Genomic DNA, 136,519 nt, shown 5'->3' with positions numbered 1-136,519 from the left:
AAATGAGTTAGAAACTAGTTAAATATGTTTTAAATAGGTTAAACGGGTCTTAAATGGGTTAAACAGGTTAAACGGGTCGGGTTAAATAGATCAGAAATAGGTTAAACAGATTAAATGGGTTATCTGACTCAATCCAACCTAAATATTAAACGGATTAAACAAGTCAGATATCTAAAACCCATATCCGACCCAATTATTAAATGGATTAAATGGATCGACCCGTTTATGACCCGAACCCATTTAGCCTAAATCCAAACCTATTTATGGCGGGTCGAATATAGGTCGGGTTGGCGGGTCGGGTCATATTTTGCCAGCCCTAAGACAGGGGATCTTTTATTTGGTTGGAGTTTTAAGAGGAGAGAAAGTGAAAAAAGTTCTTTCCATGAAAAGTTACTCTCATATTTCATAGGAAGTGGAAACCCATAGGGAGATAGGTTTTGGCACATCCCATGGGATGGAAAATGGTGCTATTTTATTCTTTCCCAAAATATCCCTTTAAATTAATGGCTATGATTTTGCAAAATATCAATGGATGGTTAGGATAAAATTTTGAATAGTGATATAATATTATATTAATATTATCTTAATATTTATATAAACATAATATTCATATTATAATATTTATTATATTTTAATATTATTTTAATACTTATATGAATATAATATTTTTATTTATATCTATATCAATAAATTTATTATATTAAAATATTTATATTATATTTATAAATATTAGTATTATATTAACACAATAAATAATTATAGTCTAATATTATTATATTTATATTAATATAAATATTATATTAATATTTACATAAAGTTTAGGAGTCAAAAGTTATGGTCTTATATCTACTAAGGGTATGATAGGTATTTTACATAATTTTTTTAAAAAAATAGGTGCTCAATTAAACATAAGCTACTCTATAATAAGTCATTTTCTCATCTTTAACCAAATATGCCAAAATCATATTCTCAGGAAGTAACTTCCTGAAAAATTACTTCTTAGGAAATTACTTTTTGGGAAGAAATATTCTCCATATGAGCCCACAATGTCAAGAATGTGTTTCAAAGTTGAATAAGCAGATCAATTTTATCTCTTAGTTTGTTATGATCCAAATCTTTATCTCTTAGTTTGATTCAAATCATCATTATCTTTTAGTTTGTTATACCTATATGTCAAGATGTGATACATAGTCCTATTGGAATTGAATAAAGATAATGCATTTTCAATCATCCCTTCAAAAAAGAAATGCCCCCTAATTTTCTTTGTTTTCAGTTTTCTTTTGGCTCTTTCTTAATGTAGAGAATAAAGCAGCTCTACTTCGCCTCCAACATTTTTTTTGGTATCAATCTCGATTGTGGTATTATCTGAATAAAAATCATTCTATAAGTCAAGAGCACAAATGGGTTCTTCAACTATAAGCCAAATTTGCCTCTTTCGATAACAACAGTAGTCGAAGGTTGAATATATGGATACCAATGGGAATATGGATACCAATGGGATTACAATGAGCATTATACAACCTTTGATTCCCATATTCAAAGGTGAATGCTATGAGTTTGGGAGCATTAAAATGAAAACTTTGTTCAAGTCACAAGATATTGGGATTTGGTTGAAAATAGATATGCGGACCCTGATGAAGAAGCAAGATTAAAGGAAAATAGAAAGGACTCTAAGGCCTTGTTCTTCGTTCAACAAGCTGTCCACAAAACAGTATTTTCAAGAATTGCAACAACAACCTCTTCAAAGGAAGCTTGGATAATTTTGCAGAGGGAATTTTAAGGCTCATCAAAGGTAATTATTGTAAAACTTCAATCCCTTCGTCGTGAGTTTGAAACATTACTTAAGAAAAGTAATGAATCAGTTCAAGATTACTTGTCCAAGATTACTTGTCTAGAATAATTGGTATTGTTAGTCAAATGAAGTCACATGGTGAACATATTACTAATGAAATTATAATAGCCAAAGTATTGAGAAGTTTAACTCCGAAATTTGATCATGTTGTTGTTGCTATTGAGAAGTCTAAAGATTTATCTATTTTTTCAATTGATGAATTATGGATTCTCTGCAAGCACATGAAGCAAGGTTGAACAAATTACTTAAAAAAATGAAGAAAAGGCATTTCAAGTGAAGGGGGGAGGCATCCAATCAGAAAGATAAATTTGAAAAATCAGCAGAAAAAGGATGTAGTAGAGGTAGATTTCATGACAGAGGTGGGTTTCATGACAAAGGTTGAGCCAAAGGATGATTAGATGGACCATTCGAAAAAGGCCATTCTTTAATGAGCAGTAAAATTATAAGAATAAAGTTCAATGTCACTATTGCAAAAGATTTGGGTATATAAAAGCAAATTGTCGGAGCAAAGAAACATAAGCAAGTTATGCAGAGGAGAAGAAAGAAGATGGTAAGTTGTTCATAGCTGATTTGCATGATTCTAATATCTCATGTGATACTTGATTTCTAGACAGTGCTTGCTTTAATCATATGACTAGTAAGAGATCCATGTTTAAGGAGCTTGATGAGTCACACAAGATAGAGGTCAAGCTTGGAGATAATAAGAAAATACAAGTTGAAGGAAATGGCATAGTGGCTATAAGAAATGGCCATGGTAAGATGAAGCTTCTTCATAATGTCTTCTTTGTTCCTAGTTTAGCACATAACTTATTAAGTGTTGGACAATTAATGGTTGGTGGATATTCAAAATTATTTGATGATGCATCTTGTTGCATTAAAGATAATAAAATAGGTCAAGTCATTGCTCATGTTAGACTGACTACAAATAAAAATATTTCCTCTTGAAGTTTTATGTATTGAAGCTGTGTTATGGCATTTATGTTTTGGGTATTTGAATATAAATGGTCTAAAATTGTTGAGTCAAAAAGAAATGGTTGTGGGACTGCCAAGAATTATTCTTTAAATGTTGTATGTGAATGATGTTTATATGGAAAATAATGTAGAAAGCCATTTTCTATTGGAAATGCATGAAAGTCTAGACATGTTTTTGAATTAGTGCATGCTAACCTATGCGGACCAATGCACATAAAATCCTTTGGTGGGAGTAAATATTTTCTATTATTTATAGATTATTATAGCCGTATGAACCGGGTGTATTTTTTGAAATATAAGTCTAAAGCTTTTAAGCTCTTTAAAAATTTCGAAGTGTTTGTTAAGAAGCAAAGTGGTGCAGACATAAAACTTCTTCGCACAAATAGAGGTGGTGAATTTCTATCAAATAAATTTAACTTGTTTTGTAAAGAAAATTTATTCATAAGGAGCTTATGCCATCTTATACACCAAAATTAAATGGCATGGCTAAATAGAAGAATCGTATCATAGTAGAAACGGCAAGAAGCTTGCTAAAAGCAAAAGGTCTTCCTAATAAATTCTAGGTAGAAGCGGTTGCCGCTGTAATTTATTTGCTGTACATATCTCCTACAAAGGCAGTCATGAATCAAAGACCATTTCAAGCATGGAAAGGTAAAAGACCTTGTGTAACTCACTTGGAAATTTTTGGGTGTATTGCTTATGCCTTGGTTAACTCACAAGCTTATCATAAGCTTGATGATAAGTCTGAAAAATGCATATCTATTAGTTATTGCTCACAATCCAAAGTATACCGACTATGTAATCCTATTAGTGATAAGGTGATTATTCGTTTAAATGTACTATTTGATGAAAATGCAAGCTAGAACTAAAACATTAATAGAGCTAAAACAAATATTCAGATTTCAAATGAAGGTGAAGCAACTGAACTAGCTCCTTAAAGTTTACAAGTGTCTTCTCCTGCAACTTCAAAGAGTGGTACTTCATCCTCTGATTACTCACTAGATGAAAATCCTCCAGGAAAATTCAGATCCTTGAAAGAATTTTATAAATCTTGTAACTTTGCCTTGTTTGTTTTAGATCCAACTTATTTTGTAGAAGTAGTAAAGAAGAAAGAATATTGTCATGCCATGAAAGAAGAGATTGCAGCAATAGGAAAAAATGAAACAAGGGAATTGGTGGACTTAACCCTAGGAAAAAATATCATTGGCTTGAAGTGGGTGTTGAAGATAAGGTACCATGCTGATGGAAGTATAAAAAATTATAAAGCACAGTTAGTAGTGAAAGGATATTCACAGCAACAAGGTATAGATTTTGAAAAAAAATGTTCTCCCATTGCTTATGTTGAAACAGTAAAAATTTTCTTTTGAATAGTGAATTACAAAAAGAAGTTTATGTTACACAACCTGAGGGTTTCATAGTTGATAGGAAAGATGAAAAGGTATACAAGTTGAAGAAAGCTCTATATGGGCTGAAGCAAGCTCCAAGGGCATGGTATAGCAAGATTGATTCTTATTTTCATCAAAATAAATTTGAGATAAGTGAGAATAAACCCACCATCTACTCGAAGAAGGACAGTAAAAATGAATTTCTTATAGTTTGTCTTTATGTTGATGATATGATTTATATGGGGTCATCTTTTCTCTTATAAAATAATTTAAAACCTACATGATGAAAATATTTGGGATGACAGACTTGGATTTATTACATTATTTTCTCGAAATTGAAGTTAAGCAAGGTGAAAATGAAATATTAATTTCTCAAAGAAAGTATACTACAGATCTTCTAAAAAGATTCAAAATATCTAATTGCAAGGTTATAGCCACTCTAATAAATGCAAATGAGAAGTTGAGACTTGAAGATGGTACTGAGATGGCTACTTCAACTTTGATCAGAAGTTTAGTTGGTGGTTTAATTTATTTGATGCACGCACGATCGAATATTTTATACATTTTGGTGTTGTTTTGAGATTCATGCATGCTCCCACGAAATATCATTTTGGTGCAACAAAAAGGATCCTGGATTATATTGCTGGAACATTAGATTATGGTATATGGTATTCTTATGTTACTGTTTAAATTATTTGATTTTACTGATAGTGATTGGGCAGATTCGTTAGATAATAGAAAAAGTACTTCAAGAAGTATCTTCAGTCTTGGTTCTACTATAATTTGTTAGAGTTCAAAAAGCAAACAACAACAGTATTATCATCAATTGAAGTAAAATATGTAGCTGCTGTATCTTCGGTATGTCAAGCATTGTAGTTAAGAAGATTACTTGAGAACTTTGGCCAAAAGCAAAATGGAGCTACTAAAATTTTTTGTGATAATAAAGCTATGATAGCAGTGACAAAAAATCTTATTTATCATGAAAAAATAAAGCATATTGACATTCGTTATTACATCATTTGAGATTTGACAGCTGCAAGAACAGTGTAATTCAAGTTCTGTAGCCAAACAAGCAACTAGCAATATTCTCACTCAATCGTATTGTTGAGACAAGTACAACTATTTCAGATTATTGCTAGGACTGTGCAACTTTAAACCAAGGGGGAGTGTTGAGAATGTGTTTCAAAATTGAATGAGCAGATCACTTTTATCTCTTAGTTTGTTATGATCCAAATATTTATCTCTTAGTTTGATTCAAATCATCTTTATCTCTTAGTTTGTTGCCAAGGTAATGTAGCCTTTGTCTCTTGTGTAGTTGAGAAGTTGAAGGGATCAACATAGATATTTCAGCTTATGTAAAGGCTATCTATAGCCCTATTAGAATTGAATAAAGATATTGCATTTTCAATTGTCCCTTCAAAAAAGACATGCCTCCTTATTTTCTTTGTTTTCTATTTTCTTTTGGCTCTTTCTCAACATAGAGAGTAGAGCAGCTCCACTTCACCTCTAACACAAAAATCCATGATATGGCTTCTCTTCTTTCTCTACCTTTCTATCTTTCCCTATAACTATCTTCTTTCCAAACCTCCCAACTGCAACCCTATTTTTTCTCTAGCAACAGGCCGAGGTGGCATCTCCCTACCTCCCTAGCTCCCTCTCTTCCTCTCTCTACCTGCAAACCGCCAAAGCAACAACCTACCCTCCATCTCCTTGTAGATGGCCAGAGTAGGAATCCAGCCATCCTTGCATTACCATCCTCCAATGGGGATGAGTGTGCTCTAGTCATTAGCAGGCAAGTGTGAAAAATGGGGGTTCCTTGCATTACCATCCTTGAATCTCCTATAATTTCAATAAAGTCCCAATCTTTAAGACCTACATATCTTGAGAGATCCATGTGTTCTATTCTACAGTCATGCCAACTTGCAGTGATTATAATCATATATATTAACATTGTGAAGTGTTATTAATTTCAAATTATTTTGTGGTATTGAAAACTATCAATAAAATACATGCTTGAGATAGAAAATAAAACCCTGCATACATAAGTTGAGCATGCCAAGCTTGAATCATAAAAAGATCACAAGTCTTCCATCAAGCATTTAATATTTTTTAATTAATATTAAATAATGAAAAATGTTAGGAAAAGAATGAAAATGTTGTCCTTCTAGATGTACTACTCTGGAATCATTCTTGTTTTGTAATGAATAAAGTATTGTGCACCAAGTGTTAAATAATTTTTTTAATTAATATTAAATAATAAAATTTTTAGGAAAAGAATGAAATGATGTTCCTTCCTCCTACATGTATTATTCTGGTAAATCCTTGTTTTAGTGGATGAACCACTATTGATGCAAGATAGAAGATGGAGATAAGAAAAGAAGAGAAGGAACGAGAAGGAAGCAAGGAGAAGCAAAGAGGGAGAGAGTAACTCAATATTCTATATTCCTAAATCTCAATAATGCAAATAGTGTTCTCAATTACATAATAATAAATTTATATAGATAACCTAGAACCCCAATAAGAGTTCGCATAGAAAGAAAATATTAGACTTCTTAAAAAAATTTTAACCATAGCATCCGTATAAAAATAAAATTATCTAATTTTTCAAAAAATAAAATTTTTTAGTAGCTATATTTGTGCCCAACAAAAGTGCACCTGGATTTCTTATTAAATGGTTCTCCATCGTACACCTTTAATTGGAAAGAACTTCACTCTGTAGAGTTTGATTCCAAGTACTACTCAAGAAGCTCAAGATTCAAAGCACGAAATTCATCTTCAATAATCCAAGAAGCATTAGATGAAGGAAAAAGATAATGACAGAAGCTACCATCAAAAGAAATAACAATTTTATCTTCCAAAATTGCTTCAGTCTCATCTTTCTATTAAGGAAAATATGCACTTTAGGAAGTACCAATAAGAATACTAGATGATAAAGTAGGAGACTCAAAGATGTCTCAGTAAAGTAATAAATTCTCTGCATTGAAAATAGAACTAAAATTTATATGACTAGGGAACTCAAGTAAATATGCATTAGGTCCAAGTTTTCTAATAACAAGAAATGAGTCAATGGCTCAGGCATGCAATTTCTTGAAGATATTTTTAGGCAAATATTCTAGACAAATGTGAACCATGATATCATCTTGTAGATTAAACTTTTAGCCCTACAATGCACATCAGCAATAAGTTTTAAATGAGGGTTTGGCAAGGGATTAAAATGATGTTCTTGCTCTTATCATTATCTATGGTAGCAGACCAAATACACCTCTCAACATAATAATAATGGTCTACCACCTATGAATCATGTTCAAACTCTTTCTCATCTCTAGAATATTATATGGGATGGCTTAGCTGGTCTTCCACCTCTTGTAGGTTATTAGATTATTGCTCTAAAGCTAAAAATTCACTCAAGCCAATATGCAGCTTTGTGACCTCCATTATGACAGTGATAACATTGCACTGAATAACCACTAAAATGAGGATCACATGTAGAATTACTAGAATGAGTTATAGATTTGAGGTTCCTTATTTCTAGCAGTTCTATCCCTGGATACTGATTAGGAAAAAGGTCCTAGATAGGGCAGCATATCTTGACTAATAAAAGGACCTAGACTAATGTGACTCACTCAACTGAAGATAGAACCAATGCTAAGGAGTCTTAAGATATCTCACTATAGTCATAGCCTTTTGATAAGCCTCCTCTAAAGAATTAGAAGCATATAACTCTACTTCCCTCTTTATATCTTCCTTAAGCCTATTGATAAACCTCCTAATTGTATGAAATGGTTCTTCTTGTTTTTTATTCCTAGACCCGGCAAATTTTTTCATGTATTTGGTCATAGTTGAGATTTACATATGGTTCACAAGCTGATCAAATAATTGATTTGTATAGTAACAAGGTATATATTTCTTCATTAACTTCTGCCTCATGACCTTCCATAAGGTGATAAGCAGTTTATCTAGACACTAAAGGTTTTGCTGGACAGTTTGCCAATATTTTTTAGCCGACCATCTTCATCTTAGCAAAACAAACTTTCTCTCCATCAGTCATATTATACCAATCCAAATAATCCTCAAGTTCATCCAACAAATCTAGGAAGATGTTAGGGTCTAATTTACCATCATAAGATCATACATCCAGCTTAACAAATCTAGTAATTCTTTTAGTGTCCTCCTAATCATAACTACAAGGTAGAAGGGAATACCTATTGATCCCAAAGTATCTTGCATGCTAATCAACGAGCCTACAATAGAATCCTCCTAGACAGCCATGGATTGGCTACCTATAGTCCTATCTATGCTAGTGATTAAGAATCTAGTATTCCTCTATAAACTCATCCTCTGTATTTGCATCCTCATCAAGCTTGGACCCTATATTATAATAAGTATCCCACTATAAGACTCTAACGGCATGTCTAAAGGGCATAACTCATCTTATTAGTACCTATTACTAACCCGAAAGTGGGAAGGATATCTTGAAGTGACCCAACTGAATGAGGGGGCCCATCAAGTTGCCTAGCAGACTCTCTACCATAAACCTCTTGGCTTGAGTTACCCACTAACTCAATTGCTCATGTTGCTAACTCATGCATTCAAATTTCTGGTCCATTAAGTTTGTAAAGGCTCAAGAATCAAATATTGATATAGAATGGAGGAAATAGCATTTGCTGTAGTTCGGTCCATAGTGGATGGCTAGTAACTCAATTTGTTCCTAATCATAGTGTGATGCATTCAAGTATAGGGCAATTAAAGTATAAAGAGATAGACTAAAAATTACAATAAGTAATTATGAATTCTAGACTACTACAACATCGGCATACAACACTATAAATCTAATTGATATGCCAAGTCCACTAACGCAACTAACTAGGCTAAGCATAGCAAATAAGAAGGCTAGATGCAAGAACGTAGGATTTCTTTTGGAAAAAAATGTCAAAATTAAATTTGAAACTAAACAATTTACTAATCATCCAATCCAATAAATATCAATCAAGCTTTCAAAGAGAAATATCTTACCTCACACATACTTAAAACAACTTCACATTCTTGCAAAGAAAAAACTCCTATAAAGGTAGAAACAATAAAAATGGATGTCAAAAATAAAATCAGCATCGATATTAGCTAGAAATAACCTTCTGATGCTAACATGGCATCAAATGTAGCACGATATGTCACATACTGTTGATGTGGCATAAGACTTGACACTAAATTGACAACGAGGCACTGACTCATCTATTAACTCAATCGGATCTATGTTCATCTTGAATTGTGGTTGATAACTAAATCACTAAACCATAGACTTGCTGACTTCAATTGAAAATCAAAAAAATAATAATAATAATGACGTCAGCAATTATGTTGCTGACTTCATCAAATAAAATCAGAAAAAATATGAAATAGGAGCTAAAGCCCCTATTTGATCGAAGGAGTGCAGAGCCTCTCTTTCGGCCTTCTAACAGTCTCCACAATGGTGTGGCAGCCTTGCCAAGCCCTCCAAAGGCCTCCTGGAGCCATCTCTCCCTCTCACTCTCCTTCCCTCCTCTCTCTTTCTCCTCCTCAATTTCCTTCTCCCTCTCCACCTCCTCACTAATTTCTCACTTCAATTGCTAAATCATCCTAGTCTGCCACATGCACAACACAACATGCCCTGAACCAGACAATTCAAGATGGTTCCACAAATCCTATATGCTATGTTGGACCTTCTTGGTAAGGGTTCAATACTATATTTTGGATCCTATTACAAAAATAATGTGATTGTAGTTGTATAGATGCATGAGTTAACAAACTATTTTGAAAAATGATTATAAAAGCCATTGGCATAAGAATATTTAATTTGATATACTTGCTCAATCCTTTGATCTAAGTTTTGGTTACTAGACTATTAGCTCACTCCTTGGTCTCTCTTTTAACAAGTCCAATATATAGGAGGGAATGGCTCGAGAGGTTGGGACTTTGAACTTAAAGAGACCTAGATTTGGTTGGATCAAACCAGCTTTTACGATTTTGTTGGAACCCTCTCCGATACTATTGCCTTTAAGAACTATTTGGAAGCCCTTAAAAACTTTGTAAGGTGATTTTTGTGGGGAGAGTAAATCAAATGGGCTAACAGATGCATGTGTGTTATCATGGAATTTGGTTGTTATATTAGTTTAGTATGTTGTTAATTGGTTGTTCTAGATTTCTAGCCACATGTAAGTAATTTTCAAGAGGTGCATATTTATTTAAACACTTGTAAGTGGTTTGTTAAGTAGTAGTCTGCTTTATAGATTCAAAAAATTTCTGTCAACAAAGTTCATTCCTTTCATATTTGTTGTGTGCATTTTTCTTCTTGAATGAGAGCCTAGATTTACTTTATTTTGTGAGTTCTAATTTATTATGGCTTCTACTAGTGCTACAGTAAACTCATCTCTAAATATTCCTATCTTTACTATTCTCAATTGCTATTTCCGGCATATCAAGATGAGGACTCTATTTATATCCCATGATTTATGGGACTCGGTGGAGAATGGCTTTGCTGATCTTGGCAATTCAGAACAAGCTACAAGATTGAAGGAAAAGCAAAAGAAGGATGCCAAAGCTTTGTTTCTAATCTAGCATGCACTAGATGATGCCATCTTTCCTCAAGTTGTGACTGCCTCTACATCGGAGGAAGCTTGGGATTTGCTTGAAGAAGAGTATCAAGGCACAAGTTGTTACAGTGAAATTGTAAACTATATGGCGAGAATTTGAGAATTTGTCAACAAAGCCGTCGTATTCCATTCAAGAATTTTTCTCAAAAGTTTACTCAGTGATGAATCAGATTAGATCCTTTGGAAAAAAATTGACAAACCAGAAGATAGTTGAGAAGGTTTTGTGAAGCCTTCCTTCCAAATTTTGATCGTGTTGTAGCTGTAATAGAAGAGTCAAAGGATCTATCTACCTATTCTCTTCATGAGTTGATAGGGTCTCTTCAAGCACATAAGCAATGGATGAATAGGGGAAGCTAAAACTTCTCTCCAACAAGCTTTTCAATCTAAGATTGATCTGAAGAAAAGTCAAACGATATTGGACAAGAAAATTCTAGTCTAGGACATGGAAAATCATGTCATGGAAGAGGAAGAGGTAGAGACAGTAACAGTGGCCAGCAAAGAAATTTTAATAGAGATAACAATGCTGACTCTACTCCCTGTTCATTTTGTGGAAGATCTCAATGCTATTATTGCAAAAGGTATGGCCATATTGAAAAAAATTATAATGAAAAAGTTAAGGACCAAACAAGTTTGCATGAAGAAAAAGATACTTCTGAAGACAATTGATTTCTGACTTGTTTAGCCACTCATGTAGACATGCCTGAAGATGTTTAGTACCTTGATAGTGCTTGTAGTAATTATATGACTGGCAGCAAAGAGAGCTTTGTGGAGATTGATGAGTCCATGAAAACATAAATAAAGTTGGGTAATAACAATCATGTTCAGGTATGCAAAATGGGTACTATTCTTGTAATGTCAAAATTTGAAAGGAAGTGCATTCATGATGTTATGTTCCTAATTTAGCTCACAATTTGCTTAGTGTGGGTCAATTAATGAGAAAAGGCTATTATGTTATGTTTAATAATGATGAATGCATGATATATGATAAAAGGAGCATGAATTTAGTCTACTTAGTCAAAATATCTGCAAATAAAATATTTCTACTTGTGTTTTCAAAAGTCTTGATTAATGCCTTTAGAGCATCTTGTGGTAATTCTTTACTTTGGCATCAAAGATTTTGCCATCTTAATTATGGTGGACTAATCTTGTTATGCAAAGAGAATATGACTTATGGTCTTCCATTTGTCAAGGGCGATAAGCAACCATGTGAAGCTTGTAAACTTGGAAAACATCATCGAGAGAAGTTTCCTAAGGGCAAATCTTGGAGAGCTTTCAAGCTTTTGATGTTAGTACATGCCAATGTTTGTGGGCCAATGCAAACACTTTCTTTGAGTGAAAGTAAGTACTTCTTCATCTTTGTTGACGAGTTTTAAAGAATGACTTGGATGCATTTTTTGAAGGAGAAATCAGAAGCCTTTGAATGTTTGAAACAATTCAAAGTTATAGTTCAAAAACCAAGTGGCTGCTCTATTTTGACATTGCGTACTGATCGAGGTGGTGAGTTCATATCCAAAAAATATAACAACCTTTGCAGCAATTATGGCATCCAAAGACAACTCACAACTAGCTATACTCTTCAACAAAATGGAGTTGCGGATTGGAAGAATAGAACAATAGTTAAAACAACAAGGAGCATGCTAAGAAACAAAAGCCTTCCTAAAAAGTTTGGGGCAAAAGCTGTGGCAGTTGCTCAACTATTTTCCAACTCAATCCATCAAAGGAATAAATCCTTATGAAGCTTGGTATGGAAGCCAACCCAATTTAAGTCAGTTAAGGATATTTGGTAGCATTGCATATGCATTTGTGCCTACTGAATAAAGAAGGAAATTGGATGATAAGAGTATCAAATGTATTTTTTGTTGGCTGTAGTGAAAAAACTTAAGACTATAGGCATTATGATCCTACTTTAGGAAAATTAATTGTCAGCTGTGATGTTATTTTTAATGAAAATGATGTTGGAAATTGGAAAGATGTTTTGCAGCCGATTCACATGGTGAAGGATACTTTTTTTTTAGCAATGCAGGCCACAAGTTCCCCTCTTAATCTCTAGAGTCGACACAAACTTTGATAGCTAAAGGATATGCACAAGTTTCAAGCATTGACTTCGCTGAAACTTTTGCTCCAGTTGTATACATTGATACTATTAGAACTTATTTGACTTTGGTAGCCCATAATGGATGTACAGTATACTAATTGGATGTAAAATCTGCATTTCTTAATAGTGAACTTTTGGAGGATGTATATGTTGAACAACCATAAGGTTTTGTTGTAAAAAGGCTCGAACACAAAGTTTACAAATTACACAAGGTACTCTAATGGGCTTAAACAAGCACCAAAAGCCTGGTATAGCAAACTTGATTCTTATTTTTCTCAAAATAAATTTCAAAAGAGTGCTAGTGAACCCACTTTATATGTTAAAAGTCATGGTAGTGAATTTTTGGCTGTTTATATGCTAATGATATGATATATGCTGGAAGTTCTTTTGAAATGGTTGAGATATTTAGGAAGTCCATGATACAAACCTTTGAAATGTCTGACTGGTGTTACACTATTTCTTGGGAATTGAAGTAATGCAAGATTCACATTGTATTTTTATTTATCAAAGAAAGTATGTAACTAATTTGGTGAAAAGAGTTGGAATGACAAATTGCAATCTTGCCAAGACTCTATTGATTACAAAAGAGAAGCTATATTTAAATGATGGGGCTGAAAAGGTTGATAAGAAGTTTTTTAGGAGTATTATTGGAGGTCTTATATATCTCACTCCTACAAGGCCAAACATTATTTTTGCTGTAAATCTCATTTCCAGATTTATGCATGGCCCAAGCAAACATCATTTGGGTGCAGCCAAGAGAATTCTTGGATGTGTACAAGGCACTTCAAATTTTGGCTTCCGGTATTTAAGGGGTAAATCAAAAAATCTTGTTGCTTTTACTGATAATGATTGGGCTACTCATGTAGATGATTGAAAAAGCACAACAGATATGTTCTTAGCCTTGGTTCAGAAGCCATTTCTTGGTCCTCAAAAAAGCAACAAAGTACAACAATTTCAATTATAGAAGCTGAGTATACAACCACTACATATACAGCCGATCATATTGTTTGGCTAAGGAGAATCTTAGAAAGTTTGAAGCGAAAGCAAAATCAACCAACTATGATCTATTATGACAACCAATCCACAATTGCAATATCCAAAAATCCAATCCAGCAAGGAAGAACAAAAAATATTGAAACAAAGCACCATTTCATTCGAGGGCTAGTCGCCCAAAGAATTGTGGAGCTATAGTTCATCAACACTAACAGACAACCAGCAGATATTCTTGCAAAAACTTTACCTGAAGCCAAATTCAAAAAATTCCGATCCATGATAGGAGTAGAAAACCTCTTTGAAATAAGGAGGGGAATTTTGGGAGAGAATCAAGTGAAATAACAGATGTATATCTATTATCATGGGATTTGGTTGTTCTGTTAGTTTAGTATTTTGTTAATTGAATGTTCTAGATTTTTCATTTGTTAATAGAATCTTTAAGATTAGCAAATTTAGGAAGTAGCAGCAACATGTAACTAATTTTCGGGATGTGAATATTTATCCAAATACTTGTTAGCGATTTGTTGAGCAATAGTATGCTTTACAGATTAAAAAAACTTCTTCCTTTCATATTTACTGCGTCCATTTTTCTTCTCCAGTAAGATCCCAATTTTTTTTTCAACAATTTTGCGAGCTGAATCATGGCCTTATTTGAATATGGAACTTATAAATATTTTGGAAATTGATGTGCAGAGGAAAAATATAGTAAGTTTTGAAAATTATCGTCCTAACTCTCCCTTATTGAACCGCTGTTAATTTAGTTATCTTTATCGAGCCCACTCCTATTTGTGTGCGCAGATTGCCACGTTAACCTCAGCACATGCGTAGCCCTCTACCAATTCCCTACAAATCGGTAGCCCAGCTATTGACATAACCAATTGAGTAGGTTCCATTTGATACCTCCCAGAGCTATCTCAGAGAGAACAAATGTGTGGGAGAGAATGCAGTTTAGGCATGGCTGACCGTTAGTAACAGACTTCCTGTACACCCCTGTTCCATGTCTCCTCTCTTCTGTAACAAGCATGTTCATCGACACACATACCAGAAATATTTATCAGGGCATACCTTTTCTCCAAGTACCACCAACTCCTTTCATCAGTTGCTTTCTCAAACTTAGTGGAAATGTTAAAAGAATGATGCACAGAAGAGACAAGTTTTGCATGTGCAAAGAACCTACTCAGCATGCACCATGTTCAAGCCAAAGTAATTCACAAAGTCATCCACAAGAAGTCGCCTTTTACAAAAAGAATCATATATAAGTTGCTAGTTTATGCAACATAACAAGAGCAACAAAAGCAATAATTCTAGAAGACGAACTGTAGGCAATAACAGTAATCGAATATTATCGCCTCTTTCCTTGCTCTAGAAAGTTAACTACCGCGATTTGGGCATACATTTGCAAAGTGTGAGGGATCACCACAGATGAAACAGCTACTAGATACTGGCTCACCAGTTGCAGAAACAAATGTTACACCACCAATACGTGCTCCCCTCCGTCCTCGGCCACGACTGCCTCTCCTTGCAGTAGATGACGACCTGCTGCTGCTTCCATAAGATGCTCCACATCCATGTGTTCCACCAATCTCCTGACTATCTTCCCATCTGCAACCCCAAAAAAGTGTAATTAGAAGCCTTTTTCTTTTCTTGATGCACTTCTTGTGCCACCATGACATCCATCCATATATTATTTAACCAATTACAGAATGCAGATTAGTGGAGTCAATCTTTCACCAACCGGGTAACAGCTTACCGTATGGTTTCAGCAGTAAATTGCACAACTCAAAAATTTGATGACTTGTTTCTTTGGCAATATAATGTAAGCCAAAAGATAAAGCGGGTTGCATTTAGTCCGTAAACAGACCTCAACAACTTAAAAAATCAGGTGGTGGCATTCATGGGGATTTTAATGATACATTTTGGTTGGGCCATAATTGGTCCTTGATCAGTTGCAACATGACACTGATTGTAAATTTTTCATTTAGTGTCCTGACACTACCACCCTTCATCTTAGCATTGCAGAGAAATGTTGCTCTTTCAAGTTTCTCAGACAACAAATGGTGGTCCCACTTTTCAGATCATAGCCTGATCAGGAAGTGAAGGTAATCTTGGATCTAGATGCACAGGTGCACACTTATAACGTGTATTTAATTGTTGAAATTTGGACATCATTGCCTGTAGTGTTTAGAAAACCACATAACAATGAGTCTTACGTTCAAGAGTTTCTTAGGGAACAGAAAATTTTAGAACCAAAATCAATAAAAATAAAAGGGCCTACAAGACAGTTCAAAATTGTTTTGGATGCAGGTGAGGTGTTGTTGAATCAATTTGGAAGTCTATGGACTTCAACAATAATTGGGCAACAATTTTGTTATTAAAGATATTGACAGCTAGAAATAAACCAATGGGAAACAAGATCCTTATACTCGAAGAAGAAATAACAAAATAAAAGTAATTCATAGAACATGGCTAAATACCTACTTGCATAACTTGTTTAAGGTATGGATAATATTGTACCACATGTGATCCAAAAGAGTAGTTGTGCGACATCAAATGTAGCAGATCTGAGCTGAACTAGTTGAAATATGAAAGCGAAAAGATAGGGAATATTGGGCAGCGTAAGGCTGCAAGTTGACGCATGAATATGAAATTCATGGATACAAGACAGTGAAGTATGAAAGTCTAAGCACATATTGTCAATGCAAAATCATCAAACATGAAATTCCGGAATGTATAATCACACATACACAAAGAAGCCACATTCTTGAGATTGGCATGTGTAGAACCTCCTTCCTCTATTACTTTCTGTGTTAGCAGTTCTCAATGCACATGGTGCTCCACAACTACACAAGACTTGACCTGCGTTAACATAAATATTCTGACATAAGATGATGATGATGATGATGATGATGATGATGATGAACATGAAGTGTGAGTTCCATGAAAAGCTGGGAATTCCTGGAGATCTCATTGCTAACAACTGCTCAGTTTGAAATTTGTACAGTGTTCTGTATTAATTAATTAGTATTAATGGGTGCATATATCTTTTGACGAGTGGTCAGACTGCAGCACAAACCAAAAGCGAAATGGATGACATCCCTGTGGCAGAAGTTCATCAAATTCTAAAAATATATGAAATCAAACAATCAAGAATTGAAGTGTTCTATTATGGTTGGGCAAATAAGACTGCCATGTAGAAGACAATTTATTCTTGACATGCAATGCAATCAGAAAATTCCCTTGTACTTTCTTAAACGTGCATGCAAACTGCCTATATCCTCGTGCATCTGAGCTACAAGTTGCAGGTGTACTTTGAATTCATAATGAACAGCCATTGGTAATTAAGATCACCTGAACCATTCCTTGACTTTTGAATGCCAATGGATTGAGCTCGATGTGAACGGGAAACCTGGGAGGGGCAATCATTTGAAGAATGCCCTGTCCGTCTGCAATACATACAAGAATCCTGCCTTGAATTTCCTCGCCTTGTACTACTAGGAGGTTCTGTGGATCGCTGTCCTCTTGCTGGTAGCAATAGAGAGATAATATAAGAATAGTTTATTTTTCTATTTTTCTTATGTGTGCACGCAAATTAACTAAACATATGATTGGAAAGCAAGCAAAAATATTCATCCAACAATGAAGGTCCCATTTACTAGCTGAAAATGTAGTTTACCCTACTCATAAGTCAGTCTTTTCCATTCAGATATGGATTAATTATGGAATGTTCGTAGCCACAGACCCTGCAAGTTTTATATATGACAGATGGCATACCGCATTCTTTATCTATGGGCCGACAATATTTCCTGAGAATATGTTTAGTAAATTTATGTACTAATCTAGGGATTCACATGGGCATCCTCTACTCGTCACGTTATTTGTCATAAACATCATTTTTAGGACCATAAGTTGTCCGAAAATCAGGAGATTTTAACAAACTGCTTGGCTGGCTCTCCCTTCATTATAGGATCATCTACGTGGTTTTGTGCAGTGTTTTGGGGAAATTTGATGACACCAGAGAGGACATAGAACACAATGCTAAGTATAGCATGAAGACTGAGTAGGCCTTACACAGCATTGACACTGATGCAGGAAATAAATTTTGTTTTTACCAACTAATGGCCAATGCGGTGAAACCAAACAATACATATAGTTCTGCACTGTTCATCCATTGGACAACGGGTCCAAGATCAGAGCATAACAGACTCATGTGAAGAATGACAATAAATTAAGAGAGAATTTGAGGAAGGCAATTGGGGTCCCATGGTTTTACCTATTTCAGGCTAGGCACTTGAGATGTATATCGTCTAGCCTGAGACTTCAGAGGTTGTGTCTGACTGTATTATACATAATATAGACATGTGAATTCAGCATAGAAGATACTAGCCATGGGTTTAAGGCAAAATTAAATTGGCAACAATTTGACAGAACAGATGAACAACCTTCCTTACAAATGCAAAAGCATACAGGCACATGAATGCACAAATAAATGGATACACACACTAAATGACAGAGAGGTCATATAAAGGTCCATAGAAAATTAGTTCAGTGTGAACTTATTGGGATGGGCAAACAAGCAGATGCATACATGTACATACATGCAACAAAATATACAGATGTCAGACACTGAAAGTTACAGAGGGAAACAGTGAATTCTTCCATGAACTTGAGGCACTAGCCAGCAACTTGTTGGGCTTTCTAGTAATTTTGGACCTATAACTGGACTGACTTCTTTCTCTCTACCTCATCCTTCCCTCCTTTTTTTTAGATTATCATTAATCTCTTGAAGGGACAGTTAACGGACAAGGAAGGACATCCACCAATGTCATAATGTGACAACATGAATCTCCATACATCAAAATCTGTTCGGCTAAGGAAACTGATTTTCTTCAGATGATTCACTCTATTGCATTGAAAATAGTCATAATCTAGTTCTGCATTAGTTAAGAAAATAATTTCATCAATGACTACAGATGGTTTTGGAGTGTCAAGGTTGTGCTTCATAATTTAAAGGTGCACATAAAGATGATGGTTGTTGAAAGTGCCTTGAAAAATCCTATGTAGATGTGTCTGAGAATCTTTTGATTACACATGGATCTTGACCAACAAAGAGAGATCTTGCTAGAATCATTCCTTATGTATGAGTAATGACATCTAGGTTCACGTAATAGTTTATATCTTTTATGTGAAACATTCTGAAAAGTTGTTAATCTGAAACACTGAAACTTATGAAATAGAATAGGACCGGTTGAAAAGAAAGCTTCTTTGACAGCTTAACCAGTAGCTGATGAGACAGTACTAGTCAGAGTAGCATTAGCAGTAAAAGTCAAAGAAGGGGGAGGCCAAGCCACATTAAAGGCGAGAGAGAGAGAGAGAGAGAGAGAGAGAATCGATGAGGACTTTCATTCCCTTTCATTATGTCTAATTAATTATCTAGTGGGATTACACACTCAAAGAAGTTCTAGATGACACAAGAAGTCTAGAGGTTCTTGTTTGTAACAAGAGTGGCAAAAACAAAAAAAAAAACAAAGTTTTAGTGGTTATCAGGATATCAGAGTTACACGTCTCAATTTGAAATTATGATGGACGGGTGCACAAAAGAATTTTTATTTTATTATTTTTTTCAAATAAGTACAAGAGGCCTGTAGGTGATAGGCTACACAATGGGGGCAGCCCTACCCTAACCCCCAAAAGAATTTTACCATCAAGGTAAGCTGGCAATTTCAGTTGCAGAAAAGAAATTAAGACAGGTTATTGCTTTACCTTGCCTATCTGAGATTGTGGATGCTGCCAATAGCAAAAAGAAAGTTGCAATCATGAATCCTCATAATGGTATATCTGGAGAGTTAGATTAATATTGGTTTATCCATTAAATTGTCTAGAGGATGTGGTGAAACCAGGTAGTATAATAATTGAAATTGTCTTGAGTCATAAGGCATAAAATTGCATACAGTTGTATTATGGTACAAAGTCAGCAAAGTTCTGTTCCACGTATCACACACAAGGTACCAATTTCTATGTATATGATTAAGACAGCATATAATGAAAATCAACCTGTCATACCAGTATTATTTCGAGATCCTGTTCCACAAATCTCTGCTAGTTCTCTAAGCGTAACATCACAGCCACCAATGCAACCTAATAGAGTGAAGCATTCTTGAGTAACTCTAAAGTGAGATTACAAACTTGAAATTTTTAAGTCATAAATAATTAGGGAAACAATCTTATATGGGTCTTTAATGAAACTATGTAAAATTTCTATCGCATGAGAAACCATCCTCAAATTAGAAAATCAGCATGTTTCCAATTCTAAACATGCATAAACAAATGCACAAGCAATTGAATAGAAAATTCTTTTTACAATCTAACTTAAATTGCAAAGTAAAGGGATAAAGGCAAAGTTGTCATAAGTAGTGATACCTAGACTGATGGCATAAGTGCCATGTGTCCTCATGTGTCAGATACAGCTGCAATGAAAGATCTAGGCACCAACACATGGCAGATTTATTTGTGTATGGATATACTTTATACATAAATGAACATATATAGGTGTATTTATATCATAAATACACAAGGACTTAGATCTTGGTCCTCGGGTCTATTTCAATCTAGGACCAAGCTCGTACAAGACATACTGGAACAACCTGTAACAACATGAACAAAGAGAAAAACAAAAACAAAATAAACTAAAAATTGGTGTCTTGGGATACCAAGCCATCCCAAGTATCAAGGCACGAACAACTGCCCTGATGCCTCTTGGCCAGGACAGCCTAGGATGGCCTAGTCTAGAATGATTTGGGTCATGGATGCATTCCGAGACAGTCTTAGGTCTAGTCCAGTACAGTTGAGAAGCTCCAGGACCTTAATCATTCTATACATATGCATACATGCATATGTCTATGATCTCTGTATGAATGTTTGTATAAGTCTGATGATTACTAAAAACAAGAAACAAAATGGGAAAAAGGAGAGTAATCTGTTGGAATATTGTTATATTTAGAAAGCATGACAATTCCTCCACTAGATATTTGGAAAGCATGATAATTCCTCCATTGAATATTTGGAAAGCATGACAATTCCTCCATAGGAAAGTATATCAATTTCTCCATCATCTTTAATTTTGTATCATTCGAATTTCTTCTTTATTTGTTTCCCACAATCATGGGATTGTATCTTTTCTTTATTTGTTTCCCACAATCATGAGATTTTGATGGGATTGTATCTTTTCTTTATTTGTTTCCCACAAGCATGAGATTTTGATGGATCTTGGTGTATTATATATATTTGTAAACAATGCGATAGATGAACAAGCTTCACCATTTACCATTTAACATGGTATCGGAGCCTGGGGAGAGAAAATCCTAACTATCCTAACCTCTCCAGCGGTGCACTATCTCGCTGCATCTCTCTCCACTAAAATCTAGCCTCTCCTGAGTATTACCCAGTCCTTTCCAGTGCATGGGTCCTTCGTGACTTGATTTCCTCATGAACAGTAACTTTTCAGTTCTTTTACGCATCTCTCTTTAATTTGGATATTTTTTTGATGCTGCTGCTATTCGTTGAGGTATTCATAGATTTTTCTTCAATCCAAGTCAATATATCAGCATCTTTGAACCCGTCTTCTTCGACAAAATCGGATATTTTCACTTCTGCTTTTTTGGTTCACCTTTGATCACCACAGAACAACTCCATGATCCCAATTATCTGTCTTGGGTTGCTGCTGTTCAATCATGGTTTAAAGGTTAAGGATATGAACACCACTTGATTAAGAAAGCTGCAGATGTTCTTGCTATTGACCAGCCCATCTGGCAAAAGATTGATGCTCAACTGTATAGTCTCTTGTGGTCCACTATTGACTGCAAACTTTTTCCTATATTCCACCCTTATCAGACTCGCTATGATCTATGAAAAAAGACTAAAGCCTTATACACTAATGATATTCAACGCTTTTATACTATTATTTCTGACATGTTACATCTCCAGAAACTTGACCAGGATATGCATAGGCCAGATTCAAACTGTAAAGAAGAAGCTTGCTAAACTGTTGTCTATCATTGCTGATACTGAAGCATAGGAGCAACAACGTGACAAGCTCTTTATGGTTCTCACCTTGGTGAGGCTACCTCCCGATCTTGTATCTGTCCATGATCAAATCTGGCTAGCCCCATAGTACCTTCTATGGAAGATGTTTTTGCATGTCTGCTGTGCGTTTCCTCCCATTCTGTTCCTGACTCTGGTACTTCTCCCATTGACTCTTCTGTTCTAGTCTCACAATCTTTCGATCGGAACAGTCGTGGTGGAAGCAATGGCCACGAAGATAACCGTCAGCGACCACAGTGCACTTATTGTCATAAGATTGGCCATACAAGAGATCGCTGCTTTAAGCTGAATGGCCGGCCACCTCGTACTGCAAGTTTTGTCCAAGCCGACTCTACCCCCATTATGTTATTTTCAAAGGACACACCACCTCAAACTATTCCCATTCCTACTGTTGAGTATGATGCATATCTTCAGTATCAGGCCACCAAGCAGTCTACTGTTGCCTCTGCTGCTCACACTGGTAATTCAGTTGCTTGTCTCACTCATTCCTCACTTGGACTATGGGTTCTCAATTCTAATATCTGAGACCATATTTCAGGTAATAAATATCTTTTTTCCAATATTACTAGTTCTTCTCTTCCTATGGTTACCTTGGCTAATGGCTCTAAAATCTTAGCAAGGATGTTGGTCAAGCTAGACCTCTTCCCTCTTTACCTTTGGATTCTGTACTCTGTCCCACAGTGTCCCTTTAATCTTATATCTATCAGCAAATTAACACATTCCCTTAATTGTTCAGTCACATTTAGTAATAACTCCGTTCTTATGCAGGATCGAGGTACGAGACAGACGATTGGTGCCAGGCGTGAGTCACAGGGGCTTTACCACCTCACATTACCTACACCAGTTGTTTGTGCTTCTAATGCACCACCATCTCTTATCCATAGTAGTTTGGGGCATCCTAGTCTTTCGAAGCTTCAGAAGATGGTTCCCCATCTCTCCTCTCTATCATCACTAGAATGTGAGTCATGTCAGCTTGGAAAACAAGCATGTGCATCATTTTCAAAGCGTATTAATAATCGGGCTGCGTCCCCTTTTGATCTTGTTCACACTGACGTATCAGGTTCTAGTCGTGTCAGTTCTACTTTGGCTTTTCCATATTTTGTGACATTTATTGATGATTATCTCGTTGCACTCAGTTATTTTTAATGAAAAATCATTCTAAGTTATTGTCAATATTTAAATCTTTTTATGCTGAAGTTCGTACTCAATTTGGTGTTCCAATTCGTACTTTACGTAGTGATAATGCATAAGAATATTTTTCTGTCCCTTTCAATAGCTTCATGTCTTCACAGGACATCCTTCATGAATCTTCATGTACTCGTACTTCTCAGCAAAATGAAGTTGTTGAACATAAAAACCGTCATCTAATTGAGACTACCCGTACATTACTCTCACATAATAATGTTCCTCTCCATTTTTGGGGGGATGCTGTGCTTACTGCTTATTACTTGATTAACAGAATGCCTTCGTCGGTTTTATAGAATCAGATTCCATATTCCATATGTTTTCTTCTCATTCTCTTCATCCTCTTCTCCTTCGTATGTTTGGCTGTACTTGTTTTAATTGTAATATAACCCATATACAGGATAAACTTTCTACCAAATCTCTCAAGTGTCTTTTTGGGCTACTCTCGTCTTCAAAAATGATACCGGTGTTACTCCCCAGACACAAATCATTACATCACCTCCATAAATGTCACTTTCTATGAGAACACATCTTTTTTGCATCTCCTTCTGAGCATCCCATCATATCTAAGGTTCTTCTTGTTCCCTATATTAGCCCTCCTGAAGACACTCCAACTCACCCACTTCAGGTTTATTATCGTCATCCACGTCTAACCCTCATGCAAGCCCAGTTGATGTTCCTACTAACTCACCCTCTGCTCCAACGCCTGTGCCTACAACGAACCTACCTCCAATAGATAGTCCTCCCATTGCTATTCAAAAAGGTATTCGCTCCACTCGTAATCCTCATCCCATTTATGCTTTTTGAGTTATCATCGTCTGTCTTCACCCTATTATGCTTTTGTATCCTCCTTATCTTCTGTTTTTGTCCCTAAAACTACTAGTTAGGCACTGGCTCATCCAAGATGGTGACAGGCAATGGTTGATGAAATGGCAGCTTTGCATTCTAATGGCACTTGGGAGCTGGTCCCCTTACTATCTGGTAAATCCACTATTGGTTGTCGTTGGGTTTACATGGTGAAAATTGATCCCGATGAAAAGGTTGATCGACTTAAGGTATGGTTGGTTGCCAAAGGCTATACCCAGATACTTGGCTTGGATTATGGTGACACTTTCTTACTAATGGTCAAGATTGCCTCCGTTCTCTTCTTCTCTCCATGGCTGCCATGAGACATTGGCCCCTTTTTAACTAGATATTAAAAATGCTTTTCTCCATGGAGAGCTTGCTGAAGAGGTGTATATGCAACAACCGCCTGATTTTGTTGCTCAAGGGGGGTCTAACTTGGTTTGTCGCCTTCGTCGTTCTCTTTAAGGCTTGAAACAATCTCCGCAGGCTTGGTTTGAAAGGTTTAGCAGTCATTCAACAATTTGGTATGGTTCGCAGTGAGGCAGATTGTTCTGTTTTCTATCGTCATTCCTCACAGGGTCCGTGCATATATTTGATTGTCTATATGGATGATATAGTAATCACAGGCAATGATCAGAATGGAATCTGTCAACTGAAGCAACACCTCTTTCATCATTTTCAAATCGAGGATTTAGGTCGCCTAAAATACTTTTTGGGTGTTGAGGTGGCTCAGTCTACTGATGATGTTGCAATCTCACAGAGGAAGTATGCACTAAACATACTAGAAGAAACTGGCATGATAGATTGCTGACCTGTTGATACACCCATGGATCCAAATGTCAAACTTCTACTCGGACAGGAAGAGCCACTATCAGACCCGGGATGATATCGAAGGCTTGTTGGAAAATTGAATTATCTCACTATCACTCGACCAAAAATCTCTTTTGCTGTAAGTGTTGTTAATCAATTTCTACAAGCTCCATGTAACAATCACTGGGATGCCGTGATTCGCATTCTCAAATATATTAAAGGAGCACCAAGTTAAAGAAGTATACCTCAGGTATCTAAGAAGTTAAAGCATTCTCAGGTATCTAAGAAGTATACCTCCCATCCTCTTAAGGAACAAGTTAAAGAAGCTGCTAGTTCTTTCACAGGCAGCAAGGTTAATAGATTTTTATCTGCTAAAAGATTTGTAGCTGAGAGTAGAGAAATAGGAGTTGCATATGTTTTCGTTAGCAAATAGGTAAAGGGTAACCAGATTGGAGAACCACATGAACATCCTGTTGAAATTCCACAATTGTCAAAAAAAGTTTGAGCTGATTAGTGATGATTTGCCACAGGATTTACCGCCAATGAGGAGCATCCAACATGCCATTGATTTGGTTCCAGAAGCATCTTTGTCAAATATACTAGCTTATCAAATGTCACTTATACAATGAGCTGAGATGCAAAGATAGGTTGAGAAGTTGCTTGATAAAGGGTTGGTGCACGAAAGCAAAAGCCCATGTGCTTGTCCAGCCTCACTCACTCCTAAAAAGGATGGTTCTTGGAGGACATATATGGACAACCGTGCTACTAACAAAATCATTATCAAATACCAATTCTCATTCCTCACCTACAAGACATGCTTGATCAGTTGGCTGGTTTGACAGTATTTTCTAAGATTGATTTGAAAAGTAGTTGTTACCAAATCAAAATGAGGAGCGGTGATGAAAGGAAGACTGCATTCAAAACACTGGACAAGGTATACCACTAGTTAGTGATGTCATTCGGCCCTTCTAATGCACTGAGCATATTTATGAAGATTATGACCAAGATATCAAAAGCTTTCTTGAAATCATTTGTCATTTATTTCGCTGACTTTTTAATTTATAGTCAAACCAAAGAAAAGCATTTGATTCAGCTGTACCAAGTTTTAGAGGTGCTCCATAGGGAGAAGCTCTTTATAAACTTGATAAAATCCTCTTTCTTATGCAACAAAATTGTACTTCTAGGATTTATTGTTTCAACAAATGGATTGAGACCAGATCCTAGAAATGTGCATGCCAAGTGGCCAACTCCTCAATCAATCAAAAAAATTCAAAGTTATCATGGGTAAGCCTCATTTATAGGAAGTTCATAAAGAATTTCAGCTCCATTATGAGTCCTATAAAGGAATGCTTGAAGAACTATTTTGAGTGGTCAAATTCCGCAGCCTTTGAACAAATCAAAACTTTGATGACAAGCACCAGTTCTTGCACTACAAATTTCCAGAAGTTCATTTTGGAGTGTGATGCATTGCATGTGGGAATTGAGGCTGTTCTCAGCCAAGATGTAAGACCAGTGGAATTTTTCAATGATAAATTATCTAATTCTAAATAACGACATTCCATTTTTGACTTAGAGTTTTATTCTTTGGTGCGGGCTTTTCATCATTAGCAGCAATATTAGGCTTATTGAGAGTTTGTCGAATATTGGGATTATCAGGCATTGTGGTATTTGAATTCTAAGAAGAAACATAATGAACATAATCCTAGGTGGAGTTATTTTATACGTTCATTTTTTCACTAAAATACAAAACTAAAGAGTTTAATATAGTGGCAGACATGCTGAACAGGTGATCTTTGCTTCTAATAGTGACGCGTAAACAAATTATGGGCTTTGAAAAGATGAAACATCAATATAAAACTGATCCATATTTCTACTAGATTATAGATGAATTATGTGGGTCAGAAAATTCAAAAAAATTGATGTACAGTTTGCATCAAGGAATGCCGTACCAGGTCGAACCACTCGGTACGGGGCGTGCCGAACCGTCCCGACGGGGAACCGAGACGATTCCGACATGAAAAACGGCACATGCCGGTGCCGGGGAAGAAAAGAGAGAAAAAGGAAAAGAGAGGAAGAGAGAGGAAGAAAAAGAGGGAGGGAGGTCCACCAGAGGGGCCGTCGAAGGGCCTCCGGCAGGCCATCATGGCCGTCGGGCAGCGTAAACGCCTCCCGCAGCTCCGCGGCGTGAAACAGGGGCGATCCGCCCCAGTTTTTCATTTTTTTTAAAAAAAATATTTTTTTAAATGAAGCCGGCATGTGGTTTGCCATCTTCACTCAGTGCCAGCTTCATTTTAAAAAATATTTTTTTAAAAAAAATATGAAAACATGGGCGGATCGCCCTTGTTTCACGCCGCGGAGCCGCAGGGGCTGTAAACGCCACCTACGGGCCACGACGGCCCCCAGAGGCCCTCCGACGGACCCCCTCCCTCTTTTTCTTTCTTCTTCCCTCTCTATTTCTCTCTCTTTTTCTTCTCCGGTTCGGCTCCATTTTTCTTCATCGGTTCGCCTCGGTTCGGAATGAAACGGAGGCGTGCCAAACCGTACTGCCAGCCGACCGATCCGGCCACCGGTACCAGTTCCGCAGACCTTGATTTGCATAACGGTTATTTGTCCAAGGGCAATCTGTTATACATTCCAAAAAGGTCTTTACATGAACAGATTATTAGAGAACTATATGGAAATGTCTTGGGAGGACACTTTGGCAGAGATAAGATATTGGCAATAGTCACTAATCACTATTATTGGCCGAAGATATATAAAGATGGAGAAAACTAATGCGAAGGTGTTCAGGTTGCTAATTTGAAGAGGTCAAAATACAAAGTTATACACCCATTTACCTAAACTAGAAGCCCTATGGATTCATTTGAGCATGGATTTGATCTTGGGACTTCCGAAGTCTACAAAAGGAAATGGCTCCAATTTCTGTGGTGGACTGATATTCAAAAATGGTACATTTTATTCTATGTTCTAAAACTGCTGATGCTGCACATATTGCTGAGTTTTCTTTTTTTTAGAGAAGTGGTGAGACTACATGGTTTTCCAATTACTACTATTTCTGATAGGGATGTCAAGTTCACAAGGACTTTTGGAGAACCTTAGAGGAAATTAGGGACATAGTTAAAGTATTCGAGCACATGGCACCCACAAACAAATGGTCAAATAGAAGCAATTAACGGGAGTTTGGGTAACATATTAAGATGTCTAATTTGAAACAATGTGACAATTTGGGACTTCATTATACCCCATGCTGAATTTGCTTACAACAACTTAATTAATAGCACCATAAAGAAGACACATTTTGAAGCAGCGTATGGGCTTGAACCTCAACATGTGCTTGATTTGGAGCCATCACCAAAAGAAGCCGGTGTAAGTGATGATGGAGAGGGTTTTGCAGAATATATTCAGCAGATCCATGAGGAGATAAGAGCAGCCTTAAAAGCCATCAATGAAGCTTTATACTACTGCTGCCAAACAACATCGACAGGTCAAGGACTTTGAAGAGGGTGACTTGGCACTTGTACATCTAAGGAAAGAAAGATTTCCAAAAAGCACTTGTCACAAACTTGAATCAAGGAAATTCAGCCCATGTAATATGGTGAGGAAAATCAGTTCAAATGCTTATTTGATAAAGCTGTTATCCAATTTACAAATCAGCCCATTCTTTAATGTTTCTAATCTATATTGTTTTAAGGGATTTGATGGGGACGTGGCTACAACAGCAGTTCAGGTTCATCAGCTACCAACAATGCAACCAGATGTTGTTGAAGACATGTTGGATATCAAGGAAGTGACGTCAAGGAGAGGCAACAAATATAGACAATTTTTGGTGAAATGGTTAGATAAGCAGCCAGTGAAAGTACCTAGATTGCAGAAGATGAGTTGAAGAAGGTTCATCCGGACATATATGCTGAAGTTATCAAAGTTCTTTTTTTTTTTTATCGAAGTCGAATTCTTTTTTTTTTTTTCCAGCACAAGGAGATTGATGCAAAAGCATCCACGGAATTAGCTTAATTAGCTACTTTCAATATGTTGCTTTGATTAGTTTAGTTTACAGTCAATAATTGTTTCTAGTTATATTAAGTAATCACGTGACTGGCATGTGACTTTTAATGAGTTTGGATCGTTAACATTAGATGGGGTTATTTATTATCAAGGGCTGGGATTAGAGAGCTACCGTAACACTAGTATAAATAGTCATTTAGAATCAAATTAACCAACCATCTTATTCTTGTCTTGGAAGTTAGTAGTTTATAAACCCTAAAATCCATTGTTCTAGTTCCTGTTTCAATCATGTTGAATTGTAGCCCCAATTTTGCTGTATCTTTGCTGTCTTTTTCACTTCTAGTGCTATGTCAACATGCATCTTAAAAAGGCCAAGAAGCAATATCTTGATTCAAAAACCTAGAATCCACCCACTTTGAAATCTTTCCAAAATCTCAAAATTGCACTCACTTCTTAAACCCTAACCCAAAAAAGAGCAATCTCCCTTACTAAATCAAACATCTTTTTAGTAACGTTTAAATTTAAACTCATGGTTGTCAACTTTTACTTTTAAGTTTATGTAAGATATTAAGACTATCTTCTGCATACAAATCAATGAAACATATTTGTACACTATCAAGTTTATATCATCAGTTTAAGAGACTCCCACACAAGAATATTCTCTAAATCATTAATAGTCATGCACATCTCTACAAAATAAACAAGTACATGGCCACTTGAAAAGGTTCTAAAATACATTTCTACAATGATAATTACTATGTTACATGGACTTGGGTTCATGCATCCAGTGTCGGTTAGTGTCCGGACGTCAGATCTTTTCAAAATATAAGAATTTCTTCTTAAGGAGCCATGTCCAACTGTCTTGCCAATATCCATGTTTAAGTGTAGGGCGTAGGTACTTTAGTCTAAATTCAAGGGTCCTGATAAGATAGGATAGTTAAGCAAAATTATCATTCACAAATGATAATATTAATATCAAAATGGACAGACATATTTTTGTATTAGGCATGACCCAACAATCATTTTCTTCACTAATGCACTAGTGATCGATATCACATTATTGTCTATGATTATATATGTCAAGGGAACAGAACATCAATTATCAAATCTCATAATAAGTTTGATAATAAATATAAGTAGACCAATAACATGTATAGTTTTATTTTAAAATTGAGAAATCGTCATTTTATTAACCTTAGGAAAATTTGAAGTATGGTAGACTCGCAATGTAGTTTCCAAGCTAAGGCTCTTATATATAGATAATGGATTATCAAAAATAAGTTTTCAAGTAAAGGCACTAATCAAGGTTCACCATCCCAGTACCGGACCCCATACCGATAAAATCCTGCTATAATGTTGGTACGCGGTTTGGTACAATACAGTAGTATCGGTATGCTCCGAGACAACATACTGGTATGAGATTGGTATGGTATGGTACATCCCATATCGGATGGTATGGGGCAGTGCAGTATTCCATGGCACTAATACTCGGACAAGAACCTAAGTAGTACATAGTATTGATATGGGAAGGCATACAATGTACCAGTTGCCTAATATTCCAATACAGTATGCATATGGACTATTGAAGTCCGGTTATTAAAATCATATTCGAGAATATTTGCAACGCTAACAAGCATTACTAATTGTTATCCGCACAATTTTAAGTAGTTATATTAGGCTTATAACCCTTGTATATATAAATGATAGTTATTATAAGCAAATAATGTAATAAACCAAAATGTATTTGAACTTTTGAAGTTATTTCTAATTAAAAAGAAAGAAAAAGAAAGAAAAGGTGGCACCTTACCATATTTTAGAAAGCTTAACAATACATCACTGGAATGCAATGTTAGGATTTACGCATTTCATTATACTTTTCCAAGAAAACATATTTTGTATATTTTTCTCATCTATTATCTAGAAACATAAAATACAATGAGTTTATAAAAATGGCTTTATATATTCTCACATAAAATTGTAAATTCCACAGTCATACATATTCATGTTTGTAGGCAAAGCAATCAAGAGAAACAAATCAGATGCTATAGGCTACAATTAGTATATATAACTCTTGCTTTCAAAATACTCAAAAGAGTTTTAGAAATAGATCTTATCAAGGTAATTTAGGATTTATCTAAACTAAGTTAGCATAAAAATATATAAAAAAGCAAGTGGTAAATAAGGAAGAAGCTAGGCAATGAAGTCATGTCCATGAGACAACTCCTCGAGGAGTTGAAGCCTCACATGGTCCATAGGGTCTCTGTATTTAATTAGTCACATGATACAAGCAAACCAACCACAAACCAGCTATCTAGCATACGCAAAGGACAACGGACACTTCAGATCAGTGGCCTTTCATTGGTTGCAAGCTCTTAGGAAATATTAAGTAGGAGTATAACAAACAGAATATGTTAAATGGAAGTCGTTCTTGTTTAGGAAGTGGATATTGTTCCACGCCTATAAACCACGCCATTTTATATGAGAGTGAAGGTATGGTTTTGAAGGCAATACAGTACACCCATTCAATTTTCAACACATTCATTCAGTTCCAAATATACATGATTCCAAAAGGGAAGAGATATTATAAAATATAATTTAGATACAATTTCAAACTAAAAGACATTAATTGTTTTTGTTTTAGCAACTAACAGGATTAGTAAACAGTATTTCTGTAAGAGACCTAGTGCTTGTTGCAACATTTCACAACTGAAGCACTCCACCACCCAGGATTTAAGATATTTGTAAAGCTTAAAGCACATGAAATCCAAAGGGCCCTAAAATCCTTCCATGACCGAGCACCTAAATAAAATCCTGAATTAAGAAAAACACTACCAACAGTTAATCTTTCTTGATATTTTTCCAACTTGAGTCTGGTCTAGGGTTCCGCTACTCTACTCCTTAGCTCTATTTGAATTTGAAATTGCGGAAGTATCTAACTAAACAAAGCAACTTGTAATTCCTCTATTTCAAGCATGGTTCGCCGTACCGGACCGAACCATCCGATACGGGGCGTACCGAGCTGGACCGGTCCCTTACCGGTCCGATTCGGGCCTTTTTTTCGGAAAAAGACTCCGAACCGCACTGAACCGGGCGGTTCGGTGCAGTTCGGGCCCATACCGCCCGGAACCGGGTGGTACGGCTCGGTTCTGGACCGGTTCGGGGTGAATCAAACCGTACCGTCCATGGAAAAGGGGGGGAAGGTGGCTCAGTTTGATGAGGATCTTATGTTATTTTCTTGGTATCTGAAATAAAATGAAACCTCAAGCACATCTCTCTCTCTCTCTATCATATCTGTTATTCCATCTGTCTTGTAGTATCCGATATGATGTATTATATCATATTGATATGTTATTTCATATTATACCAATATTTGGTATGTTGTTTTGTACCAAATTGAAATATATATCGGTATTATAATAGAATGGTGTCGGTATAAGATCCGGTACCGAGATTGTAAAGCTTGTACCATGTATTAGTTCATCGGAATCCAACTCGTAAGATGAATTTGATTTGATTTTTCATCACCAAACAGATGGAAATGCCTAGGGAAGCATTCTGAGAACTTGAGAGGAACCTGAAAGAAAATTTTGAACCTCTGATAGCTAGTAATAGAGGTTCCCCGTCCCAACAATTACTAAACATTTACCATTACCCTTCTCCCTGTTTGGTACCATGACTCCTTGCTCATTTAACCCTGTGCATTCGTACCGTTTTAAGTATTCGTTTTCACAACAATTAATCGCAGTTGTAACAGATAGTTTAGAGGCCTCAACAAGATTTTAAAATAAAAATCTCAATATTATAATCACACAACACTCAGCATTTATGATTATAAAAGAAGCATGGGCGATATCTAATATTCCAATTAGTAACTCAAAATGGCATCATAAAATTGAATAATATCTGGTTGTATCAATATCATAAATCTTGTGATGCTAGTAGTGGTATATATGTCTCAGAGTTAATGAAGAAATTCTTATGGTGAAATCATAAAATTGAATAACTTCTGGTTGCATAATGTTGTGATGCTGGAAGTTTAAACTGTTATATGCGATATCATATAGGATCACAATTGGAGCAAGGCTTTTCATAAATAAGTCAAATAGGAGAGAGTTCAGGTGTTTTACCACCCTAATTTTAATCAAGTTAAATGGTTGAGGGCTTTATGATGTGTTCTGAATCTTCCAAACCCATTTTCTTCTGCATGAAACTGATTCGATTGCAACATATGGCTATTAAGAGTCTTTGTACCGCAATCTAACTCCAAATTGATCCCAAATATGTCAATAATATGCAATATAATGCCATATTGAAGTTGTATTTATCAATTATTAACTTCGAAAATCCAAAAAAATAAAAATCGAAAAAAATATTGTGTACCAGTATCGGACCGGTATGCCCAGGCGTACCATATGTCGGTACGGTACGGTACCAGTATCGTATCGGTCTGGGATCGGCACGCCGTCCGGTACCGGTACAGCGAACCTTGATTTCAAGAATAGCACATAAGAAGATTATTAAATCAGATTTACGCCAATGTTTGGTACTTGTATCTTATAGTCCAAAATCCAAATGAAACATGGTGACATAGTGCTGGAAGTAAAAAACAGTAAATAACAGCAAAACAAAGGGGAAAATTCAGCAAGATTGAAACAGGAACAAGAACAATGGATTTTAGGATTTGTAAACCACTAACTTCTAAAACAAGAATAAAGCAACTGCTTAAATTGAGTCTAAAGACTATCAATACTAGGGTTGACTATTAATACTAGGGTTGCAACAGCTCTCCAATCACAGCCCTTGATAATAAATAACCCCATCTAATCTTAGCCATCGAAACTCATTAATAGTCACATGCTAGTCACATTATTATCTAATATAACTAAAGACATAATTATTGATCATAAACGAAACTAAATCAAAAGAACAAATTAAAAATAGCTAATTAAGGAAACTCCTAAGATGCTCCTGCATCAATCTCCCTGGGTTGGAAAAAAGAATTTGACTCTAATAAAAAAATTTTGACAGCTTCAGCATATATGTCCAAATCAACCTTCTTCAACTCATTTTCTGTAATCCAGGTATGTTTAGTAGCTGGCTTACCCAACCATTTTCACCAAAAATCATCTATATTGGTTGCCTCTCCTTGACCTCACTTCCTGGACATCCAAAATGCCTTCAGTAACTTCTCATTGCATTGTTGGTAGCTGAAGAACCTAATTAACAGTTGTAGCCATTTCCCCATCAAATCCCAAAATTGGAAACATTAAAGATCGGCTGATTTGTAAATTGAATGACAGCTCTATCACATAAGCATTTGAACAAATTTTCTTCAACACTTTACATGAGTCAAATTTCCTTGATTTAAGCTTTTAGTAAGTTCTTTTTGGAAACCTTTCTCGCCTCAGGAGTATAAGTACCAAATCACCCCCTTCAAAGTTCTTGACCCATCGATGTTGATTAGTAGTAGCAGCATAAGCTTCATTGCTGGCTTTAAGGCTACTCTTATTTCCTCGTGGATCAGCCGAATATATTCTGCAAAAGCCTCTCCATCATCACTAAAACTTTTTGTGGCAACAGCACTAAATTAAGCACATGTTGTGGTTTAAGCACAAATGCTACTTCAAAATGTGCCTTCTTTATGGTTCTGTTATCTGAATTGTTATAAGCAAATTCAACTCAGAGTATAACAAAGTCCCAAGCATGGAATGTTGAACCATCCTGAACCGCCTGGTTCGAGGTGTGCCGAATCATACCGACAGCCAAAAATCCATGGAGGCCCTCGGAGGGCCCTCTCCCTCCATGCAGCTGAACAGGGGCAAGAAACCCCTGTTTCGATCATGAAATCATGATCTTTAAAATTTTTTTTGGACGGATTTAATGGTGAAGGCAGTAATTGGTTTGCCAAATACATTTAAGTGAACCCGACAAACAATTGCCGACTTCACCATAAATCCCCTAAAAAAAATTCCACAAACGAGGGCACTTCACACGTGTTTCGACCCCACAGAAACCATGGGGGTTATTTCTACCGACCAGGGGCCTCAGCGGCCTCCCACTGCCTTCCCCTCCTTCCTTTTCTCCCCTCCCTCTCTCTGTCTCTCTCTACCCTCATCTCCTCCGAGAGAGGGTGGAGCTCCAAAGGCGTCAGTGGCCCTCCGAGGGCATCCGCGGCTCTTCGATGGCCAACGCCGATGTCTATGCCAACCTCCCTTTCTTTCCCTCTCTCCCCACCTCTTCGATTCTCCCTCTTCCTAACTTTCACTTCCGTATCGATCCGGGTCCAATACAATTCAGTACAGAGCGCACCAACCCGTATCGCCGGCCAACTAGCACGGGAACTAGTTCTGAGTCGGCAAACCTTAGTCCCAAATCTTCACATTATTTCCAATAAGACAGCTCAACAGGTTACCTAAATTCTGACTAATTGCTTCTGTTTGACCATCTGTTTGTGGATGGCACATTCTTGAACACTTTAACCGAGTCCCAAGTTTCCTCCACAAAGATTGCCAGAAAGTGTCCCACAAACCTGACATCCCTATCAAAACACAATCGAATTTGGAAAACAGTGTAGCCTTACCTCCTCTCTGAAAAGAAATTGGCAACATGTGTAGCATTAGCAGTTTTAGATCATGGAATAAAGTGTGCCATTTTTGAATCTCTGTCCACCACAACAAAAATGGAGTCATTTCCTTTGCAGTCTTTAGAAGCCCAAAGAAATATCCATGCCTAAATGAATCCATGGGGCTTTTAGTTCCAATAAAAGAGTGTACAACCTGCATTTTGAGATTTTCCATTGCCAAATTGGCATGCTAAACACCTTTGCACAAATCCATTCACATCTTTATACATTTTTGGTCAATAATAATGATCAACCACCATCGCCAATGTCTTATCTCTGCCAACATATCCTCCCAAGCCATCACCATAAAGTTCTCTAATTATCTACTCACATAAAGACTCCTTTGGAATGCACAACAATTGCCCTTGAACAAATAACCATCATGCAACCTATATGGCAATTTTTCTGAATTTTTAGGCTCCTATAATTCATCTATAATCTGGAAGAAATATGAATCAGTTATATATTGATGTTTCATCTCTTCAAAGCCTGTAATTTGTATACCCATCATGATTAGAAGTAGAGATCATCTGCTCAATGCATCTGCCACTATATTCGACTCCCTAGTTTTGCATTTCACTGAAAAACTGAACTCATCAAGGAAAGAACACCTTGCATGATGTTCAATAAGCTTCTTCTTAGAATTAAAATACCATAATGCCTAATGATCCAAATAAACCACAAACTCCTGATAAGCCAAGGAATGCTACCAATGATGAAGCCCGCACCAAAGCATAAAACTCGAAGTCAAAGGTAGAATACCATCATTTGGAATCAGATAACTTCTAAATGAAAAATTCCGCTAGCCTTCCATTAGGCTAAGAACAGCCCAATTCCCATATACGATGCATCCGACTCCACAACAAACAACTTCTCAAAATTTGGCAATGCAATCGCTGGTGCTTTGGTCATAAAAGTTCTGATCTATTCAACGGCTCTTTGTGTAGAATTTGACCACTCAAAATTGTTCTCCTTCAAGCTTCATTTATAGGACACATAATAAAGCTGAAATTCTTTATGAACCTCCCATAAAACAAGGCTAACCCATGACAATTTCGAATTTCTTTAATTGATTAAAAAATGTCCACTTCGTAATGGCATATACTTTATTAGAGTCTGGTCTCAATCTATTTGCTAAAACAATAAATCCTAGAAATATAATTTTGTTGCCCCAATAAAGAGCATTTTTTCAAGTTATAAACAGCTTCTTCCTATGGAGCACCTCTAAAACTGGCACAACTCAATCAAATGCTCTTCTTTAGTTTGACTATAATTTAAAATATCATCAAATAAAAAAATGATAAAGGATTTCAAGAAAGGTTTTAGTACCTCAATCATAACCCTCATAAATATGCTCAATGCATTAGAAAGGCCGAACGATATCACTAACCACTAGAAAAGCACATCGGGTGTTTTGAATGCAGTCTTCCATTCATCACCACTCAATCTAATTTGGGGATAACACACTTTTCGAATCAATTTTAGAAAATACTCTCAAACCAGCCAACTAGTCAACCATATCCACGGCATGCTGAACCACCCAGTTCACCCCATATCGAATCAAATCGGTGCGGGAATGGGTGGATTCAGCCTTTTTTTTCGAAAACCCATCCAAACCGCTCTGAACTAGCCTGAACCAGATGGTTCCCTTCTTTCCTTTCTTCCATTCGTTCCTTCTATTTCTTCTTTCTTTTCCTCCTTTGTTTTTTCTTCTACCATCTTTTTGTTCCTTTTTCTTTCTTTGCTTATCCCCTCTTTAATTTCCTTTTTCCCTTTTCTTCTTTCTCTTTCCTTTCTTCCCTCTTTCCTTTCTTTCTTTTTCTTCTCCCTTCCTTTCTTTCTTTCCTTTTCTTCTTATTCTTCTTTCCTTTCACTTCTTCCTTTTCTTTATCTTTCTTTCCTTTGTTTCTTTTCTCTTTCTTCTTCTCTCCCCACATGGGTTTTAAAATCCCGACCTCATCTGTCTCATTTTCTCATAGGAATAAGACAGGATGGTAGGGATGCCCCCCTCCGGTCGAGACTTAAAATCATGGCTGTGAGAACCTCATAATCACTCTATTTGGTTGTTTGATCATTTTGAGAACCTAAAATAGCATTAGTATTACTTTGTAAGCTACCACCGGCCCTACCATACATTTGCATTTTTGTACCGTAACTTAGCACTCATTTTTTAGCCATTAAAGCATATTGTCGAGCATCTTCTAGATTAAATAAATGAACCACTCCCATCTCATCTCTAATAGATTGATTCAAACCAACAAGGTAGTGGGAAGTCATTGTTCATTAGTCTCATTTAAACCAACCCTAATAGAAAGGTTATTGAACTCTAAATTATATTATTCTATTAACATATTACTATGCTTAAATGAAATTTCTTATATAATTCCATTGCACAATCAGCCAGCAAAAATTGCTTCCGCATCTTCACCTTCATGTGTTCCCAAGTGAAGATATTTGACTCGCATTGTCTTGCATGTTGCTCTTCAACTCTCTTCCAGCATTGAATTGCAGTGCCCATCAATTGAAGCTTTAAAAAACAATACCTCCTTATTTTCTACCATTGGTTTCCATTTAAAATAATTCTTTAGGTTAGTTTCCAAATCTAAATAATCTTCTTCTGTTTTGCATGCATCTTTCCCAGAAAATCAGCAACTTCGATCTTGATTCCATCACTATTTAAATCAAGGGCATGTACTAACAAATATTCCAATCCACCTCATACCGCATGACTTACAGGTGCAGCATCATGAAAAGAGTTCTCATCTTTTTCATCACCAGTTTCATCCTCAAGACCTCCTTCTAATATGTCTAAGGAATCATGGTCACCTTCCAGATTCTCCATACGATCTCCCACATGTTCCTGCCACTACAAAGCTTGTACAGTCCATGATAAATCTTCAATCATATTGCTGCATCTCAGTCAATTCTGTTTGCTGAGCTTGATTTCCCCCTTCCACGGCCTCTACCACGTCCAACCATAGTTGATAAATAAAACCCTAATGCAACCTTAGGATATTTTTGCTTTGATAGTAGTGCTGGAAGTAAAAAACAGCAAATAGGCAGCAAAATAGGGGCTACGATTCAGCAAGATTGAAACAGCAACAAGAACAATGGATTTTAGGATTTGTGAACCATTAACTTTTGAAACAAAAATAAGATGGCTGCTTAATTTGAGTCTAAAAGATTATTCATATTAGGGTTACAATAGCTCTCTAATCCCAGCCCCTGATGATAAATAACCGTATCTAATCTTAGCCATCAAAACGCATTAAAAGTCACAAGCTAGTCACATAACTAAACATAACTAGAGAGATAATCACTGACCATAAACTAAACTAATCAAAAGAACAAATTAAAAGTAGCTAATTAAGCAAACTCCTTGGATACTCAAATTAACTAATTAAGCAAACTCCTTGGACGCTCCTATATCACATGATATCCTTCATTTTGCTATCAAATTGTATCCTTGTTTTTGATTTTCTTTAAAAAGTACACAAACCAACTTTAAACCAAATGTCTTTGTGATTATAGTCATTTTCATATAAGCATCAACACTTTGTAACATGCTTCTACTAGGTTTTTTTTTTGGTGGTGGGGGGGGGGGGGGTGGCGGGGTGGTCACTAGAACAAGGTCATTTTTCCATCACTCAATTAATTTATTTTCATTATTTTCTTAATAGTGGAACTAGACCTTATAACTTTGTTTGCATTAGCTTCCAAACTGTAGTGATAGACAATAATGTCAAGTAATCCAACCATATGTAACATTTTCAGAATGCTGAATGTTTTGATACATGATTACAAAGAAAACATATGGTTTAAATCAATAGTTGCTCATATTATTTACTAGTAAACATGGCTAATGTCTAGTAACTTATCACAAGGTTATTTATGTATAAATATGATACACTCAACAGTGCTGGTATATTTTGACCAGAATTGGAGTGGAATGAAATGTGAATAGAGACAATAGATAAGTGCATAATAGGAGACCTTCAAAATGCACCAAGAGCATTTAAATAGATTTTGTGCTTTGTTTTGTATGATATTCAAAGATGGAGTGTTATACAGAATAAATGGATAATAATCAAGAATGATGCATTTCTTTGTTCGATGAAGCCTGGACAACGTACAAATACAATGATGAGCTTGATTACTGTTATCATGAAAGAGTACTGATTCTCACTGAAAGTTTTTTTATTCAAAAAAAAAAAAAAAAAAGAACTGCACTCACCTAAATGATCAACATCATAGTTTGGTGGTATCTCCAGTCGACGAAACTTAAATTGAATCAAAAAAACAGGACCTATAGGTGAAATAGCATTTTATTAATATAAAATAAACAGCTAGAAAAAAGAACATCTGGGCTAAATCTTTATGTGGCATAGTTCAGAGGGGAAAAAAAAATATATATTGTACACTTTGATGATAGAATGACCTGGAGCACAAGTGGGGCAAACTTGGCTACTTACAGCTGCTTCTGATATAGAGCCAGGAAGCCAAACCACATTCCTACACTGTAAAGTTATGCCAGTAATTAATATGGCAAACAGAAATTATTTGAAGACTTACAGAAAATGCAGAAACTGGGAAATCACGAAGTAGCTAGACAAGTTAGAAGCTGCTCAAATTTTCATTACTAATGAATCTGAAAGCCAATGTTAAAATATGCTCTATTTTTAATAACCACTGATCTTGGAGAGGAAAAGGCAATGCCATGCATTGCAGCACAAGCAGTAAGACATTCCATATTAACACTACTATCACAAAAATCATTGTTGATCACACTTTTCATAGCTTCAGGCCAAATGGTAGTTTAGGACATCCCCCATGTTGACTCCAAAATAGCTAACAATTTCATAGCTCTAGTCCCAACCAGTCTTATTGACCAAACTATTATAATAACCCAGCCCAGTAATGTATAGTTCAGATTAGAATGTCACAATTTTATAGTCTACAACTAATAAATCATTACATGGTTACTCGAATTTTAAGCATTGAGGTCAAATTTAACTATACTAACCAAGGTGCCTTGGTACTAGGACCCGTACCGCTAGTATGCTTGCTATAAGTGCTGGTTCAGCACACTGAGTGTTGGTACAACCCCCCATACCATATGCCAGTAGCAAAATAATATGGTATGGTACGTATCATACCATCCGGTTCGGTACGATATGGCAACTCATATAACTCATGATATTCCGTATCGGCCCGAACTGGCCAGTACACTCCATACCGTACCATACCGGTGGAGAATCGGTCCGGTTTAGGTCAGATTTTCGAAAAATAGCCTGAGTTCGGTCCGATATCGGTCAGAACCAGTCGGTTTGGTACAGTTTGGAGCCGGTTCGGTCCAATTTTCATTTTTTTTTTTGTGCTGTTGGATGGAATTTTTTTGATTTTTTATGTCCGGTACGGTATGGTACCATACCATACCGGCCAACAATCGGCACAAGTTCCAGTACCGAATCCGCAAACTTTGATATAACAACTATGTTACCAAGCTTGATTGATCTAGATCAGTTTCATATCTTTTCTGATATCCTCAATGAACTCGGGATTATTGTGGGTTGGAACACATAGAATCATCATGTTAAGAACTGCATAAGTCATCATATCATCTCCCTCCGTCCCCTCTCACTCTTTTCCTCTCTCTAGTTCTCCCTCTTCCCTGCTCCACCGATCATTTGGGAGCCTCCACAGCCCTCCGACGGGGAGGCACCGCCAACCTCCCCACCCTCTCCCTCTCCTTCCCTCCCACCTCTCTCTCTCTCTTTTCCTCTCTCCGGTTCTCCCTCTTCTTTGCTCTCTGTTGCATCGGTTCGAGCCCGACACGAAATGGCACAGAGGCATACTGAATAGTGTTGCCAACAACTGGTACAAGCCCCGTGCCGGCACAGCCAACATTGATGCACATGTTGTGCTTTTGCCATTGCAAGATGTAAATAAAAGAAAAACCGCATTTTTCCTTGTAGGATCTTCCAGATCTAATGAGATCTGGGGCGGAATATTTTTAAAAAAAATTATCCTACTTTATTTCAGATCTAAGGTCTATTAGATCTGATTCTTATTATCTGATATTTAATCTAAAATTAAATCTAAAACTTGAGGATTAGAAAAATACCTCTAGGGTAACTAGATTACCCTGTAGATGATCGCAGCAATGCCCGAGGTTCAAAAATAGCCACGCAGTCGCCTAGCCTCTACCGGTATCCATTCGAGCAGGATCTGGATCGTCTTCTCCTTGCGAATCTCTGCTCCAAAACCCATATCTGGATCTGATCTGGAAGATCTTCTGAAACTGGAGCAGCAGCTTCTCGACAAATCCCTGCAGCCTTCTGATCAGGGAACAACCACGTCTTGGACAAGCACCAGATGGACGCCCAACTTCTTGGACGTGAAGAGGGGAGAGAGAGGACCAGAGGGGACGTGGAGAAGTCGAGAGATATCAGGCTTTTGCTAGGTATTGAGCAGAGACTCATAACCCTAGGCGCAGACAGGGTTTAAATAGACCCTGCTGCGCCATGCAGTGCCACATCATTCGACCAATCAGAAAATTTCAATTAATTCTGAAAAAATTCTGATTGGTGCAGTGATGTCATCTAATCATATCAGATAAGAACCCCACCAAACCCTCCTACTGTTGGCGCCAACACTGGATAAACACAGTGAGATTGGCGCCCAACAGTTTGAGTCGATCAAGGCATAGAGTCCTCATCTCATGGGACTCTATCCTTATCCACTTGGGGCGCACGCCCAATCTGATCTTGGCACCCACTTTGAGACCTAATTTAGCAGGTGGACACTCCACAAAAACTCTCCAATGACCTCTTGCCAAGTGGCCTTCAGTTCAAGATCCATAAGTCAACATTTGACCGATGTTCTAAAACGAAAATGGCAGATGATAGAAATTGACAGGTGTTGTCTTAAATTCATCTCATGAATTAAGACGACTTTTCTGAGCTGGACTAGCTCCAGTCAGACTGAGAGAAACCTTCTCAAGGTTCTCTAGGTGAGTCAAATCACATTTGGCTCAGTCGAGATGAAAAAGATTGCACGAGGAGAAGTTAAGCTCAATCGTGTGCTAGCACGATTTTCTTGAACCTAATTGAATCTAATCCAAATCAATCGAACTGGGCTAGCTCAATTGATGACATCCGACCCTAACTCTTGTCTGTGTGACCCAGTTAGGTTCATTTCCGTATGGTAATGAGACATGTCGTGATCTCATCATCGACATCATCGAAACTCCTTTCGATAGACCAGAACTCTTTTGATTCAGACAATTTAGAATGATCGATCATCAAGATCATTCTAATTGATCCCAAAATCCACCAGTGACACCTAGCAGTATATGAATCAATCGATCGATCCGAGTCCGATGTAAAACCCCAATGGAAAACTTTTTTCCATTATTTCACTCTGCCATGGCCATGGGCTTAAGGACTCGATCTTTCGATCATCATAGGACCACTCCTCTCATTTACCGAGGTTGATAGATCCTATCTTGGTGCAATCTGATTCCTACAATGAATATGCTACAGCCAACATACACCTCAGGATTCCGAATGGCTAGGAGACCGAGTTATGGTGTAGTCAAACTATAACACACTCAAGGTGAACTGTCAATGCACCTCAGGTCAAAGAACTAGACACACAGCTGCAGCATCGAGCTAGTCATCGACGAGAAGGTAGACTTCCTTATGACTGCTCGAGGTGGTCATGCTCAGTACTCTCGTTCTCAACGAATGCCTGTACTCTCGCTCGGTGTCTCCACACCGTAGACTCAAGACACATCTACCCTAAGGAAGCGATCGTACACCAACCTTCCGGATCGATCACCATTCTCGTGATGATCCATGGTCAGGAGCTGTTTATGAGTTAGTTATGTAAATTCATGCCTTAAATTTTCAACTCTTGAAAATATGAATTAGCATTCCTACTAACTCAAAGAATGTATCACAGACACAATGTACACAATGTGATAGTAGAATAACCCTTTTATTATTTATAGTCAAAATTACAAATTTGCCCTTACATTTGTACAGGAATGTGTCAGCTAATCTGGCATGTAGGGCACACATCTAACAGTAAACACATTATGTGATCAGTAAAGCTCATTCTCTAGATTCTGGCACGGTTAGAAACAAAGTTCATTATTCTTGAATTGTATTATTAATATATTGATAATCTAAATTCTTCACAAAATATATTATATTTCTTCCTCATAATGCACTAACATATTAAGGGCCAAGGATTGACAACCTAATATTTCCTGATCCATATCCAGCCATCCTGATCAGACTGCTTATATGCCAGGTCTTGGGGCTCATCTGAGACCCCAGGACCTATAAAAACGGGTCATCCAGGTTGATCAGCCCCAGGGCTGAAGGCCTGAAGAGAGGCCCTGTGCCAATACATCCTTTAAATACAAGAAACAACATTAACAAGAGACGGGAGAAAGAAATAGGGAGAATGTGCTTAGAAAATTGGCATTATAACTCAATACCAATTTGATGCCAAACTATTACTAGTACCTGGACCATAAAGCCAACCATGGACCCAAAATTATGACATAAAGAAACCATAAAATGCCTCTAAACAACCATTAAAAAGAATAATAAGAAGATAAAAAAGATTGGCATCCCAATGAACTACAAGACACCAAGCAATCCCAGGTGTAGATATGTTATCATCCCAATAATGCACCAACATGGACACAGACCAATACATGATCTGGAACTGGGATTTCAAACCTTGCTAAATGCCTTCATCTTGGTCAGTGTGTTCATGTGTTTCTTTTTCTAATAAGCATTGTTGGCTCTGGTCATCAAATATTTTGGTTTTCTCTACCCTGCCTTTCAACTTCCCATAACTAAGCAGTGCTACTATGGTCTTCTAAAACTCCTGCACTCTCTCATTTCACTAAGAACAGTAGATCACGAAAATCTCTTGCAGATCCTCCTCATGTTGAAGTCCCTCATTCTCCCCATCCATCGACTTGGTCTTCGGCGAAGGATGTGGATGGTTAAGATTTAGTAGGACTCATAAAGCAACCCAAAAATCAAGCAAATCTATCCACTTCTCCAAAGATAGAGATGACTCCTTCATTCAAATTGGAGCAAATAACAGTATGAATTGGTATTAAACATTCCAATTCAAAAGAGACATGAGGAGAGCAAGTTAGGTAACCCAAGTCAAAACTATCTGTCATACCATGCACCAAACTTCACTTACTGGTCCTGTCTTCATGATTCAAAGGTTATAAAAAGTTGAATCATTTCCATAATCAAAGATCATAAAAAGTTAAAAATAGAGGTTTAGTTTATCCTGTAATGAAGATATGTGTTGGATGCATCCTATCATAATATATAATACCTGCTGAGAAAAACTTAACAAAGTTACAATTTTCAAAATCTTCAAACAGCAGCAATCCTTTTCCAAATTTATAAGTTGCTATGAGACTAAGGTATCAAGCATATGAAGCTCACCAATGGAAAGCGCAAACATCCAACCATAAAGTCACCATTCTGGGAAAACGGGAAAAGAGGCATATGGTGTCAGAGAAACTGGCTAAGATACAGAATTAGGTATTAGCTCCCAAGTAGGAATCTTTTACAGCTCAGAAAATGAGAAAGTCTATACCGGTCTTCGCTTCAGCACCATATCCGATTCATGACACAAATCACATGACCTTACAGTCTCTCCGATGTTATGTGTATCTGCACCAGATCTATTAGATCTGCATCATAAGACAAAGAAAAAAGAAAAGTTATAAAAGTGACATAAACAGAGAGCATAGAGATCTAACGTCACCTTTCAAAGAATAACCCCATTGCTTCTAAGAGTTTCACTCTATTCAGCCTTGCCTGCAATAAATAGACACATCACACACTAAACTACAGGAAAAGCTATTTCAATGCAAGGACGAAACTTTGTGAATGGACTCAAGAAGAAATGTGCAGAATTTCATAAGAGTCTTCAATATAATAAAATTAGTAGCAGCAGAAAGAGAAGAGCCGAGTCATTCATGATAGATGTATGCCCTAAAAGCTAATATAGCAGACACATTGTAATAGTTTTAGGACATATATTTGTACTTGAACTATTGCTTCATCAATAAAATGGGCTTTTTCTATCCATTCTTGTCTAATGTATCCAAGAATCGTCTTAGAAATTAATAATTTAAAGATACATATTCTCAAGAGTTAAGACTTAGAGACATGTATGATTAATTCCTAAATTACTTCCGATCGATGAATCATCACGGGGACGGTGACTGATCCAGTTAGATCGGCCTACGGATCATTTTCTTCGGGATAGATGAGTCTCTAATTTATAATGTAAAGACACTGAGCGAGAGTACAGATAGTTGTTAGAGAACATCGGTACTAAGTGTGACCAAACAAGAGATCACATGGTGTCTACTCACTCGTCAGTGATCTTCTCGACGCTGTAGTAGTGTGACTAGTTCTTTATCCTGCGATGCCTTGACTGCTCACAATGGGATTGCTGTAGTTTGATTGCACATAAATATGATCTCCTAACCATTTAGATCCTTGTAATGTATGTTGGCTACAGTAGGTTCATTGTAGAAGTAGAGTGCGCACCTAGATGGGATCTATCGATCTTAGTAAATAAGGAGTAGTCCTATGGGATTTAAGAAGCTGAGTCCTTAAGTCTGTGACCACAGCAAGGTGATTGATGGAAAGAAGTTTCCATGAGTTTCATATTTGGACTCGAACTAATTCAATCTTTCATATGACGGATGTTAAAGTTTGACGAATTTTCATAACCTCCATCTTGTCGAGACTCACGATAGAAGAACTGAATCATACGGTAACTATACCTAAGGATTCTATTTATTTTATTCTGCTGAGTTGCCACCACATACTGCTAGGCATCACTAGTGAATTATAAGAGCTCACTAGGATCATTCCGAATCAATGATTGTTGTTGGATGAGACTTAGAATTATTCTAACCCATTGAAAGATGTTTCGATGATACTATGATAGAGATCATGATATATCTCACTACCAAACAGAACAGAACCTATGGGATCACACACAAAAGGGGTTTGATCAAATCAAATGGTTGGATCATGATCAAATGATCAATATGATTAATGATTTGATCAATTTGTAAAAGTTATAAGTATAAGATCAGCTAACAGTTAGCAAGGAGAACTTAATTGCAATTGTTGCAATGCAATTTGATGAGATCAAATTGGGGATCAAGTTCTAATTAATTAAATCAGATTTAATTTGATTAGACTTCACTTAATTGGGCATTTGGATTTCAGATTTGAGTCCTAATTAGATTAGAATTAAGTCTGGAATGAATTAGGCTCGAATCTAGTTCGAATTAGATTCGAATTGAATCCGGATTGAATCCGAATTGGATAAAGATGCAAGAGCCCCAGATTTACTGGGACTCTCTCCCGGCAGAAAGGAGGGGCGCACACCAAAAGTTGGTGCCTCTCTTTCATGGACTTCTCTCTCCATCATATCTCATCCTTATCCATCATTTTAAGTTTGAATTTGATTTAAACTTGAATTTAAACCCTAGATGGATAGGATAAGGAGGTTGGGGCGTTAGATTTAAATAAGGGAGAATTTTGGGGAGCTGAATTGAATTTTACAGAGTTTCATCGGAGAAATTTGGTGTTGGTGCCCCTCCTTGTTTCTGCACCCCATTTGCTTCCGGCGTCCCACCCTGGTGTGCCAGAAGAGACAAATCGGTGAGAGAGATCCAAAAGAAAGAGAGAAAAAGAAGGGAGAAAATTTCTCTTATTACCTCTCTTGTTCCTTCAATCCTGCGTGAAAGAAGTTCGCGCGTAGATATATCTTCGAATCCTCTTCTACGACAGTCGAAGGAGATCAAATCCAAACCAAAGAAGTGAAGATCTGAAAGAGAGCTAGCACCTTGGTGATCTTTGGCGCTTCAGATCTGCTTCAGCCCCATGTGGATATCCGTAGAGGCCGAACGTGTGTAAGGCTTCATCGAAACCTGCAAACATCTTCAGATCCAAATCTAGAAGAAGGAAACTAGCGCTACAAGTAGGTGATTCGATCACCAATTATATTTTTGTCTTTGAAATCAGATGCATGATCTTCTTATTTTTCATCATATGAACCAAATCCGTAAGTGCAAGATTAGATCTATGCATGCATAGATTAAATAGTTTTAATCTGATCTTCCGCTGCATGTTTCAAAATTATTTTGAAAAATCTGCATGCATAACACCTCGAAACCCAACAATTCAATGGTCTAATGGATGGTAACACTACTAAGTACTAACCATGCCTCAATAGGTGTGCATGAGAACAAGCATTTAGGTTTAAGTTCCATTGAAGTCTCAGTATCTTGCATCATGCCTGTCGGTCAGGGGCAGGCATAGCGGGTTTGTTGTGCTGTATCAAGCCAAAACTTGGCAGATATAGGCATGATAACTTATATAACCTTCGCAAAAAAAAAATTCAGCTAGAATTCATAGATATCCGCTCTTTTTTTCTAATTAGCTTAGAGCAATTTTAATTGCTTTATCCTTTTTCAATAGCTCAAAAACTATTCCGAATAACCAAGCAACTTGTTTATTAGCATATATCTTGTTTATTAGTTTCAAAACATTTGGCCGCACATACTAAAATCACACACCAATATTTGGGTACTGGCAATAGAAAAAAAAAAGGCTCAATTTTCATAGTCAAAACTAGGTCTATATATGACAACTTGTTTAGGTACATACATAGTGGCAATGTTATAAAAAGCTTATATATTGGTAATACCACACCAAGTACCATCCTGTGTACTTCATATCCTCTTTAGCATCATCATGGGCATCAACAACTACTACCAAAAATGTACCGGAATACTAGTTCAGGGTTCATAGGGTTTTCATAATGGGAATAGGATCACAATTACTATGTACATTTGTTGGATATCCATAAACCTTTACGTGTGAAAATGCCTACCCATACACATGCATGCATATAGATATATGCACGCATCCATGCATGTATACACATGCTTGATTCAACTTGAATAACCAGATAAACAAGACCAAAAGCAATATTTGGGATGAGATGGAATAACCCACGTGTACTCAAATTTCTAATTAATACCAATGTTGGTGGAAGTAGTACCATAACCTATACCAATCAAGTTTCAGGTTAGTTTGGTATGATATAGCATCGCATCAACATATGTTATGCATGCCACTGCCAATTCACTCAACCTAGATTTCACCCTAAAAATAGAGAGTTGGTGAGGGGAAGATGGAGGGAGGCACCATTCCAACATCCTACCAATGCTAGCAAAGAAAATTATGGGGGTGAAGCCAGAGGAGACATGGAAGTAGAGCTGGTCGACAGCAAAGATGGCTTCGACGAGCTTCAACGCCAAAGCTGAGGTGACTACAAGACACAATGGAAATGACTCAATAAGGCCGCCATCAAGTCCAATTGAGGGGAATGGATTGGTGAACCGGAGTGAGAGAGAGAGAGAGAGAGAGAGAGAGAGAGAGAGCTAATGGGGTCAAATTAAGATCAAGAAACAAAGTTAGGATAGTTTATAGAGATGGGCAATTCAGCATAGGCAAATCAGATCAATACTTATTCCAAAACCACTAAGTTCAACTCATTTGTCCGGTACACCCTTTGCCTCATTTAGAGAGCCCGAATGGAGTCAAGCCAATGTAGTTCAATATGCCCTGAACTACTCAGCTCCAAATGGTTCAACAAATCCTCAACCAATACATCATATATCATATATTAATATCACATAGATGTACACACTAGTGTAATACATATATATGAACTTTTTCTTAAAATGTAGGTGTTGATATGCATCATATTTGATGAAAAAGACAAAGAAAGATATTAAACTTTACCAGACTTCTAATATTTTGGATATATTTACATTTATGATCTATTAAGATTTAAAAAATACCTCAATTCATAATTTTGACCCATACCCAAAAATTTGCTAATTTTTCTATATTTGAACCCTTTATGAAGGATGGATTGCAGAAGGATGGATGAGGAAGATGGATGGAAGACCCATTCATCCTCCAGTGTGTTTGGTGAAATATGGAAGGATGGATGGGAATGTTTTCTCCTTTGTTTGGTATAGGAGGAATGAAAGAAAGAATGGATGATACATGTATGACAATTTTACTAAACTATCATTTGATAAAAAAAATATTATTATTATCAATTTATAACACTTATTTATGATAAAAAAATAGGGCAATATATAAACTTATAATCTTTACAATTCATAATCATACAAAAGATTATATAAAATTTTTAATTTAATTTAATTTAATAAATATTTTATAGATTAATTATATATGGAAAAGTTTATTTATATACCAATTATATAAATAAATAATTAATCATCTAAAAATATATAAATATTTAATTTTAATCTTATCTAATTTAATTTAATAAAGAATTTTGTAAATTAATTATATATAGATAAGTTTATTTATGTATCAATTATATAAATAACTAATTAATTTATAATTTATTTAAATAGTTAATTAATTTTACATAAATAGTTGACTAAAAATAGTGAATAGAAATATAAATAGAAGACAATTCTCATTATTTACTTATACTTATGGTAATTATGTACTAAAATTAAAATAATTATTAACAAAATTTAATACAAATGCATAAATAATATAAGTAAAATAAAAATATATATAAATAAATAGATGAGGTCTACTTTTGTCGACATAGAAATCTATTCCTTATATGCTCCATCCATCTTCCCTTGCATCCTCTCAACTTAGAAGGATGCAACTTGTAGGATAAGGTGGATGGGCAATCCCTTATTTTCATGCATCCTTGCTAAGATTTTTTAAACCAAATGCTGGATGAAGGTCATCCATCCTTCCAAACCCATCCATCCTCCTTCTCATGACCCCAATCAGACATAGGGGAAATGTTGACCTTTTACTCTTATGGACATTTGAATTTTTCAATATTTTTATTGAACTCAAAAGGAAAGAGTTGCCTTATGTCAATAGGTTGACTAAATGATTTAACATGAGTTTAAATAATGCAGCGAGAATGACCAACTTGCGGACAAAATCCTATTTGATAATATTTGATCTACATCAATTCAACTTACAAAGTATAGATCATATCTCAAGAGAGAACAACATGCTATGCTGTTCTTTAATATGTTGTTATGTCATTCAGCAATAGAAATCTAGATGATCCAAGATTAGCAATACGATCTCAAACTGCCCAATTCAAGATTTACCGAACCATACACCATAGGACCGGGGCAGTAGGGTGGGTTGGCTCAAGGTGAGGCCCAAATCAGTTAGTTCAGGCTTGTACAGGGTAGTTCTACCCTAAACCAAGCAGAACTGCCCGGTTCTACTTGGTTCAAGCATTGTTCAGCTCCTAACCCTCTTAATTATAAAGAGGAAGGTCGAGAAAGCCTCCCATGCCTCTCTACCACTCTCTGTTTTATTCCTCCACAAAAAATCATGAGAAAGGGAGAATTATCGTAGTTTTCGGCTCAGGTCCAACTCCAAATCAGGTAAAAGGTCCTCTCGCTCCACCTCTCTTTTTTTTCTTGTTCATGCCAAAATTGGCCGGAAATGTGGAAATTCTGGGAAGATCAACCCAAATTCTGGATTTTGACATGATTTCATGTAATGCTATAGATCTACAGATGGGCTACATAATGTAGCATATTCATATTTTTTTCATTAAGTATATGGATTTTTAGATTAAAAGTATATTTGGGATTAAAAATTATAATAAATAAAATAATGTTCAAAAATTTTCTGCAAAATTGGTAGTGTTTTTGTGAAATGCATGCTGCTACTTATCTTAATTTAATAGCAACTTGTTTAAACTTAGGCATGATCATGCACATAGGGACCACATTTAAATAAATTTGAAAAATAAGTGGTGATTCATGCATATCCATCATCCACGAACAAATATATGTAGCACCTCTAGTGGTGCTCCACTAATCCAAAGTAATATTAATTTTCTAAATACTTTATAATTAAAATATTAATTTATTAATTAAAAATATTTAAATAATAACAAAATATTATGAAAAATAGCATTATGTATGGATAACTCTGATGTATTTTCTAAAATATAATCTGATTTCTGGAATTACACTGAAATTCACTAACTTTTAAATAACTAATTAAATAACAATCAATTGAAATAAAAAAAATATGTAGCGTCCCTGGTAAGGTTCTAAATTACTCTGAACTAAAATTATTAAATATCAGGTTATTATATAAATATCAACTAAAAATATTTAAATAATTATAAAAATATCAAAAATTAATATTACATACATAATGCAGAAGTATTTTCTAGACTAGTTCTATGAGTTTGCAATATATTTTCACTAATTTTTAAGTAATTGATTAACTAAATATCAGCTGATGTAAAAAAATATACATGTCCATCAACTTTGCAAGAACAAATATAGGAAGGAGCTGAAGCATGATATAAGTTAGGGATCATAGATGATGCTTTTGGGCCGGTACCATTGGAAGTGCAAATGGTGCAATATGAAGTTCAAGGGAAGAGAGGTGATAGATTGAAGCAACATCTAGCCAGTGGTTACCCCAATTGTGTCTGTCTGTCAAAAATGCCCAAAGGAGATTCGCAAGTTGATGAAGAAGCACTTTGCCAGTTTTAAGACAAGCAAGCAAAGAAGCGCTTAGAAAAAAGCGAATATCAAATGTCGGGCAGTAGAGCAACCTTCATACCACTCAAGGGATCCAAAGGACTATGAGGCATCTATTTTGGATGACATGGAGGTGCAGATTCGGGTTATCATCTATAAGAGTCAGAATGACTAGTGGCGGAGCAAGGAAGTTGTCAGGCACATGGCTCAGTTTAGGGCCTCATAGTATGAGTTAGGTTCTAGTTATAGATCCGCTTGGAGAGATCGAACCTATAAGAGGACATTGTCACTTAGAGAGCCTATCAGCAGAGGCAGCGACCGCATGGCCTCTATGTTTATAACCTTTGGTAGCAAGGGAAAGAAGTCCAGAGATGTATCAACAGGGGCCACCATTCACAATGTAGATGATATGCCTTTCCCAACAGATATTCAAAGCAGCATAAGTATTAACATCATACTTGCAAAGAATAAGAAAAAGGACATGCAGAGAGTTATTGTCTCATGGCTCCAATTCAACCACATCCCTGTAAATGCAACAGACAAAACGTACTATCGATCTGCTATCAACTCCATTCACAGAGCTGCTCAAGGTCTAGATCCTTCTTGCTCAAAAGATAATATATAGTGAACTGCTAGAAAACAATTAATTAAAGTGGATTGCTTCCTACCAAAGCAAGTGGGACACCTACGAATTAGCTCTGAGGTTGTGATGGTTGGACGTGTCCCAACATGCGGAGCACCATCAATTTCCTAATGCATTGTGATGTATAGACATTTTTCCACAAGTCAGTTTATGTTTCTGATCAAATGCATGACACCCGTACAACCTCAGTTTGATGAAGTTGCTAACCAGTTAGGGAAGTAAAATGTCATTTAGGTGATCATAGGTAATGGATCATAATATAAGATTGCTGTGGGAGATTCTAACGAGCAAGGCTAAAATTGGGCTCAGGCCAGTCCAACTTCGGGCCAGGCTTTGAGCTAGGCCCGATATAGTTCAAAATGGGCTTGGGCCTATTTATAAAGCATGTTTGGCTTTTGGGCTAGGCTCGGATATATCTGTGGCTCGGGCTTGGCCCAAGCCCGAAATCCAGCCCACAAGAGTCCAATCGAGTTCCCTCTCTCGAGCCTACAATTAAACCACATCAAATCTGGATAACACACCACGCTACCCCTTTTATTTCACCAATTCGCGAATGCACTCTATCCACCATGTATATGCTCCAAGATTTGCCCTGGTTTGCTTCGACCTAGTGCCGCCTTCTCCCGGACTCCCAGAGCCCCAGCTGTCCTCGAACCTCCCCGAGGGCTCTCGTCAAGAAGGCAATTTGGAGCGTGTCCGCTTCAGCAAGGACCGTGGTGCCCTCCAGCTCACCACCATCAACGGCCACCGCGCCATCATCGTCGTCCCCAACGACCCTGACCTCATCGACATCCTCACCATAAACGACGTTGACATCTCCATCTCCGAGGACGACGGCAGCCTCTTCACCTCCATCAGCAACCTCCTCTTCCCTTTCCTCACCTTCGCGGGCCTCTTCTTCGGTTCTTCCAATTCCGCCGCACCCAGGGGGGCCCCAGAGGTGGCCCCAGGGGCCTCGACAGCCCCGCAGACTTTGGCCGCTCCAAATCAAAGCTCCAGCTCACCTTTGCCGACGTCATCAATGCCGACCAGGCCAAGCTCGAGCTCCAAAAGGTCGTCGTCGTTGTCGCACCGCGAAACGGGTTAGGGCTTAGGATTTTTTTTAAGATAGGGAAACCTGATTGGGCTAGCCCAATCAGGTTCGGGCTCGGGCTCGGGCTCGAGCCTAAGTCTTTCAAAAGTTGAGTTTGGGCCCGAGCTCGAACTGAATTTTTCAAAAACTTTCGGGCCTAGGCCCGGTCCAAAGCCCCAAAAAAGGAATCCAGCTGGGCTCGAGCAGGCGTGTAACCCGGCCCAGCCCACTTCCAACCCTACTAGTGAGCAAGAAGCTACATATTTTCTAGCCCCCGTGTTGCACACTACATAGATTTAATGTTAACAAATATCAGGAAGATTCATAAGATGAAGTAGGCTATCGAAATAGCTTTGTCCATTATCACCCATTTTCCCCAAATTACATTACACTTGATAGCCTCATCAAGAAGGAAAAAACCTATGTCAAATCTTCATGAGTGTCGAGCGGTAGGAGAATAGATATGCCTGGGTTAGCACAGAAGGGAATCACATGGAGGGCTTGGTCTAAGCTGGCAATTTGGTAGCAAGCCGAGAGGATTATTAAGGCTATCACATCATCGTATAGAGCACTGAGGACCATGGACGGTGGGAGATACCCCAAAATAGGATTTATGTATCACATGATGATGGTTGCTAAGGCCCAAACCAAGCAAACAAATCCAAGACATGCCTAGGAATACGTTGACATCTTTAAGTAGAGGTGTGATTACCAAATAGGTAGAGAATTGCATCTAGCAATTAATGTTTTGTTCATTCACAACTACATACACTTGTTCATTAATGGTTACATCTAGCAATAAGTTGTCAATCAACTAATTCAATTGCAAAATCTATTGACAACCCACTACCTCAACCTAAAGTTCCAGTGCAACGTCCCAAGAATAGATATGGACGAGCAACTTCTGGCCACCCTACACAATGTAATATATAAGATGGAGCCTTATCCAATAGTTGCTGCCTGAAATTTGGAAGAGGTAAGTCATTTTGAATGGCATATGGGATCACAATTTTGTCAACTTGTTTAAATCATGGACATCATATAATATGTATCAATTTTCACAAACCAAATCATTTGGGGAGCGCTCCCATAGTTTCAATGATAGACCAATTGTGGCAAGCAAAGGAAACACAAATCTAGGTATTTCAAACAGCAACTATAGCTGGTCAGATATTTCATGATTAGCAATGTCGGATATGCAATTTTTTTGATTGCATTTGCAGCTAAATGGTGGTTCCACTGCCAACAGTCATCCAGAAAATGGAGGAGGTTGGGCATCCAGATCCTATCATAGATGGTCGCCTCTTTTGGCTATGAGCACAACTGATCTACTTTCACCCCTATCCATAGCAAACAAAGGAATTGTCTCACGTAAATGCACCTGAACAATCTCATAAATGTCCACTATGGCTCAGATTGAAGTGTATTAAAGAGGAGGTGAAGGTGAAGTACGATAATCCACTTCATAATGACTTTTGTATATGATGAATGGATCCAATAATTGGTTGGCTTGAGGATAAGTAGCAACAGAGCTAGTTAAGCTAGGATTGCCTCCTTGATCGGCTAGTTTTGTAGTAAGGAAGACAGGTGGATGCAAAACAATAAGCAGAATGATACATGTCATGCTCACATCCAACTAAGCAGTCATAGAGGTGGAGGGGGAGCTAATCATCACAGGAATCCATATCTGAAACATCCTCCCAAAGATTTGACAAAGAGATGCTAAGAAGAGGCCACCACGGAACCCGATCTACTCAAGGTGGTGGACAGGTCAAACCTCCCAGCAAAGCCCAAGCAAACAGGGGCACCCAAAAAAAGAAGGCAGTTCATAGGCCAGCAGGAAAGATAAAGTAAAAGAAACTGCAATTCCATTAGAGAGTCGATGAGAAGTCTGTTCACTTTGATTCAGAGACCACTAAGTTCTTGGATGACCAGTTGCCTAGATCATCTTGTGATAGTAGTGATGGTAACAATGACAATTCAAGTGATGATGCATTTGGTAGCCAGAGAGGCAGTAGTGGACATGGCACGATGGCATATGACTCACAATCTCAATATCTTCGAATCAACGATCAGTCCCAATATACTAATACCAGACAAGATAAGGTCCATGGTCCAGCATGACATGGCAGAGCTCATGAAGATACTATTGTATATAGGAGTCGACCCCTCGAGATTGTTCGGACATGACATTGCATAGATGACCTAACACATTGAGTAGGGTCTCTGGATGTATCTTGATCCAAGTCATCCACCTGATCCTATTCCACACAATCAAGATATGATGTGTCGTATTCCAGTGGGTACCACATTCCAAAGCCTCAAGCAGTTTAGGGGTTGGACTTTATTGCTGCAATCTTCAAATGGACAGTCCAGTATCAGACAGAAGATCAGTATCGTGATAGCTATCCAGCAAGCACATGTTATGAGATGCAGGTATATGGGGCAAATTATCTGGAAACTTGGTTTAATATCCGAAACCCAAACTGTGATCATGATCCCAATGTCTACAAGGGACATAGACCTCCACAAGATATCAGATGTCAATACATATTTTGTACTTTAAATCCATTAAATGGAAAATTTCATTTATTATATTATATGAATATTAACTTATAAGTACTTTAATGTCAAGTCTATTTCTAAACCAAAAAGAAATCAAAACAGCATCAAATCATAAACTAAACAATTATAATGAACACAATAATAAATAAAAACAAAAAAGATTGAAAAAATAAAAACAAAAAAATTAAAGAAAATGATGTACCGATCAAATAATTGGTACACCACCCCGCACCATGTGTCACTACAGTACAGGATCGGTACCATACTGTATGGTCGTCAACCAATGCAACACCCCATACACAGATCTCATTAGAACTCTTCTCCTATAATACTAAATTAAGGCAACCACTAAGCAAGGGTATATAATGACAAAGTTCCTAGCACAACTAATAACAGAATGATTGCTAGTAATAGAAACAATTAAAGAAAACCATTACATTACCATATTTAATACTCTCCCTCATGCTAGACATAGTTATCATTTACACACAAGTTGGAACACAGTCTGCAATCTGTCACCCAAGTGTGTTGACCCAGCAAACCTTCTTGGTCATCACAGCATCATGAATGAAATGAAAATCAACATCTATGTGTTTTGTTTTTCTATGGAACACAATATTACAGATAATAACACCTGCTACTTTATTGTCACAAAACATCCTCATAGGCTTTCCTAAAGAAAAGCCTAACTCTTGTAATAGGTTTCTTACCAGTGTTCTCGACCTGGCAACCTGAACTGAACCATTTCAGCAGCCAGGTCATGGGTCTATGGTTCAATCCTGGTTCAACCACATGTTGACCTTGATATCTTATTTAATCACTTTCATAATGCTTTCCCATCACTTTTCCATCACCTTTTTCCTTGTCTCTTGAGTCTTGAACTATGTACATGAAGAAGCTTCGATGGAGAAACTCTGGCAATGTTCCTAGCCAGTCTAGTCAGCATCTCGGATCTAGATGGTAGCACCAAGAATGGTGGAATCATCCTCTTTCTTCTTTCACCAATCATCATCACTCATGGAATTGATGTCAATATCTTGCCTCACCCGCATTCAAATGATCCAATCACCATAACAAAGGTGATCATCTAATTGATTGACCACCAAAACTCCAGCAAGAGACTTCGATGGCTCTAGCAAGGGATTTCAATGGCTTGAAGCCTCTTGGTACTCAACAAAAAGGCATGCCATACACTTTGGGTTTTAACATCAAAAAATTAGGGATCTTATCATAGAAAGGGGAGCAGGCATTTAGTGTGTTTTGTTGGCCTGACCTGGTTAGGTGACCCATTGACCTGAATGGTTTGAAATGGTTGAACAGCTCAGGTCAGCAGTCCAAGTGGGTTTTCCTAAAATTCAGGCCTAAATCTGACCTGACCTATCAACTTGGCCAGTTCACCAAATGTTTGTTCTTGCCTGCATTAATTCACATACGGTATGAGCCCTTGCTTTACATCTGCTTCTGCACTTTAACTTGCTCGTATCACATTTAGCATCATCAAATGAACCGAGCAGCTCGACCTTGGCTCACTCGACTCGAGAAAAACTCATGTCAAGCTCAAGTTAAAGCTAAATGAATTAAGCTTAAACCAGAAAAACAAGCTCAAAATTGGTTTCCAACCAAGCAAAAAATTCACCCAACTCGATTAGGCTCGATAAGGCTTGAATAAATTTACATTACATATAGGGAGTGATCAGTATTGGGGTGATCATCCTAAGATCAAGGATGATATGGATAGAGGTGAAAAAATGACCTCGTTTGGTTGCACCATAATGATCCTACATAGCAGTGATCCCAAATCATCCCCCTCCTCAAATCACCATCCAACCTGATGATAGAATAACCATCCTCGAAGACGGCAATCCAAGATCATCCCAGAATAGTGATCTTGGGCTGCAATTTGAAGACAAAAAAATGCCCCTCAATCCAACGGAAGAAATTGGTATACCAATATATCGTTAATATATTATATCAATAATATGTAATATTATATTTACGATTATTTTATATTATATTATTAATTTGTTATTGCCATATTATTATTTAATGATATTTTTAAATCATAGTAGAAATATTAGAATATATTATTATAATTTTATTTATATAATTAAATTATTTAATCTATTACTTCCATTTACCTTATTTTCCTAATCAAAATAAATATTAGTATTAAAAGTAATGCATTATAAGTATAATAAAATATTGATTCTATAATATAACAATTAATACATCCTTATAGTATTGATAATTTATAGGGCTAATAAATATATTTTATGGAATATACTAAAAACTAATATATTAATCAAATGTATTAGTATTTTACTACAATAATATTTTATATGAATAATAAATATATTTTTGTGGAATATATCAAGCGTACTTTTGGTATGATATGGTCAGTGATCTTGTATTATCATGAAACACCAAATAGGTTACTCATGGACACCAAGGAATCTTTAATAACTAAAACATAGCATACCAAACATGGTGATCTTAGATCACCGAGATCATATTACCCCAAGATAAGGATCACCAATGATCTAAGATCACCTTTGTGATCCATTTGGGTTACCAAATGCCACCATATTGTGTATTATACAGATAACATATTGTTGCATTAAGGTTTTGATTATTGTGGGCATCAATTAAATTTTAGTTGAGCTTGTACCAAGCTTGAAATCAATCTTGAATCAAGCTAGAATTTAAGGTTTAACCAAAAGTTTGCTTGAAGTTCAAATTAATCTCAGCACAATTTACAATTCTTATGTTGATCGATTATTTGTGTTCGAATAGCTTCAAAAATTAGCTGAAACTTAGCTAAAAATAATGGTAAACAAAGTAACCTTGATCACTAGTTCAAGCTTGAAATAATTTCTATTAATGGAAAAGATAATGTACTATTTCTCATTATCAACTTCATGAATACAGCTCTTTAAATATACGAAAACGGAATAGCTATTATGGTAGCTTTACAATTGTATCCAAACAGATAGGGTGGCTATACAATTGTCTAATAATCACAATCAAATAAATATGGTAAATTTCATCCTAGAATCTCTATAGTGATGCTATCATAATAGCCATGATAATCACTACCATAATAGCCATGATATTTATGACCATAATAGCAAATGATATTCTGATCATGAAATCCCTGTGGTCATGCCACCATAGTAGCCATGATCTTGACAACTCATTATAATATTCACCATGATCCTAACACTCCTCCTCAAGCTGGAACATATATATCAAACGTACCCATCTTGTTACACATAGAGTTAAAAATACCAGAAGGCAGAGACTTAGTCAAAATGTTAGCTAACTGCTTGGATGATGGAGTGAATGGTGTTCTAATAACATTGTTCATCACAGCATCTCTTACAAAATGACAATCTACTTCAATATGCTTGGTCCTCTTGCGGAACACAAGATTGCTGGCAATATAAATGGCCGTCCGATTATCACAGTACATAAGCATAGGATCAGGGTGATCAAAACAAAGCTCAGACATCAGAAATTTTATCCACATCATCTCGCAAGTAGTATGAGCCATAGCTCTATACTCAGCCTCGGCACTTGATCTGGCGATAACATTCTGCCTTTACTTCTCCATATTACAAGATTACCTTCCACATACGTGCAGTATCTTGATGTGGATTTTATGTCTCCTTTATCTCCTGCATATCTAAAGTCCGAATAGGCTTCAATTCTAAGATATCCATACTTCTTGTACGGTAGACCTCTCCTTGGTGAATTCTTAACATAAGCTAATATTCTCAAAGCCGCTTTCCAATGAACTGTCTTAGGCTTTTGCATAAACTGACTTACAACCCCCACTGCAAAAGCTATGTCTGGTCTAGTAACAATGAGATAAATGAGTTTGCCTATCAACCTCCTGTATCGTGTAACATCTTCAAATAATTATGCATCTTCAGCCTAGAACTCTAGATCAATGTTAATGGGAGTACTTTCAGGTTTACACCCAAGTAATCATGTCTCCTGTAATAAATCTAAAGCATACTTCCTCTAAGAAAGAAACACACCTTTTTTGTTGTGTGCAATTTCTATCCCAAGAAAGTATCTAGACTTCCCCATAACTATAGTAACAAAATGCCATTTTAAGCACTCCTTAGATTCCTCTGTTCCACTTAGATCACTCCCGATCAATAGTATGTCATCAACATAAATAGCCAAAATAACAGACCCTGCAGAGTTTCGACGAACAAAAATAGAGTGATCGGAGTTACACTTACGAAAACCAAATGCCATAACAACTTGGTTAAGCTGGTCAAACCAAACACGAGGACTCTGCTTAAGACCATAAATTGCCTTCTCAAGTCTGCACACCATGATCTCCCCTGAGCAACATATCCAGGAGATCGCTCCATATATACCTCTTGCAAATCACCATACAAGAAAGCATTTTTGACATCTAGCTGGAACATAAGCCAATCTTTGTTAAGAGCAACTGAGATAATCACCCTGATGGAATTTAACCGAGTAACTGGTGAGAAGGTCTCAAAATAGTCAACGTCATAAGTTTGAGTAAACCCTTTTGCAATAAGTCTGGCTTTGTATCTATCTATTGTCCCATCTGGCTTGTATTTGATAGTGAACATCCATCTACAACCAACAATTTCAAAGCCAGTAGGAGGATCAACTAGATCCCATGTACCTTTGGAGAGGAGAGCGGCCATCTCATCATCCATAGCAGCCTTCCAAGCTGGATTATCCAAAGCTTCCTTGTTAGACCTAGGTACAGACACAGATGACAGGGACAAGGCAAACTGGCGAAAGAAAGGGGTAAGACGATCCTAGGAAACAAAATGAGAAATAAGATGAGCTGTGGTAGATCATTAATATTTACGAAGAGCAATAGGTAGATCCAAATCTAAGATAATCACAGGAGATTCAGGTTGTTGATGGCTTGGATCTCCAACTGAAGATGATGAATCAACTTGAGTAGAGACAGGTGCCTGAGATCTGTCTTCTAGTATACACCTACAACGGTTTAGCTGTAACACGAACGGCATAGATTCAACTGACTGAGAAAGAGGAATATGCTCAATAGTGAGGTTTGGAGAACCATCAGGAAAATAAGGATTGGACTCAAAAAAGGTGACATCTACAGATGTGTGATACTTTGTAGTCACCAAATCGTAACATCTATATCACTTCTAAGTCCGTGAATATCCTATAAAGACACACTTGACTGATCTGGGTGACAATTTATCAAGACCAAGACGAAGATCCTGCACAAAACAAACACACCCAAAAACACGTGGAATAAGAGAGAAAATGGGTTTATCATGATAGAGACACGAATAAGGGATATCCCCATGGAGAACTGATGATGGCATTTGGTTAATCAAATAACAAGCAGACAAAATAGCATCTACCCACAAATATTTGGGTACATGCATTTGAATCATGAGAGTGCGAGCGGCATCTAGTAAGTGCCGATGTTTTTTTTCAGCAACACCATTTTGTTGGGAAGTGGGGACACAAGTAGTCTAATGTAAAATGCCATGGGAATAGCAAAATTGAGATACATCATGCTTCAAAAATTCAAAAGCATTATCAACGCAAAGAATACGAATGGATGTAGAAAATAGGATTTTTATTTCATTATAAAAGATTTTGTAAACATTAGGAAATTGTGTCCTGTCTTTCAACATATACACCCAAGTCATTCTAAAATAATCATCGATAAAAACAATAAAATATCTAAATCCAGTAATAGAAGTAAAATGACATGGACCACAGACATCAGAATCAACTAACTTAAAAGGGACGGAACTGTGTTTATTGACTCGACTTGGATAAGAAGAATGATGGTACTTACCCAGCCAACAAGACTCACACTAAAGAAGATACAGACGACTTAAAAGGCAGAACTTGTCTCAGCTTCTGTAAGGAAGGATGACCTAATCGGTAGTGCCACAATAATGGATAGATAGACAACGATGAAAAAACCATAGCTAAAACATTGGAAGATCCACCATTGTTAAGATAATAGAGGCCACCTTTCTCACGCCCCAAACCAATCCTCATCCTAGTCTGTAGATCCTGAAAAACACAATATGTAGGAAAGAATGTCACAGCAATTTTTAGATTTGGTTATTTGGCAAATGGAGAAAAGGCTAATAGGAAACTTTAGAATATAAAGCACATGATCTAAAGAAAGTGACGAGGAAACACGAACAACTCCTTCACCCAAAACCGAACAAGAAGAGCCATCAGCAACAGCAATACAAGGAACAGGACTAAAAGTAGACAAGTGAAATTGGTTTTTATATCTGTCATATGAGATGATGCTCCTAAATCTAATACCCAGGAACTAGCAGAGGAAGTAATGAACGCACCAGTACCTGGAGTGGTGGCGTGAGTAGCTGTCTGTGCATATTGAGTAGATTGAAACTGAAGAAATTTCTCATACTCAGCCCGTGGGATCTGCATCATGCCAGAAGGAGCCAACGATGGTGGAACAGGAGTATCAGTCGTAGTCTCGATAGAGACCGACTATGCCCAATCAGGTTTGCCAAACTTGAGCCAGCATTTCTCAAACACATGATTGTTGCGCCCATAATGTAAATAGTGATGTGGTCCCTTGTCAAATGTGAGTGGACGATGACTACGGCCTCCCCCTGAATCTCTATCACGTCCTTTACCGTGGCCTCAACCACGACCACCAACAGCCATAGCCGAATGCTCCATCTGATATGTGGCGGTGGAGGCTAATGTTTCAATGGAGATACGTAGAACTCTAAAAAAAATCGCAAACAGAGAAGGAATTGAACCACCACCAAGAATCTGACCATGAATTTGATGAACTAAAGATGGATTTAATCCAGACAGAAATTTTGCAACCGCCAGACCTTCACGATAGTCCTTTAACTTCTGTAGATCCAAGGTTAAAGGCTGATGTGAATCTAACTCATCAAGAATACCTCTTAGAGAGGCATAGTAATCGGTTACAGGCTTATCACCTTGCTGCAGTGTGAAGAATTGCTTATAGAGTTCAAAATACTCTTAAGATATTCTTCTCATGCCCATAAATTTATTTGAGGGTGTCCCAGATTTGCTTAGCCATCTTTAAGATATTCTTCTCATGACACTAGCACTAACCTTCTCTTCCATGCTATTCAAAAACCATGACATAACACAATAGTCACTAGCCAGCCAGTCTTCATAGGTAGGATCGTTGAAATTTGGAGGATCATCAGTCAAGTGCTGCACCTTCGGTTGGGCACCAATAAATAGTTTGAATGATTGGACCCACAAAAGATAGTTAGTGTCATTAAGCTTCACTGTAGTTACCATTAGATCCTTGATTGCATTGTCAGAATCAAGAGTCAGAAGTGTCGAGAATTGTTTGTTGTCATCATTTGAGGCTGCTAGTTGTCGTCATTTGAGGCTGCCATAGCAGCCAGAGAAGAGGACAGAAATAACCAAACTGCCAGACAGTGAAAGAGGGGGTGGTAGCCTAGGAAATCACGGGCAGTGCACCACTTCCATGATTAGTAGATAGCTAGAAAGATAGCAAGATAACCTTAACACGGCATAGGAAAGATACCTATGCCGTATAGAAAAAGAGAAAAAAAAGGTCAAGAAATAGAGGGTGGGATCAAGAAAAGAGGAGGTGGGTCGTGAGAGAGGAGGCGGCAGTGGTGGTTTAAGGTGGTGGAGATGGGTGGCGGCTAGGGTTATGGAACCTAGCACTCTGATACCATGTTAATGGAAAAGATAATATGGTATTTCTCATTATCAACTTCATGAATATAGCTCTTTAAATATACGAAAATGGAATAGCTAATATGGTAGCTTTACAATTGTATCCAAACAGATATGGTAGCTATACAATTATGTCTAATAATCAAAATCAAATAAATATGATAAATTTGACCCTGGAATCTCTATTGTGATGCTACCATAATAGCCATGATAATCACTACTATTATAGCCATGATATTTACGACCATAATAGTCATGATATTCTGATCTTGAAATCCCTGTGGTCATGATCTTGACAACTCATTATAATATTCACCATGATTCTAACAATTTCAAACCAAGCTTGATCAAGCTCAGCTGATGGCACCCGTTGCCATATTGCATATAGATTTATTATACTTTGAGACCCTGATCCAATCCCAAGAAAGAGTAGCCTGCTATCTTGTTCTTTAATCTTTCATTGTCTCTTTCAAAAGTAGATATCTGGATGATCTTTTACTAGACAATAAAATAGAAGGTATAAAAAGAACAGGAAAGAAAAAATAAATACGGCTAGTGCAAAAGATAATATAGATGAGTCATTCGTAACAGATCTTACCAGATACTCTTCTCCTATATTATTAAACCACTAAACAAGAAAATGTTAAGATATCCACCAGATATTGAAGATCTTAGAGACTGTCAAGTTTATTGTTAATTTATAACAACTTGTACATCCTATGTTTCTTCACAGATGTTAGTCTCTATTAATATAATTTCCTCCTAATTTTTAGGTTAGTATGACTACCTGATTGGCTTGCATGTCAGGTTAGCTCTCAGATTATAAACTTTGTAATGGAGAGTTGCAATATCATCAGGATTCAGTAGTGCTCCTAATGTGCCTGACAATATTCATCAAATTGAGCAACGAAGATATACCGAGTAGAAAAACGGATTTGGATCTATAACTGTATCTTTCTTTTAATCATTCCACTGGAGTCTACACATGCCCTTTACAAATTCAAAGGGAAATAAATAAAGAAAGCATTTTACTAACAGAAGTTTTTCACAAGCATGTGAGACACTCCAATACTGAAAATATATAAAATAAGTATATCTGTATATTGGCTAATAAGACTACAAATTAGGTGGTAGAGAAAAGTTCTAAACAAATTAATATAATTTAGCAAAATATGATTAAATATCAAAATTTCTTCTAGAATATCAAGATGCAGAGGCAACTATATTCAATTGTTCCTTCCTATTCAGGATGTGACCAAGTTTCACTATTAACTTACATCTAAAAAACAGGCCTTCATCTGCTGCAAGCAACCCTCCAGAACTTCAGATTTCCTCTTTGCACCTAAGCTAACTGCTTTCATATCACACTCCATCATTGATCTGAGGAACGGCTTCCAAAGCTCATACCTGATAGGATCATGTATACATTCTATATAAATATATTATCCCAATGGAACAGAAACAATGAGGAAATATACAGACAAAGGTTTGGAAAAATTGAAATTTACCAATATCGAGGTTACATGAAGTTCAAATATAACCTGTTAGCCAATCTTTCGTGATTTTCAATACACCTTTCACAACAATGAGCAAAATGTATGACAGAGAAAAGTTGGTATGTACATTAACAAGGTCGTTTTAGAAGGTAGCTATGATGCATTAAATACAATATGGATGGTTCAGTACTGGTCATAGCTGTATACACACTTACCAAGAGCCAGTCTCTCATAAAAAAAGAAAAGATACCCAAAGCTCATGGTAGTACCACTCATTATGAAGTTCAGGAGATGCTTAATAGACATTACACAAGGTAGCAACAAAGTAACTGGGTCAAAGTGCTGCTTGGAGTATTTGTTGGCATAGTAATAATTGGATTATGCAATATGAATATGTGCTAATTATCACTATCGAGATTAAGATGATGAAATAGTCAATGCAACACTTAATCCTAGAGGATGTAGTCCAATGTAATGGCAGTTGTATAAGTAATTTTCATAGATTTGGTGATGCAATGAAAGATAATGTCTTGCCTCTTGCTCATCCAATGGAAAAGGGAATTGCAGATAAGATATAATAGACCATCAAATGCCAAGTAGAAAAAGGCCTAGCGTCCTATCCATGCTGAAAATCCCAAGTTAAATGGGATATAATAGAAGCATCATTACCAACAATGTATTGGGAATTGTGTCCTAAAACCAATCGTGTGACGATTGAGTTCATCCTTGTATATGAATTATTGATCAGTTGAATAATAGTTATTCAGGCATTTTTCATCACAAAGTGACATCGTCCTTGAACTCTTGTACTGTCATGAAGTCCCTAGAGCTATGCTAGTGTACGATAAAGAGAGGATTTATCATATAGTTCTTAAATATGTTCGCGACCAAATGATACGTCATTATGAGACAATGACGTTGATCGAGTAGAGGTCGTTGTGTGCCATATGAGTTGATTGTCCTCTTAACCAAAGAATGTGGTGACACTGTTATGGCATACAAGTGAGATGTAGGAGTACATTGTCACTGAACAAGTGACTCACCTACTGAACGTTCTGCTGTCAAGAGCTGCTTGCGAAACACATGAATATAAGTATCTTTCAGACCCGAGATCACCATAGTGACTTGCAAGCAACTCACTATGCTTTGGTGCCGGACTACCTAGATTTTTAATGCAGTGACGGAAGGCTACTAGGTACAGTCAAGTACTTGCAAAGTCTGTGTGTGGATCAAGATGGGATTGACCCCACCGAATTATTGGAGTTGATGAATCGTTGTATTTCAATTTAGTAAAATCTTGATCAGGATAATCCATGAGATGGATTTGAAAGGTTGAAATACAATGCGGATGAAGCAATCTCGGTTGACAGTTAACCTGAGACCATCCTAGAGCATCCAGGGTCAAAAGGATGAATTATGTGGTAACCATGTGTATGGGTTCTGGAATATTCCTTTGCGATAATTCGACCTATCTAGACATCGAAAACCATTACTAGATGGTATCTCAATTAGTGCAAAATTGGTTCCTGTGCTACCGGCTTAGTATTTGAACCTATAGAGTCACGCACACAAGTCAGACAAAGTAGGAAGAAATTGACCTATGTTTATGTCCAATTTGGAAGTACTTGACTTGATTGAACATATAAGCTAACTTGATTGAGAATTAAGTTATGGGTCAAACGGGATTGAAGAGTTGACTATGTCTAGCTAGCATTACACATGAAGTTCAGGTTCGATCTCGAGGAAGAACAGTTTCTGATCTATGATTCGTGGAACATATGAAAGATTAGATTTAAGTACTAATTAATTTCAGATTAGATCTAAATTAATTGGACTTAAATGGGTCCAAAATCCAAGTTAGACTTGGTACAAAAGTCCTAAAGAGTTTGAGATTGGCAGCCTTTCGAAATTGTTTCGAACCAGCTTCGAATCGGATTCGAATCAGACCTATTTTGGATGAGATATGAGTGTTCCTACTTGCACTGAGAATACCCCTTCATGAAGCACGACCAAAACCTGATTTGGTGCTTATTTGGGACGTCCCAAGTGGATGAGAGATTGGGTGCAAGTTGATTGTCACATGTAATGACAATTATATTTCATATAGGAATCCTTCTTTCATGAGTATTGGACTTATTCAAATCAGATTTGAATTAGGAGTCTTAATCTCATTGGATCATGAGAATCATCTATAAATAGAGAGGGTCCCTACCTATGGATTCATAGCAATAGCATAGCAAACAAATCAGATTGAGAGAAGAGAAAAGAGAGAGAGAGGTGTGAGAAGAGAGAGAGGTCCTATCTTCCCCTTGGCCTCTCTCCTTGGTGCCGCCCCTCTTCCTTTGGGCGTGGGGTCTCTTTGGGCATCCCACCTGCTAGTGTGAGGTGTCACACTAGCACATCTCATCCCTCATTGACTGAGTTGCTAAGCCAATTGGATTGGAGTTCATCCTGCTTTCCTGCGGCATCTGACGTGCATGCGAAATAGAGGGTCTGCACATCCAGGCCTCCGTGAAGGTTTATATCAGATAATTTGAGATTTGATCCCTAATTCCGCTGCATTTCAAAGATTTGATCATTAAACAAATAGAACATTAAAAAAAATTTAAATGCAACCAGGGCATCCCGGAGGAAAACTGTTTTCCTTTTCTTCAACTGGTATCAGAGTAGGCCTGAAATATATGCATGCAAAACGGAATTTTTCGGGATTATTTACACGAGATATAATTGAGATTTTTTGTGAGACATTAGATCTCATTTAAATCTGTTTATATAAAATTTCTGATCTGATTTTGATTGGATTAGAAGTGCCTAATCAATGGTTGATTGAGGTTGTTATAAATCTGTTATAACAGAATTCTGTTGTTGCTGAATTTTTTATGGAAAAACAACATGAATTAAAATCTGTTTTAAATCTGTTTTAATAGAATTTTAATGTTGTTGTTTTCCTTATGAAGTAGGGTTTATTTCAGTTTTAAATTGGATCCGTTTTGATGAATATTTAGATCTGAATCATATCATAATTCAGCACTGCGCGAAAACAGATTTTACCAAAAATTAATTCTTTATGCATTCATATTTGCATCTAATTAATTTTCTATTTGATATCAAATCTGAAATTGATGTTTTATAATCAGTATAAGATATGTTTCAGATTTGATATGATGTATATGATGCATCAAATCTAATGGGATGAGATGAAGAACATAATTGATAAGATCAAGGATATGTTCGTAACACAAAATAATTTTGTCAATAATTGCATGTTGATGTAATTATATATGAAATTAGATTTCAAATCCTAGTAGCCTAGTACTCGGATTGATGAGATCACCAGACCGTCTGGCCATAAGAGATTGACGAAATTAATCTCTCTTTTGCCTATTCGATAGGTTCTCTTATGACGTGTAGGGGTGTCGTTGTGATCCAGTTTCATGAAGAAGAAAAGCGAACAGATTTTTATGTATTGTTTTGATTATAAATATATTTAGATTAGATCTAAAATGATTTATGATTCATTACAATAGGATAAAATTCAGATATAAAATTATTTTAGATCTGAATTACATGTTGCCTATGATGTAATTGATATTGACCTAAAAATTGTCATAATACATGAGATGTATGAATGAAGTTTAGATCAAACCTATGTATGTTTAATTGTTAAACATATTATGAAAATTATTTTCATATGTTGAAACATATGGCATGCTTCACCTGAAATCCTTATAGAATAATTTTACAAACTGAAACACACATTTCACACACTTAATTTTGTATTAAGTTTGAATGATCTAGATTTGAAAATTGAAGATCATTAAGACACCACATAATATGATGGGCAATGGGTTAGCATGAATCAGGTCCTTCTAATGGCTTAGACCTAGGGTTAGAAACACATATGGACCAAGTAGAGAAATTGATTAAATCTATCCAGTATTGAATTAGATTAGGTCAGTATTTCTCTAAATCAATCTCAATAGTTGAAGTTTGATCAAGTTCATGTGTTTGACCCTAATAAATGGACCATTGGTTGAGCCCGAATCTTCTGATGTGCCCAATCGAAACTAATTAACCAGTTGGTGTCTAAGGTAAGTTTAGCAAATTTGATCCAATGGTTTTTAATTGGAAGCTATTCACCTAGATGTGTCTATGATAAGTTAAGGGCAAATCCCTCCCGTTGATCTCACTTATCTGGCCAACATGATAGATTGTCTTAATTAGATCACTAGTCGATTCGTGCAGACCCATGCTATTAAGGTGAATCAGTGTGACTGATTTAGGTGTCTTTAGACCTGCTTGTGCTTAATCCTTTACATGACTTGGTGAAGTCAGTGGGAGGATTTACAGCTGGCAGATCGACTTCTCTTATTCTCAGATCAATTAAATCAAATCCTCTAAATTATTAGGCCCATAAAGTGATAAAATTATGAGATAACTTGGTCATTGCCTCCCATTAAGGTGTGTGATAATGAGTCCAATATTCCAAATAGGCATTGGAGGCACCACACACCTGGTGTCTATTACATATTAGAATTGTCATTCATCATATGACCATCATGATGTACCTTCAGATCAATGCTCAGGTTGGCCAAGCCACACTCGGAACTAGACATCCATTTGTTGGATGCACTTGGTGTGTCACGTAAATGGTTGGACCTAACCAGAATTTTCAGTGGAGGTGCCACACACCTACTGAAGGGACACATGGGGCAGAACCCATTGCTAGAAGTTGTTTGGAGAAACAATTGGTTATGAACCTACCCATAGATGCACTAGGATTGGTCGAGCCACACTCGGGCCCGAATGCAGTCCGTGTAGATTCTAGTACCTACTAAGGAATTAATGTAATTCCTTGAGTTGGAGGTAGAGGCTACCAATTCGTTAAAAAATAGTGGGAGGATCTTTAGACTAAAGTCCATATCTTCAGAATTAAAAAATAATAATAATAATAATTTATATATTAATAGGCTAATGTTTTCTCCTTTCAGTTATGGCCAACACACTATCCCTCCATTTGCTGTTGGACAGCGACAAGCTTATCGGACCCAATTTCGATAGCTGGTATCGAAAGTTGAAGATCGTGTTGGAGCACAAAAAGATTTTGTCCTTACGAATCAGGCACTCGAAGAACCTACAGTCAATGCTCCTCGTGTCGTGAGAGACACTTACATAAAGTGGCTCAATGACCACACGACTGTGCGTTGCGTGATGAGGGCAACTATGAACGACGAACTTAGTCGTAAGTTCGAAAATGCGCAATCTGAGGAGATGATTCAAATGTTGAATGAGTCTTTCGGCACCCCTGAGGATGCGGAGAGACATAAAACCTTCTGCGCAGTATTCAATGTCCGTATGCGAGAGGGGACTTCAATCACCGATCATGTATTGTACATGATTGAGCAGATTGAATGTCTTAGCAAACTTGGCTTTCCGTTGCATGAACAGTTAGACAAGGATGCTATCCTCAATTCGCTATCGAAATCCTACCTATCCTTTCTCAGTCATTATAGAATGACGAAGCCTGCGATAAACTACCATAGTTTGCTAGGGTTACTGCAGACTTTTGAGAAAGATCACCAGCTCCAGAAAGAGTCAGTGAATTTAGTGGGAGGTTCATCTGCAGGGCGTCGATCCTCTAGGAGAGGAAAGAAGAAAAAGGTGCTGAAATCCCATGCCGCCGATCCCAAGCATAGCAAAACGTCAAAAGTTGACAAGAGCCAGGCAGAGTGCTTCTTCTGTAAAAAGCTGGATCATTGGAAAAGAAATTGTCCTGCTTATATAGCCACCCTTGACCCAAACAGGCCTAAGAACAAGAGAAAGGCAAGTGGTTGCTTCACAAGGTATTTATATGATAACAGCTTGTAATTTCTTTATTTGTGATACTACTACCTGGGTATTGGATACCGGAAGTCCTATTAATATATGAAATTCGTTGTAGGGACTACAGATAAGTAAAAAATTTTGAGAGGGCGAGCGGTTCCTTAACGTTGGAGATGGAAGCCTTGTTCCAGTTCTGGCCTTGAGGACTTTGGAGCTTGTCTTCGAATCCAATAGTGTCATGTTGGATGATTGTCATTATTGTCCCTCTTTTATGATGAATGTCATCTCTGTAGGCCTCTTGGCCAAACTTGGTTATAAATTTATAATAAAGGATGATTTTTGTGATATCATTATGAATGATACTACAATTATGGTGGACAATTGAAACATGGCATATACACAATATCACGGCCTGTTAATGTAATGTACACACCTAGTAAACGCCCCAAAATAGATAATGTCAGTGAATCCTATCTTTGGCATTGTAGGCTTGGTCATGTGAACAAGAATAGGATTGACAGGTTGATCAAGGAACATGTCCTTGAGATAGATGATTGTGAATCATTGCCTATCTGTGAGTCATGTCTACTTGGTAAGATGACTAAGTCACCTTTTAAAGAAAAAAGTGAGAGAGCCAGTGATGTCCTAGGTCTAATACATACTGATGTATGCGGACCTATGAACATAAGTGCTAGAGGAGGATACTACTACTTCATTACGTTTACAGACGACCTATCGAGGTATGGGTATGTCTATCTTATGAAGCATAAGTCAGAATCATTTGAAATGTTCAAACGATTCCGTGCTGAAATAGAGAAACAAACTGAAAAGAGTATTAAGATCCTTCGGTCAGACCGAAGAGGTGAATACCTCACTAGTGAGTTCCTGACATATCTGGAAGAAAATGAGATTCTCTCACAATGGACCCCTTCTGGAACACCACAACATAATAGTGTGTCCGAGAGGAGGAATCGAATCTTGTTAAACATGATCCGATCCATGATGGGCTTTTTCCAGTCTGCCAATCTCCTTTTTAGGATATGCTCTAAAGACTGCCTGCTACATTTTGAATAAGGTGCCCAGCAAGTCTGTCGATAAAACTCCATATGAGATATAGACTAGACGTAAGCCAATGCTCTCACACCTTAAGGTCTGGGGGTGTCCAGCTTATGTCAAGCATTTAAAGACAGATAAGCTTGGATCGAAGTCCGATAGATGCTTGTTTGTAGGGTATCCCAAGAAAACTAAATGATACTACTTCTACCTCGCTGTAGAATAAAAGGTGCTTGTTAGCAGCCGGACAGTCTTTTTGAAAAAGGAGTTTCTTGGTGAAGGAACTAATGCCTGTAAAATTGAACTTGATGAAGTTCATGAGGTGGAAGGACCAACACACAGAATTGGATTCGATTGGTAAATCGAATCTGGAACCGATAGAGACACCATTAAGGAGATTCGGTAGAATATTGCATCAGTCGGATAGATACTACGGTTTCTTGGTTCGAGACAGTGATCCCATTGAACTTGATGAGAATGATAAGAATCCGATCTCCTATATGGAGGCCATGCAAAGGCCTGACTCCCAAAAATAACTTGAGGCCATGAAGTCCGAGATGGAGTCCATAGAGATCAATAGTGTATGGACACTAGTTGATCCGCCTGAAGGGATAAAACCCATAGGGTGTAAATAAATTTTTAAAATAAAAAAGGAGCAGACGGGAAGGTAAAGACCTATAAAGTCCGTCTAATTGCCAAGGGTTACCGTCAGCGTCATGGTATTGACTATGATGAGATGTTCTCTTCCGTGACAATGCTCAAGTCCATGCGAATTATGCTTGCTATCACTGCACACTTAGATTATGAGATCTGACAGATAGATGTCAAAACCACTTTTCTTAATAGAGAATCGGAAGAAAAGGTGTATTTGATACAACCTGAAGGGTTCACATCCACAGACGAGTTGAAAGTGTGCAAGCTGAAAAGATCTATTTATGGACTTAAACAGGCATCGAGGAATTGAAACATGCATTTTGATAAGGTGATTAAAACATATGGCTTCGTTAGGAACAGAGAAGAGCCTTGCATCTACAAGTGGACTTCCGATTCTGTGGTTATTTTTCTTGTACTGTATGTGGATGACATACTGTTACTAGAAAATGACATTCCAGCTTTGCAGAGTGTGAAGATGTGGTTATCATCACAGTTCTCCATGATGACTTGGGAGAAGCATCATACATCCTAAGGATGAAGAACTATAGGGATGATCCAGAAGGTTGCTTGGATTGTCTCAATCCACGTACAATGACGTCTTGTTGAAGCGGTTCAACATGGATAATTTCAAGAAAGGCTATCTTCCGATAGACCATGAAATTACTTTTTCCAAGAAGGATTGTCCGACAACTCCTGAGGAGAGAGCGCATGAGTAGAATACCATATGCTTCAACAGTGGGATCTATCATGTATGCAATGACATGTACGAGGTCGGATGTGGCCTATTCACTAGGGGTAGTGAGTAGATACCAGTCAAATCTGGATGAAAAGCATTGGAAGATTGCGAAAGCAATTCTTAAGTATTTGAGAAATACTAAAGACCAATAGCTTACCTATGGAGACTGACCTGAAATTTATGGAATATACTGATTTCAATTTTCAGTCAGATTGTGATGACAGCAGAAGCATGTCGGGCTACGTATTTAGCTTGAATGGAGGAGCTACTTGCTGGAAGAGTTTCAAGCAATATAATGTAGCCAATTCTGTATGCGAAATGAAATATATTGCTGCATCGGATGCTGCAAAGGAGGCGATGTGGTTGCGAAAGTTTATCATCGAGCTGGGAGTTATACCTTCCATTGATGGTCCTGTCCTTCTGTACTGTGACAACTCCAGTGCCATAGTTCAAGCGAAAGAACCCAAGTCGCACCATCACACTAAGCATGTTCTACGCTGCTATCACTTGATGCGAGAGATCGTAAACCGAGATGACGTCAAGCTTCAGAAGATCGACGGAAAGAAAAACCTAACCGACCCCTTCACTAAAGCTCTCGAGATCAAAGAGTTCGATAACTTCAAATGGAAGATAAGTATAAGATACTGTCCTGATTGGCTTTAGTCCAAGTGGGAGTTGTTGGGAATTGTATCCTAAAATCAATCGTGTGACGATTGAGTTCATCCTTATATATGAATTATTGATCAATTGAATAATAGTTATTCTGGTATTTTTCATCACAAAGTGACATCTTCCTTGAATTCTTATCTTGTGATGAAGTCCCTAGAACTATGCCAGTGTACGATAAAAAAAGAATTTATCGTATAGTTCTTAAACATGTTCGCGATCAAATGATACGTCATTACGGGACAATGATGTTTATCCAGTGGAAGTCATTATGCCATATGGGTTGATTGTCCTCTTAACCAAAGAGTGCGGTGACACTAGTATGGCATACAGGTGAGATGTAGGGGTACATCATCACTGAACAAGTGACTTACCTGCTAAGCATTCTATTGTCAAGAGCTGCTCGCGAAATAATGGGTACAAGTGTCCTTCATAACTGAGATCACCATAGTGACTTGTAAGCAACTCACTGTGCTTCGGTGCCAAATTACCTGAATTTCTAATGCAGTGACGAAAGACTACTGGATACAGTCAAGTACTTGCGAAGTCTGTGTGGATCAAGATGGGATTGACCCCTCCGGATTATTGAAGTTGATATATTGCTATATTTCAATTTAGTAAAGCCTTGACCAAGATAATCCATAAGATGGATTTGAAAGGTTGAAATACAATACAGATGAAACAATCTCGGTTGACAATTAACCTGAGACCATTCTAGAGCATCCAAAGTCAAAAGGATAAATTATGCGGTAACCATGTGTATGGATTCTGAAATATTCTTTAGTGATAATTCGATCTATCTGAACGTCGGGAACCATTGCTAGATGGTATCTCGATTAGTGCAGCAATTGGTTCCTGTACTACCGACTTAGTATTTGAACCTATGGAGTCACGCACACAAGTCAGACAAAATAGGAAAGAATTGACCTATGTTTATATGTCTCATTTGGAAGTACTTGACTTGATTGAACATATAAACTAACTTGATTGAGAATTAAGTTATGGGTCAAACAAGATTGAAGAGTTGACTGTCTAGCTAGCACTATACATGAGGTTCAGGTTCGATCCCGAAGATGAACAGTTTCTGATCTATGATTCATGGAACATATGAAAGATTAGATTTAAGTACTAATTAATTTCATATTAGATCTAAATTAATTGAACTTAAATAGGTCCAAAATCCAAGTTAGACTTGGTACAAAAGTCCTAAAGAGTTTGGGATTGATAGTCTTTCGAAATTGTTTCGAACCAACTTCGAATCAGATTCGAATCAAATCTGTTTTGGATAAGATATGAGTATTCCTACTTGCACTGAGAATACCCCCTCATGAAGCACGACCAAAACCTGATTTGATGCTTATTTGGGGCGCCCCAAGTGGGTGAGAGATTGGGTGCAAGTTGATTGTCATATGTGATGACAATTATATCTCATATAGGAATCCTTCTTTAATGAGTATTGGACCAATTCAAATCAGATTTGAATTAGGAGTTCTAATCTCATTGGATCATGAGAATCATCTATAAATAGAGAGGGTCTCTACCTATGGATGCATAGCAATAGCATAGCAAACAAATCAGATTAAGAGAAAAAAAAAAGAGAGAGACGTGAGAAGAGAAAGAAGTCCTATCTTTCCTTTGGCCTCTCCTCTTGTTGCCGCCCCTCTTCCTTTGGGCGTGGGGTCTCTTTGGGCATCCCACCGGCTAGTGTGAGGTGTCACACTAACACATCTTATCCCTCGATTGATTGAGTTGCTAAGCCAATTGGATTGGAGTTTATCCTGCTTTCCTGCGACGTCTGACGTGCATGCGAAGTAGAGGGTCTGCACATCCAGACCTCCGCAAAGGTTTATATCAGATAATTTGGGATTTAATCTCTGGTTCCACTGCGTTTCAGGTAAGGATTTGATCATTAAACAAGTAGAACATTAGAAAATTTTTAGATGCAACCTCGACATCCCAGAGGGAAACTGTTTCCCTTCCCTTCACAATGATCATGTCATCAACCTTAAGATTGTAAGAATACCACTCATACAAAGGTATCAACCTATAATTATCAAGCTTTTCATTTTTGAAGGATTGATGGTGTAGAATACCAAACACCGTTATTAATAAACAGAAGAAAGAGGAGAGGCAATGATGCCAATCATTACAAAATTAAGCATTTGAGACCATAGATGACAACATTATTCAAAATTACATCTAAACAATTTCTTTCACTCCAAAAATGTTGAAAATAATAAACAATTATATGACAGAAGCTGCATGCAACAAGAAATTGAAACATTTCTTAAAGTTGTTCATTGATTCTGGTAGCTGGATATTAATTCTCCACTATTCATCAACAAGTTCCAGCATCACTTCCTTATATCAGTATAAATAATGCCACGAAGTATCTAATTAGCTAGGTTTCTTATGTTTCAGATCAACTTATGCATATCAGTAGCAAATTCTGCATAGGGTTCATCCCTGAAGAACCTTTATTTCCATGTCCTCTGATATGGATTCCATGTCCAAGTAGGAAAAGGAATAGCAAGCAATTTGGCTGGGACTCTGGTCCTATTTTTCTAGTCCTATTTTGTTTAGGTTTAATTACTATTGGGTATTTTATTTTAAGTCCTAATTATTTCAGTTTAGAATTCCTAGTTCTAGTTGGATTATGTCTTAAGTTGAGGCCTATAAATAGACCTCTATGCTCTTGTTTATTCATTCAGATTTATCATACAAATTTTCCTTTGTAAAGTTCTACTTTTTGTTCCTCTGCCTTTGGGTGGATTTTCCTAGAGCTTAGAGTTGATTTCTGTATCCTTAGAGTAGCATCCCAAGATGGTGATTTGGCTAATTGATCCATAGTAAGGTTTTCAACCTCGCCACAATTGGATCCCTATTCCTAGGTTTGTTAATTCGTAGTGGGGTTTCTCACCTCACCAAAATCGAATCTAACCTACCCATAGACATTACAGCGTCAAATTTTGGTATCAGAGCTTATCCCAAGTTGCGAATATGCCTCAACGAAGAAATCCTCAGCGTGCTGCCTGCAACCCCTCCCCTACTGAGTTGCAGCAACAGATTCAACAGTTACAACAGCAAATTGCGCAAGTGCAGCAAGTAGTGCAAGGAAATAATCAACGTCCCGAAGTGCAACAACATGACGAACAGGGAGAATGACAGCAGGTGTCTAATGACAAGCAAGAAGAAAGTTATGATGAGGAAGAGCACAATCCTTTTTATGATGATTTCTCTAGCAGCGACCATGAACCCCCTGGATGTAGGCCGGGAGCCAAAATCAAGATGGAGATCTGAACTTCCAGGTCGAGATCCCAGAATTTAAAGGAAAGCTCCAACCCGATGACTTCATTGATTGGTGGAACATGATTGAGCGAAATTTTGAACTCAAAGATGTCCGAAATGAGAAACAAGTAAAACTGGTGGCAATAAAATTGAAGAAATATGCCTCTGTTTGGTGGGAGAGCCTCAAGAGGTAGTGGGAAAGAGAGGGCAGAAATAAAATCCAGACATGGGACAGGATGCGCTGTGAGCTTAAATGTAAGTTCCTTCTAGACCATTATCATCAAGATATTTTATTAAATTTCATAACTTGCGACAAAAATCACTGTGGAAGAATATACCATGGCATTCAAGGAACTTCTCATGAAGTGCAATATTCATGAGCCTAAGGAGTAGACGATTGCACGCTACTTGGGCAGATTAAATTGGGATATCTCGGATACTGTGTAGTTGCAGCCCTATTACAGCCTAAATGATGTTATCCAACTAGCAATTAAGGTGGAAAAACAGCGAGCCAGGAAGGGTACAACGAAGCAGAAGGAACCCGCCACCAAACGCTAGAATCAGGGGTCAAAGGCTGCTGTCCCGAAAGCAAACCCTGCCTTTCAAGAAACAAGTTCTTCTAAGGTTGCCGATAACAAAGATGCGAAGGAAACTAGTGCGATTCAAACTGATGGCAGCTCCAGAAAGTGCTTTAAATGTCAAGGATTTGGACACATTGCAGCTGACTGCCCTAACAGAAGAATTATTACATTGGTGGAAGAAGAATCGAATGAAGAAGGCAATAATGATGAGGCCAAATATGACAATAGCAATGAGGAAGAAGTCCCTGCCGATGATGGTGAATCTCTTGTGATCCAGCGTGCTCGTAATACAAGCATGATGACTAAAGACGAAAGCTGGCTTCGTCACAATATTTTCCACATGAGGTGCACAACAAGGGCAAGGTGTGTAAGGTAATCATCGACAGGGGAAGCTGTGAAAACGTTATTGCTAATTACATGGTAGAGAAACTGCAACTCCCCACGGAGGCACATCCTCAACCCTATAGATTACAATGGCTGCGAAAAGGGAATGAAGTGAAGGTAACTAGGCGGTGTCTCGTGCAGTTTTTTATTGGGCATAAATACCGAGATGAGGTTTGGTGTGATGTAATTCCCATGGATGCTTGCCATTTACTCCTAGGATGCCCCTGGCAGTATGACCACAAGGCTATGCACGACGGGTACAGAAACACTTATTCTTTTATTAAGGATGGTGGGAACATTAAGTTGACTCCTTTGGAACCCAACAAAAGACCTAAGAGGCAAGAGGATTACAGTGCATTGATCACTAATTCTGGACTTGGGAAGGCTTGTCGAGAGTCAAGCATAGTGTGCCTTCTTTTAATCTGTCAAGAAAATGAAGAAGTTGCTAGTTTACCCGAAGAGGTCAGACCACTACTTGCTGAATATTCTATGTGGTTTCGGAAGAAATACCCCATGGCTTGCCTCCGATGAGAGACATTGAACATGCCATCGATTTTGTTCTCGGGGCTGTCAAGCCATCCTATCGCATGAGTCCTAAGGAACATGAAGAGCTTCAACGTCAAGTTAATGAACTTTTGGAGAAAGGCTTGATCAGAGAAAGTGTTAGCCCTTGTGCGGTTCCTATTTTATTAGTTCCTAAGAAAGATGGAAATGGCGCATGGGCATTGATAGCCGAGCAGTTAATAAGATCACCATCAAGTATCGATTTCCTATTCCACGGCTTGATGACTTACTAGATCAGTTACATGGGGCAAAGGTCTTTTCGAAGATCGATTTGAGAAGCAGTTACCATCAAATCAGAATCCGACCGAATGATGAATGGAAGACTGCCTTCAAAACCTGAGATGGTCTCTATGAGTGGTTGGTCATGCCATTTGGCCTCTCCAATGCCCCAAGCACTTTTATGCACCTCATGAATCAAGTATTTCGCTCCCTTATTGGTAAATTTGTGGTTGTTTATTTTGATGACATTTTGGTGTACGGTCAAAATCAAGAAGAGCACTTGAACCACCTTCGACAGATTTTTGAAGTATTAAGGGAGCAGAAACTTTTTGCTAATTTGAAAAAGTGTGATTTCCTTTCCGATTGAGTGGTGTTCCTAGGTCATGTCATCTCTAGTCAAGGAATTGAGGTGGATCAAAGCAAGGTGGATGCTATTGTCAATTGGCCAATTCCTAAATCTATCCATGATATTTGAAGCTTTCATGGATTGGCCTCTTTTTATCGGCGCTTCATCAAGAACTTCAGTACCATTGCTGCTCCTCTCACCGAGTGTCTTAAACGAGATTGTTTTGAATGGGACACCAAGGCACAAGAAGGCTTTGAAGAATTAAAGAGAAGAATCACCAACACGCCAGTACTTGCACTCCCGAATTTTAATTTAGTCTTTGATGTGGATTGCGATGCCTCTGGAGTAGGCATTGGTGCTATCCTTAGCCAAGAAGGAAGACCATAGCATTTTTCAACGAAAAGTTAAATGATGCAAAGCTGAAATATTCGAACTATGACAAGAAGTTCTATGCGATTGTAAGAGCTTTGGAACATTGGAGCCATTACTTGCTACCTAAGGAGTTTGTTTTGTATTCAGACCATGAGGCCTTAAAGCATTTGAGCTCTCAGCAAAAGCTTAACCAATGCCATCCTACATGGGTTAAGTTTCTTCAAGCCTATTCGTTCCTCCATAAGCACAAGTCTGGAGTTCAAAATAAGATAGCTGATGCCTTAAGCCGACACCAAGTCCTACTTTCTACCTTACAGCTGAAGGTTATTGGGTTTGAAGTCATAAAAGAGTTGGATGAACAAGATCCTGATTTCAGCAAGATCTGGAATTCGACTTCCAGCACCCCTCTTAGGCAGTTTCAGCAAAAGGACGGATTTCTCTTCAAGCAAAATCAACTGTGTATTCCTCAATGTTCATTACGGGACTCTATTATTTGGGAAGCTCATGATGGAGGATTAGATGGTCACTTTGGACAAGATAAGACCTTGTCTCTAGTACAAGAAAATTTTTATTGGCCACACTTGCTGCAAGATGTTGTCTGTCATATTCCGCGTTGCCGAATATGTCACATAGCCAAAACGCAGGGGCAGAATACTGGTCTATATATGCCTCTTCCCGTTCCCAAATTTCCTTGGGAAGATGTGAGCATGGATTTTGTGGTTGGACTTCCATGCACACAAAGGCACAAAGACTCTATGATGGTAGTTGTGGATCGGTTTTCTAAAATGGCATATTTTATTCCATGCAACAAGACCTATGATGCTTCACAAGTTGCTGACTTGTATTTTAGAGAGATTGTGCGCTTACATGGAGTTCCTAAGACAATTACATCCGATCGAGACTTAAAGTTTGTGAGTCATTTTTGGAGGACTTTGTGGTAAAAGATAGGTACTCAACTTCAGTTCAGTTCTACCGCTCATCCTCAAACCGATGGTCAAACCAAGGCAGTCAATAGAAGTTTGGAAAATCTGTTAAGGAGTTTTATTGGAAAGAATATTAGCCAATAAAATCTGCTGCTAGCACAGGTGAAGTTTGCCTATAATCGATCAACAAGTCAAACTACAAAGAAGACTCCATTTGAGATAGTATATGGGAGAAATCCAATTACACCTCTCGAGCTTGTACCTAAGGCAACTAAGCAACAATATAGTGCTGATGCAGATGAGAGAGCTAAGGAAATTAAGAAGCTTCATGAGCAAGTCAGAAAGCAGATTGAGAAGCAAAATGCCAAGTATCAGTAGCAAGCAAATAAGTTTCGAAAGCCTGCAGCATTCAAGGAAGCTGATTTAGTTTGGATTCATTTGCACAAGGAAAGGTTTCCCCGAGGAGCTAATGCAAAGCTTAGTCCAAGAGCAAATGGTCCTTCCAAGGTGATCAAGCACATTGATGAGAATGCCTACAAGATTGAACTTCCAGGAGACTGGAGTTTCTGCCACCTTCAATGTTGCTGATTTATCTCCATATTATGAAGAACAAGAAGAAGGCCAAAACTCGAGAATGAGTCTTTTCCAACCCAGGGAGCTTGATACAGATTCCATGTCCAAGTAGAAAAAGGAATAGCAAGCAATTTGGCTGGGACTCTAGTCCTATTTTCCTAGTCCTATTTTCTTTAGGTTTAATTACTATTGGGTATTTTATTTTAAGTATAAGTCTTAATTAGTTCGGTTTAGGATTCCTAGTTCTAGTTGGATTATGTCTTAAGTTGAGGCCTATAAATAGACCTCTATGCTCTTGTTTATTCATTCAGATTTATAATACAAATTTTACTTTGCAAAGTACTGCCTCTAGTTGGATTTATAATACCTCTAGTTGGATTATGTCTTAATTAGTTGGATTTTCCTAAAGCTTAGAGTTGATTTCTGTATCCTTGGAGTACCCTCCCAAGGTGGTGATTCGGCTAATTGATCCATAGTGGGGTTTTCAACCTCGCCACAATTGGATCCCTATTCTTAGGTTTGTTAATTCATAGTCGGATTTCTAACCTCGTCAAAATCGAATCTAACCTACCCATAGACATTACGGTGTCATCCTCACACATAAACATAATAAAAAGTGGAATTATAGTATCAAGAGCTAGTCATAAATCACCACAAAAATAAATCTTTCATCGGCCAAGCATCATGAATTTGGAAATTCAACACAACCAACTAGAGAAATAGAGCAGTTCTTACATCTGCCTGTGAAAACATCAATGCCTAATATATTTGTTAGAATCATGGTGAATATTATAATGAGTTGTCAAGGCCATGACTACTATGATAGCATGACCACAGAGATTTCAAGATCAGAATATCAGGACTATTATGATCGTAAATATCATGGCTATTATGGTAGTGATTATCACGGCTATTATGGTAGCATCACTATAGAGATTCCAAGGTCAAATTTACCGTATTTATTTGATAGTGATTATTAGACACAATTGCATAGCTACCATATTTGTTTGGATACAATTGTAAAGCTACCATAGTAGCTATTCCATTTTAGTATATTTAAAGAGCTTTATTCATAAAGTTGAGAATGAGAAATACCACATTATCTTTTCCATTAACATAGTATCAGAGCATCAGGTTCCGTATCCCTAGCTGCCACCCATCTCCACCCCCTCAAACCACCACTGCCGCCTCCTCCCTCACCACCCACCGCCTCTTTTCTTGATCCCACCCTCTATTTATTGACCTTTTTTTCTCTTCTTCTTCTACACAACGTAAGTATCTTTCCTATGCTGTGTGAAGGTTATCTGGCTGTCTTTCTGACTATCTACTAATCACAAAAGCGGTACACTGCCTGTGATGTTATGCAAACCTTGATACAACTCCTGTACCTAATCCAGATCACCTCACGTGAAACCTAGATGTTACTCCAACAACAAAGAAGATCAAAGAAAGGCGGCTAGGGTTTGGCTTCGAGATGAGAGAAAGAGAGTTAAAGAGAAAAGATCTTGTATTCCATTCAATAATTAATATCCTAATACAACCTACGTATATATATACATAGCCATTAGGCCCGACCAAAAACTCCCCCTTAAGGCCTATCAAACCAGACCTTAAGGCCCTAGGATCAAAATCCAATCCTAGATCCAAACAGAATCCGTTGTGCTCTACCCGCGCAACTGAGCCGGCTCAATCTCAGACTGAGTCGACTAACCACTCAATCTGAGATTGAGTCGACTAACCTGCATGCCATGTCAGATTTTTCGAGACACTCTTCTTTGTCTGACATGCCTTGCGACTTGGTCGATCCGATCTCAGTCTAAGTCGATCCAATGCCCTGAAACCTGCAATTCTCCACAGTCTTCAGTCTTGGCTCTGGTTCTTCACTCCATCTTGTGTCTTCAAGCTCCAAAGCCCCAACTAAGCATCTCGAAGTCCTCGTCGTCGGAACCTCGAGCTCGTGCATGCCTCCACCCAAAGACCACTTCCATCCTAGCCCTAAGACCCAAACCCGGTCCTAGCCTCCCGAAGTCGTCACCGTGACTCCTCTCAAGGCCTTCCAAGACTTGGAAGCACCACACATGCACAACAATCTCCATCTTGGTGCCCCAAGCCTTGGCAAACCTCCGCTCAATTTGTCTGCCACTGCGCACCCTGACAACTCGTGCAAATGCCAATACTGATGCCATCCCCTTCAACATTGGAGACCTCGAAGATGACCACCTCCATCTGAGCTGAAGAACCTTGCTTATCTCTTGGCACCCTCTTGTGTCCTGTTGCCTTCTAGTACACCATGCTCATGCATCTGACGCGTCCGCATCCACTACCACCATAGTGGACCTCCTGCGCACCACGCCTTGTGCATCAACCCCGCACCCTACGTGCCTCCGCCACCAAGAAACTTGAAGCCTGTGTCCTTCAAAGTATCCTCCACAGTTCCGGTACTACACAGCCTCCACCTAGATCTGAGTCCTCTATGAGCCCCTGCAGAAGACTGAACCCTTCCGAAAGCCGACCGTAGCCTTCCCTTTCAAAGAATCCTGCAACTGCCTGTAGTCCAACTACACGTGTGTCCCACAGCCGCCTGTATTCGACTGTGCCTCTGCTGCGGCTCCGCAGCTACCTGACTCCAACTGCACCTGTGCCGTAGTCCATAACCGCCTATCTCACAACTGTTTGTGCTATAGCTCCACAGCTGCCTGTCTCCAATCGTGCCTGTGCTTGTTCTGCGGTCCGTCGCTGTCTGTGTCCCAACTGCATCTATGCCGCAACTCCAGAGCTGCCTGTCCCGCAGCCATCTATTTTCGGCTGCACCCATGCCGTGGCTCCGCAACTGCCTATCTCCAACTGCGCCTATATCCGACCGTATCTGTCGCCTCCCGCAGCTGTCTGTCTCAGCTGCATCTCGAACTCCGTCGCTGTCCCTTCAGATCCTTCACTCTGCAGATCCCTCTAAAACCATCTCAGATACACCGCACACTGCGGGCTCCTCTGAAACCACTAAGAGCTCATCCGACTCTACACTCAACGACTATACCAATGAAATCCATCTCTTCTCCTTGTTCTTCTTTCAGAGCGAACAATTCTTCTTGAAGTGTCCAGTCTTGTGGCACCTATAACACTTCAGAACCTTCTCCGATCTACCCTTGGATTTACCTCTCTTCCCAGATCTTCCTTGCCTCATGAACAGCAAACGCATCTGAAGTAGAGCCTCCCTTGCAGATCTTCTCCCGTTGCTCGTTTAATCTCAAAGCACCCACAACCTTCTCATACTCAAAGAACTCCTTGTCGTATACCAAGGTCGTGATCAGACCATCATATGCCGATGGGAGTGAGCATAACAGTAACAACGTCTGATCTTCCTCTTTGATCTTCACATTCATATTCATTAAATCAGAACACACCTGATTGAACCTCTGAATGTGACTCACCATATCAACTCCCTTAGGCATCCGCAAAATGTACAACTGCTTCTTCAGCCAGAGCTTGTTCATCATGTTTCTGCCCCTATACATCTTCTCTAGCTTCTCCCAAAGGCCCTTCACCGTGGTCACCATGCTGACCTCCGATAGAACCTAATCCGCCAGGCACATCCTGATCGTGTTGAAAGTAATCTCCTCCAGTTCCTCCCAATCCTCCACGCTAATCTTTTTCAGTCTCTCTCTTACCAAGACATTATAGATCCGCTGTTGCACCAAGTCCTTCACCCGCTATTGCCACAAGGTGAAATTTTTCTTGCCGTCAAACTTCTCAAACTTCGCCTTGAAATCACTTGAAGCCATTCCACCCTCCAAGCAAACAGCCAACCCTAAACCTTTCTGGGTGCTACAAAAAACAGGGCTAAACCTTCATCTTCCTTCTTTCCTCTAGGTAACCGGGCTCTGATACCACTTGTTATGCAAACTCCGGTACAACTCCCGTACCTAATCCGGATCACCTTGCATGGAACTTGGATGTTACTCCAGCAACAAGATCAAAGAAAGGCATCTAGGTTTTGGCTTTGGGACAAGAAAGAAAAAGAGTTAGGGAGAAAAGATCTTGTATTCCATTCAATAATTAATACCCTAGTACAACCTACATATATATACACAGAGCCATTAGGCCCGACGAAAAACTCTCCCTTAAGATCTATCAAACCAGATCTTAAGATCCTAGGATCAAAGCCCAATCCTAGATTCAAACAGAAAACCCATTGTGCTCTGCCCGGACAATTTAGCCAGCTCAGTCTCAGACTGAGTCGACTAACCTAGGTGCCATGCCAAATTTTTCGAGTCACTCTTCTCTATCTGACACGCCCTGCAACTTGGTCGATCCGATCTCAATCTGAGTTGACCTAATGCCCTGAAACCTACAATACTCCGCAATCTTCAGCCTTGGCTCTGGTTCTTCGCTCCACCTTGTGTCTTCAAGCTTCGAAGCCCCAACCAAGCCCCTCGAAGTCCTCATCGTCCGAACCTTAAGCTCGTGGATGCCTCCACCTTAGGACCACTCTCGTCCTAGCCCTGGGACCCAAACCCGATCCTAACCTCCTAAAGTCGTCACCGTGACTCCTCTCATGGCCTCCCAAGGCTTGGGAGCACTACACATGCACAACATATGATTCCCCTGACTGCCACCCCCTCTTTCACTGTCTGGCTGTTTGGTTATTTCTGTCCTCTTCTCTGGCTACTATGGCATCCCCAAATGACGACAACAAACAATACACTTCTGACTCCTGGTTTTGACAATGCGATCAAAAATCTAATGGCAACTACAATGAAGCTTAATGGCACTTAACTACCTTTTGTGGGCCCAATCATTCAAACTATTTTTTGGTACCGAACGGAAGGTGCAGCACTTGACTAATGATCCTCCAAATTTCAACGATCCTACCTATGAAGACTGGCTGGCTAGTGACTATTGTGTTATGTCATGGTTATTGAATAGCATGGAAGAGAAGGTTAGTGCTAGTGTCATGTTCTTAAAGACAGCTAAGCAAATCTGGTACACCCTCAAAGAGATGTTTGGGCATGAGAAAGGTTAGTGCTAGTGTCATGTTCTCAAGAGTATTTGAACTCTGAGCAATTCTTCACATTGCAACAAGGTGATAAGCCTGCAGCCAATTACTATACCTCTCTGAGAGGTATTCTTGATGAGTTAGATTTACATCAACCTCTAATCTTGGATCTACAAAAGTTAAAGGACTAGAGTGAAGGTCTGGCGGTTGCAAAATTTCTCTCTGGATTGAATCCATCCTTAGTTCATCAAATTCATGGTCGGATTCTTGATGGTGATTCAATTCCTTCTCTGTCTGCGACTTTTTTTAGAGTTCTACGTGTCTCCACTAGAACATCAGCCTCCACCACCACATCAGATGGAGCATTCGACTATGGCTATTGGTGGTCGTGGTCGAGGCCATGGTAGAGGACGTGATAAAGATTCAGAAGGAGGCCGTAATCGTCCACTTACATGTGACAAGGGACCACGTCACTGTTCACATTGTGGGCGCAACAATCATGTGTCTGAGAAATGCTAGCTCAAGTTGGGCAAACCTGATTGGGCACAGTCGGTCTCTACCGAGACTACGACTGATACTCCTATTCCACCACCATTGGCTCCTTCTAGCATGATGCAGATCCCACGGGCTGAGTATGAGAAATTTCTTCTGTTCCAATCTACTCAATATGCACAGACAACTACTCACGCCACTACTCCACGTACTGGTGCGTTCATTGCTTCCTCTGCTAGTTCCTGGGTATTAGATTCAAGAGCATCATCTCATATGACAGGTATAAAAACCAATTTCACTTCCTTGTCTACTGCTAGTCCTATTCCTTCTATTGCTATTGCTGATGGCTCTTCTTGTCCGTTTCTGGGTGGAGTTGTTCGTGTTTCCCCGTCACTTAGATCGTGTGCTTTATGTTCCAAAGTTTCCTATTAGCCTTTTCTCCTTTAGCCAAATAACCAAATCTAAAAATTGTTGTGACATTCTTTCCTACATATTGTGTATTCCAGGATCTACAGACGGGGACGAAGATTGGTTTGGGGCGTGAGAAAGATGACCTCTATTATCTTGACAATGGTGCATCTTCTAATGTTTTAGCTATGATTTCTTCGTCATCGTCTATCTCTCGATTATTGTGGCACTACCGATTATGTTATCCTTCCTTACAGAAGCTAAGACAAGTTCTGCCTTTTAAGTCGTCTGTATCTTTTTTAGAGTGTGAGTCCTATCAATTGGGTAAGCACCAACGTTCTTCTTATCCAAGTCGAGTCAATAAACACAGTTCCGTCCCTTTTGAGTTAGTTCATTCTGATGTCTGGGGTCCATGTCGTTTTACTTCCATTGCTGGATTTAGATATTTTATTATTTTTATTGATGATTATTCTGGAATGACCTATGTGCATATGTTGAAAGACAGGACAGGCTCCTGATGTTCTTAAAATCTTTTATAATGAAATAAAAATCCAATTTTCTACATCCATTCGTATTCTTCGCACCGATAATGCTCTTGAATTTTTGAAGCATGATGTATCTCAATTCTGCTATTCCCATGATATTTTACATCAGACTACTTGTGCCCACACCTCTCAACAAAATGGTGCTGCTGAAAGAAAATATCGGCACTTACTAAATGTCGCTCGCGCTCTCATGATTCAAATGCATGTATCCAAATATCTGTGGGCAGATGCTATTTTATCTGCTTGTTATTTGATTAACCGAATGCCATCATCAATTCTCCATGGGGATATCCCTTATTCGTCTCTATCTTGATAAACCCATTTTCTCCCTTATTCCACATATTTTTGGGTGTCTGTTTTGTGCAAGATCTTCATCCTGCTCTTAATAAATTGTCACCCAGGTCAGTAAGTGTATCTTTATAGGGTATTCACGGACTCAGAAGGAATATAAGTGTTATGATTTGGGGACTAGAAAGTATCACACATCTGCGGATGTTACCTTTTTTGAGTCCACTCCTTACTTCTCTGATGGATCTCCAAACCTCACTATTGAGCATATTCCTCTTCCTCAATCACTTGAATCTGTGCCTGTTCGTGTTATAGCTAAACCATTGCAGGTGTATACCAGAAGATAGATCTCAGACACCTGTCTCTATTCAAGCTGATTCCTCATCTTCAACTGGAGATCCAAGCCATCAACAACCTGAATCTCTTATGATTACCTTAGATTTGGATCTACCTATTGCTCTCCGTAAAGGTAAACGATCTACCACAGCTCATCATATTTTCCATTTTGTTTTCTATGATCGTCTTACCCCTTCCTTCCGCCAGTTTGTCTTATCCCCGTTATTGGTGTATGTACCTAGGTCTTACAAAGAAGCTTTGGATAATCCATCTTGGAAGGCTGCTATGGATGATAAGATGGCCGCTCTCCTCTCCAGAGCTACATGGGATCTAGTTGATCCTCCTACTTACTCTGAAATTGTTGGTTGTAGATGGGTGTTCATTATCAAATATAAGCCAAGTGGGACAATAGACAGATACAAAGCCGGAATTGTTGTAAAAGGGTTTACTCAGACTTATGGCGTTGACTATTTTGAGACCTTCTCACCAGTTGCTCGGCTAAATTCCATCAAGGTGATCACCTCAGTTGCTTTCAACAAAGATTGGCCTATGTTCCAGCTAGATGTCAAAAATACTTTCTTGTATGGTGATTTGCAAGAGGAGGTATATACGGAGCAACCTCCTAGATATGTTGCTCTGGGGTACGTATGTTGCTCTGGGGGAGAACATAGTGTGCAGACTTAAGAAGGTAATTTATGGTCTTAAACAGAGTCCTCGTGCTTAGTTTGACAAGCTCCACCAAATTGTTATGGCATTTGGTTTTCGTAAATGTAACTCTGATCGCTCTATTTTTGTTCGTCGAAACTCTGCAGGAGCTGTTATTTTGGTTGTTTATGTTGATGACATACTATTGACCAGGAGTGATGTAAGTGGAATAGAGGAAACTAAGGAGTACTTAAAACGACATTTTGTTACCCAAGATATGGAGAAGCCTAGATACTTTCTTGGGATAGAAATTGCACACAACAAAAAAGGTGTGTTCCTTTCTCAGAAGAAGTATGCTTTAGATTTATCACAGGAGACAGGATTACTTGGGTGTAAATCTGAAAGTACTCCAATTAACATTGATCCAGAGTTCTAGGCTGAAGATGCAGAATGATTTGAAAATGTTACACGATACAGGAGGTTGATAGGCAAACTCATTTATCTCACTGTTACTAGACCAAACATAGCCTTTGCAGTGGGGGTTGTAAGTCAGTTTATGCAAAAGCCTAAGACAGTTCATTGGAAAGCGGCTTTGAGAATATTAGCTTATGTTAAGAATTTACCAAGGAGAGGTCTACCGTACAAGAAGTATGGATATCTTAGAATTGAAGCCTATTCGGACTCTAGATATGCAAGAGATAAAGGAGACATAAAATCCACATCAAGATACTGCACGTATGTGGAAGGTAATCTTGTAATATGGAGAAGTAAAGATAGAATATTGTCGCCAGATCAAGTGCCGAGGCTGAGTATAGAGCTATGGCTCATACTACTTGCGAGATGATGTGGATAAAATCTCTGATGTCTGAGCTTTGTTTTGATCACCCTGATCCTATGCTTATGTACTGTGATAATCGGACAGCTATTTGTATTGCCAGCAATCCTGTGTTCCGTGAGAGGACCAAGCATATTGAAGTAGATTGTCATTTTGTAAGAGATGCTGTGATGAACAATGTTATTAGAACACCATTCACTCCATCATCCAAGCAGTTAGCTGACATTTTGACTAAGTCTGTGCCTTCTGATATTTTTAACTCTGTGTAACAAGCTGGGTATGTTTGATATATATGCTCCAGCTTGAAAGAAAGTGTTAGGATTATGGTAAATATTATAATGAGTTGTCAAGATCATGACTACTATGGTAGCATGACCACAAGGATTCCAAGATCAGAATATCATGGCTATTATGGTCGTAAATATCATGGCTATTATGGTAGTGATTATCATGGCTATTATGGTAGCATCACTATAGAGATTCCAGGGTCAAATTTACCATATTTATTTGATTGTGATTATTAGACACAATTGCATAGCTACCATATCTGTTTGGATACAATTGTAAAGCTATCATATCTGTTTGAAAATGAGAAATATAACATTATCTCTTCCATTAACAATATTGATGCCACAATTGTAGAAGTTTTAGAAGCCAAACAATGGTAGAAGATACTGAAAAAATTCCTGTCATCAACTCCTAGTATCAACACATGAACTGTGCAAATTTTCTCTTGAAATTGCTTTTAAAAATCTAAACATGGGTCTCGCACCAAGTAACCAAGCCCCTTCGCCTGAGTAAATGTTGTATCTCGCATCAAAACATGGGCAATGTGAAGATGTCTTTATAATAAATGAAAGACGGAAGTAACAATACACTTGCCCATATGAAAGTTAATGATTTAGAGATAAAGATAGATGCAATTTAGAAAGAGTTCAGAAAAGGTTCAATGTTATTCACTTAATTCTCATATTGATTAAGTACTAATACCCCGATGACATCAATGGCTCTTTGAAACAATTGCTCGGTAAAACTTGAAACTCTAAGCTAAAAGATATCTAACTCTAAATCCTTTCTTTACTCAAAGACGAGTAAAGTTCAAGTTGGAGGTATGATCAATGCACTAAAATGTCATAAGAACTATTAAAATTCTTGGTATTTAATCTCTATTATTTTGAATTTGATACTTATTATGTTCTTTTCAGGAATTATTAGTGACGAAGATTTAATCAATTACCAAGCCCAATATGTGCGGACAAAGCCCAAAACCCATGATGAACATGGCACGTGGAGGGGACTCAGCGGCTTATGGGCTCACAAAAATACCCACAAGTCCATGTCGGCCAGCAAGGGCATCTCACATGAAATGCCACGCGGTCCACCATGGACAGTGTGGGAACGGGAGTTGAATGAGGTGAAGTGGTGCGAGGTGCTGACGCGTGGGCCTGGAAACCGAACACAGAGGCATGAGAAAGCTTAAGTGGGTGCGGGTGCGTGGGTTCAAACGGGCATGAACGGGCGCGTGTTAGCGAGCAGCAAGCGAGTCTGAGCGGATTATGTGAGAGTGGGTGCTGGAGCATGGATGGCTGGGAGCTGGTGATCGATTTGAAGCGGCCTAGTGTGTGGGCGCGTGAATGGGGCGAGCTTGGCAGCATACGAACGCGGGTTCACTGCGATGCGTGATCTGCGGACATGATTGAAGGCCAAACACGAAAGCAATTTCACGTGGTGCAATTCCTGAGAATGAACGCGGAACGGACACGTAAAAGGCCTAAATGCGGGACAAGCACGGATTTAATGGAAAAAAATATTTTTGGAAATTCTTTTAGAGATCTCTTGCCTTATCCTCCCTTGCTCTTAAATCTCATCCATCCATCTCTTTAGGTCCTTGTTGACATCATTAGTCCCACATCAAAAAATTATGAAAATCTTCTTCCCTAACACCTATAAATAAAGCCTAATGCCTCTACTCTTAGACATCTCTCTCCACACCATACCTTTTGTAGAGGCCCGTGTGACAAATGGGAATACCCACCTTTTTAATTCTTTAGCCTTGTTCCCACTTTATTCCACCCTTCCAACATACGAAAACGAGATTCAACCAGAGGGAGGTGCAAGAATCAGAAGGCTCTATAGAGGAAGGCTGTAGGAAGAGATCCTAGTTTAGATTTTTCTCTTCCTTTTGTTTTAATTTTTGTTTTTAACTCCAAGCCCTGTTAATGGCTTAGGAGATAAGAGTTTTGTATCAGAATTTTTATTCCAGCAATAAATTAGTTTCTTTCCCCTCAATTTAATTTATGCATTTCTTTAATTTCTGCACTAGGATAGTTTAATTTCCTTGCATTTATTTTTCTTTTATTTAATTCCTGCAATCCTTTAAATTCTTGCACGTTAAATTCCCGCAATTAGAATAATTGTTATTTTATGTTTTTCAATTAACTGTAGAGCTTCAAATTAAATTATGCCTAGCTAAGCAATCTCCCTAGGATTTGCGATGAAGTTAGATCATGATTAGAAGCCCTATTGTTTGGATTTCTTTATGCCTTTAATTTTTAGAGTTTTTCTTCCTTCATCCCTCTTGCCAAGAGACTTGATTGACTATAGTTAGGTTTGAATCCCTTCATAGTCCATACTTGATTCGGTGCAAGAAGGGTAACAGGTAAAAGACTCACAAGTTTTCCAAATCCTTTCCTCCTCTTTCTTATGGAAAATTTCGATGGGTTATAGTTGAGTTTGAGCCTCTTCATAGCCCATACTTGGATAACACAAGAGAAAGTTGAAAGGAGAGTCAATTAGGGTGAAAGCGAAATGCTTGATGGATCATAATCGAGTTAAATTTCTTCATGATCCATGCTTGTTCATGTTTTATACCTTAATCAAGAGATATCATAAAAGAAACCATAGAAAAACTATCGAATTCATTGGTCTAGTGGATTCAAAAGCCCTAGATCTTTTAGATTATTTATTTCTGCATTTAAGTATTTTACTATTTTGATAGTTAGTGATCCAACATAATCTAATATAATCTATCCTTCTCATCATAAAGCTAACCTGAGTAAGAATTTGAATACGACTTAAAAGCACTCAATTCCATATGAGATCGATCCGTACTTGCCGAACGTGCTACGTTGCACACCATGCTCTTGCGATATAATTTAAGACACATCAGAAAGAAAGGAAAAATGATGAACCAAGAGATACAAACGAGTATGCATTTGGCATAGGGTATCGCCTAAATGCAAAGTGCTGGTTCACAGTTGATATGGCAAATCCCAATCAATACACTCATATCATCAATCCTTAATCTACATAGGTTAAAGAATTTTAAAACAAATTATTGTTGTCCATATTCTACATAAATAGAGAATGGGAGAATTGATAATGTGGTTTCCAACCATAAAAAATGATCCTAAAGTCTAAGGATTTAAAAGACATCTATAACGACCTCCAGAGTAGTAGACAAAAGTATACCTTCCAACACCAATAGTTTTAGAAAATATATATATGTATGCACATAAAACATAAAGATGCCATAGAATAATAATTTAGAAGTGAAAACTAAATTATTGTGACTTCCATTGTCAATAATATGTTGAAAGCTGAAGGATTCGCATTAAATTAGACGGTCATACCCCATCTCATCATAGCCCATTACCAATGCCTCGCCCTGAAATTAATGAATCTCAATATTAGCCAAAATTTATTATAGATAACAAACAAGATTGAATTATGACTCCATCACATTATGTATATTAAGGGTCAGTTTGGTTGCATGTAAAAGTCAGAAGTGCTAACATCAAGTTTAGGAGAAGTTAGCCTATAGGTTATGTTTAAGTTCTAGATTTTTGGCAAAAAAAAAAAGATGAGCTTCTAATAGTGACAAAAGTGAAATGGCCAGACATGGTCAACTATGATACTTGCTATATTATTTAATAGCAATTTATTTAAATTTGGGAATGGTTATGTCTACCCGCACCTAAGCCTAAAGCAATTTAAAAATAAGGGGTGATTAAGACAAATCCCTAGGCTGAATAATATAAACATAGTACCCTATTAGGGTTTTACATCAATCCAAACTAAAATATTTTTTTAAGTATTTTATAACTAAACATTCATTTAATTACTTACAAGTTAATTAAAAATAATTAAAAATTCCAAAAAATGATAAATTAATATTTTTTATGGATAATGGACATATATTTTCCGAAATAATTCAACAATATTGTGCATTACAATTTAAATTATCTAAGTCTTATTTATTTGATCACTTAAATAATTACTATTTCAACAAATAATCATGAAAAATATGGTAATGTGTATTGGTGATTGGGGCATATTCTCAAGACAACAAGCATAGTTTTTGTAGATATTACAAATAATCACATATACTAAACGAATATGTTATATGTAATGCATCTAAGTTTTATGTATTTAATCACTTAAATAATTACTAATTCAACAAATAATCATGAAAAATATGGTAATGTGTATTGGTAATTAGGGCATATTCTCAAGACAACTTTTTATAGATATTACAAATAATCACATATGCTAAGCGATTACATTATAAAGCTCACTAAGTTATCTAAAAATATATAATTTTATTTATTTTTTAAAAGTATAGACTCACTTTATATAATTGATGTTAATGAATGAGGCAATGTATGACATGTTTGTGACAACCCATCTCGAACAGAACTAGGTCCGATCCATTTGACCGGCCCAAAAACCTGGTCAGGCTCAAAATGGAAACAAAAGGAGAAAAATGATTGAAGAAGACTCCATCGGGAGTCTTCGTCCTCCCAATTTCACCAAAGGGAAGCTGATACCGAGAGGCATTCGGCCTTTCCTCTGTTCTATTTAAGGTCAACCCCACCTCTCCCATCGATTCCAACCGGAGTTCGTAGAGTTCATTAGTGTTTGACCAAGCTTCGTCCAAACAATTTCCACCACCACCTCAGCCCGAGCACCACCAGAAACAAGGTAAGGTTTCCTCAATCTATCAAATAATCATCATCCACATCCTCCATGACTGTAGATCGTGGTTTCCAACCAACTATCGCTAGATTTTTCTTGGAAGACCTAAGCCGCTATTTTCTCCTATTTTTCTGCCTGTTTTTTTTATTTTACCAGCATCAGCCATGGTCGCCAACCGCCAGTTGGATGATCTCCAGCTGTGCCGCCATGGTCCATATCGTCGATCACAGCCATCGCCAGTGAGATGCCCTCCTCTGTTCTAAGGAAAATGGGGAGCAAGAGTCCCCTGTTTCGCCAAGAAAAGAAAGAAAAGAGAAGGAAAAAAACAAAAGAACAAAAAACAAGAAAAGAAAAAAAAAAAAAAAAAAAGAGGACTTTCACTCTCCTCTTTCCTCCACTCGCTTTATATTTCCTCTCTTTAGTTTCTCTCTCTCTCTCTATAAGGTTCTCTCTCTAGATTGTCTCTCTCCACCCTCTCTAAAGCTGTTTGATCCAATAAAGGTCTTCCTTCAATGATCTTGATCGACTCTGATGAAAAAGATCTTGATTCATGGCTGCAAGATGGCATGTGCCAGCCCCCACCCCAGTCAGACCACGTACTACTAGATTTAATCATCCATGATTTTTGTTGAACCATCTGTGCCCTAGTTCAACTACTATAAAATGACATCAGCATGACCAGATCGATCGGGATGTCAAGCACTTCCACTTGACCAGCCCTATGATACTGTTGGAACTCAAGATTTTTATTCTTAAAATAAACATGGTTAAATTTTGATAAAATATAATGTCAAATATTAGGTTCTGAAGGAGAATCGCAAGATTAGTTGGATTATCTGCTCATAATTTATGCAAGGTTAAGATACCTCCATGTCGAATAGAAAGGGCTGCTCGAGATGCTTTAGAGAGGCATCAAATTAGCAGATTTGTGATACTACTTGGCAGGTTGGTGGCACTCATTAAGGAGTCATTGATCCTGCTAGGAATTATCAAATAGAACAATCGGAATCTAATATGGCACAACTAATGTAGACATTAGTTGGATTGATACAAACACAGCAATAATTACAGCAACAGTTACCGCAACAATTGCAAATACAACAACAGATGCAAACACAGCCACCATAAGGACTTGGGAAGCAATAGGAGCAGTGAAGTAATATTACTGAGTTTAAAAAGCTGGCTCCCCTGGCTTTCGAAAGGACTACAGAATCTTTGAAAACTGGCTTATGAAGGTAGAGAAAGCATTTGCTATTCAGAGATGCCGTGATGATGAGAAGATCTTTTATGTTTCTTATATATTGCAGGGTGAGGCATTTAACTGATGGTGGATATTGGAAAAAAAATATATGAATGAGATAAAGAACAACTCACCTGGGAAAGATTCTAACGAGCATTTTATGACAAATACTTTCTCCAGAGTGTGAGAACCCAAAAAGAGCAAGATTTTGTTCATTGTAAATAAAGGATATAACTATTGCGGATATAAAGCAAAATTTACGGAGTTGACCAAATTTGTTCAGAGATTGGTCGAGCATGAGCATGATGAAGTGCATAAATTTAAGATGAAACCAAAGACTGAAAATAGGAAGCAAGTAGTGCCGTATAAACTGACTACATATACAATTGTAGTAAACAAGGCATTAATAATTGAAGAGGAAGTTAATGAAGAACGTGCAGAAAGGAAAAAGAATCAAAAGAAGAGAAATAGGTCAAATGAATCTCTAGGGCAGAGAAGTAGAAACACCAAGAGTTCCAACAAGAAATCAATGAGTGACAACACTGGACCAACTAATAGCATCAAGTGTTCTAGGTGTGGTAAAGCTCATGATGATAAGGATTGCCGTTGGATAATTGGCGCCTACTTTCGATATGGCAAGACAGCCCACAAAATAGCTGACTGCCCACAAAGATCAGAGAATCAACCTGCTTCAATACTTGGACAAAACAAGGATAGAAGCTTGAAACCCCGAACCCAAGGAAGTGTATGCTCTTACACAACAAGATGCACAGGCCTCCAATGCTATGATGATAGGCTTTAAGAAAGATTCTCAAAATTAATTGAAATTGTTGGCTAATTCCACTCACAAGTAATGATGTGGCCTTTCTAGATTTTTCATTTATATAATATTATTTTTAATATCAAATAAATTGTTAATTGATTTATATATTATTTCTAAATTTTATGAAATTATGTTTTGAATGGAAAATTGATGTGTAACTTCAAAGTAATATTTCTCAGACTTGCTATAATAGCTTACTGATCTAATATTGTATATGCATATTTTGATTCAATTATGAAATATATGTTATTCTATAAAAAGAATTTTGATATGTATCAAATTTGGACTCTCGGCCTGACTATGTTCCTTCCCAATTGGGATTTATATATTGGCACTTTGACTATCACCAAGCTCATTAATCTGTTTCTGGCCCCACCACATGGTATAAATGTGGTATTTCAGCCCACGTCATAGGTTATAAGTATGGTACTCTAGCCCACATTGTAGGATATAAGTGCAATATTCTGGCCTACTCCATAGGGTATAAGTGTGGTTCTATTTCTGACCTAGTCACAAGGTATAAGTGTGGTCATAGTTAAAGGTTGTTCAGTTAAATATGATTTGTTCTGAATCAGATTTATGATTATGTATATAAATATTTGAAAAATATTGGTTTTACAGGATTTATGTTTTAAAACAAAATTATGTCATTATTCTAATTTGTGGAAATTTATATATCACTATTGTAGCTTACATTATTGCATGAATTATCTAGTTAAGATATTCATTACTTATGAGGCTATCGAGCTCATTATCTCTTTATTTTTTTCAGATTTAGATAGTTCCAGACATGGATACTGCTTTGGGAATGAGATTATAACATTTGATAGTATCAACATAGTTTAGATTCAGATTTGTTATTATATTTATAGGATTATTATTGAGGTTTAATAAGATGTTTAAATTTTTATTTATCAATAGGATTTTTTAATTAATTGAATTTTAAATTTTAGCTATTTAAATTATCTCCTGTATAATGCATTTGATATCATGTTGGAATGCCTTATATGCTTGTGGGGAGAGTCCTTCATGAATATGCGGCGATTACTGCAACCCTTAGGTCACAAACCTAAGTCAAGAATGTGCCAATGTTCATCAAGTTTGCATAAATGGATTTAAGAATGAATAAGGGTAAGGATATTGACATAATTAAGAGTATCATGTAATGCTTTCAGGCCAGCACCATTGGAGCAAGAGCAACCACAAAGGTTGAAGGGAAGCCAATCAAGATCGTAAGGTACTACTTTTGAGAGATCTACTCAGATATATGACAAGAAAATACTAAGAAGATGTCACATGGTATACAATCCAAACATGAAGTTGGGGCCAGTCAAGTGGGTGGACCTAGTTGAGCCACCTAGCAAAGCCAAAGAAGCAAGAGCAATTAAGGAAAGAAAGCCGTTTCTTAGAGCAGCAAGAAAGGGAAAGAAAAGAAAGCTGCTGATCCATTAGAGAGAGCTGATGAGCTGATGACTGACTAAGCCCTCGGGTGACTGATTGCTCAAATCATCTCGCGAAACGAGTGTTGATGCTAATGACAACTTAAGCAATGATGCATCTGATAGTTAGGGAGACAGCAATGGACATTGTAAGGGTGCCTATATAGCCACCTGCTCTGAGTCGAATCACTGGCAAGTTGCAAATTACTCATGCCACACTACATACAAGCCACTAAGCATGTCATAAAGCTCGCAAGGATACAATAGCATAGAGGAGATGAGACTTTCAAGATGTTTTAGGACATAACACTGCTGCAACTAATGATATAACATATGGAGTAGGATTTCTGAATGTACTTGGATTATCATCATACGCCGAATCAGATTCTACACAACCAAGGTATGACCCATATAATATCCTATCTCTGAAAAATTCTATTCGAGCAGCTACTACCCACCGCTATCTTGGCTAGATGACGGGTCGGATTTCACGACTATGATCCCCTCTCAGAAGGAGCAAGGATGGCCAGCCCAATATCAAACAACAGATCAGTGTCTAGGTGGCTATCCAGAAGGCTGAAATAATCAGATATAAGGGTGAGCTCAAAATGTGGGTCAGAGTCATATCCAAGGCCTTGGCTATGAACAAGATCCCGACATTTATGAGTGGCATAGACATTCCATGAGAAACTAGATAATAATATGTACTGCATAATTCAAATCAATTTAATATATGTATTTTTAAGATCGAAAATACACAATCAATGCTTAATTGTTATAGTTGCATCTATTAAGCAATCATACGGTATCTTGAGACCAAGATGGCATAAAATAACATCAAAATACTATCAAAATCATAATTTAAACATCAATAAACCTCAACAAAAATCTTAAAATAAAAATGAAAAAACAAAAAAAGCATTAAACCAGTACCAAATAGGTATGTATTTGTTTGCTGTGCAATAATACAGTTCAATTTGTTACCATACCGATACTTGACCACTACATTACTCAGTATCCATGTGTCCCTATTGTTTTTATTTTTCTTTTTCTTTGTGAAGATATAAAAGCCCATCTTACACAATGACAATAAAAGTTACTGACATAGATCAAAGATTACAAATGATACCATAGCATATAAATAGAACTATTAATATTTGATCTTCCTATAGTCCTCTTATGGTACTGCAAAAACATATGTAAAACTTAAATATACAATAACACATACTTATGTATAACTGTATAGATTTTATCATGAATTTTGAGCTTACTTGTATGATTAATTAGTAAAGTAGATTGAGATTGTTTAATTGTACGAACACTACTAGAAACTATGCAGTGTCCATGATAAATTGCAATCAGCTTCACATATCTATAACAATTAATGATCCTAGATTTCTCAATAAAAAATAGTTTACAACTATGTTTAGTTGTTTACTTAAACATGTATATACGTTAGCATAAAACAATTAAAATGAGTGTCTTTAAAGGAAAAAAAGGAATTAACTAGCAAATATTTGCAAGTCAATTGCAAATCCTTTTACATACCCGGATACTTTTTCCATGCTGTTTGTGCCAAGTGTTGGCAGAATATGGCACAATAATGTACAATTCTAGCACTTGACTAATAAGGACACGATACACAACACTTCCGATCATTCAAATGAATTAGCTTCAAACTATAATCATGCATTAGTTTTCCATGGCAACACACTCACACCCATACAGAAAGAAATAAAGAAAAAGAAAATTGAATGAGCATAAAGCAATGAGAAATACAAGATTTGTCGGCGAGAAACGTGTGTTTGAATCTTTGGTTGCATAACATCGATCAAGTAGCTTTTTGATGTGATCATGCATTGTTGCATCTGTGCCAATTCCTGCCTAAAAACAGAAAGAAGATGTCATTGCTCAAGAATCTACTTTTAAGAAACTTATATAATTAACAAGACATGTCTTTTAAGTTTTAGCTGACAAACTTACTACAGATGAATACAAAATTACATATAGTTATGAAAAATAATAGAATGTTGTTATTATTTAAAGGCTCAACACCAATGAATACTTACCTTGTCCATACAACTAAGCAGATCAGCTTCACTTAAAAGTGGGGGTGGTCTTGTCACCCCTGAATCAAGTGTCAAAGTTGTTGGAATAAACTGCATAAATTAAAGGGATATTTAACCCCTTATCCAGCTTGCCACATAAATAATGATTAGGGAAAATATACATGTGCATGCATAAATATGTGTATATATACATTTACATATATGTATTTATTTACATACATGCATTTGTACACAAATATGTACTTATATGGAATATTAACAACTAAAAAATAAAATTAACTATTACACAATATACAGTTTAAACTTGGTGATATTGATAACAAAACCATCTTCAATATCATATCATATCAGAATATATATTCATGTATGTATATATGCATGCACATGAAATATCAAGTAGCAAGTAACAGACAAATTGAACAACTATATCAGTAGGAATATATTTAGCAATCAGCAAGAATCTAAATATAGCACAATCCAAGAATACCTTATCAGCAGGGATCTAAATATATATGCAAAATCTAAGATACCTTATCAGCAGGGATAGCAATCAGCAAGAATCTAAATATAGCACAATCCAAGAATACCTTATCAGCAGGGATCTAAATATATATGCAAAATCCAAGAATACCTTATCAGCAGGGATCTAAATATAGGCTGTATTTTTATAGTTTGTATTACGATCTTTGGGACTGTAATATATTATTGATTATCCTGTTTTGTATAGTTGTTGGTATAAGCTGTATCACTATATTTTTCTCTATTAAAGATCTATATAAAGAGACTCTGATCCAAAAAGGGAGAGACAATTTTGGCATCCCAAACCATCTCTCTTTTCTTGTTCTTGTCATGGTATCAGAGCAAAGGGCTTCTGAACCTACCGTCCTCATCTAAAGGGCTTTCTGGAGTCCGCTGCCCTCATTCAAGGATTCTTCTGCAGCATCTTGAGATCGTGGGAATCTGAAGTCTGATATTTTTTTGAGAAACTTCTGTCAGGTTCATTGCATATTTCTGTTTTGATCTCTCTAGCTTTCGAAATCTCTGTTCCTAATGGATACCAACACCAAAACTGCTGTAATTCCTGTATGTTTTAATGGGCAAAACTATTTTTTACGGGAGTTTCATTTAAGATGTTTCATTATGGGTCAAGAACTTTGGGATTTTGTTGATGGAAGTGAAGGGCAACCTAGGGAAGATAAAGGAAATGAAAAAGAAGTAAAACAATGGTAGAAAAACAATGCAAAAGTGATGAGTTGGAATGTGAGTTCTGTTGAACCTCAAATTAGAATAAATCTGCGGGCACACACCACTGCTGCAAGCATGTGGAGTTTTTTTAAAGAAGTTATATCATCAAGACAATGATTCTAGGAAATACAATATTGGGATTGAGATTGGTGAATATACTTAGTGGACAAAGACTGTTTAGGAATACTATTCTGGTTTTATAAACTTGTGGTTAGAATACAACTCTATCATATATAAAACTGTTCCTACGGAAGCTTTGATGATAATTCAAACTTTGCAAGCCAAAAATATGATAGATCATTTCCTCATGAAGTTAAGATCTGATTTTGAGACTGTTAGAGGGACTTTGATGAATCGAAAACCTGTACCTGATCTAGATGAGTGCTTTCAGGAGGTTCTTCGTGAAGAACAACGGCTTCTCTCACAAAGAACTGCCAATAATTCTAAGGCTGTAAACAATTCAGATCTTGCCTTTCTTTCTAGGGAGCAACCTAGAGCTAAAGATACCCAGCAGTTACAATGCTATTCATGCCAAAAATATGGACACATTGCTCGAGATTGTAAGGAAAAATTCTGCAGGTATTGTAGGAAGGGAGGCCACATCTTGACTGAATGTAGGCGAAGAGCTCAGAACAGAGGAAAGGCATACCACACCACAGTTGGTTTAGCTGAAGAATCTTCTCCTCTTGCCACACCTGCTGGTAATCACTCAATCACTACTAAATCAATTCAAGCTATGATTCAGTCTGCCTTGTCTACCATGGAAATTTCAGGTAAAAATACTTCTAGGCCCTGGTTGTTAGATTTTAGAGCCTCCAATCATATGAGATCCTCTTCCTAAACCCTTTGTTCAATATCTCCTTACCATGGTCAATCTAAAGTTCACATTGCTGATGAAAAAAATTTGCCTGTTATGGCAATGGATAGAATTCAATCCAAAAACTTTAATGTTTCTGATGTTTATCTTGTTCCACAATTGTCCACTAACCTTCTTTCATTTGGACAGCTTGTAAACAATCATTGCAATGTAACCTTCTCTCCTTCTGGCTGCATTATTCAGGACCAGAACTCAGGGATAGTGATCGGGAAAGGGAGTAAGCATGGGCATCTTTTCACTGTGGATCACATATTCCCGCAACCCTCTGGTTTGTCTACATCTCATGAAGTTGTGTCCAATAAATGGCTACTTTGGCATCGTAGATTAGGACATCCAAATTCAAATAAATTGTTGTTAATGTTCAAGAAAGGTTTGATTCATAATAAATCTGAAATTCCAAAGCAATGTCCTTGTTTTAGTTGTTGTCAAGGGAAGAGCAAAACTCTTCCATTTTCTTTGAGCAATCGTGTATCGCAATCATCCTTTGAACTTATACATTCTGATGTCTGGGGTTTGGCTCCAATTATATCCTCTTCGGGTTACAAATATTTTGTCACATTCATCGATGACTTTAGTAGGTTCACTTGGATCTACTTCTTGCGTGCAAAATCTGATGTGTTGTCTTGTTTCAAAGCCTTTGTGTCGATGGTTGAAACTCATTTTGACAAACGTATACAGACCCTACGATCAGATTCAGGGAGAGAGTATATATCAAATCAGTTTCAATTATTTCTTCAAGACAAAGGAACAATCTCTCAACGATCTTGCCCCTATACTCCTCAGCAAAATAGTGTTGCAGAGAGAAAAAATAGGCACATCCTTGACGTCGCTCGCACTCTGCTTCTTGATGCTGCAGTACCTCCAACGTTTTGGGATGAGGCTGTAAGGACTGCTGTTTTTTAATCAATCGTCGGATCTCGAAAAAATTAGAGAATGTCAGTCTCTATTTTAAACTTTTTAAAGAACAACCAAATTATAGAAGTCTTCATCCCTTTGGTTGTCTTTGTTTTGTTCACCTTCTTCCACTTGAACGTCAAAAAATTTCTGCTCAAGCTGCTCGCTGTGTATTCTTGGGTTATGCGGTGAATCAAAAGGGGTTCCGATGTTATGATCCTCACAGTCAACGCATTCGAGTGTCTCGGAATGTCGTATTCTTTGATAAATATTTTTTCTATTCTCACCATCCGTCATTATCTTCCCAAGTCTCTTCCTCCATTATACATTTATTTGACATGACTCATAAGGCAGATTCCTCCAGCAAATTCAAACAAGGGATGGTCTACAAGCGAAGGGATACACCCACAGCACCAAGTGCTGGTCAAGCTGAACCTCTTAACTCTGCTATTGACCCTGATCCTGAACTTACACCGGTTTCTGAATTTCCTTCACTTCCCAATATTAGGAGATCCACTCGCCCCACTCACCCATCTGACCGCTATGGCTTTCCATCCACTTCCACAGAAACATCCTCTCTCCACTTTATCCACAATTCCCATCCCGAATACATATTCTCAGGCTGTGAAGCATGAGTGTTGGCAACAAGCTATGGCAAAGGAGTTAGATGCTTTGGTCAAACCCAATACATGGGATCTCATTTTCTGTCCTTCAGGCATCAAGCCCATAGGATGTAAATGGATTTACACTGTCAAAATGAAATCTGATGGATCCTTGGAACACTACAAGGCTCGATTGGTCGCTTTAAGAAATCGTCAAGAATATGGAATTGATTATCAAGACACTTTTGCCCCTGTGGCTAAAATGACAACTGTTCGAACTCTTGTTGCATTAACTGCATCAAAATCTTGGCCTATATTTCAAATGAACGTCAAGAATGCTTTCTTGAATGGAGATCTACATGAAGTTTTTTTGAAACCTCCTCCAGGATTGCCTTTGCCATCACAAGACTTGATTTGTCGATTGAGGAGATCACTCTATGGGCTCAAACAAGCACCACGGGCATGGTTTACTAAGCTGCGATATACCATTCAGAAGGCGGGATTTCAACAGAGCAAACAAGATTCATCCCTTTTCTTGCAAAGGTCCCCTCATGGTCTTACTCTTATTGTAGTGTATGTTGATGATATATTGATCTCAGGTGATGATACTCTTGGAATACAGCACATCAAAGATACGCTGCATCGGTCATTTCAGATGAAAGACCTTGGGTATTTTAATTACTTTTTAGGTGTTGAAGCCCATCGCACCCAAAAAGGCATACATTTGACTCAACAGAAATATTTGCATGATCTAATATTTCTTGCTCAGCTTCAAAACAATCCCACTGTTGCCACACCTATGGAAGTAAATCTCAAACTTCGGAGTGATGCTGGCAATCTACTTGATGATCCAACCTATTGTCGCAAACTTGTTGGGAGCCTCATTTATCTCAGTTTTACTCGGCCAGACATTACCTATGCTGTGAATAATGTGAGTCAATTTATGACTGCTCCTAGGCATACACATCTTGCTGCTGTTCATCGTATTCTCCGCTACCTCAAGGGTACTCCTAATCAAGGACTGTTCTTTTCTTCTGGAACCTCTCTGTCCTTGTCTGCATATGCTGATGCCGATTGGGGAGCTTGCCCCAACACTAGGAGATCTATTACTGGTTGGTGTGTCTTTTTAGGACAGTGCTTGATTTCATGGAAATGCAAGAAGCAAGATCGGGTTTCTAGGTCATCCACTGAAGCTGAATATCGCGCAATGTCTGTTGCATGTTCTGAAGTCACCTGGTTGAGAGGATTACTCTTGGAATTGGGTTTCCCGTGCAATGAACCCACTCCCCTATATGCTGACAATACTAGTGCCATTAGAATTGCTGAGAATCCAGTCTTACATGAACGCACAAAACATATTGAAATTGATTGTCACTACATTCGTGATGTTCTTGAGAGAAAAATTATTACTCTTCTCTACTTGCCCTCCAAAGATCAGATCGCTGATATTTTCACGAAGGCTTTCTCCTTTGATCGACATAAGTTTATCAGTAGCAAATTGATGCTGCAAGATTCTCCAGCATCAATTTGGAGGGGAGTATCAGTAAGAATATATTTAGCAATCAACAAGAATCTAAATATAGCACAATCCAAGAATACCTTATCAGCAGGGATCTAAATATATATGCAAAATCCAAGAATACCTTATCAGCAGGAATAGCAATCAGCAAGAATCTAAATATAGCACAATCCAAAAATACCTTATCAACAGGGATCTAAATATATATGCAAAATCCAAGAATACCTTATCAGCAGGGATCTAAATATAGGCTATATTTTTATAGTTTGTATTACTATCTTTGGGGCTGTAATATATTATTGATTATCCTGTTTTGTATAGTTGTTGGTATAGGCTGTATTACTATATTTTTCTCTATTAAAGATCTATATAAAGAGACTCTCTGATCCAAAAAGGGAGAGGCAATTTTGACATCCCAAACCATCTCTCTTTTCTTGTTCTTGTCATATAACCCACATTTCAGAGCTGTTAAAACATCATAAGACAGAAGACAGCCTTAACATTAATAAAACATTGAGAACTGTAAAACAGAAAGTTTAAATCTATAAAAAAATGCTAAAGCTTACTATTGGCGTGAATCCCTCAGCAATCAATGAAGAAGTGTCCCAGATAAATTTTCTATTTGGCAACAAATTTAGTTTAACTAATTTCACAAAGCAAAAAAATCAAAAAAAAATTCAAAAGTTTGAAAATCATGAACATATGAAAATAATGATTGACAAATCACGATACAATACCAGCATTTCATAAAAATAGTAATCAACATAACATGGCCACCTTTTAGGTTGACAATAATAAGACCACATAGAAGAGGTAATAGCGACCAAGAATCAAGACACTCAATCATTACCAACTATTTTGACAAATTTATAAATTCCATGCCAATTACGGGTGCAATCGAGCCAAGCTGAGCTGAGTAGCTGGAAGCTTGAGCTCAACTCGACTCAAAATTCTCGAACTCAACCAAGCCTTATTATCTCAAGCTTGAGCTCGGCTCAATGAAAAATAGACAAACTCAAGATCGATTCAACTCTTGAATATCACCCAAATCATATTTCAGCTTGAGTTCGAGCTCAAAATCGAGGCTTGATCTACTAATAATATATGTATTAATATACATATATATTATAAAAAAATAATATTATTCAAGATATATATAAATTCGAGTAGGCTCACGAGCTTTCGAACCAAATATCTTGCTACTCAAGCTCGAGTCGAGCTCGCTAATAACTGAGTCGAGTCGAGCTCGGACTTGAGTCGAGCTGGAGTAGCTCGCGAGCAGCTCAACTCGTTTGAATATCTAATGCTAATAAAGATAGGTATTAATAGTACCAAGTAATCAAATATTGGATCATAATATACAGATTACAGAGTCATATGGTATGCATCATCCAAACACAGTTTTCAACGCAATATAGCAGCTGTATGCCATATCAGCAAGCATCTGGATGTATTGGTCAATTCCCTTTATGTCCTTGTAATAAGTTACAAACAACAGCATATAGTTACAAGAAACATGCACAAATTGTGTGTGATTGTGGGTTCAGTTCCTTGTCTTAAGTTAAACTGTTTACAGATCTCCTTTACAATTGAAGTGAATCTACATCAACAAGTTCTAGGCAGAAAAATCATAAATCTAGGATTAAACCACTCCTTTAAGAATTTTATTTAAGTAGGGCTTAGGGGGTTTTGATCTTAGCAGGCAAAATTCCCTTATTTGGTCCCATCTAAACAACGAAATTATGGTAAACAAAAATATAGACCTATAGATTGGAACCTTTTCATACACCAAAAATGTGGTGGATAGGGAGTTTTCTGGAGGATCAAAGGGTTACCCTCAGTTTTTTGGGTAAGAAATGGATATGTTCCATTTTCAAGGGCCAAAGATTTTGCCAACTCAAATGCCAAATAAAAATAATTCCATTATTTTTATTATGCATGATTGATTCCAACTGATTCATGCATTCATTTCAAATAACATTCAGGTTAGAACTATTATAATCATCATTTTAACATTATTTCATTGATAATGAACAACATAACAAAGATCACAAAAAAAATAAAATCTAGCAAAATAAAGTTTGAATAGAAAAGCGAAAAGCACAAAAAGACCATGGGGATAAAATGAAATATCTATTAATGCAAAAATCTCATGCAGCAATTTATATGGAAAACATAAGAAGACTGATAGCTAACCTGTTGCCCAATTGTGTATGTTGGGAGTATAGTACCTCCCCAAGATTCAAATCTATAGACATCTAGGTAATTTTTCTACAAAAGAAAAATAAAAAAGGATAAAAATCTCAGTCAAATAAACTTGAATGAAGCATCAAAAATATCTATATCCATTTCACAAGAAAAAAAATCATAACATTTCAGTAAAGTTCAATTCCCCGTAGACACATATGGCAGAAGACAATAATGTGAAACTTCAATCTTTCACCTTGGACAAAAGGGAAACACGGATGATAAACTGGAAAGATACCCTCATTTTGCTTATTTATCAAGAATACAGCTTTAGCTCATAACCCTGCTTTGAGTCTTTCCTACTGACATATTGAATCATGTGCTTCTTCCTTGCTCATACAATCCACTCCAATTAAATGATAGACCAAAACATATTTGAATTAACAATGTTCCCATTAAACTTCTCATCAATTACAAACATGCCATTAAACGGTCAACTCCCAAAAATATTACTTGCTTGGGAAGTTAAAAAAACAACCCGCTTGTCCATAGAATCCTACATTACATGCCTTACATACGAGTCACAAAGTAATTCTGGCGAAATCTGGAATTCTTTGTGACTATCTTGTTCAAAGTACAGTGATCGATAAAAGCATGACCATCTCCTGTCCAATGAAATTAGAATCTCCACTTCTTTTTAAGTTCAACAATCAAGCAGGGCTGTATATGAAATGTTATATCATCATAACTTGTAGAGGCTTTTAACCAACAGCTTCTGATACATAGATTGAAAGATACCTAATTTAATTCAACATGTGAATACCAACTCTTCCATTTCAAGGAGTACAGTTACAGTGAATAAGCTAATAAAGTATCAAGCATCAAGTGGGATTTCAATACAGCATAAATTCCACAAAGTGAATGACAAGTTATAATGATGAACTGATTATGAAGCAGAAAATCCAACACAATCTATTTTAGTTAGTTTTTTCTTTCACATCGGTATTTGTAACTCTTTTCTTATCCAAGACATCATCATACACCACAAAACTACCTGACTTGATTTAAGTGGAACAACTTGTATTGAACATTAATGATTAAATGATGTTAGGCATCTTATTCTATTATCTGTAACTTGGATGGTGTTCCTAAGATCATTATATGGTGGCTTCCACGCTCCACCCTATGTTAAGATATTGGTCAGTTTCTTGTTTTTAACTCCTCTGCATGAAAAACCATCTGACAAGATGCCAAATCAGATATGGTTATGGGTCAAGTAATATATTGCTGCCCAGTCCTCAGCAGAATGATTTCGCTAAGAGGAAACATTAGCACAATACAAGCTTCTTGGAGTTTTTATAGTTGCTTCTACACCTCAGCCCCAGTGAGCTCAGTCACACTTGTATATGTCACTCTCTTCCATGCAAGGTTCAATATCTCATATGCACCTTCAAATTGTTGGTCATCCTTCATACATCGTGAACAATAGAGCAAGCTTCTCCTTAATTAGTCAACTATATCCATCCCGGATAAAGCGCCAGGTAAAAGATTGTTAGGGCTATACTCCTACCTTTCTAGAACCTCTCCCCCTCTTACAGCATCATGTCTCCTTACCTATTTTGTTGGCTCTTTGATGTTTCCTACTTGATCTAACTTTCCTATTGACCGCCTACATTATGAATCCACTCTCGTCTTCAATGGACGCCATTGAATTTCCACTCAATTCTGAGACAAATCTCAAAACTTATTGTTCCTCTAATGCATTCTCCCCCCTCACTCACCTCTAGTTGTTCCTTATCCCTTGATGACGATCCCACTGGACTACTTTGCATTATTCAGATTGTTGCCAGAAGCGCATTTATCAACGACACGATTGTTATGACATTTCTTTCTTTGTGCTTTATTCATTTAATTCTTTCTTGCAACAATTCTCCCATCTGTAGAGAAAGTATATCATGACTCATAAGCCAAGAAACATCCCCAATATTTGAGTACAACCAAGGAGTCATAGGCTTTATAGCAGATTGGGGCTTAAAATTCCTTTTTAAAAGAAAAGAACTATGCAAGCAGTTTTTCAAGATTAAGACTGAATTAGATATCTTTATTAAGACAAATTAGGCCCTCCCGGTCAATTACGGCTTAATTTAGAGAGGGCTATTTTAGATGCAATGACTTTTTCCTGAGAAGGAGATGACCATTATAGGAAGCCAATTGATGAATAACTCATAGTTGGCCTTACAAACAAGAAGAATTTGAAGCCTCCAAACCCTTGTTACCTCAATGATAAATGCTCATGAAATGCACGAGCCTAAATTGTTCCTCACTGACATAGAACAAAACTGCAGGTAACGTGTTTATGGATCTTTTCTTCAAAGCAAAATTCAACAGATGCTTATTTGATTGGGTGTTTAAGCAATTCTGGTGAGACACAATCAAGCCGGTATTTCCTGCTTACCACCTTTCTGTAATACAGTCATGATGGGTGTTGAAAATTAGGTCAAAGTTAGAGCATGAGACTAATGGACTGTGTGTCAGATTAGGATTTATTTCCATTGCTTATTTCAAAATGTTTATCATCTGTTTGACTATTTCAAGGGCCTTAGACTCATCAATGCTAGCAAGTTTTATACAGCTAGTCGACATATGTAACTGGAAAAAAAAAAAGGCTTGTTGTTTTACTGTTTTCTTCTTATTGTTATAACCCAGGCATCTCCTTTGCGTACTTCTCTTTTCACTAGTTTAATTCTTAGCCACCATCACCTTGTAGCCCTCCCATAAGAGTAGATTCAAAAAAATGAAATTTCATCCAAAACTAATTCGTTTCCATCAAAACAGATGCGTTTCGGCCAAGACTGACCAAAATTTTGGCCCATTTTGTCTTTGATTTCAAACCAGTTTTGGCTGAGCTTTAGCCAATTTCTGCAGTTTCAGCAAAACGGACTGAAACTGCATTTTTTATCTTTTGATTCTGTTTAAAAAGTATATGCATTTAATGTTTTCCAAAATTTGACTCTATCACTGAATCCCACATTTATCCAAGGTTCTAGTGATATAATGTATGTATTTTTCTTCAAAGTTGCGTCACTATAGTGGGCAAACTGCAATCTTAATGTGTGCCTTCACTAAGTAGAAGCATTATGTGTTTCCATGATTCTTTCTTCTTACCTAGATGAGCTTTTTCTCTCTTTTTTCAGAATAATGAAATAGGATGATGAAATAATGAAATAAAATATTTTTCATTTGGATGGATTTTCTTTCTTCAATGGATTATCAATCCAATATAATGAAATAAATATGAAAATTAAAAAAATAGAGAAAAGTCTTGAAAAATTACAATATTAGAGGAAAAAAGTGCAATATACTAAATGTGTTAAGTTTAAATATGGTTTAATTTTATCCAGAAACTATCCAAATTCCACACTACAAATTACATCCTAAATGACTCGAAAACATAATAAAATGATATGAAATAACTTTTATTGATCTTTTTCATGATTCTTGCATCTTTCAAATCTCTACCTTTTTTGACTAAAGTTTCAAAACTCAAAACAAAGCTGCCAGAAATGCTAAAATCAGAACTCTACCTAGACAATCAAAAACCCAAAATAGACCAAGTTTTAAAGCCTTAACTAGAATACATTTTTTTGATGTTACAACAGAACAAAAAAATTAACCTTTCACAAGCAAAGGATTAAAATTGCTCAGCAATGACATGGCAGGCTTGATACCATTCAATGTTAAAGGATTTTAGGAGGACTACTACCAACTTCATGACATCAAATCATATCGAGAAGAAAACTATGATGCAGTAAACAAATAATCCTTTTGTTTTATTAGATTAAAGTTCCTCATCTGAAATGATTTGTATTTGCTCGAGACCTTACATCATGCACACACAGCATATTGTGTCCCCTATTATACTTTTCTTCTCATGAGGTAATGAAAAAAGGAAATCTAATCAAGGTACGCCATCTTTGTACTAGGCCCCATACTAATGCCACCCTATCACTGTATCGGTACACCCGATTTGGGGGCCAGTTTGGATTACCAAGAGTCAGTACATCCCCGATACTGAACCAATATGGTACGGTATGCCCAATACCACCCAATTCAATACAATATAGCGTACCTTGCATCTAAGAAGGAAGATGACTTCTAGATTGATTTTAGCAATGAAGACATGACAGTTTAAAATTGACACCTCCATCAAAATACCCATCATACAAATCATTTCATGGTCAAGATTGAATGGCTCCTTAGCTCAACAAACCTATAAACTTGTCAACCATGTTCTTAACAACCCATCATAGTGGTATTTGCATACAAGTGTTGTCCTTCAATGATTTATTTTAATGCATATTAAATTAATTGTTTTACTTGTTGAGCTCCATTTGTTGTCTTTTGTTTTTTCCTCTCTATCTTGTTTCTATTCTTTCACCATCAACTTCCAATCTCGCCATTGGCTATATTACCCTTGGCTTCTTTGATCACAATAGTTGTATGATAATTCACCAAACACCAACTTGATTACGTTTATTCACTTGTTGGAATTTATGTGGCATCATCACCTTGTTCCTCTGCATAGACAATATAATGGAAGGTTCCATGGTTGCCCATATTTTCCTGCATTTCTACATCAGCTTGAGACAATCTGGGCCACTAGGCTATTTTCCAGGTCTCAAAGATGTCTTCTCTTCTCAGATTTATGATATCACACTGAAGAACATCACCAAATAATTTCACTGATATTCCCATGGAGCTTCATCAAGTGATTTACATTGGCTAGCTACCCCAGGATATGTTGCTGTATGATTGGTTGGTGTGACAGCTTGTTAACTTGGCTCTTTGCAAAATATAAATTGTGAAGTTGTTAATGCCAGAGCGATGAAAGAATGCTCCATCTCATGATACTTTTCTGGCACAATCATCTGAAATTATGTACCTCATTTAAGTTAAATAGATTGGCAATCATGTTGGTCAATGTTCTAGTGCTTTGTCTATCGTCCAGCACATTTTTCCTTTGAAATCCATTGTCTTCTAAAACAGGAAGTAAATTGTCACTTGTCCCCTAGCAGAGGCCAAGAATCATTTGTTAGATTATAGATGGAAGAGGTTTCATTCTCTAACAGTAGGCATCATGCCATACATTCACACACCCTTCTTCTAGGTAACTCGAAGGACTATCTCAATTGGGAGCAGTTTGGACTTTTAAAGCGATGGACACACATCAAAGATAAATTGTTTCTTTGTAAGCCAGTTTTATCAAATACCATTTTGTACCCTATCCACTCCCTCATCTCTAAGAATAGGTAGAAGTAGGGAAAACTATCAGTTAAGGCCAAGCATGAAGTGAAAACTCAAAATGGCACAAGGTTATTTGCCATCATTATCCTTCATTTTCAGCTTCAGCAATGTGCCATGTATCTCCGCAACTCCGATATAAAAGACCATGGGTTATTCTAATTTCAAACAATTTGAATCTTTTTTCAAGTTATCACCTTGATCATCATAGGCAGCTATCCTTTTGCTTCCATCATTCTATCAAGTAATTGGCAAATTTTTTGGAGGACATACTACTTCTTGCTTTCAATTATTTAGGAAAAACTCTCATCCTATGATCCGGTATGAGTTTAAATTAATGTACATATTTTTTTCCAAAAAATGAATGCATCATACCTCCTGCATTAGGTCTCCATCTTACAATTGTGTTTGGTTGCTAGTTAAGTGATGGATAAGGGAAAGTTGCCATTTTAACTAGCCAAAACGTAGTGAATATAGTTACTCAGCCAAAGGCTTAAACAGGTATTTAACCCAGGTAACTTTATTTCAAGGGAAGGGTAAAATATAGTTGACAACCATAGTGCTCTTTCTCTCTACTTTTACACATTTTCCAAAATTTATTCCATTAACCATGGGAGCACCAACCAACCAAACAGTGAATAACTTTATCATTGGTTAGCTGGCTAGAAGGGTGATTACAAATAGTTAAATCTATTTAGGAGCTGGTTAGCGGTGCGGCATCCAAACACAGATAGAAGTATATAGAAAACTATTTGCTCCCACTAGTGCAACATTGCATTATTATTGTCTTTCTAGGATTTTGCCCGCAGTTATGAAGGAAAAAAAAGTACATTGCATTATTGTTGTCTTTCCAGGACATTATCCACGATTATGGATGCAAAAAATAGAATGCCTACCCTTGGATTAAGCAATTGACAACTTAGCACTAGACAGGCAGGCCAAGCTGGGTTTAAGCAGGGCTCAACCCAAGACAACTAAAATTGGCCAAGCCTGAGCCTAGCCTAGCCTTAGGCCTACTTCCCAAGCCTGAGCTTGATACTTACTACAGGCTTTGGGCTTTACGTCGAGCCATGAGCTTCCTAGACATTGTCGAGGCAATGAGCACAAAGCATGGAGGCATGACAGCTTTGCAGGTGAAGACAAAGGTGAATGGAGGAGAAGACAGCATGGCGGCAGTGGCAAAGGTGGAGTCACGATCACTAGATCGAATAAGGGACTATATGCCATTGTGGAGATTGACGCAAGGGCTAACGAGGGTGGAGGTCAAGTTGAGGAGGTGGGGGCTATTTGTGTCGAGTGGAGAGCAGGGTTATTCGGATCTTGCAGGGGGTGGGGAGCATGCGACGGAAGGCGAGAGGGGGTGTAAGTCCCAGCTGGCCCAGCCAGCCCAAACCAAATCTGGGCCTGCCTATTAGGCGGTACCCACCCTCAACCCAAACCAAAACAGGGAAAATTTATCCCCTGTTCCACCACCACCCACCGAACCCTCTCCTATCTATCTCTTTCATATGACAACACCCCCAGCCCATCGCTCTCTCCCTCTTCTCCCCATCGCCTCTCTCTCTCTTTCCCTTTCTACCAAGTCTCTCTTGCTTCATGTTCTTCTTTCCCTCATCTTCCTCTTCTTCTTCTTCTGCTTTTCTTCTTCTTTTTCTTCTTCTTCTTCTTTCCTCTTCCTTCGTGTTGACTGCTGCTCCTTATCTTCTCCCTCCTCAGTTCAGGTAAGCCCAAATCCCTCTTTAAGTTTAATTTCTTGGATTTTAGGATCTATATTGAATGGTTTAGGGTAATCAACGAAATGATTTTGAAGTTTTGGAATGATAGGGTAGGGATAAGTCAGAGGAAAGAAGTATTATGAAGGAATTGAATTAATTTTGGGCTGATAGATTCTGCCCCGTGATAGTCCTAGATTTTTAATTTTTTAATGGTGAAGCATTTCAATCTGAAATTTAATTGAGGGTTGTTAACTCGTTGCTCAACCAATTTGCAGAATTTGAAAATTTTTGGATGTTATTTGTTAGGGTACATAAATCCCGGAATGAGGCTATTCTGCAGGGAAGGGCAGTTAATCAGAATTTTAGGTTTTAGAATTTTAAGGAATTCTATAGATTATTATAAGGCAATAATATGACACTGATTTCAAATATGTGTGTGTGTTTCGGATTATTAGGTTCCGATGAGTACCGATGAAGTATTAGATAACCTGATAGTGGATATCTGCAAGGTAAGTAACCTTTACTTAATCAAAGCAATTGTATAAAATAATAGATACATATAGTTGAGAATGTTCTTTAATTTAATTGTTGCCAAATACTTTGAAAATCACATCATTGTTTGTGATACTGGTCGTATTAAGCCAAACATAAATCATAGAATTATGAGTATTTTAAGTCTTGAGTATTTATGGTATTTTGGCGAATTGATAATTACATGTTTATTAGAATGATTTCCAATTGATGGAGTTCTGGAAAAGTTTTGACATGAGTCTTCAAAATTCATGTTAAGAATTGTGAGTATATCGATTCGGAAATTCATGTTTGCATATTGATTATTGAAAATTTGATGACTAGTCATCTTTATGGATTTTATGTATTGATTCAGAATTTTATATATTGCAAACCTATATATATGATAGTAACGATTGTTTGAGTTGAGTTTATGTATACATACTAAACTCTCAATCTACCTACGCTATAAACCCTACCATATAGGGGCTATATGTTGGCAATTGAAATTGATTGTTCCAAAACTTAATAATACGGACCTACTTCATAGGAGTTAAATGCGGTACTATGGATCCCCTCCGCTGGGGTTAAATGTGGTATTATGGACCTACTCCACAGGGATTAAATGCAGTATACTGGGCCTTGTTACAGGGGCTACATGTGGCCATAGTTGTATAGACTGATGAGTTAGAATGCTTTTAAAAGATATAACCTTATGATATTATTGGAAACTTTGGTGTAATCATTTGATTTTGACATGGATTTTGAAATACTTTTAGTTTACATATGAGTTTTCGATTTGCATGGTTATATCTATGTTGCAGAGTTGTAAGTTTGACTCTAACTATGAATATTATATTGTTACACTTGTTATTATACCAAACACTTATTTGGCTCCAGCAACTTGGTTTCTTTGATTATGCCTTGGTTACTCACTGAGCTATTAGCTCATTCTTTTATTTCTCATGATTTTACAGAGTCTGAAGCATGAAGAGGATGGGTAGAGGTTGGATTGTGAGATTACAGCAAGAATCTAGTTAGCCATCTTAGACCAACCATCCAAATTTTGTAGAATCCTCTCTATATTACTTTATGTATAAATATGTAAATCATGTGACTGATATTATCTGTGTATGATAGCTGTAAATGTTTTGTTTTAAAATTGGAATTAGTGGATCTAAGTTATGAATATTACCTTGTTAGTTTGGTATGTTATTGACAGGTTGTCGCCTTGCATGCTCATGGGATTCTATCCTACGGGTGTGTGGCGGATTGTCGTGCTCCTAGTTATGTGCCTATCCAACTGGGGGCGTGATAGGGGGGCTCAACATAGAGGAAGCGCTTATAGCAGAGACATTCAACAGTGGCATCCTTCGCAAAGAAGACAAAGGGGTGGGCGAGAGTAAGGGCAAAGGGGGGCTGTTGCAGACTGCTATCAACAGCTACAGTTGAGAGGAGGGAGGATTTGGGAGAGGCACAAGAGAGGGACGGGTGCTGAGGGGGATTTTAAAGTCGAGTAGCCGAACCACGACCTCTAATCACCCAAACCTAGCTTGAACACATGAAATCCAACAACTAAACCTGAACTTAGCCTCTAACAATGCCCGAGCGGCTCACGCCAGAGACAGAGGATAGGAAAGAGGCCAAACAAAGGATGACACCAAAGAGTCAATGGAAGGAGACAGGGGAGAGATCAAAGAAGATGGAGTCGGATCGGCCATAATGGCAGCTAGAGAGGGGAAGTGAGAAAGGAAGAGGATGAAGGACAAGGGAGATGTGATGGATGACCTACAAAGATATATGGGTTTGGCTATAAGGCGTAGTATTTTATATAAATCCAAGCCGAGCCAAGCTCAGGCCAGGCTTCCACATCTAAACTCAAGTTCAACCCGTTTAATAAGCGAGCACATATTTCAAGTACGGCCAAGCTTGTCGAAAAGCCTTCATGCTTGATGTGGTTGGACAAGCTGTCCAGCCTGTGAACAAGTCTACTTAGCACCCACAAGCTAATATAAGATAACAAGGCACAAGCTAAACCAGCAAAAAAAAAAAAAAAAGTAAAGAACGATGTCACCATATGGAGGACTAGCAAGGCAACAATGGTGCTAAAGAGTAACAACATCACAAGTAATGCATAACTCGATATAGCATAATTTTACAATAAAAAGGCCGCAAAGATGAGAAACAATCACATAATCTTTACCTATAACAATATAGAATACTTCCATGTGCACAAACACATTATGTGAAGTCACAAACTAAGTTTGGAACCATGGAATACAATAACAATACCATACCGAATCACTAGGTACGGTCGATATCGCACCATACCAAACATGAACCATCCCAATTCACCGTGTTGGTATGACATTTGGCCTAAGCCAGTCCTCAGTAGGCCAAACCGGTTGAACCATGCCAGTTCGAGGCCTCAATAATTAGTGGAGAAAGAGCCAAACGCCCTTTCCTCCATCTTTTTCAAGGTAAGAGAGGAGAAAGAGGGGAGAAATAGAGGAGGAGAGACTAGAGAGGAGGGAGAGAGAGAATGAGTGAAAGGATGAGCAGGAGGTCTCATCCAGGTACATCCCATAGATGGGCAAAAATTGAAAAATATGGAGAAAGCATGCCAGAATTTTGTATTTTGGCATGACTTCATGATATATCGTAGATCTTAGACAGATCTACACAACAATATAACTTTTCAAATTTTTATAGTTATTTATTTTAACTAAAAATATATTTTGGGAAAAAATTAATAGAAAAAAGGAAGATATTAGATCCCAAAAATGAGTATCATGCTCATGGTTTAGCATGCTATCTGTTACCTTTCTATAACAGCAATTTGAGTTAATTTTCAACATATTAATTGCTTCTCAAACAAAACTAAATAAAGGAAGCTTAAACACCTTGCAAATAAAAAAAAACAAAAAATTATTTTTTTTGGTGTACCAGTACTCTTGTCAGTATGCAGTCTAGTACTGATAAATGAACCTTCTTTTGAACTACAAAGTAACAAAAGCAAAATGCACTGACCGCTATTATCACACGTCCAGATGCGAAAAATTGTTCACCAGCAATGTCAATTTCAACTGTAGTCTCAGCTCCTACAGCAGGTTGTGAGACACAAGCAAGGAAATGGCGCACCACAAGCTCATACAATCTCTAAAAACAACCATGAAGACAATCAAGAATCTTCTTAATATCTAACCACCAGTACATAAATTATCTGATTCTTTTGCATTGAAAAAGAAAATTCCATATTCCATAAATGTGGCTGTGCAATAAAGATGATCAAGAATCTTCTTATAACCTAATTAGTAAATAAAATATCACTTATGTATTGAAAAGGCAACTCAAACATGCGTGGCAATGCAAGACATTTTGGATGCTACCTAATTTTGAACATACATTATGGTTTTGACTCCACCCTGGTTCACCAGCAAAAAATTTCGTAGGATGGATGGGAGGATGTGCCTTGTCATCATGTCCACCATTACTAGGGTTTCTCCAAAGCCTTGCCTCTGGATCCAAAAGTCTTTGAGCATACGAACCCCAAGCTGGATGTCCCACTTGCTCCCCCACAATGGCCTAAAATAAATACTAGTTAATTAAAGGTATCCAAATTCCAGAAAAGAAGCAATTACAAGAGCGAGAAATTACCTTACATAATTAAGCATGAATACTGATAAAGTAGATTTTGAATATTAATTGGACAGAAAACTAAAATCTATTTAAGAGGCTGTTTATATCATTTCTTTAATGAAACATGTTGAGGCACACAGCAGAACCTTGAAATAGTCCGTAAAACCATAAGGGGAAGTATGATCATAGAATCTGAGGGAAAGCATGTTTATATACTGCTCTGTTATAAATCGTGAAACACTTCTTCATCAGTACAGTATCTTCAAATTTTGCTAAAATCTATCTTTGAATGAGACACCAACAACATTAAATTTCCTCAAAATAATAATAATAATAAAGCATATCACTTCAAAAAAGCAAACATTGCAAGTCAAATATCAAATGCTAGTAGTTAAGATGCCTCCATGTGAAAAGCTATAGCAGCTGCACAGTCAGAGTACAAAGTTTTAACTGCACGGTTGTAGTTATAAAATCGACAAAGCACAATTCTTCCAAGGTTAGAAAGGACGAATTCCAAGTCAAAATCTCTACTAAAATAATGAGAACCACTTGGTCAGATGAATGACTCCATCTCTCCACTCTCCATACATCCATAATATTCTCAGTTCATTAATAATATGCCTATCCTGATTTACTTGTTTCTCTCTCTATCAGGGGAAGAAAGTAGACAAGTGCATCAGCCTAGAATGGGTGTTCATGGATCAAGTTATGTAAAAATATCAAATTTTAATCAGTGACATGCTTCACTTTCATGTGCATTGCATACGCTCAAAATTATTGAATGTATTTTGCCCAATTTTCTTTTAGGTTAAATTAGAATAGTCAGTTTGGGCAATATATGTAACAATCAAAAAATCTGACTTGCATATGTGCAAGTCAATTTGTCATTATTCATGAAATGGTTCTCTATTTCACAGACAAAGGTAGTAAGACATTCTTCCTCTTGCTTGAAATTTGAAATTACATAGTTACATCACTCAAATATTTGCTACAAATTCTATCACTCTCTCTTGCATGGCTAAAATTTTTAGAATTCCTTGAGAAATTTATGGACCCAGGGAATTCCTTGAGAACTTTAATCATTATTTGCTTCTTTGAAGCATATAATACCATAGTGAAACATTACAATTCAGGCTAACAACTAGTTAACCAAATGTCAATCTTGGGAAGTTGAATGCATAACTTTATCTAACACCCAAACAAAGTATAAACCAAGATAAATGTTAAGCAAGGATCAAATTGTCAATCAAACTGCATCACATCCTATGGTATATACCAAAATTGTAGGTTATTAGCACCGAAGTGCACAATCTTGTTACCGAACTGCATATTGGTAGTTGGCCGATACGATACAGCACCACAACCATTCTGAACCGTGCCAGTATGCCCAAAAAAAAATTTCTTTTCAAACATTTAAACATCCTCCATTAGTTCTGAGCGGAAAATAGGGTTTTGAGAGTTTGTTTTTGATGTTTAAATGAAATATACTTTTTCTTATATTATATGTCTAAAGGATGATGTGACTATATAATGCATAAGCTCAGTATAAATGATGTGAGTAAATAAACTAAGTAAACTAAGTACAACTTTAAAAATGCTTAAATCTTATATACTTTAATTTTTAATTACATGTCTAAAGGATGATGTGATTAAATAAACTAAGTTAACATTGAAAATGTAAAACACTTACACTAAAATTGAAGATGCACCATACATGTATTTGTACAGTTCCAAGTCAAGTGCCGATGTCCCTTATACACATCTCGGTCACATTTATATTCAAGTATTAGGACTTGGCTCTAGCATTGGTATTGTGTCTACCTAGGATCCTAGTAACCCGTCTATACCAAATAGCCATGTTGATCCAGCTACTCTATCCGATCCAGTGGTGGAAATCAAATGACTAAGCAAGGTCTGATCCATAGTCTACCTGCAGGGAGGATGATACCAACTCAAATATGGAGTCTTGAAGGGTGCATGTCATATTGGTCATAACTAAGCATGGGAGGAATTATGATCTGAAAGATGATGATCTTGAGTACTGGAGGGATCTTGATATCCAGGATTCCCACTCGATACACCAACTAATTTGTCAGATCAATACGGTGTCCTCCACCTCCCCCCTCCTACATGCTACAGTATTCTCCCTAGCCCTATGCTGGTGGTCCCTATCCGACATTGCATGCTCAAACCAGGACTTACCTACAAATAAAGCAAAGTGAATTGCATGCCACCCCCTCCCTATCCACTTCCAATTATGGTTTCTCCTTCAATATATTTGATCATTAGAATCACATTTGAAAGTCCGTGAAAATACATAACTCATATGGGTACTCGGTTCCGACGGATACAGCCAAGAGATGCCAAACAGTTATACAAACTCCAACCCTAGTATGTATACCCCTCCAATGCTAACATCATGCAGGAAGTGTAATAATGCTAACGTTGGCTGTCATTTTCTATATCCATCACTAGTTATTCATGTAGAACAATTAAAGAAGTTCTGTTATCAATGTGTAAATACAGTTGTGCAGCCTTAGGGCCTCTTTAGACATTCTTGCAGGAATCGCATCCGTTGGTGAACGCAACCCGCATTCTTCTAAGGGCCCTCCCAAGCCCTGTCCTAAAACCCAGCTTGTGGACCCATCTGGTTTGCAGGAAGGAGAAAAAGGGACCCATGGAGGGCTTTTTTCCTCCCACAAGATTCAGGGTGGAGTGTTGAGTTGATATGGGCTAAACCTAAATGGGCTACCCAATACACAAATCCAACAAGAAATCCAGGACAATCCTGCTGGATTTTTCAAACAGGCCCTTAGAATGATACATCTACTTTAGGACATGCTAAACAATATTCATGAGAAAGATTAACAAGCTAGATTTCTAAAGATTTGTGAAGAAAACTATGTTTGTTGAAAATTAGTCTATTAACTGATATAAAATTAGTATAAATGGAAAAGTCATAGCAGCATATGTTAATGTGTGGTTTGCCATTCTTTAAATACAGTAGTTTACCATTTCACATCGATGTGCAGCAAGTGACAAAACAGTACGACATGATATGTTTACCAAGTGTTAGCATTTAGTGCAATACCAAGTGTTAGAATAGTATGAAGTGTCAATAAACTTGCATATAAATATCAGCATAATTATTATACAAAAATCCAACTAGGGCTATGAAAATATACATTATAAGTTACAAAATTACATATTATTCTTTGTTATCTCCTTAATGTTTTGGATTACATCTTGAAATTTCCAAAAGAACAGCAAGTATGGTGACCATGTGATTTGTTTAAGGCAAAATCACAAGGATGATTTGGTCATTTCCACTCAAAAAAGAGACCCACAGCTTCTGTGAGGTTGCCCATTATACCCGTATAGCACCTTGTATAGGACAGTGCTATGCCAAACTAATGGCTAATAACTAAGCCATCAAGCATAAGTGCTCTAGCTACAAAAGGTCAATGTCAACGACACATTAAAAGAAAGTGAAATTGCTTATGTCAGCAATATATGAATTAGAATAAGTGTTTCACCCAAGAGCATGGCCATTCATTATATGCTCATGAGAGTTTTTGTTTTCTCGTCAGAGCACTAATTATAATTCACTCATTGAAGCTTGCATGGGGATATAATCTCCCAGAAGTTTGCTAATTATAATTAGTCTCTCAAACAATCTTTATTTAAGGGGATTTGCATACAGTGTGACACAAGGTTAGAGGACATAAAGGGGAGTGATCCTGCTGCGAGAAAGTAACATGGAGCTCTTTCTCTTTATATACCTCCACATGGTCAGACAGGAAGGAGGCTGACACTCTTCCTTGAGAATCCATACTCTTATATGGAGGTCAAGCCTGGCTGAGGTCTGGCCTGTGTCCAGCTTAGTCCAGACAGGTGGTTGTTAACTAACTGCCTTAAGCCTAGTTAGTCAATCAATACGAAAGATACTTCTCTAAGAAAGTTAGTACCAAGACAAAAAAAACCGTCAACTTTAATCATTAAAGTTGCATTTGGTTGCAGAACAAAGTAAGGTGAAATGGAATAAAAGCCCATTTGCTCCACTTATTGCACTTTAAACTGCCAAATGGTAGGAAATTAGCTTATTTTATCCCAGGGCAGAATGGGAACTTTGAGAAGTAATCAAAGCTATTTTTTTCACAACCCAGAATAAATTTCTCCACCATTCATGGTGGATTAAATTGTTCTAGAGTGAAGACAGTTAGGAGTGAATTAACCCATTTACTCCAGGTTAACTTATTCCACAACTAGATCAAGGACGAGATCTGTAGATCTTGGCAAAAGCCAATTGCGTGATTTGTCGTCATTAGATTATCCCTTTATAGATTTTATATGCACCTTATCCTCATCATCCCCATGAAATGAATATCTGGCTAACTAAGTTCATGCTGAAGATTACATAATATAAACCATGTAAAAATGAAAATCCAGGATGTTTCTTTTTTTCTTTAAATAAGTTATATCATTCTCATGTGAAATATAAACAATGTATGTCTAGCTTAGATCCTATAGATTGTGCTAGAAAAACCGCATAATGATATCAAAACACATCCCCTACATTTGTCATCCTATGGCAATGTGATGCCCATTCTTGTAAACTAACTATGGTAGTCTCAAAACATACCTTTCCTTGACCAAAAGGCTAAATAATTTTCCAAGTCTTACTAAAGCAATCATAAGAAATATGAACAACCATGTTGATCAAAAAAAGGCCAGTTGGAAATAACAGAAGCTTCACAACATCGCAGCTAAATCATCATGGAAATAGTTACCAACATGTAGATCTGTGTTTGCTGAGAAGTTATCTGTCTCTGTACGAGGATAGCTAATATATCCAGCCTGATAAAGCTCTTCAGCTACCTAGATACAAAAAAATACATTCTTTTATGGTAATGCTAATGGAAGTCAACAATATACTTTATGCAAGAAAGAAGAAAACAGGACTATAAGTAATGTTTCAGAAGAAACTGCAACAAATCATGTTCTCTTAAAATAAGAAATTCTGCAAAGAAATGAGATTCTGAAGCTTGCAGAATAAAAGAAATCAACTGAAAGTTCAGCAATTACGTATGAATATTTTAGTGGCAACTTTGTGTCAGCTATCATAGTTTTTAAGATAGCAATTACATATGATATGAATATTTCAGTGGAATCAAATCCCCATCAAAAATGACATAGCAAGCACCAAACAAGCAAAAGGGTTCATGGGGGTGAGGATCTTGCCATGAGAAAGCCTATGGTGCAGGGTTGGGGACACCGCCCCCCCCCACCCCAAAAAAAAAAAAAAAAAAAATTAACAAACTAGGGGAAATCAGAAAAGATCAACAGGTGCACCCCTTCATTCCACGGAACTGTTGGGCAACTCAAGATATCGAACCAGCCAGCATCGAGCATCTCTGGGCCAAGTTTACCAAAAATATTGTTGTTGATGAGATAGAATTGGCTCGAGTTAGGCAACCATGGCAGCTATGTCCCGTTGGAAAGTTTCTGGATGGGCAATCTGCACTGGCATTTATGGCCCAGGAACTCAAACTCATCTAGAGCTGAGAGCATGAGCTTCAAATGCTAGAGATGCAGACATCTATGGTTTCCATTTTGGGAATGAGGTTGGTAGCAAAGTCTTCTGCCTCGAGGGTTGGTGCTTAAAAATTCTTTCCAAAGGCCAACGGGATTAAGACAAGCATTGTTTAGGCCCGGGTGGCAAGTCTCTCGTGGGAGTATTGGGACAAGACAGCTATGATCAATATCGGCTCAGTAGCTAGTGTTCCCTTGGGGGCAGACCTCTGCATCAAGATGATGTCGTGGGAGTTGATCACCAAGTCAAATTTTGCACGAGTGGGAGTGCATGTGGATCTCACTAGTCCACTCACATAGGGAATGCTGTCAATGCCAAGGACACCGGAGTTTGGTCAACATTTGTATACACAAGGGTTGGTACTGTTTGTTTTGGGTCTGGCTGGATAGGCCACAGCCAGCGTACTGCCGGAAGAGCAAGGAGGGAAGGAGGTCTACAGGCAACCACCAGGAAGTGCCTACTCGTTGGCTGCTGCATCCCAATCACCTGAACCAGCGACGTTGCTCTAGGACCCCTACTTAGTAGCAACCTAAGTGCCCTTGCAATGAACAAACCAGGTTGATGGAAGCCATGCAACTGTGTCAACTCATGGTCTGTTCATTGATGTGTTATCAGGTGAGCTAGGAACAGATTCACATGCAGTGGCTGATTCGGTTAAAGGCTGCCGAAAGGTGCCCACAAAGGTAGTTAAATGACATGTCAAGGCCCAAACCCACGTGGCACCACCTCAAGCTCTCGTTTCTCCAAGCCTTCTCCTGAGGCACTGCTATATGGGGAGAAGCCCATTGAGGCAGCAGGGCCCTTCTTCATTCAATTATTGGGTCCAACCAAGGGGAAGTAAACTTAAGGAGAAAAAGAGACATGGTGGGCCTAATTCTAGTACAATGAATGGCCAAGATGAGCATCAAGATGGTCCATCAAGATCACCATAGCACGCACCAAAGACTGGTATGGGCCAAGCACCATCTCAAGACTTCTCGGGGTCTATGGATTCCATAAAGGGCCATGTGGTGGGATCTGATTCAGCAGGTATTTTAGGTTGAGCCAAGGTGAGCATGCTGCATTGCCCGAGGACCATGTGCAGATATTATCCTTCCCATGCTCAGATAACTGAGATGAAGCAAGAGCAAGAGGGACGGCTTCCTAACTCCTCAATGGATGAACGCACATGCAGGTCCTACAACAGATTCATCAGAATGGTCAGCACCTCAATGGTCCAAGGACAAAAGCAACCAACATCCATGAAGGCAGAGATAACTATATTGATAGCACAACCACTAGGAAATGTGAATATTGTGGCCCAAAAAGCTGTCATTGATAAGGCCTGAGCAACACTTCTCCGATGCCATGTTGGCAGGGCACATTCCTCACATGCGGAGCTACGCAGAAATGGTTGTTGACCAACCCACAACCAATGCAGCCTGATGCAAAGACTTATGTTGTTCAAACTCACATTTGGAAGTCACATATAAGCCACGCTATGCAATGTGGTGGAGTGTGTGCTGCGTGGAAACACAAGCACCTTCCCCATGTTAATGTTGTAGCCCATGCATGGTCTCAACAATGCAAGGTTGCACCATATGCTGTCAAACAGCCTGGTGTCCTAGGAAACCCTAAGGCCTCAAGGGCCCCTTTTCAAACCACTTCTATCTTGGCTTCCCCTGCCTAACACATCGTCCGATGTGCATGGAAATGCCATGCATCAGGTTCTCTATGTGTGTTTATATCTTATTTTGCCTGTATATCACAGGATATATTTGCTAGTGGTTATGAGAGTAGGTGGAGAGATGGTAGATCTCCAGTATTTTGTTTGTACATGGGGACCTGGTCCTCACTTGTTCTAGGCTCATGGGGTCCTCCCATAGCGAGCCTTTGATCTTCCCTCCTCCTACATTAACTAGTTGCATGTACTTTATACTATACTAAATAAATGACACTTGAACTTACCCAAAAAGGGGAAAAAAAAGGAAGAAATTAAGGAACACATTAGACTAGGCAAGGCTTTGATCAAGCGAATAGGGCTCATCTCACCTTAGGCAACTCAAACAGCCACTTTCTAAAACATTGAACAAGTTTAGTAGACTTAGGAGAAAAATCCTAGGTGTTGATCAATTTAAGTAGTTTTACATCCTTGGTGTTATTATTGTAAAACAAGAAAATAGAGCTTGTCAATCTCCAATGATGATTTAAAAAGGATAAACTTGCAAGTTCTGTGAAAATCTTTTGAACGCAAGATGATGTTTTAAAGGATGGACATGGAAAGTTTTATTGGATTGATGGTTGAGAACCAACTGCATTTTAAAGAATGGAATTTACTACTTTTTTTTATAATAACAAACAAGTGGTGTCATACTGACCAAATAATGTCAAATGTTTTAAGATTCATCAAGGTTTAGAAAGACAAAACCAAATTTATAAAAAGCAAATGACTTGTGTTTGTGCCAGAAGAAAACTAAAATTCAGTAATTGCAAATGTAATCAAGGATGTTCAATGGATAATGGCTACAAATTGTATGAACATACATGAAAAAGAATGGACAGATTAAAACAAAAGGAACATAGAGTTGAATTTATGGGACAAATTAAGAGCTATAGAGGAAAGTATTGGAAGAAATGTGTTTTAAAACAAGCAAAGCCCACAAAGAATATTAATGGAAACAAAAATGAAAAGAAGACCCAACCACCAATAGAGAGAGAAGATGATACTACACTACAAGTCTACTGGATGAAGTGAAGAGATTTTTTTTTTTTGCATTCTAGGTAGTTGAGTTGCACACAACAACCAATTTGGCAGTACTTGATTAATTTATGCAGGTGATATTTAAAGAAAGGTATAGAATTCAGTGATATAGATAGTAATGTCAGATATCAGATCAAAAAGCAATCTGATAACAAGTGTCCAATCATAAAAAGCAAAATTGGTAAGAAACAGAATATTGAAGTGGATGTATGGGGAAATTTGAAAAGATAATGTTAGGACTTAGGAGTATCTAAGAATCCACAGAAGCTTAGGAGTTGCACCAAGTAATGAAATACTAAAAACCAAATAAGTCATCATGCATGTGCAAAATGAAGACCTAAGGAAGCCTTGGAATGGAAAGAAACTCAGGCATCAAAGGACATGATATAATGGGAAGATGAAGGATACATTGATGGAAAACGTGACAAAGGGTTCGTAGGAGTTTGCTATTCCAAAAGATGTAGCCTTCTTTAAGAATTTCAGAACAAAAGGAAGGGAATCATAATGCCTATTCCACATTGTAGGGGCACAGATTGTTTGGTCATGTTTCATTATTTACAAGTTAAATAAGTCTAATCAAAGCATTAGCTAACAAGCAGTAAGTAGAATGAGTTAATAAGATTCTGTCCTACCATGATTGTGTGGGAAATACTTATTTAATGGAAGAAAAAAGCAGACATCAGAGGACAAATGCCTGGCTCTCACCTTCATTGTGTGCTCAGCACTCATCCTGAAATATCTAGAGGCACGTTTCTGAAGCTCAACTGTACTCAATGGGTATGGGGGATACTTCAGCTTCTCCTGGTTCCTGACAGTCATGACCTAAATGGATAACAAGAGAGTAAAATTAGACCACAGTGGGCATTCACAGAAATCAATTAATCCAGCTAATCTAATTTCAAATAAAAAGTATTAAAAATGTGAGCCTCACAGTTGCAGTTGGTTCTTCAACACACATCTCATAAGCTATAACAGCAGATGTGTAATCAAACAAATGCCCGCGCCTGTGCAGAAGAATATGGAATTATTTATACTGTTGAACTTACATATTAAGTCAAACATGGAAGAGAATCTGAAAGAATTACATCCAACTGAAAGCAGCAGTGCCCTCATCTGATGTGTGAGAACAGTTAATTGTCCAAAATTCTTCTGGCTCATGAGATTGTATCTCCCAATAGCGTTCCACAATAAAACCAAGAGTAGGAAACTGTGCATGAAAGGGAAAGAGAAACTAAGCTCTAAAAACAGTTAACATGGAAAAGCTGGAAAGTAGTATAAATTATCATGTAACAATTAGACAAACCTGACAAGGACCATAACTTAAAACAACATTCCTGTCATCCCCAGCAAAATCCAGAACAAATGCATCTCTGAGCAGCATCGTCTGAAACCTAGTAAATGAAGCACCTATGCGGAGATCGATTTCCTGCCAAAAAATCCATAAACCAGCATCCAGTTGCCAAATCAAAAGTAAAAAGGAGGCAACAGAAGAAAAGAAAGAGATTCAATTGTAAGATGCATATCTTAACTTGTATCAATAACACATGTATTAGAGGAAATGGAAAAGGAAAGGTACATTAGTTCTATAAAATAAACAGGATATAATTGTTATTGGGAAGAAAAGCACCAGGTCATGGCTGGGTTTTGGAAAACCAATGCAATGAAGTAGGCGCTATCCAAACTGGAGTTCAACATAAGATACTTGTACTAGTTTAATTTCTCCAGAAAAAGAAAGGAAAAAAAAAAGAGAAATGAAGAAGAAGAAGAAGATCGATGCTTTACGCAATAAAATGAGAAACTCGCAGAAATGGATATAGTAAGAGAACCACAATAACAAGCAATTTTGAAATCACCTGCCTGGCATCCACTGCATCTGCAAACAATTTGTTGGGTCGACCGAGATTCTGCACTGCTTCATGTATTTCCCTGCCATTTTCAGGTCCCCATAGTCAGTTAAGATAGGGAAAAAAAATTTGGTATCTCTACTGAAAAAATAAACAGTTAAATTCCTAACATCTAATAATAATACCTGTCAATCAATGCCGAGAAATGAGCTCTCCACACATTAAGGCGATGGTTTATTGACGTGCATACCTCCATCACTTCAAATGCAATATTCTCACCTTCTCTATCACAGTCAAGCCACAGAACAAGCCACTGGCAACTCCTAGCTTCCTCCTCCAAAGTCCTTTTGATATCCAACTTGTCCTGCATTTCAAAAAACCATTCAAGTCAAAAATCAACATAGAAAACACATTTAAGAGGCTACCCCAACAACGAAGAAGAAGTCCCTAAGACTTAACAAGGAATACCAACAAACAGCCCATCATTTGTATGAGATATTGCCGCAAAGATGAGGATGCCAGTACCTGTGGGACGTTCTTGCGGACGGGGGCGTCGTACAGGTCGGCGGGGTCGCAGGAGTGCCACTTGCGGAAGCGGTCGTCGAAATCGAGCTCCATGAGATGGCCGGTGACGGAGGTAACGAGCATGTGGCAGAGCTGGGGGCCGATGGCGTACTCGAACTCAAACACCCGGTTGTACCGCGACCGTCCCTCCCGGGAACGGAACCCTCCGCCGCGGCGGGACAGGATCTCCGACACTGCTTTCGCCACCGACGGCTTCTCTGCCACGTTCAGCACCCGGATCCTGCCGCGTCCACCCGGCATCGACATGGACGGCGCTGCGATGACGGTGAGATTGGACGGCGGATACTCGTTCTCAAGGCCTGTCGTCGAGACTCGTGATGCGCGCGGTTCCTCCCCTTGTAGGGGGTACGAGGGGGTGTTCGGGCGGGGTTTTCGATTTTTTGCTAGTGGAGGTTTGCACGGGAGTAGGAAGTAAGATCCCCTGTGCCCCAAGACGTGTCCCCTCCTTCTGCCCTTCGATGTTATCCAGCGTGGCCCGAATCATGGGGAAACCCACGATCTACGAAGCGTAGTATTCCACAGCACGAACAAAAATTAAATGAGGCGGGTTGCTTTATTATTATTTTAATATCTATCTTAAAACAAAATCAATTTTATTGATTTAATATTTATTTTAAAAATTATCAAAATAATATTTTTTTTAAAAAAATATTTATCAAACTACTGTTTGAAATAAAATCGCTCTATGATAGGACGATTTTGTGTGCTGGCTCACCATCTTATCTGCAACCTAATGTGTGCTGGCTCTATGAGTCGCCCTATCATAGAGTCGTCGATAGGACAACTTATAGAATCATCCTACTATACGGTGACTTAGTCGTACGATACGATAACTTACACCAAATACCTCCCTCCCGCATCACTTAGACAAAAAACACACTAAATCCTCCAATCTCCGACTCTCAGTCCTCGCACGTCCCCCTCCCGCCCCAATGATTCTCTCGATCTCCGACGTTTGAAACCCCCCTCCCTCTCTCTCCCTCTCGATCGACGGCACGATAACCCCCCAGCCTCTCCCTTTCAATCCTCGGTGTGAGAGCCCCTGACGCGATAACCCCCTGCGTGAGAAACCCTCCTCCCTCTCCCTCTCGATTCCCGACGCGAGAACAACCCCCCCTCTCGCTTTCGATCCCCAACAGCCCTCTCTCCTCCTCTCGGCCCACCTCTCCCTCCCTCCCCGGCATACTACCGCCCATCTCTCTTCCTCTCGGCTCACCCCCCTCCCTCCCCGACGTACCACCGCCCCTCCCTCCCTCCCGACAATCTCCGGCGCCCCTCCCTCCCTTCCGACGGTCTGTTGGGCCCTTCCCGATCGCCCCCCTCCCAACAGTCCCTGCTGCGCCACCCCACTTCCCCACCATCAAGGTATATTTCTTTATTTTTAGTTTTTTTTATTTTTTTATATAAATTATAAATTTATTTGTTCTATTTGAAGGATAATGTACAGAAAGTATAATTTATAATTTATTTTTATATAAATTATATAATTTCTATTTAGAAAGTAATTTTGATTTATAAATAATATTAACTTTATCTAAATAATGTTAATTTATAAATAAATTATCAAAATAATTTTCTACTCAGTCTCTTATTTTTAAAAATTTTGTATCGCATGGAACCATAGATCCGCCTTTTAATTAATGTACATATTATAAAGTATCCATATATTTATATTTTTTTATATGGATGGGAGAATTATGTACATTGGTCAATTAATTATCTAGTTTGGACAGTCTGAGAATTACAATTAATTCTATAGATAATTACAGTAATCAAACAACATGCAGAGGGTTTGAAAGAAATTTCGGATAGCATTTTCCTTTAGTTCTCCTCATACATCTTCAGCCGTATGGGAAGAACTAAAAGAAAATGTAGTCGAAATTTCTTTCGGTCCCTATTGCACATCGTTTGATTACTGTAATTATCTATAGAATTAATCTAATTTCTAAATAGGATAGAACCTAACTTTACCTATTAGATGGTGATAGGATGTATTTATTATGTAAACCATTTTAAATGTTAAATACTTTCTCCTAGTGAACATCTGCTTATATATTCATGCAGTTACTTCTCACAATAATTTTCAACAAAATAGATCCAAGTCTTATCACTGTTATCTTTCATTGAGATAGAAGGATCAGTCGTAATGCTAATAATATATATTATGATGGTGGAAGGATTCGGATGACCATGATGGACCATAACGCAACATACCAAGAACTTATATGAGACTGCTATGCCATCACCACATGGAACCTCAATCATTGTGGAGTTTTCCTACTATATAGATTTTTTATTCATACTACTGAATAGTATTTGATTGTACCTATCGAAGATGATCAGAATACAAATATCATCTTAGGCATCCCATCAAAGGAGGCTTTTCGCGTGGTTGAAATTTTTATTGAGCCGACAGCGGTAGGAGTTTCGGATGATGGTGAACAGCATATGAGTGTCTCAGACTGTATCTGCTCCACTTGTGCAATCAAGGATGGGGGGATCTATACCTGATGCAGCTCCAATGGCCAATGAAACTGGATATAAGTACGGAGATATCCCTGTATATACCATTGGTTGACCAGCAGCATTCGTAACTAATAGTCCTTAGTATATAATACGTGCAGAGTCTGCATATCAATATCCATATAACATCACATTTGATGATACGGATGTCAGTCATAGTTATATAGCAACTATTGTGGAGCATGTAGAGCATGAATCTTATGATCCTGTTGTAGCAAAATTTAGTGCAGGGGTAAAATGGTAATTTTAATTTTTTTAAAATTACTATTTTACAGCAAAATTATTAATTAATCTCATTAATTAATACTAATTAATCCTACATTAGGATCTAAATACGATACAACAGCATGCATTTAAATTTGAAATTCAAATTTGAATCAGTAATCCTTTTACAGTACTGTGTTCAGAACACATCACCTTTTACGGGTAGTCGATCACTGCAATCTGATCATCGTCTGGGGTTCTGATCGTCACGTCGCAGCCATACAAATATCTGGCCTCTGCAGATCGTCCACACGAAGCTCCCGTCTGATCAGCTCCTCACAAATGCTAGTTCGTGATTTCACCCTTTTGATGGAGATGTTGATCGAACTCCTTCGATTAATGTGTGCTGACTCTTCGGATGCTCTGGATCATTTGCACGATTGCTTGAGAGGTTGATGGATCTCTCTCTGAAATTTGGTGGACTCACGACACTCGTGGCACACCAATCTCACTTCCCAAACCCTAGGTAGAAACCCTAGGGTACACACTAGAAACCCTATGCTCAATTTTCTTTCTTTTCTTTCTTTTTCTCTTGGAAGATTTTGGACTTTCACCTTACGCACAAACTTTCCTCACACCCCAAAGTTTCTCTCCTAAAATTTTTACGCATGTCCCACCTTTCTCCTCTTTTTAAAACAACGTCGAACGTGTCTTATCCGCGTGAGAGGATAAAGATAAGTGGTTGCACATTTGAATTCAAATCAAATTTGAATTCAAATGCAAAACCAACTCATCCCTATCCACTTATGCGTTAGAAGAGAAGGGGTGTGAGTTGAATTGTGCATGGAGAGTTTACACGAGAAACATTTTCTCGTATAAAATATGGGGCGCACAAGATAAGATCATGGCGCATGGATTAGTTGGTTGCTCAATCAAATTCAAACTTTCTTTTGAATATGAATGGCCAACCAACTTATTTTTATCCAGATATTTGGCGCACAAGGGTGGGCGTGGGATGGCTTCTGTGTGAAGAAAATTCACGAGAAGTTGCTTCTCGTGAATTTAAATATGCACGAAGAAGTGAGGTGGCGCAGGGAGAAAAGTCAAGGTGGTTTGAACCTAATTGAGCCAACCTAATCTAAATAGGTTAAGCACAATTAGAATAAATTAAATCCAACTTAATTAGACTTAATTAGACCCATAAAATCTTAATCAAATCAGAAATTAACTAAACCTAACCCCTGATCAAATCAGGGACTAAACCATCTTAGCGATTAGGTCAACATTTAACCTAATCGGGTCAATCCAAACTGAATCCAATTCAATTGGACTTGATCCAAAAATAATTACTCAATCAAATTGAGTTAATTAGCGATCAAATCACTAATTAAACCTCTCATAAATATTGAGTCCAAATCTGATGGACAATCAGGCATCAGAGACCATCGATATGAAACCCTGATCAAAGAGTTCAAATTTCAAATTCAAAATTTAAAATTCAAAATTTTGACCCCGGTATCCAAAATGTGTAGAACTCATGATCAGAGAATCCTAATTCTCAATCATAGAGTCCCAGACACATAAGACTCATAATCAGCCATCTGATCAGAAAGGAACCACTAATGTGTGTGACCCCGCAGGTTCGAACCTAAGCCGGTAGCACAGGAACCAATTCCTGTACTAATCGAAGTGACCATCTAGCAATGGTACCGACGATCGGATAGGTCGAATAATCGCAATCGCAACATTCAGAACCTACGTGAATATGGTTATCGTATAATTCATCCCTTTTGACCCTTGTGTTTAGGACGACTCAGGGTTAAACTGTCAACCCTGATGATATCATCCGAATCGTGCTCAACTCAATTAGTCCTGTGACTCCTCACTAGGACTATCCTGACCAAGATTTTGCTAAATTGAAACACGACTGTACACAGCTCCTAAACTGGAGTGGTCAATCCCATCTTGACACACGCACCGACAAGTCAAGTACTTGACTACACCCAGCAGCCTTCCGTCATTGAATTAGAAATTCAGGTAGTCCAGTGCCTAAGTGCAGTGAGTTGCTTGCAAGTTATCATGGCGGTCTCAGGTCGGAGGGACATTTATACCTATATCCCATCGGAGAAAATCTTGACAGCAGAAATAGCTCCGGAGTTGGTCACGTTCAGTGCAGATGTACCATTACATCTCACCTGTATGCCATACCAGTGTCTCCACACTCTTTGGTTATAGGACAACCAACCCATATGGCACACAACGACCTATGCTCGATAAACATTGTCGTCCTTGGTAACAACGTATCATTTGGTCGCGAACATGTTTAAGGACTAAGCGACAAATCCTCCTTTGTCGAGTCTAAATAGTCCTAAAGACTTCACCACAACACAGGAGTTCATTAGAAGATGAAACATTTGTGATGAAAAAATACCAAAATAACTTTTATTTATTTATAATTCATGTACTAATATAAAAGGAGCACAACCATCAACGACGATTGGCTTTGAGACACTATTCTCAACAATATCCCACTTGGCCTAAAGCCTATCGGTGCAGTATCTAATACCCATCTTCGACTTGTAGTCGTTGAACTCCTTCACCGTAATGGCTTTAGTGAATGGGTCAGTCAGGTTCTCCTTTCCGTCGATCTTCTGAAGGTCGACGTCACCTCGATCCATGATCTTCCGGATGAGATGGTAGCGGCGCAGAATATGCTTCGTCCGCTGGTGTGCCTTTGATTCCTTCGTCTGAGCAATGGCTCCAGAGCTGTTGCAGTAGAGCAGAACTGGACCAACAAGGGAGGGTGCTACTCCGAGCTCGGTGATGAATTTTCTCAGCCACACCGCTTCTTTGGCAGCATCTGATGCAGCAATATACTCCACCTCGCATACTGAATCAGCCACAGTGTGCTGCTCGGAACTCTTCCAGCAGACAGCCCCACCATTAAGGGTAAAAATAAATCCTGACACACTCTTGCTATCATCGCGATCAGACTGAAAACTAGAGTCTGTAAACTCTATAAGTCTCAAGTCCGATTCACCATATATAAGCCACTGGTCCTTAGTATTTCTTAAATACTTCAGGATGATTTTAACAACCTTCCAGTGATTCTCTCCTGGATCAGATTGGTATCTACTCACTACCCCTAGTGAGTATGCCACATCTGGTCGTGTACATGTCATGGCGTACATGATAGATCCCACTGCGAAGCATATGGAATCCTACCCATACGCTCTCTCTCTCTTGAGGTGTTGTCGGACAATCCCTCTTCGAGAGAGAAATTCCATGGCCTATCGGTAGATAGCCTTTCTTGAAATTTTTCATGCTGAACCTTTTAAGCATAGTATCAATGTACGTGGACTGGGATAAGCCAAGTAACTTTTTGGATCTATCCCTATAGATCCTCATCCCTAGGATGTAGGAAGCTTCTCCCAGATCCTTCATGGAGAACTGTGACGATAGTCAAATCTTTATTCCCTTTAATACAGGGACATCATTTCCGATTAAGAGAATGTCATCCACATACAATACAAGAAATACTACTACTGGACCATTAGCCCACTTATAAATGCAGGGCTCTTCTCCGTTCT

The 136,519-nt window shown here is 37.7% G+C and overlaps 1 protein-coding gene across 12 annotated transcripts; it reads right to left on the bottom strand.

Moving 5' to 3' along the window:
- Positions 1-15,130: 15,130 nt before the first annotated feature.
- LOC105034089 (DNA topoisomerase 3-alpha) lies at positions 15,131-130,598 on the bottom strand. 12 transcript variants are annotated; one of them, XM_073253665.1, is made up of 25 exons: positions 130,143-130,597; positions 129,803-129,981; positions 129,627-129,699; positions 129,077-129,199; positions 128,859-128,980; positions 128,705-128,777; positions 128,479-128,595; positions 124,235-124,318; positions 119,207-119,386; positions 118,832-118,960; positions 108,285-108,359; positions 100,952-101,041; positions 100,662-100,766; positions 94,036-94,070; positions 65,461-65,590; positions 45,302-45,354; positions 45,131-45,227; positions 44,977-45,015; positions 39,924-40,002; positions 39,720-39,791; positions 33,244-33,348; positions 19,984-20,058; positions 17,272-17,445; positions 16,668-16,779; positions 15,131-15,525 (listed from the first exon to the last, which is right to left on the bottom strand). In XM_073253665.1, exons 1-25 carry the CDS (start codon positions 130,446-130,448, stop codon positions 15,294-15,296), a joined length of 2,859 nt encoding a protein of 952 aa, XP_073109766.1. In that variant the 5' UTR covers positions 130,449-130,597; the 3' UTR covers positions 15,131-15,293. The 12 variants fall into 12 exon arrangements, 9 of the variants coding, with proteins under 9 accessions (XP_073109766.1, XP_073109773.1, XP_073109767.1 ...); XM_073253672.1 differs by lacking the exon at positions 16,668-16,779 and having other exon boundaries at positions 130,143-130,598; XM_073253666.1 differs by lacking the exon at positions 94,036-94,070 and having other exon boundaries at positions 100,662-100,762; positions 130,143-130,598.
- Between the last annotated feature and the right edge of the window lie 5,921 nt (positions 130,599-136,519).

The sequence above is a fragment of the Elaeis guineensis genome, chromosome 3, assembly GCF_000442705.2.
Source record: "Elaeis guineensis isolate ETL-2024a chromosome 3, EG11, whole genome shotgun sequence".
Classification (NCBI taxonomy): domain Eukaryota; kingdom Viridiplantae; phylum Streptophyta; class Magnoliopsida; order Arecales; family Arecaceae; genus Elaeis; species Elaeis guineensis.
The sequence above is the reverse complement of the archived record's forward strand: the minus strand, read 5'-3'. Positions and strand labels throughout refer to the sequence as shown.

Bases quoted from the DNA above. Each gene is read 5' to 3' on its own strand.
- LOC105034089 (XM_073253665.1), bottom strand. From the start codon at position 130,448: ATGTCGATGCCGGGTGGACGCGGCAGGATCCGGGTGCTGAACGTGGCA. The intron at 101,042-108,284 runs GTTAGCTATCAG...TAATTTATGCAG, and splicing joins CATACACAATTGGGCAACAG to TTTATTCCAACAACTTTGAC. The intron at 39,792-39,923 runs GTCATTCTATCA...TTTCACCTATAG, and splicing joins TTGCCCCACTTGTGCTCCAG to GTCCTGTTTTTTTGATTCAA.